General features: G+C 37.8%; 1 protein-coding gene and 1 long non-coding RNA gene across 12 annotated transcripts; one reads left to right on the forward strand and one right to left on the reverse strand.

Moving 5' to 3' along the window:
- Positions 1 to 44,536: 44,536 nt before the first annotated feature.
- On the reverse strand, positions 44,537 to 66,665 carry MBIP (MAP3K12 binding inhibitory protein 1). Of its 11 annotated transcripts, none has more exons than XM_053889357.1 (10): positions 66,484 to 66,665; positions 62,583 to 62,702; positions 60,539 to 60,763; positions 60,353 to 60,449; positions 57,518 to 57,583; positions 57,137 to 57,289; positions 53,435 to 53,532; positions 46,789 to 46,827; positions 46,614 to 46,697; positions 45,126 to 45,238 (listed from the first exon to the last, which is right to left on the reverse strand). In XM_053889357.1, the coding sequence occupies exons 1-9, from the start codon at positions 66,610 to 66,612 to the stop codon at positions 46,650 to 46,652; spliced, it is 975 nt and encodes a 324-aa protein (XP_053745332.1). In that variant the 5' UTR covers positions 66,613 to 66,665; the 3' UTR covers positions 45,126 to 45,238; positions 46,614 to 46,649. The 11 variants fall into 11 exon arrangements, 10 of the variants coding, with proteins under 10 accessions (XP_019281674.2, XP_019281673.2, XP_019281675.2 ...); XR_002074339.2 differs by lacking the exon at positions 46,614 to 46,697 and adding an exon at positions 49,729 to 49,873 and having other exon boundaries at positions 45,167 to 45,241; positions 66,484 to 66,664; XM_019426129.2 differs by lacking the exon at positions 46,614 to 46,697 and having other exon boundaries at positions 44,537 to 45,238; positions 66,484 to 66,664.
- A 146-nt stretch (positions 66,666 to 66,811) lies between these two features.
- LOC109253312 (uncharacterized) lies at positions 66,812 to 87,135 on the forward strand. Its single transcript, XR_002074338.2, has 3 exons — positions 66,812 to 66,931; positions 80,839 to 80,930; positions 85,186 to 87,135. It is a non-coding gene; the product is annotated as an uncharacterized LOC109253312 (long non-coding RNA).
- The last annotated feature ends 57,044 nt before the right edge of the window (positions 87,136 to 144,179 follow it).

Raw genomic sequence — 144,179 nt, forward strand, 5'->3', positions numbered from 1 at the left:
AAAAATGTTCATCACAATGTCATTTAGAAATAAACAGAAAAACTCTAAGTATCCAACAGTAGAGAAGTGGTGAAATGAATTATACAAATTTATAAAATTGAATTTTTATAATTATTAAACATTTATGTTTTTAAATCCATTAAGAAAATGAAGCCACAGCCCAGGAGAAAATATTCACAAAACGTACGTCAGGTGAAGGACTGGTAACAAGGATATACGATGAACTTCCAAACTCAACAATAAAAAGACAAACTACCCATTTAAAAATGGGAAGAAGATTTTAGAAGACACTTTAGAAAAAGAACAATATGAATAGCAAATAAGCACATGAAAAAAAACGCTTGTCATCATTAGCGATCAGAGCAATGCAAATTAAAATTAAAAGATAATAAAAATATCACTATATACTCACTAGTATGTCTATAATTAAAAAGACTACAACATTAAATGTTGACAAGGATGTAGACATTGCTATTGAAAATGTAAAATGTTATAACCAGTTTGGATAAAGTTTCACAGTTTCTTAAAAACTAAACATATACTCATCCTAGATCCAGAAATTCCACTCTTAAGTATCACTCATGTGAAAGAAAAACTTCACAAAATAACTTGTCTAAGAACGTTACAGCAGATTTATTCATAATGGTAAAAAACTGGGTTCAGCCCAAGTGTCTAATAGGAACATGGACAAATTGGTATATTCATACAATGAAATAGTAACTGTCAGTAAAAAGGAACAGTTTCTTATTTGTGTGTATAAACATAGCAAAATGGATAAATTTCAAAAAAAAGTTATACTGAAAGACATAAGCCTTATACAGAAGAGTACATAGTGTATGATCCCGACCATATGAATTTTAGTCTAGTCAATGATATGAAACTCAAGATTTGAAAAACTAGAGGTTGGCGGTGCAAGCAGGGATTAATTGAACATAAGGGAACTTTCTGGGGTAAGGATAATGTTCTATATGTTGATACAGGCTTGGATTACACAGGTATGCATTTATCAAAACTTAGTGAATATATACTTAAGATCTGTGTATTTTACTTTATGTAAATTTTGCATTGAAAGAAAAGCATTAATTTAGACTCTAGTTAAAAATATAAATGCTGAAGTGTTTAGAAGGAAGTGTAGTGATGTCTGCAATGTCTGAAATGCATCAAAAAGATAAGATGGGTTAATGAGGTGAATATGTGACTAAACGTGATAAAGCAAACAGAGTGAAGTGTTAATGGTAGAATCTCACTAGTGGGTATGTGGCCATTCACCACAAAATTCTTTCAACTTTTCTATAGGTTTGAAAATTTTTATAATAATACATTGGAAAAAATTATGTGTTCAGACAAATTCGAATACCTTACCAATTTTTTTTTAAAGTAGAGTGTTGCATATATAATATGATGTAGTTTAGACAGAGTGTGAAGAACAGCACTAAAATAAATAAAAGCAAAGTGGTTATCTTTGGATGTATCTTTGGATGTAATAATGGATCATTTTAATTTTTTTAATATTTTCTTTACATTTTCTGAACTTTCTACAGTAAGTGTGAATGACTATTATTATCAGAAAAAAATATTTTTTCACCTAACACTCTTAAAAACATTTTCAAAGAGGCAGATTTAATTTAGAGCCAAGAGGTACACTTTCAGACAGTCAGAACTGTATACAGATGGAATGGCCCTGGGAGATGGTAGGAAGGTTTCCCATTCCCCAAGGACTACTGTTCAAGCTGGCAGAGCACAAGTAGAAATATTTTAGAGAGGGTTTAGCAAGGTATGGGAGATTTTAAGGTAGCCTTAAATTCTGAGACCTATATGTGAAATAAAGTGCTAAAGAAATGAAAAGAACTTTTAAGCTTTCCTAATCTATTCCAAACTCAGTTTTACTTCATACAAATAAAAACACTAGTCCAAAACTTCCTGTAGCAGCATACCTCCAACCTTACTCAATATATATAACTAGAAAGTCATCCTAGGCACCAAATCAGAGTTATTTTAACCTCTTTGCTGTGTTGTAGGTATGGTTGAGTCGTAACAACGCCTCATATTGCAGAGCGGCCTAGAGTGAGCAGAGCACTTCAGTGTAACGTTCACCTAGCATCTCATCTAAGTCTGTGACAACTCTGAGACACGTTAGGGGGAAAATGTGATTTCTAATGCTGAAGGAAGCAAGGTCATTTGGGGACACCTGAGCGCTGACTCTGTTGCCTTCTCTCATGGAATGGTTCTTGTTGGTACTGCATTTGGCTCAGGAACTAAGAAAGCCTGGTATTTGTAAACATTTTCTTAAAGAGATGCACAAAGTTTGTTCAAGTATGCTTTTCTGGCTTAGTAGTAAAATACAAATTTGGTTTCGTCCTCAGCCCCTTTAGCACTCTGTCTGGAAGGAATGTCAGTGTTAGCCAAATGCCCCACAAGGAACCCAGGGGTAAAGGAAAAGCTGAGCAGAAGTGTACTGCCTTCACTCCTGCTTTTTGTGAGAGTCTCATGCAGGCGTGTGTTTTGGTGTGTAGGGGCTTTTTCTGTCGATTAGGGATTTATCTTCATTGATGCACATTGGTATTTCTCTCTCTCTCTCTTCTTCCTTCCTTCCTTCCTTCCTTCCTTCCTTCCTTCCTTCCTTCCTTCCTCTTTCTTCCTTCCTTCCTTCCTTCCTTCCTCCCTCCCTCCCTCCCTCCTCCCCTCCTCCCTCCCTCCCTCTTTCTTTCTTTCTTTCTTTCTTTCTTTCTTTCTTTCTTTCTTTTCTTTCTTCTATCTTCCTTCCTTCCTTCCTTCCTTCCTTCCTTCCTTCCTTCCTTCCTTCCTTCCTTCCTTCCTTCCTTCCTTCCTTCCAACAAGGAAACTGAAGTTCAGAGGGATGAGGTAGAAAGACCAGGACTAGAAGATATGACAGTGCTACTGGTGGAGCATAGATGAGAACAGATTTTTCCAAGCATTGCTCAAATGATTTCCCGGTCGAACCTATAAAATCCTTTAGGTTTGCCAGGAAACAAACCAAAAGAGTACTAATTCACACCTTGAATTAAAGTTTTTAGAATGTCTGAATGCTATAAATGCTGCCCTGAACATTCTAAAAGCTTTTTCCTATGAGGGCAAGATCACATGCATCCAAGATGATACATTAGGTGTTTGCTGTTTCCCAAACAACAGCAGAGGACTTGAAGAAAGAGCTTTGGCTTTTGTACTTTTGATTGATGCTCCATTTAAACTGCGACTTTTTTCTCAGAGACTTTCTGGCTGCCTGCCCTATTCATAAAGAGAGAGCAATTGCATCTAAGATAGGCCAAGGAAGAGAGTTTGGAGTGAGTGTGCAAATGCATTACCACAAATCAAATAACAATACAATAAATTGTATAACATTTTTAGAAAGCTTCTAATGAAAAACCAGAGTGGGATGGAGGCAACAACATATTTCAGAGTCCCAAACCTTTGCTTTGAAAAGAGATTCTACTCCAAAGCTTGGAGAACCTTCAACAAAATCTTTTAAAGCCAAGAACAGCGTAGATGACTTTTTCGAATTCATGCCTTCAAAGTTGCAAAAAAACACAATCCAGAACAGAGTACTTCTTTGTTTGCCTAAGTTCTGGTAAGTGGAGTAAATCCTCTTTACTGAGCCGAGGGTCCCTCATGTTGCCAAGGGCACTGCCTGTTCTTCAGTCAACAGCGCTGGTGTATTAGCTGCTTCTCCAACTTTCCAGGTTGCCTTAGCCTTATCTAAGTACTTTGAAGAAAAAACTCCAGAGGAGCAATGTCATCCCCATTTTTTCAAATACTGAAGCCCATCAGCTCACCCAAAAATCTACATTCCCATACACTCTCCAAAACTCTGCATACAATGCATGGCCGACTTTAGGTAAAGCCTAACTAACTGCTGAGGGCAGAGTTGACTTGGGAAGAAGAATTTCAGGACTCTAGCAAGACTGCCTGCCTCTTAGCATTCATTTCTCCAACTCCAGGGTTGCCTGAAATCTTTCAATCAGAGGTTTACTTTTTGAACTTGGCTTCTGTTAAAATACAATAATACCCCTAGAGGAGTTAACAGCAGCTTGCAACTCAGTGTGAAGATGTTTATCAGATTCCCTTAGGAAGAAAGTTGTGATGGAGCAAAACAATACTTGTGCCCCTCCAGGAAAGCAGGAAAGCAATAAGGAGGAGAAAAGTTTGCCAAAGGGGAAACTGGGAATATGGACACCTTTGGATTACACCATTTTCTCCAACTTTCCTTGGTCTGAAATGTTAAAATGCTCTCAGTCTCTATCATGAAATCTTACCTACTTATCTGATAGACTATTCCAATCAAAAACCACATTAAATTCATGTGTGCCCAATTTTTCTCTATCTTGACCAAATAAAGGAAATGAATCACTCTGCAAAAAGCACACGGACACCAGCCAAAGCAATCTGCAAATTGTGTAACTCTGCCCCAGCTCTTGGTTCTGTGTATTCAGCAAGGACTTTCAGAGAACCTCATTCTTGTTCTCCCTCTCAAAGGCACACACCCAGATTTTTTGGGTAGATTTGCAACCTCCAGTTTGGGGAATAAGGAGAAAATAGTGTTTTGTCCCCAGATTCAAATACATTGGAATAGACTTTTAACTAGGAAAATGTAGAGGCTAACTCCTTTCCTTGTACACACATGCACACACACAGTCTCAGAAAAGTCATGTGACAAAGAATTAGTGGCCCGTGTTGCTCTGTTTTTAGCATGGGATGAAAAAACCTGAAGAACAGAGAGAACTGATTTTCCTGAATCAGCCACGCTATTGGCAAAGCTTGGAACTCGGCTCTGGTTTCAGATATTCGGTTTTATTGTTATTTACTGAGTTGTACTAACTGTGGTGACTTACTATACTTTCTGTTTCTGAAGCTGTTTTAAAAGCAGCCAAAGTAAGCAGGTATATTATCTTTGCTAAGAGATGGGGTGATGTTCTCTCAAACTATACTTATCACTGAATTCAAGTACAGGATCTTTATAAAGTCTCTGTGCCATTATTAAACTTTTAACTTCAAAAGCATACGAGGTAGACATGATAGTAAACTGTAAATGGAATTTAAAGGCAAATTCAATTTTCTTCTTAGAGCTGTCATGAACTTCAATTCTGCTGGCCATATTTCATTTGTCACAGGATCTGAAATGAGTACATATTGTGTGCAATTGTGTAATGTAGTTGTCCTAAACTTTAATACATTTACTTTTGAGTACCGTTTACGGATTGTTTCTCTAACACGAACAACCCGAGTTATTAAAGTTTAAAAGTGCACAAGGCCCTTATGAAGACCCTGTTTATAGCTCAAGTACAGAGCACAGGAATTCTGGCTAAATTACCTCTTTTTGCTGTCAGCCCATTTTCCTTTAGGCTGTAATATCAAGAGAACTGTATGTTCCTTTTTCAATGAAAAGGAGAAATTCTTAAACTCTAGTAAATAACTGGTGCTAAAAGGCATGGCTTCATTTTTAAAGTGACCTCCTGCTTAGAATCCACACATAACATAAAGATCTAACATGGGGAGACTAGGTATTGGCAAAAGGCACTGAAGAAAAAGTAGGAGCAATAAATCAGATAATTAGAAGGCTGACTATTCTGTAGACGCATGCCATTCAACGGATACCATTTCTTCAAGGTCTGTGCATGTGCATATTGTGTTTCCTGAACACTCTTAGTTCACAAGGATACAATTCTTCTCTGAATTCCTGAAGCATTTTTAAAGTGATCCTGAACTCAGAGAGACCTCAGAGGTCATCTGGCCAATTCATGGAAGAGTTGGGCCTAGAACCCAAGACTGTTCTCTTTCTGACAGACCCTGTTTTAGTCGTGGGGTAAGGGTAGTCAAATTTGTAGCTTGGAGGGAAACCTGTGTCTTGAGAATGAAAAAGGAAGATTCAGAGATGTCAAAGGGCTTGGCCTGGTGGCTTAGAAAATATGGGAAGCTCATATTGAAGAAAAAGTAATGGGTTTCATCTTAAACATGTTGAGTTTGGAATGGTGGCAGAACATCAAATCTGTTTGGCCTGGTTGGATCAGGATTCTTGGAATAATAAAGGTTAGAAGCTTTGTGAAAAGGGCAGGAATCACTGTAGAATGATGGACCATGCAAGTTTTAATTGTAGTAATGAAGAGAGTTTTAAGCTTGAATCAGTGACCTAGGCAGTTGTGGAGTTTTGGATAACATGCCAAAGCCCAATTAGATTGGTGGGCGGGACACCTTCAATGACTGTTTCCTCAGTAGCAACTGTGGCCTTTTCCTTTGGAACAGGTCTTTCATGGGTCAGTCCCACTCTAGGTCAGGTTAAAGAGCTGCAAACTACGGCCTGTGACCAACTCTGGCCCACCCCCTATTTTTGTGTAGCCTGTTAGCTAAGAATGTTTCTTCCATTTGTAGATGGTTGAAAAACACCAAAAGAATGATAATGTTCCATGACACGTGAAAATTACTGAAATTCAAATTTCACTGACCATAAAGAGTCATTAGAACACAACCACATCCTTTCCTTTACATATTATCTATGGTTACTTTTATGCTACAATAGTGGAATTGAGTAGTTATAGCAAAGAATGGCCCATAGAACCTAAAATAAGTATTTTCTACATGACTCAAAAATTCTTCTCACCCCTGCCTTAAGTCTTTTGGAGTTAAGGCATCTGAATGTAGCTTCTGATCCTCAGCATTCCATCTGTCCATCCATCCATCCATCTTTTCATCCATCTATCCATCTATCCATCCATTCAGCCAGCCACCCAGCCAACTAATATTTATCAAGTATATAGTATATGAAGTTGTAATGAGCCCCAAGACCCAATTAATACCTGCCCTCAGTACCAGTATTATATAGTGGTACAACCTCCTCTTGAAAGAATTTGGCATTCAGTTGGAACATTAAAATACTTCGCAGGGTAGTTGAGGGTTGAATTTTCAGTATCCTTAGGTTCCTCCTCATTAGAATCCTCTCTCTCAGGGCCCAGCCCTCCCTGTGGCTGGAAGACAGATTGATCTTTGAAATAGGAAAAAGACAATGGCACCAGGCTGGCTCAGTCAGGAGAGCATGTAACTCTCAATCTCAGGGTTGTGAGTTTGAACCCCACATTGTTAGAGACTACTTAAAAATAAAGATCTTTTAAAAAATAGTTGAAGTAGGAATAGGACAGAAACTGTAGCTGTCAACTCAGGGACTCTGGTTAAATGGAAAAGAATTGCTGAGGCTGGGAACCAGGCTGCATCCTCGGGGCTGTAGCGTTTGCCTGGATGTCTAGGGCTTGTTTCTCCAGTTCTAGGGGCAGGGCCATGTTACGACTTATATGTCATGGGCCTTATATGCTTTCATCTTTGTGGGTGCTTTCCTCTATTAAAAAATAATAAAAATTTAAAATGTTATGACTGCATTAGTGTAAGTATGAATATAAATTAGTCTGGGTTCATTATTATTACTTTATTCACTTTGATTTAAAATAAATTAAAAAGTAACATTTTTGTGAATCCTTAAAAATATTGTGGGTCCAATACTGTGCCTACTGTGCTTACTGGATACATCAACCTTGGCTAGAAACTCTAAGCTTTTCAGGGCAGAGCTCAGAAGCATGGATGCAGTGCTTGGGGGCTCAGCCTAAACCCCTCCCATGAAATTCTCATTTATAAGGAGAATTACAAACTGTGCCTCTAAGGACTCCAACCATTGCTCCTCCAGTGGCCCCTGGCACCTGTGAACCAGACTAATGTCTCCCATGTTTAGGTATCATGTCTGGCTGGGTTCCTTAATAGACTGGACTTTTTTCTTTTCTTTTCTTTTCTTTTCTTTTCTTTTCTTTTCTTTTCTTTTCTTTTCTTTTCTTTTCTTTTCTTTCCTTCCCTTCCCTTCCCTTCCCTTCTCCTTTCCTTCTCCTTTCCTTTCCTTTCCTTTCCTTTCCTTTCATTCTTCTAATGTTTATTTATTTTTGAGAGAGAGAGACAGAGACAGAGCACAAGCAGGGGAGGGGCAGAGAGAGGGAGACACAGAATCCGACTAGGCTCTGAGCCGTCAGCACAGAGCCTGATGCAGGCTCGAACTCACAAACCTTGAGATCATGACCTGAGCCAAAGTAGGACGCTCAACTGACTGAGCCACCCAGGCACCCCCTCAATAGACTTTTTTAAATTAGAATTTTATAATTGTATGGGTTTTTAAAAAATATTTTTAATTGTGTGATAATAGAAATCATTGGTGGAGTTCATATTGGAATTTTTCATTGATAAAGATGATTCTAGGCATATAATGCATATTGCATGCTCATGTAATTTGGGATCTGTCACTACTAGAGTAGCACCATATTATACTTTTGATAGAGCCTGACATGGGGCTCAAACTCATGAGCCATGAAATCATGACCTAAGCCAAAGTTGGATGCTTAACCAACTGAGCCACCCAGGTGCCCCCATCTACGACTCTTTCTGTCAGCTTCACACATGAAAGACAATTTGTTTCTCATTAAATAAAATCAACTTGGATCAGGGGCGCCTAGGAAGCTCAGTCGGTTAAGCGTCTGACTTTGGCTCAGGTCGTGGTCTTCTGGTTTGTGGGTTTGAGCCCCATGTCAGTCTCTCTGCTGACAGCTGGGAGCCTGCTTTTGATTCTGTGTCTCCCCCTTTCTCTGCCCCTCCCCCACTCACACTCTGTCTCAAAAATAAATAAACATTTAAAAAAAATAAAAAATCGGGGCGCCTGGGTGGCTCAGTCGGTTAAGCGGCCGACTTCGGCTCAGGTCATGATCTCACGGTCTGTGAGTTCAAGCCCTGCGTCAGGCTCTGTGCTGACAGCTCAGAGCCTGGAGCCTGTTTCAGATTCTGTGTCTCCCTCTCTCTCTGCCCCTCCCCTGTTCACGCTCTGTCTCTCTCTGTCTCAAAAATAAATAAACGTTAAAAAAAAATAAAAATAAAAATAAAAAAAATAAAAATAAAAAATCTACTTGGGACCATAGCCTACTGTCCCTTCTCACTCTGTTTAATTTGGGTATTTACTCTGAAGTGTGGAAATCCTGAGGCCAGTCTTTTTTCTTGTCTGTAGAAAATGTTGTCTTTCTTTATTTAAAGGAGTGTGGGGAGGAGAGTGTTTTGGATATCATCCTTCATTCAAAGTAGTGGCCTTTTTTTTTGGCCATGATTCACGTAGATGGGATCTTCTACCACCCTGCAGCCCGATTTGCTGACAGTGCAAACTTGTGAAACCCACAGACATCTACCCTCTGCAGCAAGTTCTGTTACTCCCACTTACCCTGCTATTCTAACACTTGAATAGACTGTAATAACATTTATGTACCCATTATGTCTGGAGGTAGGCAATTTCAGGATTGGTCTGGCAGTTCAGCTGTTACCAACTTTCTGTTTTTCTGCTCTGTGATCCTTAGAGTGTTGGCTTTTTATCTACATGCATGTCCCCAAGTGGTCTTAAGATGGCCACTCTCTCACTTTCACATTCAACATACAAGGAAGGAGGAGGAGGCTGCATTGGCATGTCTGCAGAGCAAGTCTTTTGGGGTAAGGGAGAAGAGGCTTGGAAATAGCTGTTGCATAAGCCAGGCAGAAATGTTGGCCATAGGTGAAAAAGGGCTCTTCTCTTTGTTGAGACATATCATAGGCTGATTATTATTTATCTCATGATAGCTTTCTTAATCTTATACTTAGTAAAAAAAAAAAAATCCTCCAAGCTGCTGGCAGGGAGTTGTTAGGTTTTTTTTGTTGTTGTTGTTGTTCTTTCTTTGTCTTTAGGGGTCTTTAGAGTATGATATGCAGAAGACAAGTGAAAATGAGTTGAGTTTTCAAACATTCACAATCTTTATCTCATATAAGCATTGTGGTAAGTATGTATAGTTACTAAGTAAGTATTCCGCAAATTTTACATAATTTGACATTTACAAATTTGACATTGAGAGCTGGAGAAACTACATGATAAAGAAGACAAATGGTCATAAGTCAGGACATTTTTATAATGCTCAAGAATAATTAACTATGAGCTAGACACAGCACTGTAGGTCCTTAGTACTTGTTGCAGATCAGACACAATTGAGTTTTATTCCACTATATAGTCTATTGGTAAAAGAACATTTAAGAAATAAAAGACACACTGTCTAGAACACACTTTGGGGATCCAAGAATTTCTTTCATTTCACTGTGGACCTAACCACCTCGACCTCTACCTTTTTCTCTGGTGTAAATATTGCTTTGTGTTAAGCAGTTTTGCTCTATTCTCCTATCTGTAAAATGGGCAGTACTTTATATAGTACCTGCCTTGCTAATGCTATTTAAATTAATTTGTTGATATGCATAAAAGGCTTAAGATGAAAAGTTCTAGGCATTAATATTAGTTCTTCTAATGGTGTATTTAGTGCACAATAGCTACTCAAAAACAGAAACAAAAACAACCACACTAAAAACCCTGATAAAAGGTTGAAATTCTCTGTAATAGGTAGCTGATGATATTACTAGCTAAATGGTTATGAGTCATTTTAGTATTCTCCCAAGTGTAATGAATCCAGAAAATAAAAACTAAATGAGTTTCACTTAGAAACTGAATTTAGTGATAGAGTTTAACTGACCTGTAGGCTTTGAATATTCAAGCAGCAAGATTTTATGTCATAGCAGTATCACATTTGCTGTATTGTTCAATTCATTCTAGCTTAATATTCCTTCTTACTGTTTTCCCATCATTTCATACAGATAATCATTGTCGAATGAATGAGTTGTACTCCATCATATATATTACTTCGTTTCTCAACTAAAATGCTTCCTCAGCATTTATGAGCTGTCTCTCAACACAATATAAACTTTTATATCATGCCAATCTACATTAAAATTTTCTCCAGTGGTTTTGTATGTGTGTATGTTTCTTCCCCAACTACAAAAATAGAAGGTACCCCCTTTACTTTCTTTGGAAATACCAATGAAAATCTTAATATCACAAACATAATACAACCTTTATGTTTATATTTACATAATAGTACCATCTTCAAAGCATTTTTCGTATTGCTTAGTGTATTTGATCTTCATTTGTGTATTTTTCCTATAAAAAATTTCTGAATCATACATATTTTAGCATTTTTTCTTTCCAAATGAAAAAAATTCTACAATCAATTCATGATTTATAAAGTCTTTAGAAAAACGTAAAAATATTTTCATAACATTGTTTTGTGCTGAGAGGCAGGCACTAAAAAAAGCCTTTCTTTTTTGGGAGAGCCAAGCATAGAAACTGAGTGAAGTGCTGGTTTGCTAACATCAAGCTTAGCATGAGCAACTACATCCTGGGTCTAATATAATTACTTTAACATGACTTTTTGGCTGAACAAGTGACTCTAGAATAAAGTCTAATCTCCCAGCCTTCCATGTTGCTACGTATGTGACTAATTCTGGCAAATAAATAAATTCTGGACCCCTGATTAAAAGCCAAAGGTGTTGAATGCATTTAATTTAGAGAAGGCACCCATAAATTTTCAACCTCCAGTGAGAGAGGGTGGCCAAAAGGAAGAAGGAAAGAACTAGATGATTGTGATAGTTATAAAGGAAGGCATTGGAATCTGATCTGACAGTTCTTAAAATAAGGAGAACTGATATAAAATACAAAGATTAATTATGAAGATTTTATAAAACATTTTTATTGCTTCTTTTTTACATGTTCTTCTGAACAGTTTTATAGTTTTCACAAGCATACATAAATTCTGAATGCCTTCTCTGACTTTTTCTCTCCCTTGCTGGAAACTTTTCCTCATCCTCTAAGATTCCACTCCAGTGTCACTCTGCCATGAAGCTCCTGAACGCTCACTCTGCCCCTTTTCAGAGTGCAATTGACTAGAGGGAGTTTGAAATTTGTAGTCCTCATAGACACTTCTATTTGAGATATAAGCCAAAGCAAGGTGCCAGTAGACAGATGGGGTGTGAGCAATAGTCTTTTCTTTAGAGAAGTCACCTACTGACCTTGCCATCTGTAGTCAGGAGACACCAGTGTTGATTCTTTGACCTTTGTCCTTAAAAAGGTAAAGAAAACATCCAAACACAGTACTCAGAACAATAGGAAGAAGGAGGAAATTTGACCCTGCCCTTCACAGTTTTCCTTGAGAATTTTTAGTGGTTTTATTATGCTGCCTTAGTACGTTGGCTTTGGCCTCTTGTCTACTCCAAGGTCAGGTCAACTTTGCTCATAACTTATTGATTAAAGCGTTTAGACCATCCTGGAGCCTGAGCTTTCACTGGTCTTATGGATATACACCTACACCTGCATCTTTGTTTCTTTGCTTTGCAGGGGATGGGAGCTCCTTTTCAAACCTCAGTTTCAAAAGACAGTAGCTAGAATTTTTGCTGAAATGGAGTAACAGGCTTTGGAGTTGAGCAGTGTCCTAATACAGGTGAAAAGCATGTATTGATTACTTAAAGAAAGTTAAAATAAAAGCAATTTTTTTCCCCATTTTGGCACATTGCAGCTTTTGGCCTATCCACTCATAGCTAAAAAAGCATTCTTTCCTGATAATCAAGCTTCAGCTGTCTGAATTTCAGGCCGAGCCTCTCCTCCTGAGCTCTGCTGAAGAGCTGCTTTAATTAACCATTATACCACAGATGTTATTGATTTTTTTTTTTCAAATCTGGTTGAAACATCATTGTGCTGGATCATGGCCAAAACTAAGGCCTGAATTTGTGTGTGTGTGTGTGCTGCTTTTACTCCTTCTGCATACCTTATTAGTCTCCATGTCTGTTAAGTGCAATCCTTAGTATTAACTCAGAAAATACAGAATTGATTTTTAGCCTAGCAGCTGTGATCTAAGGGCTCCTAATTTGAAATCTGAAAACCTCAGTTGCTGAGGAAGTCTTTCTGCTGTTACTCTACACTTCCTTGAAGTAAGCTTTTTATTCTTTAATTTAAAAAAGAAATCTCCCTCTGTGTTTTACTTCTCTCTCTTTCTTTTACACACATTTGGAGGTTTCCCAGGAACAGGACCCATTCTCTTCATTTTGAACATGTTTGTCAGGAAAGGTCCCTGAACTTTATTCTTGTCTGTCAGAATGTGACCCGCAGTGTGGACCATATGAAATTTTGAAATTGAAGTGTCTCAACACTCTCCATACTTTGAAGAAAAATTGGAAGAGGTTGGGCAACATCCGCTTTGAGCAAATTGCAGGGTATCAGAAACAATGGGTCATCTGCATTCCTTTTACAATCCACCTCCCAGTGATGATAAACTCAAGGACCAATCACAGTAGGTTCCTCAATTCTGATAAGGTTTCTGTGAGTTTAGTGATACATTCTTTAAACATAATTTGAAGCTTTTAAAATACTGTAATGGCAGCTCTTGACCTTTAAAAAAAATCACATGGAGCAAGAGGTGGTGAAAAATGTTTATTTACTCTGCATTAGTGGCTAAACTCCCGTTCTTTCCTAGAACTGGTAGTTCTTTTATACTGGGGAACTCACGCATGTCACCCCTATTCTTCCAACACGAACCAGACAGGCCCACTTGAGCTTTAGAAACAATGGCCTGCAGTCGGTCCTATGCCTCAGTGAGAAACAACAATGCGGGCCTCTTGACGAATCCTGGCCTTGCGAGTGGAATCTTGCAGTTCAACATGTCTGCTGAACAGAAGTTGGAAAAAGAAAAGATCATCTTGTAAACAATTAATTAATGTTTGTCATGAATTATCATTTTTACTTCCTTCTCAAGAGGCTCAAAGGGAATAAAAAGGCATTTTTGCAGGTGGTGGCATTCAAAGTAAGGGCAATCAAAGGTTTGAGAGCTGAGGCACAGCACTCTGAGTCTCTAAGGGTGAATGGTGCCAGGATTAGAGCACAGCGGGGGGCTGAGGGCTTCAGGTGTGAAGCTTAATGTTTGTGATCAGCAAAAAAAGTCTTGAATTTATCTAAACTGCTCTTCTGCTAACAGTACTTCTAGCACATAAATGTTCTGAAACTGACAAGTGTTCTCATTGCTCTTCTAATGCAAACATGATCTGCATTTGAAAGATTCATCCCTTTTGCCTAATTTAGAATGTGCATCACAAAGAGCGTTAGATGATGACCCCACAAAGAGATAACACGCACGCGCGCGCGCGCACACACACGTACACTTCAGACGTGCATGCCTCATGCGTATACACACATGCAAACCGCTTCTTTCTTGCCTGGATCTTCTCTGAAGCTCCCAGCAAGGATCTTGCAGGATTTTCGGTAGATTCCCAAACCAGAGTTTGAAAACTAAGAGACTCAGTACCCACCTGACCAGTGAGTTTCTCTGAATACTCTACAGGAATAAGTTCTTTTCATTTGGTTTGGATAATTGCCTAGAATTTATCATGCTGTATTTTAATTTGCAGTCCTTCTCCTGCCTTCCTCCCCACTCTTTCTGTCAGTAGGAAGACATACAAAGGTATCCAGTATGTAAACATTTTAAACACACAAACCACAGTAATATAAAAATCTGCTAAAGAATTGTAAGTAATATTTGCAACCCCTAGAACCAGTAACCAAGGCAGGCATCCTTGATGGTTAGAAGGTTGCTAATGTCCATGCAAGTGCATCTGATTGCTTAAGGAATCCTCTCTGTAACTGCTGCTGAACTAATTAAATACCCATTTTCTCTCTATGTGTCATTGATAGATGCCACCTACTTGAAGAGCTCCAAAAAGAAATACTAAGTTGAAGGTTGATAAGACATGACTTAGTGAAAATCAGTCATAGGCAAAACTTGGAAGGACTAAGATGAATTTGAGATTCTTGAGTTAATTTTAGCCAACCTTTCAAACTTCACTATCCCATGTACCCACCCATTTTCTCTTCTGCATTTATACTTGGTGCTGCTTACCATCATCCAGTAAACACAGGCTCTTCAGTCATCAAGTCTCCTCTTTCTTCCTGGGGGAAGACTGAGGTGTCTAAGATAACAAAGGAAATGTGTGCACATTCTTGCTTTGGTTCCTCTGGAGCTAACGAAGCCTAGTGCCACTCTGAGCCATGTGGCCACCACCCTAGACTGTGTCATGGTGTTTTGTCTTGAATTCAAGCATTTGATACAAACCTGTGGGCTTAAATTTAGGAAAGGTCCCAAGAAACTGTAGTAGAGTTTGGGCAGAAAGGGTCAGTCTGGAATATCATCAGGGAAGGGACATGAAAGGAGTTTAAGAAGGTTTAGAAGAGAAAGAGACCTAGAAGAAAAGAAAACCAGAACAAGCTCTGAGACAGAATGAAAGTGAAGGAGCCCTTTTCCCGAAATTTCTGGGAATTTCTGCTTTAACTTTGAAGGGTGGATAAAATGACTTACCAGAAAAGGTAAATTAATTTATCGTAATTATCACAGTTCTTCAAACCTAGAAGTCTACCAAAGTATTTAGTTTGGTTCTACACTTTTTGTAAAGACATTAAAATATCATTAAAAGCCTAACACTAGGGGTGCCTGGGTGGCTCAGTTGGTTAAGCATCCAAGACTTTTGATTTTGGCTTGGGTCATGATCTCATGGTTTCATGAGTTCAAGACCTGCATCTGGCTCTGTGCTGACAGTGCTGAGCTTGCTTGGGATTCTCACTCACTATTCCTCCCCCACTAGCTTGCGCATTCATGCACACTCTTTCTCTCTCTCAAATAAATGAACTTAAAAAAAAAGCCTAATGCCAACTACTTTAGAATCACCTATAAAAATAGTGCAAATAGGAGTACCTGGCTGGTTCAGTCAGTGCAACTCTTGAGTTGTCATGTGACTCTTGATCTCAGGGTCGTGACATTGATCCCTACATTGGGTGTGGAGTTTACTTTCAAAAAAGTAGTGCAAATAAACTAGGAATGATTATGCTTAAACTGAAGGAAGAGAGTTCATGACACCCGGTACCCGGTATGGAAAGGAACACCTCAGACTGTCAGGTACATTGGGGTTGTTCCAAAGTCCCAGGATCCTGGACCTTCATCAGGGTTTGTGGCTCTGCCTAGTGGCTGCCTCATGCCCACATATTCTCTCTGAACCTATCTAATCTCCCCTAACTCCTTGCTGAACAATGCTCTACATGTGGCACTATCTCCAAGACAGACCATTTGTTTGAGGAGAGGAAGCCCACCTTTATTCCATGCCTGCCTCACGTGAGGCTCGATATCACATGCTACCATTATTTCTGACTATTTTGTATGGTTGAGGTGGCACTCACAAGGGCTTGGTTGGAGAGGGTGGTGCGGCTGAAAAGAGTGAAAAATTTAAAGTCTGTGTGGCTTTTCTTGGTTTTGGATCAAGTAGTCTAGATCTAACTGGAAACTGTTTTACTGCAGGATGTTTTCACAAAATTAAGAACATCCAGCTTTATAATAAATAGCATTGACTAATCCAGCCATTAAAAAAATGTGTAAAGAAGTATCAGTCTGAAGCCCTCTCCCTACCAGGAATGATACAGACTGAAAAATAGATAGCAGTGGTTTTTTTAATATTTTTTTTCTCCAAAGTAAACAAATAGGTTCCCCCAGATGTTTAGCTGCAAGTTGCATTAACCCAAAGCAACATAGTTTGAAGGAGTATTACTAGGAGTATATCTGCTTCCCTCTATAGCAGAAAAACAGGGTTTTTGAAATAAAGCCTTCCTTTAAATTGCTAATAAATGCCACCCCCAATCACCCAAGAATAGGTTGATGGTGAAAGAATTAAAAATTATCACTTGAACAGCTCTCCTGGTTGGATCTGTCCTTTTCAAAGGGATTGACCTTTCTAGGACTACTGCCTTCCTGAGAGGTCCCACCTACCCTGTTACTATTTTAAGGGGATCTGTGAAAGCCTCCTTCTTTTGCTTCCCTACCCCCACCCCCATTATGCCACCACTGTGTGCTAGTGCTTGAAATTAATCAAGGGCCCCTTCTGGGAAAGAGATTCCTCTTTGAGAGAAACAGAACTGGACACTTCTCTGCCTTCTCGCGTCCCCTCGCCTTGCCAGTTCCTGCTCCCCAAAGCTCCCCAGACAAAGCCCCAGAATTCTGGGGGAAGCTGCTAGAAGCACAGACCTGTCTTTGCCAGACAGCTGCTGTTTGAACCCAGCTCTGACCGTAAAATCAAAAGTGGGTCCGAGGGAAGCGGTAAACACTGTGCAATGAGCCTTTTGAAGGCAGCTGATGCCTCATTTGGGGTGACATGTTGTGGCTGATGAGTGTGGATGATGTGGGGTTTTCGATAAGTGCCTCATCAGTATCCTCATCATGCTCGTGTTGCTCCGCCGCGGCGTGTGCCCTGACTTGATTGTAATTGCCCGAATCTGCTCCCGCTGCTCAGGCGCGCACAGTAATATGCAATAAAACAGCAAGAAGTGAATGTTAACCATCTGAGTTCTGACACGGCGGCTCTGCAGTTCAAGATCTCCATTAAGGACCAAAAAAAAAAAAAAAAAAAAAGCCTGCAAGAAAAGATGGAATGGAGACATTCCCAGAGTCTGCTTCTGTGATCAAAGGGAAAGTACAGAAATTGAGGTGTTTAGCTTTCCTAGTCCTCACAGGTAGAGACTAACAAATAGCTTGCTGGTATTTATAATTTAATTATTTTTACATCCCAGCTGCCTCTGCTTTGGCACATTAGCTCTAAGAGCATTCAGTGCTGTTGCCTTTCCTGAGCATGGACATGGTCTACTTTCTTCAGGGCAGGGGAGCCCTAGTCTGTCAGTGCTTGGGTGTGCAGTGGGTTGTTTCAGCTGCTGAATTCCTAAGACCCAATTTTCACCCACTAGGAAAGACAGACACCTGAAACAGTGCTTAATCAAATCACCTGTGGCTGACCAGCTTGGTTGTCAACGTCACTGAGATGTAGACTCTGACCTGAGTTGTCCTTTCCATTCTTGCTAGCATCTCCATACACCAATGGAGGCCTCGTTCAGTATTTTGAAATTAAACCTTGATAGTGTCCCAGGCACTTGGAAAACCCAAGTCTTAGAGTTTTCGATGATCCCCAGGGCTGTGCATTTAGTCTCCACTTGTAAGAAAGCCTCTGTCTGGGAAAGGAGACATTGGTCAAGTGTGTGCAGAGGGAGAGCCTATCCTTTCTCCAGTGAAAGGGGTGGTGGTTGTATTTATTTTTAAAGAAAGAAGTAATTCTCATAGCTAAGAAAGGTTACACTTTGGCCAAACATACCATTTTCAGTCTGAATTTTAGCATAGGTCTAATGATATATATTCTCACTTGAAAATGTAATTGTCATAATTATAAACCTACTCTTCTTAGCCTTTTCTTCTACCCTGGAATGAACTACAATTGCTTATCATTTGGACAGAAAAGCTACTATCTACCCTCTTGCCTACTTAGGAGTATTTCTTAAAGCATCTCAAAGAAGATATCATATTCTTCTCAGTTTCCCCTTAATTGAGTCCTTTGGGAGCCAGTGGCAGTGGTAACTTCAGAATGAGATTTTAATTACATATGGAAACCTTTACCATTGTTTTTCATTTTAAACACAGTAGGGTTTTCTCGAAAGCATTTTTTTTCCTCCGCATTTCCAGCGGCAAGGTCTTTTCAGAACTTTACGAATATGTTTGTTCGAATTGTGGGTTTTCTCCTTGCTTAAAAAAAGAAAGAAAAAAACCCCCTCACATCTGAGATTAATGAATTCAGCCTGCACTCTCCCTTGCAAGCTCCTGTACAGATGGAGTTTCATTAACTGTTTGAATATCTGTATCAGTAATCGCTCAAGAGAAACAATTTCTGCCCACATGGATAATTAACAGAGCACTTCACAGAAAAAGACCATCCCTTACTGAAACTACCTGGCCCTTGCTTAGCAAACCTGTCAGCTTTCACTTCTTTCTGCCTATGCCAATCCTTCCTAAAAGCAGCCAGAAAGCTCCTCTTCATTTGGAGTGACTAACCGACTCCCTAGAACTGCTGCAGCCTGCCAGGTCTTGCCTCTGTTTCTGGTAGCTTCTGTATGGTCTGCACAGGGAGAACGCAATTACCTTTCAGCTGGTACCCTCAGTAATGCTGTAGGAGGCAGGCTTTTCTCCACCGGAAGAACATGCCTTGGTCTAGTGCTTGGCAGACCCTCTCTCTGATAAGGGCCTTATCCATCTTTTATTATAGGGCAAGATTTAATCCTGAGTTTTTGGTTCATATTCTCACGTAGGGTCATTGCATTCCAGCTTTAAACATCCCCTTTCCCCAATCCTGCCCTTCACATTCAGGTAGAGAATTTCCATTTATTTCCTGCTTTACCCAGGTATACAGTGTTAGCAGCGCTAAACTTCCTCACAGCTACTGCTCTTCATCCAAGGAGGGCTGAACTTCAGAGGTGGGTGATTCACAGATAGAGTTTGGCTTTTCTGACTAACTTGGCATTCTGTTGCAGTTTATAAAAGATACTCCCTTAACAGGTGACATACAAATATAGGAGCTTTAGGATTTTTAAACTATTAAAGACAGACACATTAAATGAATGCAGTTTTGGGGCGCCTGGGTGGCTCAGTCGGTTAAGCGTCCGACTTCAGCTCAGGTCACGATCTCGCAGTCCGTGAGTTCAAGCCCCGCGTTGGGCTCTGCACTGATGGCTCAGAGCCTGGAGCCTGCTTCCGATTCTGTGTCTCCTTCTCTCTCTGCCCCTCCCCCATTCATGCTGTGTCTCTCTCTGTCTCAAAAATAAATAAAGGTTAAAAAAAATTTTTAAAAAATGAATACAATTTTAAAACAAGGCTTTTAAAAGCTAAAAGGAAAAAGAAGCTAAAAGAATAATAATTGTATTAGAGAAGCAAGAATGGATAAATGGAGTAAATATATAATTTCCAGTGAGAGTAAGAGTACCCCTAAAGCAGGGTGCTACGGAGAGGAAAGAAGTTAAAGCAGGAAACGTTGTCAAATATTCAAGTATATCAGATGTTACTTGAACATTAGCAAATTTCCTTAAAGAAACTGATGTTTGTGTCATTTTTTTCAGAAACTGATAATAATTTGCAAATAAGCAATTTATTAAATATTTTGATGCAAAGGGGGGTTTAATAAGGTTCTGTCCTTAACCAATATCAATTGGTTAATATGATAGTGCAAAGAAATGGTAAATTGAAAAGAAACTACATGGAACTTTCTAGATATAGAATACATGTGACCTTTAAAGTGCTGATTCCTTCAAGTATTGCATGTATGTGTGCATGCATGCACGTGCACACAGACTACACACACACACACACACACACACACACACACACACATTTACTATGGGTGTGGTTCGCATAAATCTAAAGTAAGGCTGTGCAAGAGAGTTTGCTCCCAAGAGTAGTTTTCTACTATAACAATTAAGAAAAAATAGTGAAAGGAAGAAAATGAATTTTGAAATGCAAAAACGTTTTGTTAAATGGCAGGTTTAATCAGTAAGAATGCATAAGTCAGCTTTTAGATGGTGTGTCTTAGAGAACTTGATTGGATTCAGGCTAGTAAGTTCCGGCTGTGAATTCTGCATAAGTTGAAGGATGTGCAAAAACTGCAGCATCAACAGTTCATTTCAAAACTGTTCTAGGAAAAAAAAAAAACCTGCGGTAACATTTCAGCATTAATAGATGGGGTTGCCATGGGCACCAGAGAGAAGCTCAGGATCAGGACTGCTGCCTGAGGTTACTTGTGGGGGATGGGCATAAGCAGGAGACACAATATATGGGGTCTGGCATCATCAGCTGAGTGGTTTGTTCATTCCATGGGGCCTCAACAAATGCTGTGTACTGTTGGTCAGTGGGAGAGAATAGGTCTGTATACTTGTGATATGCTTGTAAAGTGAGAAATAACCTTGAATTTATAAGGAGATAAACTGAAGTTCCTTGCCCCAAGTAATATGAGAGTCAGTTGGTGACCTGATCCTGTTGTCCAGGCCTGAGTTCTTCTCCCAATTGCTATAGGTTAGGGAAGTGACTGGCCAGGTGTTCTTCCTGCTTGCAGGTCAACTCAGGTCAGAATTAACCCCAAACTGTAAATATGGGCAGAATTTAATAAGCTTATGTGGCCCTGGGCCAAAACCAGCAAAAGAGGGAAGCATTTAGATTCTTCCAGAGTCAAATCTGGAATTTGAGTTTATTCGAGAAGAGGCTCAAGGTAGCCTGAATAAATCACCCTTCCTGATGGTTGGGACTTCCCACAGCAGCCTTGACCGACCCCAAAAGGCCAGGCATGTAATGTATCCTCAGATTAGAACCACAACACTGGGGTTGAAAAGAGCAGTTCAACTTATTCTATTCTATCCCATGAATATACAGAAGGAGCTTTATTGATTAATGGTAAATTCGTAATATAGAGTCTGCTAGTATTAGCATGATAAGGAGAGTGTCTTAAAGATAATGAAAATGGTGACTGTTATGTGTACAGCAGAGAAAATGAGCAAATATTGAAATGTTGATGACTAAGGCATTCCCATCTTTGGGTCAAAAGAAACTAGGGAAGGATCTGATTTTTATTCCTTTCTTTTAGCCAGTAAGGAGAATTTTTAAAGAAAAAGAAATCCATGGAATAAACTAGAAATGTGCCTCTAGACAGACAAAGGGGATGCAAAATTAAATTCTTGATGTGAAAGGAAAGGCACAATGAAGCCTTCTAGATGAGATACCTTTGTAGGAAATTTCAATTTCACTGTTTCTTTTCTTGTTTGCTTGCTTGATTTTTTTCACAGATATGCTCTGTGGAACTCCTGAAAGCCTTTTTATTATTTCTTATTTTTTCTTTTACTGTGTGGTATACATTCATTTTTAAAATCTCCCTTCCAATGTTGAAGCAGTTCCCATTTTTCTAGTTTTGTTTCTGACACCTAGCTGTGACCAAGAATACCTCCCATTGAATCTTTCTTTCACCTGCTCAGTTTTTCTTATTTCTTTCATCTCTCCTTCCCCTTCACCTCCTCCTTACTTCTTATTAACCCTTGAAGTTCCAGGTATAGTGCAACTCTAGTAAAGATACACTCCTCTTTTTTTCCCAAGACCAACCTCTTTTTCTACATAAACTCAAGTTTCTATCCATGATTCTAATTAACTAGATTCATGGACTCAGTCTTACTAGGAAATGGAATTCTTATATTAATTTGTTATATATTATATACTTTTGTATTTGTTTTGAGGGTGTTTGTAAGATATTATTTTCCTTAGGAAAATAGAGCATATTGTAGTCTGGGCATAGAACAGCTTCACAAAATATTGTCTAACCTTGCTAAGCCACTGACTTCCAGTTATACTGACTTCTAATAACACTGGATTATGACATGATTTGAACATGACATGATGGCCTCTGTCATTTTTTCATGTGGTTTTTCTTATGGAAGGGTGATGAATATCTCATTGAGTGTCACTTATGTCAGGAAAACAGATCTTTAGGAAGCTAAACTTATAAGAGATGAACTGAAATTTTAAATTGCCAAATAATTTTAATATCTTAAGCTCTTCTTCCAGACACATACATGGCCATGACATATGTGTGCATGTATAATTTCTCATCTCTGAAATCCCAAATTTATGAAGGAGAGTTATTTGTGAATACTTGCTGTTTGTTGTATTCTTCCACAAGTTTATATTTTGATATTTATTTCTCTACACAAGACTCTGAAGTGTAAGGGAAAAAATAATGTTCTTAAAAGCCAGGGATTATGTTTGCTTGTGGGTATGGAAGATGTAAGTTTTTCTTTAAATAATATGATATAAAATAAAAAATATTAACATAAATAAAAATAAAAGTCAGAGAAGATATAAAATCCCAGTGTGATTATTTATCAGAAAAAAAGTTTTCCTTTAAATCTACCCCAAGAGGAATTTTTTTTTTAACTTACACTTTGAGTAAATATTCTGAGTTTGGATCACAGAAGAGTCTCCATAAGTTGAGGAACTTATTGTAGCATTGGTTAATGTGGCAATATATTTTGTATGAATCAACAATGAGGGGTGCCTGGGTGGCTCAGTCGGTTAAGCATTCGACTTTGGCTCAGGTCATGATCTCACGGTTTGTGAGTTTGAGCCCCACATCAGGCTCTGTGCTGACAGCTCAGAGTCTGGAGCCTGCTTCAGATTCTGTGTCTCCCTTTCTCTCTGCCCCTCCCCTGCTCATGTTCTCTCTCTCTCTCTCTCTCTCTCAAAAATAAATAAACATTAAACAAAAATTTTAAAAAAAACAATGAAATTTTTTATAAACTTAACTTGGAAATTTCTTTTTTGGTGGTCCTTTCCACTTGGAAATAAGGCTTAAGGAAAGCACTTTTATTTTTTTCTCTTCCAAGGCAAGATTTGCTTCTAATACAACATAGAAGTGAATCTTTATTTTTTAAAACACTTTGAGAATTAAAGCCTTCAGTGAATGGAGTCTTAGAAAAACTTGGGGAAAAACTCTTTGGATGGATCTCCGTGACAAAGGAATGTTATTTTTGTGGCAATACAATCATTAATTCCACCCAACTTATTTTAGGTCATTAAATACAGCAAATTTAACATAAATGAAATAATTCATCTTGAGGAAGACAGTATAATCAGAATTAAGTTGAAATGTGAAATATTTAGGAAATCCTAGAAACTATTTAATGTGATATTTTAAAAAACATTTTGAAAGCTATATTTATGAAATTCGGAAAATGCATTTGCTCTGCAGGCTCATGTACCCCAAAAACTCATGGAATACAGAACCGATCTTCAGCACACTATTACAAAGTACTCACAGAGCTGAAAATAGAGCCATCCCCCCAAACCATTTGTTTATGCACCTCATATGATTTTTTTGATACAAGTGTCGTATTTAGTGTCAAAATATGTATTTTTTAAAAACCTATTGGAAAGTTACAACAAATTATCCTTTTTTCCTAGGAACAGTTTCTTTTTTCATTTTCATTTCATTTTAGTATTCTCTTCCTGTATTTTCTTAGTTGTCCTTTACAGCATAAACTTTCATTTTCATCAATTGGACCTCAACAATAATGTTTTTATTTCCACCACGTTCTAGGAGGGATTTTTAGCATAAATGAATTGCAAGCCTGTGAGTTTGGGACATGGCTTTTCTTTTATTCATGCATTCGGAGGTATTGTTCCAATAAAATATGCTTTCAGGATTGCTGAGGATATCATATTCTCTTAATAGGCAGCAGTCATTTTCTCCATCTACATTATGTCTCTCTGTGTCAGTCTAATAATTATATGCTATCAGTTTTGTGTCATTTCCTCCGGGATTCCCTGTCTACTCTGTACCACTTTTGACTGTTTCACTTCATTCAGCACACTCTCTAACTCTCTAATTGCCATATCAAAGGTTTACTTGAACTCATTTTTAAGTATAATGCATCTGACCATAAAATCATGCGTTTGCAGTTGAGTATGCATTTATATCAAACTTATAGTTTAAATTTCACTTAGGAGAAAAGCCTCATATTTTAATGCAGGTTTTGAATGCAGATTTACTATAAAATAAGTGAATAATAATGCCAGGTTATTTTGGAAAGTGTTCTTTTATGCAATCACTGCATTTAATACAATCACAAAATGGCTGCCCAACAGGTGGTCTTTTCAGAATGTTAAGCCACAACAATCAGAACAAAAAGGACACCAGAATCTAATGTTCTTCAGAATTTAAAAAGCTGTTCACTTTCTTTTGTTAATTTTCAGATTTAGCCATGTTCATTATTGTTGAGCTCCAAATGCAGGACATTCTTTTTTGACATTTTGCCCTAAATAGACACTGACCGAGGCTGACTCTCCAACTAGCTGTTTTGTCACAAGCAAGCGGAAACTAGTTGTGAACAATGAGTGTGCATTCTTGGTACTTAAATGGCTAAGGAAAGGACCAGTTTTGACATGCTGCAAATCTGGCAAAGTCTGGGTTAACAAAAGTGTGTTTGACAAAAGATAAAGTTTCTTTTCCTATATTTTCCCCAGAAGTAAGTATTTAATTATGTCCTAACACATTTTCTTCTTCTTTGCCTGGAGGATTATATGCCCTAGTGACAAGCTCATTCACTCTCTGAGGTTACCGTGTGGCATTATGGACCATACCATTCAAAAACCTTCTTAGGAAGAAACTATTCTTTAACCAGTAATTATTCACTTAAGAGAAAAGGATTGCAAAAATATATGATTTCATTGTAGAGTTACCATTACATGGTGGTTTTAGCATTTTATAAGCTAAAGTTGTTGGAACTTTTCAGAAAATTGATAAATATTGAATTTATTTTTCTAAGTAAAAGATGAAGCTATATTAAATACAAGAAGAAGAACATTTCACAGGTTTTGAATTTGTAAATACTCAAGTGAATAAAAGAAAATAATCTTTATACTTCAATCCAAGACTTAAAGTACACCTTAGAGTAAGTTGTTGAACATCTTATCTTTCACTGTAAAATCTGTAGCCTTTTAAATTGAGGTTTTAAATATTAATATGTACAAAACATGGCATTGTGTATATTTCCATAAAGCTAAATAACCCTTCACTTAGAGAAAGAGGCTAGTGTCAGGTGTTTGTGAGAAGGATATAAATATAGATTTTATGATATGAATAAATTGAATTAATGTATGTTTAATAAATCCCCATTCATTTGCAATAAATACATAAGTTAAAATCACTGGAGTGTTTTTGTCTTGGTAGTGGCATGGAAAGAAAGAAGCATTAAAAAATCTTGCCTTTCAAGGTGTTGTTTAAAAATACAACCTAGAAAATATCATGGGCTTCTCCAGAGTCAGCCAAGTCACCCTTACCTTCTTAATCGATCATACTTTTCACAGAACACTGATGTTCAGAATGGTGAACAGCATTTAGAATTCTGACTTGTCTTCACAGTCATCAAAAAAAGATTTCATTACATCTGGTAGAGTTTTTAAAAACCTCTTTACATTATTGTATATTAATCCGTGACACTCAGTAATGCATTATAAGTAGAACTTTCAATTTTCAAGACATGCGGTCTTTAAAAAACAAGTTTATTGTGATGCTCGTAGCTTTTATTAGACTGGCCCAAATAACTTTAACTCTTGAAGGATTCCATAGCTTTCTGGGTTAGGGAAATTTTAGCCTAAAATTCTATCTGATTTTTAAAGTAGACCTAAGTTAGGGGAAGAAAACAAAACAAAACAGAAGAGGTTAGAGAGGGAGAGAGCCAAAGCATAAGAGACTCTCAAAAACTGAGAACAAACTGAGGGTTGATGGGGGGGTAGGAGGGAGAGGAGGGTGGGTAATGGGTATTGAGGAGGGCACCTTTTGGGATGAGCACTGGGTGTTGTATGGAAACCAATTTGACAATAAATTTCATATTAAAAAAATAATAAATAAATAAAAGAAAAAAATTGTAAAAATAAAATAAAATAAAGTAGACCTAAGTTTCCCCAGAGTAACTGACCTCAGAGACAATCTGGTAAGAGGGTTATGCCAGCACAGAAAATGACTCACATCACATCCATGGCTTATGTCACTTCTACCCACATTCCATTACCCAGAATTTATTTGCATGGTCCCTATCTAACTGCAAGGAATCTGAAAAGTGTAGTCTTCCCTTATGCCCAGAGAAATAAAATAGTATTGGTGAATCTCTAACAGATCTCAGACACAATGATCTTTACCAAAAGATAAGAGGTCATTTACTTTTTCTCCCAGTCTCTTAGCTTGGCCTTTTTATGCACACATCTTAAGTGTCTTGACATCTCTGGTCTCTTTCATAGACTGAGTTATTACCACTTGAGGTGAAAAATTAAAACACTCTTCCAGTTCTTCCAAAGCATTTTTTTTAATGTTTATTTACTTTTGAGACAGAGCAAGAGACAGAGTGCAAGAGGGGAGGGGCAGACAGAGGGAGACACAGAATCCAAAGCAGGCTCCAGGCTCTGAGCTGTCAGCACAGAGCCTGACGTGGGGCTCGAACCCACAAACCGTGAGATCATGACCTGAGTCAAAGTCAGACACTCAACTGACTGAGCCACACAGGCACCCCTTAAATTTGTTTAAATGTATCCAGATGTCATAGAAAAATATCTATATAAATTTATATAGTTTATTTCCAGAAAAAAAAAAAAACAACACAGTGAAAGGTTCTGAATAGACATTGTGGTATTTCAGTGGTACTAATTATAATGCAAAGCAGGACTATAAAGTTGCGAGGTTCAACATTACTAAAGTAAGGAAAAATCCATTCATTGAAAAAAATTGGAATCAGTACTATCTGTGAATTACTTAAGTAGACTATGGCTCTCTGGATTAACAAGCATGTATCTATTTACTTGTTTGTAACAGATGATTATAATTTTTTATCTTCTGGTTCGAAGGTGTGAGGAGAAATGTAAGTCTTCAGTGTGAAATTTAATATCATGTAGCATTGGTAATGACCTTTTATTATGCTCTTGGAAAGTTTGAAGTATATTATAGAACTAGAGAACTGTGCCACAATTAATTTGGGGAGCTAGTCCAGGAACACAGACGGAAGTAATTCACTTGCACTTATGAAACTGATTGGTAGAATCTATTTTACTGCTGAGACCAAATAGATTTTTCATGATATTGTTATGCTAAGTTGAACATCACACCTTTTATGTTCTCTCCATTTGGCCTTGAATAAACATCAGTACAAAATTAATCTAAATGGTTTGCAAGTGGTCATGAGCAGTTGCCCATCTGCTTTGGACAGAATTATACAAATCAATTACATGGACATAAAAGCCAAACAACTGTAGGTGAATCAACAACAAAAATAAAATGGATGAACTCTTAAGTTTTGTTCATCATATATGGCCCCTTTAGTAACCAAAGATGGGTAAATTACTCTCATTAACCTTGAAAAATTACGTGATTTGTACATAATAGATTTGAAACAATACCTTTCTATTCCCGGTTATGAGTATTTTGTCTGTGACACGGCATAGTTTAATAGGAGGTCTACAAAGGGGATTGTTCTGATATGGTTTGTTCCTTCCCAGAAAGGTTGTTCCATAAAATTAGCTTGTATTTGTTTTTCACTTTATAACTCAAACTAAAAATCCAGTTGCTTAGATGAAAGTGAACATTGGCTATCAAGAGTAAAGTATGTATTTCACTTAAAGAAGTCAGCACTGAACCTTTGGGCAGGGGCTTACCTTGAAAGAGGTCAAAGGAAACACCGTGTAACCTTTCTATTGGTTATTTGTCAAGAAAGTCTTAAATTATATATCGTTGCTATGAAAAACCCATCGATGAAGAACATTTGCATGTTGGGCTAAAGTTAGGCAAAATCTGAAACATTTAGCTTTCTTGAGGCGTTCTTCTCCCATAAAAGTAAAATTTACTGAGAGTACTTTTCTAGCCACGAGACTGTTCAGGAGATCATTACTAGGAAGCCCTGAGGGACAGATTTTGTGTCCTGGCTCTCTGTTTATGGAAAGATGAGACACTTCAATATCACTACATGTTGCTTGCCCCCTCCCCTGTCAGGGAAGCCTCCAGTTTACTGGATCTGGACTGAAAATTCCAGTGGCCATCCTTTCAGAATTCTTTTGGAGGAAGCTGTTGGCTACAAGTTCTCCAAACTGAGAAAAGCCTATACACGAAGAAGCAGGGCTGTATTACAGAAAGAGAAGATTACGTTGGCATGAAAATGATTTGATTGCTTGACTGATTAAACTGAAATTGGCGATGTAAGTTGATAGTTATACTGTGATGGTTAATTCTGTGTCAACTTGACTGGGCTAAGGTATGCCCAGATAACTGGTAAATCATTTCTTTTTTTCTTTTTTTTCTTTTTTTTTTTAATGTTTATTTTTATTTTTGACAGAGAGAGAGAGACAGAGCATGAGCGGGGGAGGGGCAGAGAGAGAGGGAGACACAGAATCAGAAGTAGGCTCCAGGCTCTGAGCTGTCAGCACAGAGCCCAACGCGGGGCTTGAACTCACAGACTGCGAGATCATGATCTGAGCCGGAAGTCGGACTGAGCCACCCAGGCACCCCAGTGGTAAATCATTTCTGGGTGTATCTGTGAGGGTGTTTCTCAAAGAGATTAGCATTTAAATTGGTAGACAGTAGAGATCATCTTTATCATTGCACGGTGGCCTCATCCTTTCTATTGAGTTAAATATAATAAAAGATAGAGGAAAGGCAAATTTATTTTTTTTTGGGCTGGGAAATCCATCTTCTGCCATTGGACTTCACAGCTCGTGAGTTTCAGTGTTTTAGGTTTGGAATGGAACTATACCACCGACTTTCCTAAGTTTCTAGCTTGCAGATGTCAGATCACTGGACTTCTGTCTCCATAATCATGTGAGCCAGTCCCTCATAATAAGTCCCTACCTGTCTGTCTATTTATCCTATTGGCTCTGTTTCTCTGGAGAACCCTGACTAATACACATGCCTAAGATACCTCATCAGATGTCACCGGCTTGGACAAAAAAAAAAAAAAAAAAAAAAAAAAAAAAAAAAAAAATGCCTTTTTGTGCTGCAAACCTACTTAAAATCACTACAGAAATATTATTCTCTTTCCATCCCTATCTTTGGTCACTATTTTTCATTTGTTTCATGGTAACTTGTTTTGAGTATTTACTCTATCTTAAAAGCTTTGCATCCTTCATATTTTTCATACCCTTCTCCCTTTCACACTTTCTTCTAAAGTGAGATGTGATATAATTCTAGCATATTCAAAGCCTTAAATTTTTAGTATGTTCTCACAATATGTCTGGCAATCTTTCTAATTTCCATTTGCCATCTTTCTGTATTCTTTTTTACCAGCATCTGCACACATCTTGATTTCCTAAGCACCCTGGGTTATTGCTTACCATTGTTATGTTTTCAAAACTCTTCATACATCAGGAATAATCCGGAGGGCTTAAACTTGGCACTGGGGGAGTTAAAACACTTGAGTAGTGTACGTTCTTAATTAATACAGAAAGAAGAATCACTTATAATTTATTAAAAAATATCCAATGCTGATCCAAATAATATTTTGGAGTAAATGGGTATGAAGTGAACAGTCTTCCATGGTTCCTCATTCACTGATTCTTCCTGCTGGTGTGAGGGCTGTTCAAAATAGCACTTCACTTTTTGGTTTATTTATTAAGATCCTGCACTCAACTGTAAGAAATTAGCCTCCTAGAGGTGAATCACTTCCTACACAGCAAAGAAGAAATCTGTTCCTATAGCAAAGAAGAAAATCCTGCATCTATTCCTAAGACAGACAATAAAGAAAAGATCAAATAGATTTATTGCATAGCCTATTCTAGGTGTGAAATAGGGCAGCCTAATGTTTAAGTAATGTGGACTATAGTATCTGAAAAGGGTGATCTCGTTACTACCCATTAGACAAGGGGTATGTCCGAGATGGGAACATGATGGGTTTTTTGGTGAACTTTTAAACTCGAAGCTCTTTAGTAATTGAAAAATGGAATAGCTCAAGGAAAAGTGTTTTCCCCACATATGATATTCTCAAAGCTAATAGCATAACTGCACTGGAAGAGACATTGAGAGAGCTCTAGTCAAGCCCTGTGTCAGGTATGTTAAAATCATCCTGCTGCGATTCAGTCTTTGCTTTAATTATCTGCAAAATACTCTGGCAGTGGGAATGTTTCTCTTCCCTCCTGTTCTTATTCAGGGTACTGGCTGTTGGTTTATTGAATCAGAATTTTCAAAGACTTTCCACTTCCATTTTCAGGTGACTAATGCCAGTTAGACTTCAAGTTTCTCAGGAAAAAAAAAGAATATATTCCTCAATAAAGTCCACCCCAGGGACAAAGGCCAGACAGGGGCTAAGAGAATTACTAAATTTCGTCTTGTCTTTCTCCCCCTCCTTCTTTTCCATCTTTTTTTCTTTGCTTCTTTGTTAGTAAGAAGTAGGAAGGCACAAACATATCTAGGAGTATTTAGAAGAGTATTAAAAAATTTCAAATGAGTAAAGTTGACGATCTAATTGGCTTTATTCAATGACTCATGAATTGGGCAGCATATCATCTGGCAAAGAGAAAGGAGCCTGAGGAACTGCACAAAATGGAAGCCTTTTATAGGCAGAAGTGGGGAAAGAGTGGCTTATTTCAGACAAGTTCATTCACTTTTAGGAGGTGAAAGGGGTCTATCAGACAAATTACCTTACTAGTGCTGACCAGGAAATCCAGTCTGACCAGTTAAGATTTCATTCCTGGGAAGGACTGATACTGCAATTAAGTTAGGTATTAAGTCTTGGTTTGCTGATGTGGAGCTTAGCACAATTCATTCCATTTTGGACCTGTTGTTTCTTTTTAACAAGAGAAAAGCTCACACATCGTTCACACCATGCCCCATGGAGAGGGTATACACACATAAATACATATACTATATGTATGTATGTATACATACATATGTATATGTAACTTTCACTGTACCATCACTTTATTCAACTAAGCAGTGTTCTGCCTGTTCAGATATAGGCAGTGGAAAACTTGTTAAATAGGTATTAGTGTGAGGGCTGACCCCTCATCCCTACTTCCCATAACACTGTAACAATTATTCAAGAACCAATGAATAGTGACTGTGGACACTGATGTGGGGAACAAAGGCAAATGGAAAAAAAAATTCCTTACAACTTACAGACTATTGACAAGTCCTTGAAATAGGCAGAGTGACCTTCCTCTGGGAGCTCAGCTGCCTCCATGTTGACACTTTGCCAAGGGCAAAAGGCAATTGTAGCTTAACATTATCCTGAACCCCCCAGGATCCTGTGAGTCTACTTTTAACATAGAAATTCCTTTGGAAACTTCCTTTATCTCTATCCTCCCAAGATATGTGTTAGCAATCATCCTCCAAGCTTATGGCCCACTGATATACATGTGAAGGGTCTCATGACTGTTTAAGCAGTCTGGAAACCTGTTTCTAAAATATCTTGGGTTGTGCTGTCCCCAACTCCCTTCCAACTTGAAAGTGTAGAATTAGTCACCTGTCAACCCCAGTATAGCTCTTTCTGCCCACGGATCCTGTCCCCCTGCTTTAATAAAACCACCCTTTGCACCAAAGACCTCTCAAGAATTCATTCTTGACCATTTTCTCTGAACCCCAATATTTTCACATCAGACATAACAACCCACTATATGTCAGATATACAGATCCTGTCCTCCTTACCTCAACAGATTCATCTGTTTCCTGGCTAGCTAGCCTTCTCTTTGAGATATATTACCTGGGCCAACATTCTCTCCTTGTATCCTGCCTGTCGAATTGTGCCAAATCTGTGTTCCACTCCCTGTAGTTTTTGGTAGGTGTTTGGCTGATTAATCCAATGACCATGCACATTAATCCGAGATCTCTACCGGTAGAGAGGCTAGTTTCAGAAAGGAGACATTGCTTGTGTCCCTCAAATCTCACTATGTGAGTGACCATTGACTGTCCAACTGGCCCTGGATAGCCCTGTGTCTTTGAAAAGGCATGAAGCGATGCTTCAGAGTGACTGGATCTCTCTCCAAAAACAGTTTGTATTCTAGAATTTTTGGCACAGACCTGGATGAAAGTTTCTTTTGGGGACAGGAGACCCCCTGTTCCCTTCAGCAAGGAACGTTACTCTGCCAGAGGACCAAATCTACTGAAAGTAGCTGGCTTTCATGGGTCTGCATGCTGATCAAGCCTGCTTGGCCAATGACAAATACCAGGCTCGATGAGAGTGGTTAAATTACATAAGTTAATAAGTGGATTTCTTTTCTATAGCATTTTATCTTTAATATTGGCACCTCAGCAAAAAGGCCATCTCTTGAATTTTGTAGTTCAGTAGAAAGTGTGTTTGTGGTTGTACTTGTGGTATTCCAAACTATGCAAAGTTGATAATCTTTATAGCTCTATATCTCTCCATTTGAGAAGCAAATTGCCTTTTTTGCTCTTACCAAAAAAGGGTAATTACTCATAATTTTATTTTTTCAGTTATTTTTTTGCCTTTGCTCTAGCTGACCATTTTCTGTCTTTATTCTATTTTTATTTAAGGTTGCCTCAGCCTTTCCCCTACCCATCTGCTGCCTAACTTAGCTGTACTGTAAATAAATTTGCACTCTTGTTAGGGGCAAGAATGTGGGCTTGAGAAAGCATGAGGGCAGGTTAACCAACCCTGCCTTTTACAGAGGGCAGGACTCACCTTTTTGAGTCTCAAATCCCTTATCTGCAAATAAGGATAATAACACAATAACCTCTCAGCATATTGTAAAGATTAAATGAAATAATGCACGAGAAGGCCTTCATCCTTTGTGTGTTTTGAGGAAGTACTCACAATTGTTAGTTCATACCAGCTCTTCCTTTTTCTCCATTCATTAGTAGAAATTCACAGAATTGAATGAAATTGCAGATGTTTGCTATACATATAGTAATTTTAAAAACTACATTTAAACAGAACATAATAAGATACTTAAAACAGATCTGTGGTTTCTTCAAAGGGGGCCCTTTTCTGAAATTTTTACTTTGAGGCCCAGAGGTTAAGGTTAAGACCCTGTTTATAATAATAAGTTCTTAATCAAGTGTAATGTACCTAAGCATAGTAATCTCTTCTCCACAGTGCAGCCAGAAGCTGGAATAATTTTTCTAATGTGCACGTCTGATGGGGCCATCCCCCTGATCCTCCCACTGGCTCTTTAAGCTGATTTACCAGGCCCTTTGGACTTGGGTGCTTCTTCCCTCTCAAGGATATCACTCCCACTCTCCCCCCGCCCCATGCCAGACACAGTGCTCTGCACAAGGTGGCTAAACAAGGACAGTGTGTTGAATGAATACATAAATGAATGGATCAACAAAGTGGTTACATATTCTATACCTTTTGTCGAACTATAGAATTCAACAGATGGTCTTCTGTTAAAGGTAATCCCCCCCCCAACATGGTAATTTTTTATTTTGTCTCGTGTTATGTATCTCGTGTATTTTTTGGAGGGCAAAGTTCTACAGTTGTAGCAAATGGTTAGTTTTAAATGGAAATCAGTTACATTAACATGTGCATATGTATTAGATATGTAAGAATAGTAAGAGTGGAGAGAGAGAAGTGCCTAGTTTCCCTGTTTTCATGAAAAACTTTCAACTCTTCAAAACAGTGGAAAAGAAATATGCTGAAAAATGAAATTCTTTAACCACAAGTTAAATTTTCCTTTTATCTTGGAATTTCTTACATGGAAAAGTTTTCCAGAGGAGGGATACAGACAGTAAATGTGCTATTTAACTAAATTATGTGCTTGGTTAGAGGAAACTGAGTGCTGTGAAGAAAGAAAAAAAAATAAAGCAGGTGAGATGGTATCTGAAGTCTGGGGGTAGAGGGAAGACATGATATATTTAGATCAGGGTAGAACCCATGGTAGGATTGCCAGTTTTAGAAAACAAAAACAAAAAACAGGATGTCCAATTAAATGCAAATTTGAGATAAACGATGAATAATTTTTAAAATATACATGTGTCCCATTCAGTATTTGGGACATACTTAAACTAAGATGCTATTCATTGCTTATCTGAAATTCAAATTTTACTTGTACCTTATAGTTTTTCTGGCACACATATCCCCTCCAGTCCTACCCCCACATTAAGAGTGAGATTTGAGCAAAGATCTGAAGGGGATGTGAGACAGCAGTCTAGGGGAAGAGTGTACCATGCCGAGAGGTGGGAGTATGGCAGGTGCATTCCCAGCAGCAAGAGGCTGAGGAGTAATGAGGAGATGAGAAAGAAGGGGCCAGGCAGAACATGGAGGGCTTGTAGGCCTTTGGACAGATTTTGTTACCTCTCTTGAGTGAACTATGTAAAGATCCACATCAGCAAAGAAGGGACATGAACTGACTTCTTATTTCTCTCTCTCTCTCTTCTCTCTCGTTTTTAGATGTTTATTTATTTTGAGAGACAGAGAGTGTGAGCGTGGGAGGGGTAGAGAGAGAATCCCAAGCAGGCTCTACACCATCAACTCAGAGCCCATGTGGGACTCAAACCCACGAACTGTGAGATCATGACATTAGCCAAAATCAAGAGTATGACGCTTAGCCAACTGAGCCCCCCAGGCACACTGACTTATGACTTATTATTTTAAAGGATTACTCTGGCTGCTGTGCTGAAAATAGAGAACAGAGGGACAAGGGCAGAAGCAGGGAGACCCCAGGAGGATTTTGCAGTAATCTAGGAGAATATTACAATGGTGGCTCAAACTGAGGTGATAGGAAGTAGTAAAGAGAAATCGTTGGATTTTGAATATATTTTGAAGAGACAACAGAATTTCCTAACAAACCGAATATTTGAAAGATAGGAGTTAAAGGATGAAAGGTAGTTTTCTTTTATTTAAATTTTTGGTAACATTTATTTATTTTTGAGAGACAGTGGTAGGGGAGGAGCAGAGAGGAGACACAATCCCAAGCAGGCTCCGGGCTCTGAGCTGTCAGCACAGGGCCAGATGCAGGGCTGGGACTCACCACCTGTGAGATCATGACCTGAGCCACCCAGGCACCCCGGAAAGGTAGGTTTCAGTCTGAGGGCCTGAAAAGAAGGGAGCTGCTATCCACTGAGATTGGAAAGATAGAAGTAGAGCAGGCCAGAGGACAGTATCAGGAGTCTACTTTAGGAAGTGGTAAGTTTGATAAAACTCAAGACATCTGAGCAGTGACTTCAAGTGGACCACTGGATATAGAAATTGTGGTCAGGAGAGGAGATAAATATTTTGTGCACTCCACAATCTCCATTTAGATCAACATTCCCAAAGAGAAATGGCTTGTCACAGTCCTTTTGGGGAAATTTTTGCTCCTTCTAGTTTTAGTGAGAAAATACCTTTCTTTAAGCCTGTTGCTTTGTTTGGTTCCCTATCACCTGCCACTTTTCAAAGATTGAGGTAAGAGTGACAGATTTAAAATATTTCTTCGTTTTTTAATTCTCCTGAAATTCAGGAAACTAAGAAGAATTATTTTTCCTACACAAGTTCCCTTTTAAGGTCCCTTCTAGTGAGATTTTTCTCAAGTTTGTCATTGAGGGTCTCATTCTGGGTAATCTTATTCTTTCTTTCTGTCTTTTTTTTTTTTTTTTTTTTCTCTTTGTAAACTCATTTGTTTTGAGTTTGACTTTGGCTCTTTCAGAATCAGGGTATAAATAGAATTTAAAGTCACACAAGTGTCCAGGCTTGTTGGATTTTCAGTTTATATGAAATATGTGGCAGTTTCTAATAGGAGAGGTGATAGGAACATTTGAAAAAAGGAACATACATCTAAGAGCCTTAGATTTCAGGGATCTAACAACTGGGTCTGGGTTGGAGAAGATAAGATCTAAAAGAAGATGTTATAATGTACTCACAAGAGAGATTCTAACTTTTTAAACAGTTTTTAAAATAGGTTTTTACAGCATCAAATAATTTTAAGTTACCTAAGAGTTTGTTAAATAGCTCCAAAAGCGTTGGATTAGGAATGAAGTAATTTGGTTTTAATCCTGATTATTTAACTACTTAGCTGTGAAGTCTTTGGGCAAATCTTTTAACTTTTGACATGTCCCAGTTCTCACATTTAAAAAATGAGGATTCAGTGCAGCTGTTTACCCCTTCCTAGAGTAAGAATGAGATATAATTCAGATTAACATATGAGAAAGCACTTTGAAAGCATAAAGTACTCTACAAATTCAAGGGATTATTTCCCTATTGTCACCAGTATTATTTAATCCAAGAAGAATTCCTCCTAATCATCAACACAAAACATTAAATTTGACTATTGGCAAAATATAAAACAGTCAGGGATGTACTTGTGTTTCTTGAAAGAAGATAGTGTTCTTTCAGTAATGGTATTTCATTGAGATGAGCACGAGTTTGAATATTGAGTGATGACTAATTTCTATTATATTTCCCATTTGAAATTTCAGATTGGTAGTTATTTTGCTGAGAGCCAGGAATCATCAGAAGACTTTTATTGGGGGAATAGGCACCTCCCAACATTGATTTTGTCTCCCAGTAGCAGATAGCTAGTGTAGTCAGATGGAAACATTAGAAACAAATTAATCGATCAATTTATTAACACAGAGATTTAAATTTCACATCTGTTTCACTGTCTGCATATTCCTGAGCTATGCACAATACTTGTCCTCTATTTGGTTTGTTTGTATTTGTTTTTTCAGTTAAAAGGAGAAAACATTTGGCATGTGGGTGCTCAATATTTTTAATTGAACTAAGGTAGTCTAAGCCAGGTATGGAAATGTAATTCCTCTTGCCAGTGATTGGTTTAGGAAGGCACATGTAATACAGTTCTGGCCAATGAGATGTAAGAGGATGTCTCATAAGAAAAGAGACACCTGGAAGAAATGCTGACATTGTCCCACATTGCTGCTTCTGCTGTCCTATAGCAGAAGATGTGACACTTGGAAGTGTGGCAGCCATCTTGCCATCATGAAAGCTTGGAGGTGATAACAGAAAGATGGGAAAAATCTGGGTCTTCAGTGACAGTTACTGAACTAGTGAATTAACCAGCCTTGGACTTTTTTTTTATGTGTGATAATAAACCCTCTTATTGTTCAAGCCAGTTAAGTAGAAGTTTTCTGTAATTTGTATACAAAAGTAGTATAGTGGATACACAAACTCTAATAGCTTGTTTATTAGCTTTTCTGGTTATTTTCATTCATACATTCTCTTGATTATGTTAGTTGTGCTTCTTGGGCATTTCCAGTTGTTCCTGGTTTTGTTGAAAAGGAGCGACTGGGGCTGTTGTCACTGCTGTGGGTAAGGGCATACACTGGTTAAGGCTTGAGGGCAGATTCCATCTGTTTTATGTATCAACATATACCCAGCCCCATTATAGTACTTGTTATTCAATAGATTTTAAATGAATAAATAAATTTTCCATAATTCTTTTTTTGTTGTGGTTTTTACCATGATGGTACATTGAACTGATAGTTTCAGGCAACAGACTAAGGTTAACAGAATGCCCTTTCAATTCCCTTTTTCTAACTTTACCTTATAAAGGCAAATAAAGGTCAGAGACCAGAACTTTTCAAGCATCAGTCATATTTTTTTCTCCAGATTTGTTAATTGGCATGAGAGTTCATCTATGCTTGTCTTTCTATTGAGATCAGAATTCCAAGAGCAAGGAAAAAAGAAAAAGGCAGTGAATAGCAGCTATTTAATAGGCTGCCACACGAAGGCTAAAGTTCTTTAGCAATAGTGAATTTCAAAGCATACTTCCCATGCTATTAAGCCCTAAATGTTTAAATCAGCTGAGATACAGGAAAGAAACAGAATTGTCACAGTTAAAAATGAACATACGTTTTATGCTTGGTTATACTTTTCCACCTACCACTAGGTATATATCTAGCTCTGTCAGTAAGATTTTTATTTATAAGTAATTTGCATCTTTTTTTTAAATTTTATTTTTTATTTTTTAAAAATTTACATCCAAATTAGTTAGCATATAGTGAAACAATGATTTCAGGAGTAGATTCCTTAATGCCCCTTACCCATTTAGCCTATCCCCCCCCCCCCCCAACATCCCTTTTTCAAAATAACATTCTAGTAAATCTCTGGGGTGGCTTGTTTTCCAAGGTTGGAAGCTATGTGCCTGGAAAACCTACCAATCCAGAGTCTGCCTCGCATAGTTCAGGGTACCATGCAAGAAATAAAAAGAGTAGAAACAATTTTAGGTGTCCCTCGTGAGGTCCCTCAAATGAAGGACATGATTTATTTATACATTTGAAATGTTAAATAGCAGTTAAAATAGATAAAGCATAGCTATAAAGATCAATGTGGTAAAACTCAAAAACAATGTTCAGTGAAAAGTAGCGAGTACCAAGCATGATACGATTAATGTTAATATATTAAAAAAATAGTAAAAAAATGCAAAGGAATGATTCATAGGAACTTTAGGATATAGGTTCCCTCTGAGGAGAGAGACAGAGAGGGGTGGGGAGGGAGGAGGAAAGGGAGGGAGGAGCAACTGGGTTTTGCTATATCTGTACTTGGTCTTTTCCTTTAAAAATAAAAACTTGAAATATATATGGCAAGTGTTAACATCTATTAACAGTTGTCTGATATATTATTGTCTGTACTCTTATATGTTTGAAATAGTTCATACTTTTATTTTTATTTATTTATTTTTAAAGAGAGCAAGCAGGAGAGGGGCAGAGAGAGAGAGATTGAGAATCTCAAGTGGGCTCCACACCCAGCGCAGAGCCTGACTCAGGGACCAATCCCACATCCGCCATGAAATCATGACCTGAGCTCAACCGATTGAGGCACCCAGGTGTCCTAATAGTTCATACTTTTAAGAAACTAATTTCACATGGCAAAATCTATTATTAACCCTGTTTGATAATCTAAAGTTATATCAGTATTCAAGCTTTTAATTTTGAGATAACTTGGAAAAAATTTGTATTCTATTTCATAGTAGTGTAGAAAAAGGTCATCCTAGAAAGGCCATTTAAAGACTATGAAAATAGTCTAAATGGGCTAAAGAAAATAGTAGTCATGGTAATAAATTCCTCAGACAGTTTTGTGCTTACCAAGAGCTACAAGTTATAAGAGGCAAGTAAGAACATTTGAAGCATTTTGTCCTATAAGGATGGTTTGTTTTTGAAACGATCCCAACTTTTTACACAGGGAAAGCAGTTTGCCAGCTACTTAAATTTTTACTTTCTTAAAAAGCAGAAGCATGTGAACATTTTGTAATCCAGGGATTTTTCTCACATTTTTATTCATTCCTTTTGACTAAAGTTTCCTAGAGGAAGTGTGTAGGGAGATGACCTCACATGTCTTTAAATTTCTTAGAACCATTTTTAAAAATTAAATATTTGAAACTAATTTTAGCTTGCTTATGTATATGATTTTTTTTTACTTTGGTATTGTTATAAAAAATTAATATTAGGCATATGTGAATTTTACAAAGATCTTCAGATTTTAAAACTGCATCTTAACTTTTAATATACCAGGAAAAATAGTCATTGCCATTTACCATCTGGGTCCAGTGAATCTTTAAAATAAAATAATTATAATATGTATTTAAGTCATTTTATTAATAATTTATGAAGTATAAAGGGGTAGTTCAATTAGAAACTTTAATAAGAATTTAAGCATGATAAACACAATTTTTATTCCATATATTTTGGCTTTGAAGATGTATACACACACACACACACACACACACACACACACACATATTTTAAAGGTAGATAGATATAGATCAGTTGAATGTGACCACCTGCTCATCACTTGCCAGGCACAAACCTGGAACATATCCATCTTGTAAATAGTAACTCTAGATTTCAAATACAGTTCTATTAGGTTCTAGTTTATCATTACTTATGGTTCTTTTGCACTTGCATTGTGAAAATACAAAACTTAAAAAAAAACTTTGATGATATGATTTTATTGAAGGATGGCAATTATTGGAAAACATTTAAAATTTTTTTAGATTTATAAGCATCAATTAGAATGAACAGTCCAGTAATTTTTTCATTTCCACATCGTTTATATCCTTTCAATTACCTTTGTATATACAAACATGCTGTCTTCAGCACTTTACAACTTAGGAAATTTTGTTTACTTTACAACAAGTAAATTTTGGTGAATAAACACCATAAAAAGTGAAAAAATACAACACCACCACCCATTTAGCAAAATTAGATGGTCCAGGTCCTTATAAAATTTGCATGATGACTATTGAATAAGTGGATGAAAATACTTGATATTCTAATTGTGCTTAGAAATATATGGTTCACTCATTCATTCTTGAGTTTGAGAAAACAGACCTTGAATACACAGTCTGAAGACTCATGATCTGAGATTTTGCTTATGTGGTCAATTTCATCAACATCATTAGGATCCAGAGCACTGCCCTCTGTCTCTTTGCATTTATCTTCTGATTACTTTAATAATTGTGGAAATTCTGTTAATTTCCTTCTACTTGCCATTATAGTAAAAACAAAGAAATCTAAACTATTAACTGTAATCATCATTGAAAGCCTTAAAAAAAAAAACTCTAAAGATGGTGTCTCTCTAGACCCTTATATCTTCTTAAAAGATAATGCAATACTTTGGGCAATGTTATGTGAAAACAGAAGGATCCTCACTTATTTTATTGTTACATATACTATTACATTCTTCTAGGTGTTTCCATCATCATTCCATTTCCTTACTATTTTAGTCTTTTAAAGCACAGTTGCAAATAGTTGATTAGTAATAATTAAATAGTTGCTGGGATGATGAAATAAAATATTTCAAAAGATGTAGGAAAAATTAAATCAGAGATCCCATAATGTATCTTAGAGTTATAGAAGGGTCCAGTGGACCTCTATGGGAATTGAAAAATATGAGTTTTATTCTATTTTGAAAAAGTAAATTTTCTTTTTATCCCTTGGAGAATATTAAGAGACTAAAAGTCATGAAATATCAATCTTTATAAAGTTAGCACTGCTCAAAAAGGAAACCCAAAGCTAAAATTTTGTTTAATGGACTCATGTGATATCTCTAGGGTTAAAAGATCATAAAACATTTTCAGATAAACTCATGGGGGAGAAAAGTATTTCTTAGAGAACTAAAAACTTTGTAAAGGCCAACTGTTCCATCAATCTAGATCACAGGGGCAGAGTTTTGGCCCATGCTTTCTTTGGTGGAAGTGCCACTTATTCCCCCAAAGGGCTAGGTCATGTGGCTTTTTTTGTTCTTGAATATCCTCTCAGGCCACAGATAATTGGTCCAGGGGTAGACAGTTTTGAATACAAATTATTCCTTTTTCATATTTTGAATTGTAATAAACACGGGACACTGGAGCCAGAGATAGGTGAGAGCTAGCAGCACACAGACCCCAAAGTCTTACACAAAACTAAATTGCAAAGAAGGAGAAAAGAAGACATTTTCAGAGAAGTCAAGCTATGAGCAGAATGAGGCGTATATTCAGAATCCAGATGACATGGCTCAGTGTGACAGAGTGACAAAACCTGGCTGAACTTCCTGCAATTTGAATTACATTATTTTTTTTAATGTTTATTTATTTTTGAGAGAGACAGAGACAGAATGCGAGTGGGTTAGGGGCAGAGAGAGAGGGAGACACAGAATCCAAAGCAGGCTCCAGGCCCTGAGCTGTCAGCACAGAGCCTGACGTGGGGCTCGAACTCATAAACTGTGAGATCATGACCTGAGCCCGAAGTCGGACGCTCAACCGACTGAGCCACCCAGGTGCCCTGAATTACATTCTTTTATTTTCTTTTTTGAAAATTTTATTTATTTGGGGGGGGGGGGTAGGGGGCAGAGAGAGAATCCCAGGAAGGCTCCATGTGGAGCCCTATAAAGGAGCTCAAACTCATGAACTATGAGATCATGACCTGAGCAGAAATCAAGAGTCAGGTGCTTAACCAACTGAGCCATCAGGCACCCCTGAATTATATTCTTTATAACAACCTTTATGTAAGTTAGAGTTGGGTTTCTGTTTCTTGAAAGCAACAAATCCCTAAAACAGAAATTAGTGCCAGCAATGGGTTGCAAGTCACAGACTCTGAGTGAAAATGAAGAACTAGCTGTGGAGTCAAGGCAGAGGGATAAAGGCAGGAGTGACAGAAAGGATTCCTTATTCCATGGAAAACTGGGTAGTATGGAGGTAAGAGTTGGCAAAATAGCTAAACAATTGTCTAAAATTTCTTGGGACCCAAACCACATGTCACTAAAGGACAAGCTTAGATTTAAAAGTTGTCACATGTCAAAATGTAGGATTAATTCCCTATGGACATGATTAAAATGCAGTGGCAAAAAGTTTTCTATACCCGGTTGGCTAAAAGCAGATAGGGAAAAGCAGAAATTACTTATCTGTTTCATAAAGGTAAGACTTTTCTAATGAGATTGTTGAAGATGAGGTCCAGATACCATTCATGAATTTGGAAAAGCTCAGGGCTCAGGAGCCTAGCAATTGAAAGGCTATCCAGTAGTAGCTGGAAACCCAGCCCTTTTCCTCAGGATAAACATATTGATTACTATCACCCCTGCTAGCTCCCAACCCTTAGTAAATCACTTCCTTAGACTGGAGGGGAGGGATTTTTAGGGGTAGACTGAGGTGGAAGTGCTTCCTGTTTTGCAAAACCTTTTCCACTTTTCCTCCTTTATTCTCTTGAGGACCGGGCCATTAAGAACAATGGGTCTAAGAGGAGCCAAACTAACAAAAGTCCTGAGGAAATGGTCATTAGGTAGCCTGGTAATTAAAGAAGCAAACTTACCCACACAGAAATTCCTAGCATTGACTTTCAGTCAAGGATGTACTCAAGAAAGACGGTGATTGAAAACTCTCTAAAATTCTGGGGTAGTTATCATCAGAACCTTAGTCTTGAATAAGCACCTATGCCAACTCAAATCAACATGGTGTTTAGTCCTGGTCTTTTTTGGAGGCTTGAACTCAAGTAGAAAGGATGCTGGCACCGGACAACACTTACTGAAGTGGAGAGAGGAGGCCTGAAGGGGACAATGGTAAAAGGAAATCCTTCTAGTGGACAGATCCTAGGACTGTTAGGCATGATTTGGGAACTTATTCTACTGTCAAGAGGGTCAAGAAACAGACTCAAGACATTTATTTCGGGGCAGACTAGTGACCAGTATGTGATCCTGTTTTCTAGGTTTCTTCTCTACCTCTAAGTTAACCTCATTTTTACTTTTATTGACTTTTTTCCTGTTGTTACTGGCATGATGGTAGTAAATGTGCCAGTAAACCCAGAGGAGGTCATTCTGGCAGGATGATTACAATGACCAGACTGTAATGGAGACTGAGCATTACATATACTGGATTACGCTGGGCAAGACGATCTTGAAGGATGAGTTGCTCCACAGAGAAGAAATATAGTGGTTAAAATGTTAGTAGAATCGACATAGTCCACAGCTACTTCTTGGGAATGATTTCAAAGCCCCTATTTTTTACCTGGTGCCCCCATTCTCAAAGCTTCCACAAATGGTTGTGCAAGGTTGTGTGCATACTGTGTATTTCTGTGAGGTCCTGCCCCATCATCCTGGCCACAACTGATAGAGACCCCTGATCACACTGAGTGAGATCTAAGAGGAGTTGTGAGGTTCTGCAGAGTTGGGTTCGAGTTTGCACCATGTCAACTCAAAGGCATGAATGCCAAGGCTATGGAGACAGGGCTAACATGTCACCCTGTATGGAGTAATGAAGTTACTATCAAGTAGTAATGAAGAGGCCTTCAGAGAAATCAGTTCACAGAGAATAAGGCAGTCACATAGATGATTAGGGGTAAGAGAAAAAGAACGAAGAAGAGAGACAGAGGGAAAGAGAGGAAGAGGGAGAGCAGAAAAGAAGGAAGGTAGGGCACAGAGAACTAGACATAGAAACAGTCAGAGGCAGCTAGAGACAGAGAGAGATGAACTGTTGGTGACCTCCTAGGTACCACAATGTCCAGCTATACTTCTTATAATTAAATTCCAGATTTTTTGATTCAACAAGTTCCTATTTACAAGCTATTTTAGGTAGATTTGATTCTTGCAACCAAAACAATTCTTGACCTAAACATCTGCTCCTTGACTGTAGCTGCATCTTTTCAATGATTAATTTGCAACTATAGAAATACATATGCTGCCTAACATAACTGGGACACTGTAAAAAAGTGAGGCTGTCAAGAGAGAGGGACTATTTGTAACGTCTAAACACTTTCAAAGACAGACTTGGTTTTATACTGGAATAATAGCTAACATTTACTGAGCACTGCCCTTGGGCCAGTTTCAAAAGCTGTATATGCATGATCTCACCTATTCATGACAACCGTAGGTTTTATTATTATCAATGCCATTTTACCGATAAAGAAATTAAGATACAAAGAGAGATTAATTTGCTAAAGGTCACACAGTAAGGGGATAAAGGTAGAGTCTACTGTTTATTTACATTAAAGTTGGCATTTGGAAAAAAAAGTATGCATTCATTTAAAATTCATTTCAGTTGGTAAATTCTTCTTGCCTATTACGTACAAAGTACTGATTTAAACAAAAAAACTGGTTGACACTGATGTTACAAATATAAAGTCCTTTTAAATATCACTATTCAAAATAAATCGTCCTTTCTGTGGCATGTACACACACACAAAAAGATGTGCTTTGAAATTAAGTTTTTCGGTTTCCAAAATACCTCCTTTAGAACAGAAGGGGACACTTTCCGACAATGCTGTTTTCCACACCTTATAACCATTTCAAACTTCACTGGAATATCTGCAGATGACCTGCTGCAGGCCAGACTCTCATGAAAAGAACCTTGATTTCAGAGAAGGTAAGTTACATTGATAAACACATATCCACTTAATTAACTGCACTGTAAGTATATAAAAAAAGTAAAATGACAAGAATGAGAGGAGTTTTTCATGGAAGGTGGTGGGTAGCCATGGAGTCTGCTTCTCTTGATTTTCTGAGCAGGGCTTGTCTGAGGGCACTAATTTTTTCATCAAGTTCAGCCAGTGAATAATTCTGCTGTAAACAAGAATAGAAATTGCTGAATAAGACTCTGAAGTATCTTAATGCAGATAAAGGGCTAAATGAACTAGAAATACTGACAATACAGTAAATGTCTTTTTTTTCCTTCATAAGAGTAATTTTTAAATGTTTTTATTATTATTATTATTTTGAGAGAGAGAGAATGAGAGCGTAGACACATGAGTGAGGGCAGAGACAGGAGGAGCAAGCTCTGTGCTATCAGAGCAAAGCCTGACAAGGGCCTCGAATTCTTGAACCATGAGATCATGACCTCACTCAAAACCAAGAGTCAGATGCTTAACCGACTGCACGACCCAGGTGCCCCCATAAGAATAATTCTTAAATTGAACTATTTATGTTGGCTATATCAGATAGGCAGAAAATAACAAGGCTTAAAATATTTCATACTTTTTTTCTCTTTCCTAATGAGGAAGCTCTCCTGGATACTTCGAAAGGATTGTAAAAACTTTTCTTTAACTGACTACTCTCACTTTGAAAGGATTGTAAAAACTTTTCTTTAACTGACTACTCTCACTTTGAAAGGATTGTAAAAACTTTTCCTTTAATTGACTATTCTCACAGTAAAAAAATTAAACTTTAGGATTAGCTTAACTGCTAGAAATTCTCTTTTGATGGATCAACTGCAAGCAACTACCTCTCCTGGAAAACACGGATGCTCTCAGAAATTTATTCAAAATTTTACAAAAAAAAAATAAGTAGAAAACTATTCTTCAAAAATAAACCAAAAACTTTTTTTTAAGTTTTCTCCAACTTTATTTTTTTTAATTTTTTTTTTTTAACGTTTATTTATTTTTGAGACAGAGAGAGACAGAGCATGAACGGGGGAGGGTCAGAGAGAGGGAGACACAGAATCGGAAGCAGGCTCCAGGCTCTGAGCCATCAGCCCAGAGCCCGATGCGGGGCTCAAACTCACGGTCCGCGAGATCGTGACCTGAGCTGAAGTCGGACGCTTCAACCAACTGAGCCACCCAGGCGCCCCAAGTTTTCTCCAACTTTAAATTTACATTACTACCATTAACAGCTATGAGAACCTCACTAATTAAGATTCAACTAATTAATATAGTAGGACTGTGGACAGTGGTAGGCTGAAGTCAACCTCTGCCAAACATCCTTTTTTGATTTAGATGCTGCTAATTAGTAGGGTCAGCAAAAGGGGGAGGGGCGGGTGGGGTGCCTGGCTGTCTCAGTCTGTAGAGCATAGGGCTCTTAATCTTGGGGTTCCTGAGATGGGGGGGATTTAAATTACCTAGCATTTATTATTTTTCTGCATTTGGTAATTGATACATTCTGCCACAATTAACAGCTAGATACTTTCACATTTATATGACTCATATGAATCATTCCTTACCCTTGAAATAAAATTATTTAATTCAAGTTCATTAATTTATGCTGCCCTTTTTTTTTTTTTCAATCTTGAATCCCAGGGTATGATCTAAAAACAACCAGTGTAGAAACTTTACTGATGAGAGGCATAAAATTTATCCAACTATTTCAGAAGCCACAATGAGAATTCAGTAACTTACTTGAGGTGGTTGTACTTTTCTTCTTTTTCCGGAAAAGCTCTAGATAAAAAGAAAGTAAGTAATCAATGCTTAGAAAATATAAACAATTTTCCTTTATAGAATACTGAACACAACACAGAGAACCCTGGCAGAAACAAAGCCCACAGAACTCATCAAGCACTATCTGCCACTGATATCTGTGTCCTTGTATCTTGGAAGATAGTCTCTAAAAGATGATCTTAAAAGTATATAGTAATAGGGTGCCTGGGTGGCTCAGTCGGTTAAGCATCTGACTCTTGATTTCTGCTCAGGTCATGATCTCAATGCTCAGGAGATCAAGCCCCGAGTTGGGCTCTGTGCTGACAGCAAGGAGCCTGCCTGGGATTCTCTCTCTCCCTCTCTCTTTCTGCTCCTCCTCTGCTAGCACTCTCTCTGTTCTCAAAATAAGTAAATAAACTTAAAAAAAAAAAAAGTATATAGTAGTGACATCAAAGCAACATGCTCCTCCCTGGCTACACACACATTCCCATTAATTCCCAGCTTCTAATGAGGGGGAATAATTATGGAAGGAGATGCTGTGGGGACTTTCTCTACTTAGTTTCCTTTCTTATAGCCTTTCAGGATACTGAACAAGTGAAGCAATAGAGGAAAACAGAATTTGGAGTACCAGGTGAAAACACACACATGTACACACATCCTTGGTTGACTCTGATGATCACTGTGGTTGTCTGTACAAGCAGCTACCCACTGCTCCTCTATAGGACTCAGGGGAATGCTGATCGTATCCCACTGGTCTTGTCAGCGACTAGAATGGACATGGGCCCAGTTCTGGCCAATGAGTAAGAAGAGGTTTGCTGGAGACTCGGGAGAGAGCTTCTGGAAAAAGCTTTCTCACTTCTAAGAGAAAGCCTTCAAAAGAGGCAGTTCCTCTGGACACTGCTGTGTCTGAATAGGACACCTGAAAGTAGCTGTCTTGCAATCTGCCACTGGGGGAAAAGCCAATACCAAGCAGAGCTGAGGGGGAAAGAGCCCAATTCTTTGACAACCATGATTTAGCCCAAGAACCAATTAACCCTGAAGAGTGTACTACCATTGAACTTCCTACTTTGTAAGATAATTTCCATGCTGTTCAAGCCAATTTAAGTTTAAATCTCTATTACTTAAGCTGACAACATTCTCACTGACATGCTGCTGAGCCTTTTAAACCTTGACCAAATGAATTTCTAGATTTTCTTAGTTTCACAGAACCATAAGCTTCTGAATGGCAAATTAGTATATCGGTATATTTGACAAAGAAATTGTCAATGTAGGTGGCAAAAATTTCTCATGAATATTTCTGACCACTAAGATTTAGAATAAAAGGTAAAAACTTTCATTTTCCTTTGTGTCAAAAGCTGTTTCAAAGAATACTGAGGTATGCTTCTTTATCAGTAGTTACAGTAAGTGGGAAATCATGAAGTGTTGTAATTGTTTTTTTTTTTAATGTTTATTTATTTTTTAGTGAGATACAGAGTATGAGCAGGAGAGGGGCATAGAGAGAAGGAGACACAGAATCTGAAGCTGTCAGCACAGAGCCAGACTTGGGGCTCAAACCCATGAACTGTGAGATCAAGACCTGAGCTAAAGTCGGACACTTAACCAACTAAGCTATCCAAGTGCCCCAAAGTACTATAATTATTAAATATGGGGGGAAAGGTGTTTATATAAACAGGTTCCTTCCTTTGCCAAACTAAGCTGGATACCTGTGATGGGCCCATAGGCAGGTAAGGGCTTAAGGTTTAATTTTGGTCAGATGACTCCTCAGTCTTCTACCTTCCCAAGGGGTGCCTTTTTACACACCTGATTAAAATATACTTCCCCTTGTTTTCCTAACAGTTTAGTCTATTAAAATATTGACAGTTTCCATGTCATTGAGCAATCAGATTATTATTATATCACAAAACCAAAGTGAGAAGTATCAGAATGAGGAGAATAAGGACATCAGATTCAGTAACTTAAAAACAGTAAAATGTGGTTTTGGGGGGCTTAGTTTAGGTGTAGGGTCTTAAGTATTTCTTCCATTGTGGTCCCATCCCACTACCGTGATTCAGATTTCTTCTTGGTGTGGACAATGATCTATTTCCTAAACTATCTTTCTGGACTCTAATCTCTAACTCAAACTTCATAATGCCACCAGACAGGAACAAGTTTCTCTTTCTCAAAAACTTAATTGTGCACCAGTGACACCAGAATTGCAAACTGGTTAGTGTGACCTTCAAGGCCCTCCAAAATGTGTTTGCAGTTTTATATTCTAGCCAGATCCAGTTACTACCTCACGCTTCAGGCCCATGACACACTTTCACACGTACATGGCCTGTGCACATGAAGTTGACTCCCTTCTTCCTATACTTACCTTCAGAACCAGGAGTTGCCATTACAGACATGGTTAAGGATCCACCTAGTCAGTGCTTTGGAACAAAGGTAACACACCTTCAAAAGTCCAGTAATGAACTAGCAGCCAAACCCTATCCATTCACACATTTATTCAATGCCTACTATGGTCTATGTGTTCAAAGATGAACAAGACACAGTTCCTGCCCTTCAGAGGTTCAAAATATAGTGTAAAAAACAGATGTGTAAACATGTAAGTGGTAAGTGCTATAAAATGAACAATGCTATAAAAATATATTTGTGAAGCATGTTATATTTACGGTTTCAAGGGTCAAAATTTAAAATCAGTAATAATTCTTTGGAAATACTAATAAGGATTTTATCTTTTAAATGTCTATTAAGGGACGCCCTTAAAAATTTTAAAACATTATCCCATTCAAATCTTATGTTGAATGTGAAGAATGAAGACCTTTAGAACTATTACTTTAAAAGGTACAACAAAACACTAATCTCTGTTGTAATTCCTGCTTTATATACATTGTTTTGGAGTTTTATGTGTTTCATAACTGAAAAGAACTTTACGTAACTTACTTTTGTTCCTGAATCAAATGCAATTTATATCTTTTTTCCGTTAGCTTTTCCCTTTTCATATGCTGTGCTTCAATGTTACCCATGATAACCAATCTCTGTTCAACTATGAGTCTTCCCTGTGTTTAGAATTCATCTACATGTAAGTCTGGAATAAACACAGATAAATATTCTCAGAGTTCAGAATTCAGTTTCTATAAAAATTCAATCCATAAGAAATATAATGGGCTCAATTTTCCCTTACTAAGTTTATTTTATGTTTATTTATTTTTGAGAGAGAATGCACATGAGCAGAAGAGGGGCAGAAAGAGACAGGGAGACATTCCAAAGCAGGCTCCTCGCTGTCAGTGCAGAGACCTACATGGGGCTCAGACTCACGAACTATGAGAACATGACCCAAGCAGAAGTCAGTCACTCAACTGACTAAGCCACAGGCACCCCTCCCTTACTAACTTTAGAAGCTAGAAGACTGTACAGTGTATGTACTCTTTTCTATACACTTTTGAAAGATATGTAGAAATACGTGATTTCCATACGTGTACTCCCAGCATGAGGATGGTGAGAGTGATGAGTATATGTCCTCTACAGGGTATGTGTTTTAACTCTGCCCATGTCCACAGATGTTCCTAGAGCCGGACCTACCTTAAGCGAAGAGTGTGGCTCCCAGAGATGGCACATTCATTCTGTTTAGGAGGGGTGAGTGCCTGTGCCATTGGGCCTGTGCCATGTTTATTTATAGGCCTTAAGGATAGAGTTAATCTGAATGTTTAAACCTTTTCAGTGTTTTGTCCTTCCTTGTAGCTCACTATTAATTTGGACTTGTCATTTGTAATACTAATCCAGAAGTGTTCCTTCTAATCAAATATATATTGTTTAACATATCTGGAAATATATTTTTAGAGTACTAGTTTTATCACAAGTATGGCAACCTAACACATACAGGCCAATCCTGTTTGCATCTATAATGCTTCCTGCTCCTAAAGTTGTCACCAAGTTTCAGACTTCAGGCCTCTGACAATCCCAGTGTTCTTTTCACCCATTCTGTGTTTTAATTATCACCTCTACAGACTTTCCCAATTATTTGAAGTATAAGTCCTACTCTTGAAAAGTTTACCTGATGTTTCTATCTGCATATCCTGATATGACTTTAAATTCACATTTCCTCCCAAAATAACTCCCCCTCCAGATTTTCTTATTTCTGTCAATGATAGTATAATTTTTCCAACCAGAAAATTGACTCACCCTTGCTCTATGCCTCTTGCATTAATCTTTTCTATTCTCACTCTCTTGTCCTTAGTTCAGAATCTCACTTCATATCTAAGCTAGTATAATAATGTCTCCTTATTCTTGGTCTCTCCCTTTTCATTTATCTCGCAGAGTATTAGATAAATCTTGTGAGTAACTTGCACAAGTCTCTTCCCTGCTCAAATGCTTTCAATAGCATTTAAACTTTAAATGCTTTAAACTTCTGGGTATGGTATTTAAGGTCTTCTACAATCTGACTAGTCTACCTCTTTAACCAAAATAGTCTAAACATTCTATCTTGTGTATAAGACATCCCCAAAACAAGATTATGATTTGAAGGGCTTGTTCTTTTGTTAATCAAGTTCAGTAACAGGTGGATGTTAAGCTTTATAAATCAAAAACAAAGAGAATAATGATGGAGCAAGGTCTCTCTGGAGGCATCCAATACTACGATATTCTCTGTTAAGATCAGTTCTGTTGTTAACAAGAGCTATATTAACAAAGTATGAAATTGAACTAGAAAAATAATCTGCCTAGGAATTACTTAATGAAGGCAACTTGAATGGAGAAAAAAAACTTATGGCAGACTGTTTTAGGAAAAAGCATAAAATCTTTATCAAGTTTTCTAGGAAGATACATTCAAAGAACAACCCTAAAAGTGGAAAAACCTTTGCAATTATGTAATATAACCAAGAAATTTTCTAAATTAGACAACTGAAGGCTAAAGGAATTATATGACTTATCCACATTTTACATATGACACAGTGTATTCATAGCTGGTTTCTGAAACTAAGTAAATGCAGAGTTACTGAGGTTTTTACTACGTGCTAGACAGTGTGCTAAGTGCTTGACTGGTATTACCTCATTTAATCCTTGCTTCAGCCTTTAGAACTTCAATAAACCTTATTTTACATTTGAAGGAAATAAATCACTAAAACTCTTTCTCTAAATTCTTGATCTTTAAGCTTCATTGCTCACTTTTGTTATATAAACCTGCCTTCTTCATCTGGAAATACTTCTTTACCTTACTCGAATACCTAATTCACCACTTTGGAAAAATTGCTGGTTTACCTAAAATAATTTTAAATATATTTTCACCAGTGACTTATAAATGATTCATGCTAATATGAGTTACTTTACATAGTTTTTCTGACCCAGGAGTTTTAGTAAAATTTTCACTAAAAATTTAGTAAATTAAAACATTTTGTTCACTTTTAGATGACATTTTGTTCACTTTTAGGTGAAAAGTTCTAATATGACACTGCTTTAAAAAAGAAAAAAAGAAAAAAAAAAAAACAAAATAAAACCTCAGAAAAGGCAGGTGTATGTATAATCACCCCAGAAGACTGAGTAAAATAACACAGTGAACGCAGGGTCACTTGTCTGAAACCTGCTGATGTGACAAAAAGAGACTTATTAGTACAACACCGTTTCTTAAAGTCCTTGGAAAAAAGGGTAAAAATGAATGAATGAATAAATAAGTGCCAGAGTTGAGGAATTAGACAAGCATTGACTAGTCTTTCAAACAGTTTGGTGGTTAAGCTAAAGAAAAAGGGTGGCAGATTGAGGTGTTTGTTTGTTTAGTATGGAGGAGAAATGTAAACATGTATGAGCTGAGGGAAGGAGTCTGGACAGTGAGGGATTAAACAGACAGAAAGGATAACTGACAGAGCAGGGTCCCAGAGGAAGCCTTTGTTCCATAAGATAGCATTTTTGTAAGTGACAGGATTGACAACTACCTAGGCTGATATACTATGCCATGAAAATGGCTGAAATTTGAGAATTTGGGTAATGTTTAATAAAACTACCCCTTTAAAAAAAATTATGAGTCTAAATACAAAATTCAGAATCATAATTTTTTAAAAAGTAGGTAATTCCCTACATATGACTATGTTTATCTTTGAATTATTATTATTTTTTTTACGTTTATTTATTTTTTGAGAGACATAGAGAGACAGAGCACAAGTTGGGGAGGGGCAGAGAGAGAAGGAGATACAGAATCCGAAGCAGGCTCCGGGCTCCGAGCTGTCAGCACAGAGCCCGATGTGGGGCTCAAAGTCACAAACTGTTGAGATCATGACCTGAGCCGAAGTTGGACACTTAACTGACTGAGACACCCAGGCACCTCTATCTTTGAATTACTAAAACAGTGTTTCACATGGGGCACCTGGGTGGCCCAGCTGGTTAAGTGTCAGACTTCGGCTCAGGTCATGATCACGGTTCATGAGTTCGAGCTCTGCGTCGGGCTCTGTGCTGACAATGTGGAGCCTGCTTTGGATTTGGTGTCACCCCTGCTCTCTGCCCCTCCCCTCTCACGCGCTCGCACGTGCTCTCTTTCTCAACATTAAAAAAAACAACAACCCACCAGTGTTTCACATATAGCAGATAAATGAGTGAATTGTTTGTTATATGATGAAGCATCATAAAATAAAATATTTATTTTTTTAAAGACACTTATACTTACTACAGAATGAAAATATTCAGGAGAGATGCCTTCCAATTCAAGGATTTTATCCTCAAGTTTTTTAATTCTCTGATAAATGTCTCTTGGCACTGGACCACCTAAATACATTTAAAAAAATTCTGAGATTCTATTGAATAATTCTTCTTACAATATTTATTCTTAAAATACTATGCAGAGAAACTTGTGCAGAGGAATGGGAAATATTTAAGCCTCAGAAGATAACGAACAAGAGTAAAATAAAATGAAATCCTTAGCTCATATTTTTGTGTTATACACTGTGGGATATATTATATTACACCTCTCCCCAAGCCCCATTTATGCTTCCTATATTTCTAGAAGATTTGTTATATGTTAAATTTATTACATGCTACTGAATAGTTCCTGTATCGGACAATTTGTACTTCTGATAGATTTTGATAGTTACTTGTGAGGAGAAAAATGCATGGGGACAACAGACCAATTTGGTGATTGCAATGTCTTTATCACTTTCAATTTATATTTCTCCCTACATGCCACATTTTCCCCTTTAACCTAAAAGAATGTTTAGGAGCTTCATCATAATTCCTAACAAACTTTCTGTGGAGGGGGAAGATAAGTTAAAGTTATTCAAATTTTAATGTTATGATTATATCCCAAATCCTTTTATTTCTCAGTACATCAATATGACCATTTTGTCTAGACCCCCACCATCTCTGTCTGGATTACCACAACCTCCAAACTGGACTTCTTGTTTCTGCCTTGCTCCCAGTCTGTTCTCATCACAGCAATGATCTTTTTAAAATGTAAGTCAGATAGTGTCATTTCTCTGCTCAAAACCTTCCAATACCTTTGCATCTCACTCAGACTAAAAACCAGAGCCTCTACAGTAGTATATAAGGTCCTAAACAATTTGGACATTCTCCCCACACCTTTATCATTCTAGCCATTTGGTTCCTTTTTTTCTGTTATTTGAGTAGGCCAAATACTCTCACAGCTTTAGCACCTGTGGTTCCCTACACAAAGCTTTCTTTCACCAACTTTAGGTCTGGGCTGAAAAGTTACCTTATCAGGAAGGACTTCTCTGACCACCCTTTAAAAAATACCAACGCTAAACCTCCCCACAGACACACTCCCTATTCTTTCCCTTATTTTATTCCAAACCATTACTACCACCTCCATATATTACTACTACAGTCCATATATTTTGTTTTATTGCCTGTTTCTCCACTTTTATGTGAGCTCCAGGAGGGCAAAATGTTGTTGTGTTTATTGGTGTGGCTGTGCAGCTTGTGCACTGCACAAACCTAGGAATCATCAGTTCACAAACAGGTGCTCAGTATTTACAGACTGAACGAATATATAATTAGATAATCATTATGCAATTAAAGCATACAGGCAAATTTTCTATCAAAGGTATCAACTTTTGTTGATGTTAAGTATGAAAACTCTAGAAATGGGTTTCTTTTTTCAGAATTTTTTTATCTTAGGATCTTGGTTGTTCTTGCTCTTGAGTACAGCAAAATGAGTAACTTATTCAACTTTGCTCTTGCTGCCCCCTTTACCTAGAATGTCCTCTGCCTCACCTCTGTATCTTTCAAGAGTCAGTTCAAACTTCACTGAATCAGTGAAGCACTGCCTGAATCTCTTCATATGGAGGCTCCTTGTGCCCCACCATGTCCTTCCTTCATAGCCCCCATAACATTCCACTTCAGCATTATTCTTTCTCCCAGACTGTGAAGTTCTTGAAGCTAAGGACCGTAGCTATATCATTTCAGTCCCCCTTGTGTCTAAAATAGTACTTGGCACATAGTAGACATTCAACAGATACTTTTCATAATTAACTACTGGATACTATTAGACTTAATAAGCCAATCAATCCTTTTATCTAGTTGTTTTTTTAAATGAATTTACTTCTGGGGGAGGGGTTAACATTTAATGCTAATCTCTTATTACCCTCAAAGATTTACTCCTTCTCATCTTCTATCTTCTACTTCTATCCGGCAAATACTCCAGCTAGACTGGACTCAGAAATTCCCTAACCATATTTTTGTGCCTCAGTACTTTTTGCACACGGTGTTCCCTCTTTTTGGAATAATTTGCTCCTGCCTGCTGACAAATTCCTACTAATCCTTCAAGGATGCAAATAACACTTCACCAGGGATACCATCTCTTGATTTCTCCTGAGAGTTCTGAACACTAACTTTGTGCCCACTGTACTTTGCATACATCTGAAAAGGGAAATGAGCAATCGTTCATTTAAAAACCTCTTGAATACCCGTTTTTTGCCAGACACTGCGCTAAGCACAAAGTAATGAACATGGCAGACAGTTTGCTCTCACAGACCTTACTATCTAGCAAGGGACATAGATATTAAACAAACACAACTGTGCTAACTGCTGTAAAGGAGGGCAGGGAGTACCACGTGCTACTGAGACTACACGAAAGGGCAATCCATAACAGTCTGGGATCAGGAGGGGAAAGCATGGGCATAAGAAAAAGCCTTGGTAAAGGCCCTAAGGACAGCAAAATGAGTAGGAGCTGGGAAGCCCAGAGGGGGCTGGAACTGTAGGAGTACATCGTGCTATTTAAAATTATAATCCCCTCCCATCCTAAGCTCCTTTCTCTTCTCTTGGTCAACCTGCTTTTCTCTGTAGCTCTTCTTGTGTAGCATATATTACTAGAATTTTTGTTTACATGTATTCTCAGTGCCTAGAACAGTACCTGGCTTACAGTAGGAACTTAATACCTATTTGTGGAATGAATATATAAGTACTAAGTTTGGTATGCATGTAAGGGCAACAGGAAACCATTAAAGAATTTTTAACTGGGGAGCAGCAAGATCAGATTTGAGCTTCAGAAAAAGCAGTTTGGCCATTGGTACAGATTTGGTCTTGAGGAAGAAGAGAAAGAAGACTAGTGGCAAAGCAACCAGCAAATATCCTTCCATCAGTCTGAGGCAGAGAACAGTGACTTCAACTAGAGAAGCAGCTGTGGAAGTAGACAGAAGTGGGTAGGTTTGAGAGATATTTAGAAGACAGAATCAACAGTTATCTGGTGACTAAATGAGAAGGGAGACCAGCTTTACAGCCAGTTGAGACTGAGGTTTGATTTCGAGTTGTCATTACTACCTTGGGCCTGTTGCTTGAGCTCTCTGAACTCAGTTTCTTCATCTGACAATAACAGCACCAACACCTCACAAAGGTACTGTTAAATATTAGATGACTTGACATGTATAATACTTTGAGTGACTGGCACTTAGTATTATTCAATAAATGTTAGTTCATTTCCCCTATGGTATTTACTTAGTTATATGCTTCTCCTCACTGAAAGATCTTTGGGGAATAGGATCACATTTATCAATACTTGGTACCTAGCACAGTGGGTGATAGTCATGGTTAAGTTATGACACTGGTGGCAGGAAAAAGACTACATTAATTTTCAGCCATGACTTTAATAAACTGAGAGTGTCAGGATCTATTTGGAATCTGTTCCCTTTCTACTAACAGTCTCAAATTGGTGAGAAGTGCAAGAGGAGGAAGAACCTGAACACATGAACTGTAGATTCCTTGAGAGTAGAGACTATGCTTTGTTCATTTTCATACCAACCAGAAGCATGTTTTGTACGTGGCAAGTGCTCAATGAAAATTCTGTGACTCAATAAATTGTGTAGTTTAACTACTTGCAAAGGTACCTTGTTAGGGCACTGCCCAGCACTCTGCTTACCCGTCTGCAATCGCAAGTGAGCCTCAATATTTTGTAGTCGTTCTTCTACAGCCTGATTACCACAATCTCGGAGCATGCTGTTAGGTTTATGACCTGACCCTTGAATTCCTTCAGGTCTAGTCTGTGGTCCATATGTATTCACAACTCTAGAAACTAAATTAAGAAACTTTGAAATGTAAATTTAATACGCTCCAAAGTCAGAAATTCTATCTCCCTAACAGTACTTTATAAAGACCATCTAACCAACCCAAGTATGAAGGCAAGACTTTTTTTGTGTTTTAAAATAAACAAAATTTAGATAGGAAGGTGATTTCTATTCCATTTTGTTTATAATTGAGAATAAACTTCTGTCAGTGATGAAGATATGTAGTGGATACTTACCTTTTACATGACTTTTAAATCCCGGGTAAGGAGTAAAAATGGCATCAGTTCTTGCACAACTGTTTTCTAAGGAGAATTTAGATGAGTATAAGTTTAAATATATTCCTTGCTAAGTGAAATAAGCCATACAGAGAAAGACAGATACCATATGTTTTCACCCTTATGTGGATCCTGAGAAACTTAACAGAAACCCATGGGGGAGGGGAAGGAAAAAAAAAAAAAAAAGAGGTTAGAGTGGGAGAGAGCCAAAGCATAACGGACTCTTAAAAACTGAGAACAAACTGAGGGTTGATGGGGGGTGGGAGGGAGGAGAGGGTGGGTGATGAGTATTGAGGAGGGCACCTTTTGGGATGAGCACTGGGTGTTGTATGGAAACCAAGTTGACAATAAATTTCATATATTGAAAAAAAAAAGTTTAAATATATTCTTAACTTCAACTATATGAGATTTTGAGAAACTTCCAATAATTCATATTAACATGCTACTAATAAAAGAATTATCATTTCAAATAACAGTAATTAAATTACCATCTTATTCAGGATAAAATTTAGTGACCTTTACCCTCTAAAATTTATAAGCTTTAATCGTACCTAATTTTTACATTCACAGAAAGAAAAGTCCTCAGCATTCAGTGGCATAATTTAATGTAATTTTTTAACAAATACCAATATCTACCCAAACCATCTGGACCTTTGGAGAAAATACTTTATATATTATAGAAAGCATTTTAATTTTAAGCCAAAGAGACTTTATTCCCTTTATTTCATCACAGAAATAAATAGAACTCATTATTTTTACCGAAATGCCTTTTAAAAAAATACAGCATTTTGATATTACTTATTGGTCAAATTAGCAATCATCTAATAAAAAGGATTAATTATACATTTAACACATTTTAATTTCAGAATCCCAAAAGCTATCTATCTCTTTCCAGACTGTTCCTGTCTAAAGGTACAATTTTAGGAAAAATAAATTGTAAAAATTTGTTCCAATTTTTTTCTAAGCTGAAAGGCATAGCTTTTTTTTTTTTCCTCAAATTAGGTATCAAAAAATTAATTACAAACCCAGGGGAAAACTGGAATAATGTTAACCTAACATGAATAAATTTGAAACATAAGTGTGTCAAATATTATGAAATTACACTTAAAATGACATTAAGCCATGCACTGCAGTAAATTTCCTGAAAATTTCCCCTTATTTTATAATAAAAAATAGATGGTAAAAGAGATACTGAGGGAAACTTCTTTTTTTCCCTATGGAAACTGATTTTCAAAAAAAATATGTTTTGTTTCAGTCAGATTGACAGGTATCAAAGGAATACACGAACACATTATAATACATTCATATTTTTTCAGAGTTTCCTTAACAGTTCCGCTGACAAATTAAATTATGTGAATATTCTAAATTTATCTTTTATATAGATAGTAAACAGAATCATTTTCTTTTTCTTTCGTTTTTTTTTTTTTTTTTTGAGATACCTCAATATACGTTCAAAGGGCCATCACTTCTCCATTCTTTTTCTAACATTACATGGGGCTAAGGGTTAAAAAAAGAAGCTATCATCCATTCCAGAGTTATATTCCATGTATATAGATTAACTGACCCATCAGTGAGAAATTCAGCATGGTGTGAAGATAGTGAATGTATGAGTGCTAGCCACTCTCCACAGCAATTCTTGCTAGCACTGTTTTGAGCCAGCAAGGGATTGAATGGGCCAAGGAATCCTGCTGAGCATTTCAATTCTTGTCAATTTCTATCCCCTGGTGGTTTATAATAATAGAGTTAGCAGGGAGAACAGAGGAATAACATTAGTGACACATGTGCTTGTTCCCTCAACAAACCCTTTCTCATGGGTTGCTTGCCGTTGGATGGATTGCAATACCTGAGATTTTGCCACTATTGCACCTGTTCTGAAAAGCTAACAGGAAAATTTACTAAGCCTAGAGATATGAATGTATAATGTTAATAGCAGAAAAGGCTGAATTCAGGACCCACTTGAGCCTGTATTATTTCATTATTAAGAGAATCAGTATACCAATGTAAGTGTCAATTCTAGGTTCATCTCACAATTCTGTATTCATAATAATTAGCTAAGAGATGGTAGAGGCAACAAGAAAAATGTTCATTCCAATTAGGAACTCTTCTCCATAATTTTTTCTAAGAACTACTTGTTCTGATTATTACTATGATGCCTGAGTAAGATCTATGCCAGTGCTTTGCAATATTTTGTATACTGCAGCATACCTGCAGATTTGTAAATATACTATAGCACCAAGTGGAAAGGAAAAGGAGAATCTGATAAAAAGAACAGCAAATGCATGCACTGTGAGAGAAAGGAAGAAAGCATAAGACACCACAGTCTTCATGACAATTTTTTTTATCGTGACAGAAAACATTTCAAACAGCTCATGAGTAGTGAGAAAACTGCTCCCTCTTGAGGAGTATTAACTTTACTAAGTTCACTTTATGTATTAACATCATAATTTCAAAAGTACATTTACAGGCTTGAAATTTATATAGCTTAGTTCCTTCTTGGGAGACTAAGCAACACTGCCACCCACACTTCATCTTCATTTCTAAAGGAAATTTAAAAGAATCTTCACCTGTGGTAGCCCTTGTGTGTAGCATTTGATCTTTGCATAACTAAAATGAAACCTGTTTTTGCAATGTAGTGTATTATTAAACAGAAAGAAATTCTGCTGCCTTAGCTTCTAAATAAACCTGTGAAATAAACTGGTTTAATGTTATTCATTTTTGAAAACAAATGAAAAATCAGAGCAACTGTAAAAACTGTGCTTAAAATCCTATGAAAATTAACTTCTTCGAGGTAGTTACCTTGATTACAATCAATAACATTGCAAAATTCCCTCACGTTGTTTTCATTGATTTCAGCTTGCTTTCTTTCAATAAATGCAGATATTCGTCTGTCAATCTACAAACAATAAGTACGCATGTTTTAACAATTCAAGCATAAGATTTTAAAAAATAATACCCCCCCCCAAAAAAAACAAAACTTCTTACTTCTGCTTTTCCAGCCTTTATTTGAACTACTTCTGGATCAACATGGATCTGTGTCTTTTTCACATCTCCTAAATCACAATCTTTGTGCTTTTCTTCCTCTTGTAGGTCACTAATGGGAAATTTGGCATTTACTTCATTCTTATTCCCCATTTCTGTTTTTTCTGTCCCTCCAACAACAGTTGTATTCTCCTCTTTAATCAGAGGCTGAAGTTTTGCTAAAAAAGGCTGAGAAAAACACAGTTCCATCTGCAGAGGTTCAAACTAATCAAAATTAATTACACATTTAATATATTTATATAAATTTCTGCTAAGTAAATGCAATATTTAATATCAAACAAAATATAAAAAGTTGGCATATCAGGATACATAGATCTGATCACATGTGTTTGCTGTTCTCTGCTATTGTGACCATTATCATTTGCTATAAATCTGTTTGAAAGAAAGAAAGAAAGAAAGAAAGAAAGAAAGAAAGAAAGAAAGAAAGAAAGAAAGAAAGAAAACCTGAGGAAATTTAAAATTTTCTTTGAGGGAATCATTCTGTCACTCATCTTTTATTTTGTGCCAAATCAAAGCCTCAGCCTCTGGCACCAATGCCACTTAATTAACATGTCATTCAAATGCCTCCTCAGAACACTAAGGCTTAGTATTTTTCCTCCTTAACATGAGAGCCAGTGCTCTCACTCAGCAAAGCCCTGCATTATCACTGTATCACTGGAGATTCTCCACTTGAAACTGCAGTTGGCCAAAGTGAATGAGACAGCATAGATATGAAATATATAGGTGTTATGCTGAGTGAACACTCAGGCTTTTCCTGACATGGCAAGATACCTTCTTGGGTCACGAAATTAAATTTTTAAAAAGAAAATAAAAACTCCCAAGTTCCATAGCTGAAAAGAGATATATCCCTATCATTCAGTATACTGGAGGGAATTAAAAAAAACAAAACAAAACAAAAAAACCCTATTGTATAATGTAAATTATACCACTAATTCCACCCTCCCCCCCCCCCCCCCACCCCAACAATCAGGCCTCAGTTGAGTTCTACAACTCATTATTTCTGTCCTTTAATCTTAGGGTTAACTATTTCAATATGAAACAGAGTTAAAATTTCCCATAAAGTCACTGAACAGAGGGTTGAAAATCAATGTTTACTCCATTAATCAAAACACACCAGTACTGGTCAATGTTCCAGTTATTTTTTCATAACTATAATTTTGCTTCTGTTGTTTACTATATACCAACTATTCTTCTGAAACCTTATAACATCCTAATAGCAATAAAATGACCAATCCAAACAGTTCTTCCACTTACCTTTTGACACTTCATATTATATACTTTGATTAGAGATAAACTGCAAACTTAACATCAGTTATAACTGCAGAGACGGAAACTAGCAAATAACTAGTTCAGTTATTAAACTGAAATATTATAAAATATAGCAATACTATTATAAATAATTCAATGTTGACTTCTAATATAAGGGATGAATTATTTCAAACTGTTAAGAAAAAGAAAAGATAAAATAGTGACTGGCTACTTACTAAGATGAGACATTAATGTCACAGAAATTACTTTCTTTTTAAAAAGTATGCTGAAACTGTTTAATTGCAATAGACACTCCAGGATGTGTCATGCTGGGATAATGCCACTTCTTGAACCACTGAAAGCACTCCATGAGCCTCCAAACTCACCCAAGGCATGGAATCATTATCATAGCATGACACACACCTGCCGTGTCTTATTGCTTAATTATAACCCACCATAGATGCTACTGTATTGAATTTTCGGCACAAGTCTAGAATTGAATAGAATTGCATTCATTCAGTCTTCATAGCCACATTGGCCTATTGGACTATATTCCTGAGACTGTCCAGATCACTATGGAAATGAACAGATTTAGATCTAATCTGGCTGAAGTAACCTTTTATTGATAACACTATTAATACAGTGTTAAGACGGACCTGACAAATACTCTAGTTTATAATTTAACTGCAATTAATTTCTATTCTCAATACTGAATTAACATTTTTAACAAGAAATTTACCTGTAAATATAAAACATGTTGTTCAAGTGCACTAAAGAGCAAAGTGGGCTGGAATGCCGAGAGGCTCTGGAGCTTGTTCCAATCGATTGTAATTTTCACCACATCATCTCTGAGGTTAAGCTTCAAAGGGGCAAACCAGCGACATCACAAAAATTACACGATTAAGCTGAATATATGGGATGTCACAAAAATAATATTTCTTTAGAGTAACATGCCTATTTAGCTCAAAGTTATCAGGTTTTTAATGATACATTAAAATGCTCTACCTAGTTACCATTTTAAAAGGCCAAGAAAGGTGCAATTTTTATAGAAAAAAATCACAATGACATCTCATTCTAATTTTATTCTTGGGTCTGTGTAATGGGACCATCTCACAGGTGAAACTGTCCAGGAAAGATGGAAAGATAAGGCTTTTTTTGATACTTCATTATCTAAAACCTTTGGATGAGAGGCAAGAAAGCCTTGCCCTTTTCAGTACTTCTAGCTCAGAGCATTAAACAGAAGGGGAAGGTACATTTATGCAAGTTCTGATATAAACATTTCTTTTTGTTAAATATGTACATAAAAACATAACTGACATACATCATTACTCTGATGTTTTCTGAATCACATTTTTATCATTTTCAACTTTAACCAATTTTTAAAATAATTTGGAACTCAAGATTATTCATACATATTATAAAATCTAGGGATAAACTGCAGCATGTTTATTTACTTCAAATAAAAAAACAATTACTTAGCTGTGGAATCTGAAGTGAAAAACAAAAACTTTTCCACAACACTGGCCAAATCTTTGGTTAAATAGTATTTTCTAGTATTGTGTGAGGGCTTATCATATAAAACTTCTTATAAGTTGGCTATGTGTGACCTGTTAGAATAAAATTATATACAGAAAACTACCAAGAACCCGAATATAAAATTAGTATCAAAATTAGTGAAAATTTTAGAAGGAAAGCTTCCATATTTAGGCTCTTAAGTAAATAAAAGTGAACCATAATAAACTTTTCTAGGGACATGTGTTTATAGCATACTATAAAGATATGCTGCATCATAGAATTATTTTTTCAGAAATCATTTATTAAAAGTTAGTCCTATTTTGTACAAAATAAAGGCAAGTGTTACATTAGTTCAAATACAGATGTTATGAGTTGTGATTATAATAAAACAAAAAGACGAATCACTGAATAAAGAACCAGAGACCCAAAGTTACCAAAAAGGCACTATACTCAATGAATACTATATGACAAAAATTTACCACCCCCACCCTTTGCATGAGACAAGAAACATTTAAGGTCCATATTAGATACGTATAAAGAAATAGAAGTTTTGTATAGACTGCACTGGCAAAGGTTAGTTTATGTTAACTAAGGTTTTACATTAAGATTACTGCATTAATCTTAGTTTATATTATTTAATGCCTGTAAAAATTTCATTAGACAACAACTTACGTATGGAAGTAAACTATTACTATACTTCTACAGTCCTGTAAGAGATCTATAGTTGATAATAAATTTATGTGTTATTCATAAGAGAGTTATCCCTAAACACTAGTCATAATAGAGTTTAGGGATAACACAGATAAATCCTCAACCAAAGCAAAACATCAAATTTTCTAGAGAAAATAACTTACAGAAAATAAATCTTAATGTTGGGATCATATTCTCCTTTCAATTCAGCATGATTATGTAAGCCTTCCAAGCACAATTAAAAATATTTGGTCTTTCAAGAAAACCACATGATACAAATTAACTTTAAAATTATCCCAATAAAAATAAATAAATAAATAAAATTATCCCAATATATCCAACTATTTACTCAACAATTTCCCTATTAGTAATATGAGTTCTATGCATTTTTATCCTACAGAACTTGTTATTGTAAACCATTCACTCAAAAATGTATTAGTTCGATATTAATATGGCCTATACAAATATGCATTTTCAGTAAAAACTTAAATTAATATGATACTCCAAGCTAACAATAAATAATGCTTCAGCTTGGTAAAATGGACCATGGAGAGGCAAGCAAGAAGGTTAAAATCAGTAAATCTGAAATCTGGGATAGAAAATACTTTTTAACATTCAATTTCGTTTCTTACTGAGGAGAGCCAACAATATAATGATACTATGCAGAATGAAATTAGGCATATTGACATTTTTTTTGAAACTTATAATTAAAAATACAGCCTGCAAACTTGTTGCAAAAGTAAATAGTGATTTCCTCCGGGAGCAATTTGATAAGTATTGTGGCTTTCATGCTTATCTTTAAAGAATACATCTCAAAATATAAAGAGTAATATCAAAATGGTTGGCATTGTAAAAAATGGTTAGCATTTAATTGATGAGACAAGGATTTAATTTTTGACACTTGTATAGATGGTCCCTTCACTGTGTCATGTAAACTCGCCAAATATTTACTCTTAACATTTTTGACAAGTGACATAAGTAAACTTTAATCACATCTCTATTTGTACCTTCAGAATATCTGAATGTTTAAAATTTTTAAATGAGTTGTAAAAATTCAGTATGCAAAACATTTCAAAAGAAATGTTTAAATTATTTCTTAATGTTACTTTAAAAAATATCTCATCACTAAAAAAAAACCTTATGTAAATTATAGATGAGCAAAAACTTTTTTCATCCTGACATTTAAATATAAATAAACCTTACAATTCCAATGTCATAAAACATTCTTAAAATGTTAAACCAGTACAGGTCTTCGGTGATAAGACTAAAATATTTATGTCCCCCAGTCTTTAAAATTTTTTTAGTAAGTCCGTGGCAAACAATTGAGTTCAAAAGTTATAACTTTTATCAGATTCTATTAATAACTTCCATTACACCAAACTAATGTTCAACTTGGAGTAGTACTTTTTGCAAGTCGCGACATATTAGAATTTCTTTTAAATACTGAAATAACTTAAAAAAATGTATTCTCTATCTACCCACGGCTTTTAAAAATAATGTTTTACCAATCAGACAAATGATCTATTTTTATAAAGGAAGATAACATTATCTTCGACACAAAAGTCTGCTACCCGCGCTAGTACCAACCCCATAACAAACATTTAGAACTAGAAAATATTCCATCTAAAATATGAGAGATTTCCTTTTTAAAAGCAAACAAACGTATTTTCAAGTTGTTTCTCATTTAAAATATGCTTTGCATTTTACTTCATGAAACGTTAATAGTCACTTAATTGTAATAGAGTGTAGGGAGTACTTTTATTTAAGCCCAATTTATTATGATATATCTGCAGAGGTTATTAGCCAGTTAAATTAGTTAATAATTAAATGACGATTAAACAACAGTTCCCGATGCAAACTGTTGTCAACCGTGGCTAACTCATCCAACTTTATGCAAGAAGTATTTAGATTAATTCCTTTTATTTTCCTCCTTGTATGAAAGGGTAAGAGATGCACACAACGACCAGAAGGAAAAAAAGAAAGAAAACCAAGTGACTCATTACAGCAAATCACTCAAAAAAGGCTGAGAGCTCTTTTCCAAAACTCTCAGGCCGCGCTAGCCTATCAATTTCTCTAATGAATGGACTGAAGGAAACAGAGTCCTACGCGCCAGGCGCCTTCCCAACCTACACAGCTTTGTACACATTCATTCTCTCCAAACATGTTCTCGGAGCCGGGTTTTCCACTTACACTCTCCTCTCTCACTCTTGGGGAGAAGAGCTGCAAGGAAATCTAGTCTGCAACCCATCCTGAACTAAGTCCGTACGGCCATCCTCGCTCCGACCGACGGCTGCTGGGCTCGGGCTCCTCCTCCGGCCTCAGTTACTCAGGCCGGATCCCGGCCGGCGTCCTCGGCCCCCCGCCTCCGCTAGAGGAAAAAAGGGGGGAGGGGCCGGATAGTTCCCATACCCCTACTCCCACAGACCACCACTCACTTGTCCCACCAGGCTATGCAGAGAGCGAAAGATTTCGCAGAGCACCTCTTGGGAGAGATTAGGGCTGCAGCTCCGTTCCAAATTCCTGTCACCACTGCTGGAGCGACTAAGCTCAGCGACAGCAGCCATGACACCTTCACAGGCTACCCCCGCCACCACCGAGTTGTGCTCACAAACCCACCCCCTCCCGCTTTCGTCTCTGGGAGATGACGTAAAAACACAGCGTCTCATTTAGACTCGGCTTTCGAGGACCCACTCTCTCGTTGTGACTGACAAGCCCGTGCACCAATCAGGTGCAGCTATAGCGTCACACAGAGGACTGGGAGCGGGGAATTGTAGACCTGAACGAGGTTGCAGAAGGTATTTGGGTTGGTGATTGGAACTGTGGTCCACTGAGTGTTAGCATCTGAAGACTGTCTTGGTTCTTAGATGTTGCTTATCAGTGATGGTAAGAGGAAACATAGTTAAATGTTAGAGTTTTAGAAGTTAAATTTTTAAATTAAAAGTTAAAATTTTAACATGGCGCTGTGAAATGGTCTGCAGAAAGGTCGGGGATACAGCAGTGCCCACACCTGCTTCTAAACATTGGAAAACTGTTTCACATAGAATTGTCATACTTAGAACATTACAACCTTGTAGAATCTACAGGGTTGTTTAAAACTTACACAAATTAGCGTCACTAATATTTCATGCGAGGGAGCGGAGGATAGAAAAGAACAGTAAGATGCTTTACTATGCCTCATTTACTATCAAGGGAATGACGTTAATTACTTTAAATCTGCAAAATAATTATGTCAAATTTTAAAACGCGCATCAGCTGCTATTCTCTGGGTGATACTGTAGAGACGCTCACCCTAAAACTTTCAAAGTGAGACACTGTCAATACAATTCTAACCCTTTAACCCAAGTAATTGCCTGCAACACAATCTTTGGAATTAGAAGGAAGGCACAAATCCGAATTGAAATTTGACAGAGTATTATTCATCAGATTTATTAAAACATATTTGAAGGACTTTCAATCTTATAGTCAGAGTCTAACATTAAAAAGTTTTGTTGTCCAGTTGAAGAACACAAATTTTAGAAGAATTTTTAATGTTAAGCTCTATTCAAAAACAAAACACATCAGTGTAGAGATAAGGGATAAGGGATTTAAAATTCTTAATTCTAATAGTCTAATGCATCTACAGTAGAGAAAGCAAAGGTGGAAACTTGCACAATATGTATTCTTCAGTTTTAGAGTAGGCTGAATGAAAAGAGCAGAATAGGCATCAAGAAAGTGGAATAGGGGCAGTAGGGATAAAAGAATGCCTTTGACCTGTCCCTTGGGAGCCTCTTAATTAGGCTTTCATTTCCAAAGATCAGGAGGCTTGACAGGATCTTGAGAAATCCTGTCTGTTTCCTTGTTCACAGCAAGATATACAATTTATAATCCAGCCTATGTCTAGAAACATCCAGAGAAAGATTTCACAATGTGTAATCCCAAATTGAGCAACCTTCCCATTCAAGGCACTCATCTCCATACCTAACCTAAATTCACGATTCTTTGCAATGCTAGCATTTTTTGCCTTTGGTCTCTTTTCAAGGAGAATATAAGAGCGTAACTAGAAATTTTTGTTTTGTAACAAATTAGCAACCAGTTTCAGATCATTTATTTTCATCTAGGTGTGAACATTTTGTTGTTGTTTTTTTTTTGTTTGTTTTTGTTTTTTCCCCAATATTCAGGACACTGGTAGGAAACACAGTTGGGACCACGCTTTGTATATTATAAGAATAGCATCTTTAATTAGGTACTGCTCATTCCTGTCCATGCCATCACTGATTTTGAAATTTCAAGTTTTACTTGTTCCCTTATTCCTCTATTATAGAATTTATAGCCATTTGATTTTTATGTAAGTTGTCTATTTAACTCTGTTTCAATATCCACACTTACACTTATATCTTAGTACTGCTTAATGAGATAATAGTTGGAATTTAACTCTTTTGTGCGTTATTCCTACTTTCCAGGGATCTTTCTTACTCCTTCCTGATGCTTATTACCTTCAGTTTGGAAATTTCTTATTTTCTTCTATTTATTTTAAATAGGCTGAAAAGATGTGGATTTCCTTGGGCTAACTTTAAATAGAAATATGTAGATAGTGATGTATAACAAAAAATATGATGAAAGCTATGACATTTAGAAAGGGAATAAAGAAAATAATTTTCTCATTATAGAAGGCTAATTATAGTTTATAAAGTGGGATGCTGCAAAATCTGCTGCCTGACAGAAATGATTCAAAGTGTTGGTCTTTGTGTTACCAACAGAATTAGAAATACTGTCCTGCAAGTTTATGCTGAGAATCAGTTGAGAGGATAGAAAGTATAAATGAAATCTGGACTATCCATCTTATCAACAAAAATATGCTTTATGAAGAGCCTTAAAGGCACAACTCCATTAAATAATCCAGTGCACAGCAAAATGCCTGTAGTATTATACATGCTCAACAGATGTTTGTTCAATGTACATAGTACAAATTTTAACTAATGCAGCAAAAGAAAAATAAACGTTATTTATCTTCTCTGCTTCCCCATCACCTGATGGATAAGTGCAAGTTCCTTAGAATGGCATCTTAGTCTCTTCTCATGATCTGGCCTTTGCCTAAATTCGCAGCCTCATTTTCTATCACAAACCATCTGGTGCTAATGCTCCTGAAACTGCTTTTAGTTCTTTAGAACTTTACTATTTTTGTCTCCATGTTTTTTATTTATGCCCCTGCCTCAGTTTATAAAACTCCTATTCCTCTTTCAAACTATGGCTCAGAAATCTCTGATAAGTCTTCCCTCAATTCTCATGAAGAGTTTATCTTTTCTGCTAAACTGCTCCTGCAACTTGTATATACTTTTGATTATGGTATTTATCATATTGATATTGAAATTTCCTTGACTATGAGCCTGTCTCCCCATTGAGCCATGACCATTTATCATGTTTGTGTATTTAAGGTTCAGTATAGTACCTGTATGTCAGGTACTATACTAATTAATCAGTATATGCTTGTTAAGCTGAATTTATTTGCCTATCTAGGGTGAACAGATATGTAAATGGGAAAAAAAACCCCACAAGCTTCTATACTTGAGGGGAAATTGTAACTCATAGTAAGAATGATATACAAATTCATTTCAAATAACAAAGCATGTCTGTTTATCCTCTTCTAGAATAATGCCAATTTCAAAGTGCTCAAATTTTTCTTAATGAATAAATATAGCTAGCCTCCATAAACATTCTCATGAATGTTAGCCATACCAATTAATTGTACATTCTATGTGCCAGACACTATGATCAGCATAGGCAATATAAAGATGAATCAGGCAAAGACTCTCAAAGAGCTCCAATTGTAGTGGGCTAGGTATATACGTAAGCAAACAACTATGGTATAGTGTGACAATGATCATTTTAGAAGTATGTATAAGATAATACAACCAGTTAATTCCTTTGAGGAAATGTTTGGGTTCAGTGTCAGGAGAAGCTCTAAACTGATATAGAACATGGATTGAGGCTCAAATGATGAGTATAAATTCTCAATTTAGATAAAGCATAAGCAGCAACTTGAACATGCTTGGTGTGTTTCAGGAGGATATACTGAATAGAGAAGGATGGCTAAGCCAGCATTTCCCAGAGTTTGTTCTGCTGAATACTAGTTCTGTAAGATGCTTCTTTCAACAGAAGTTTCCATGGCCAAACAAGTTGGAGTAATGTTGACTAATTGTGTTGCCATGTCATGAAATGGGTCACAGTATTCCACTTCCTATTAGCAAGGAGTTCACACTATGATCAAGTTGAGGCACAACTAAACAAATTCCAGAATCCTACCTTTGAGGATTTGTTTCCTGGGACTCTCCATAACAATTTCTGAATCAGTCAAGATTTAGTTAGAAAATAGAAACCATACCTGTTACGTGAACAGAGAAAATGTTAGTAAAAATGTTATTAGGGTACATTGTTAACTCAAAAGATACCAAGAAACAATAATATATCACAATTAGCAAATTCAGGAAGCAACTAACCCCTCTAGGGCTGGGGAAACAAAGTGAAGAGTTTGGAATTATTAAGATTTAGAGCTTAGGGGAGCATTCCTGTGGAGTTCCTCAGAGAAGGAGATGGTGCTCAGCTGGGACTGGTGTCTTAAGAGGCAGGGATGTGATTAGGCTGATTTGGCAAGTGTTTAAAACTGCAAACAGAGCATCAAAGAAAGCACTGTAGTACAGCATCTTGCAGTCTAATACACATGTAATTGGGATCCCTAAAGGAGAATAGAGAGAGATTGGGGCCGAAGAAACATTTCAAGAGATAATGACTGAGAAAGTTCCAAAAAATAATGAAAGCATCAAACGACAGATCCAAGAAACCAGGCAACTCCAGTATTGATTGTATACTGCTATATAACAAATTACCCCCAAATTTAGTGGCTTACAACAACAAAAAATTCTTGTCTCCTAGTTTCTTTGGGTCAGAAATTCAGGAGTGGCTTTGGTGGTTCTTTCACTCACTGGGGAGAAAGCAGAAGTCATAGTGCCTTTTAGGACCTAGTCTCTCAAGTCACACAGTGCCACTTCCATCTGATTCTATTTGTTATAGCAAGTTATGATGTTTGGCTCATACTCAAGAGGAGAGAAATTAGGTTCCACATCTCTATTTCAAATATGAAGGAGGGGCACCTGGGTGGTTCAGTCGGTTAAGCATCTGACTTTGACTCAGGTCATGATCTCTCTATCTGTGAGTTCGAGCCCCATGCTGGGCTCTGTGCCGACAGCTCAGAGTCTGGCTCCTGCTTCAGATTCTGTGTCTCCCTCTCTCTCTGCCCCTCCCCTGCTTGTGCTCCGTCTCTCTTTCTCTCAAAAATAAACACTAAAAAAAATATGAAGGGTAAATAAAGATTTTTTTTATGTAAACAAAATATAGTTCCTATAGTACAGCAGACCTACATTATAAGAAATGTTAAAAAACTCTTTAAGGCAAAAATACCACAATACCAGAAAGAAATTTGTGTCTACACAATGAAATGAAGACCTTAACCAATAGTTAAAATAAAGTAACATATAAAAGACATCTTTTCCTTATTTTTATTTGTTATAAAGATAACTATCCAAAACAAAAATAATGGCAAATTTATTGTGGATATAGCATATATAAAAGGAATGTATAACAAAAATTGGGAGGGAGCAATTGTAAGTGTACACTTGTAAGGTTTCTCCATTGTACATGGTGCAATATAATATTATATGAAAGTAGACTGTGATAAATTAAAGATGTAAATTTTAAGCCCTAAGGTAACCACTAAAATATTTTTAAAAGAAATATAATTAATAAGCTAATAATGGAAATATGAAAGAATTATAAAATAATTAATTTTAAAATGTCAGAAAAAAAGAAACAAAAAAAGATGGAGCAAATAGAAAATAACTAACACGGTAATAGTTTTTAATTCAACCATATTAATAGTTACATTAAATGTAAATGATATAAACTCAAATTTACAGGCTAATTAAAAATTAAGTTCTAATTATATTCTGACGGAAAGAAACTCACTTTAAATATAAGACAGAGATAGCTTAAAGGTTAAAAGATGAAAAAAATACCATGCAAGTATCCATAAAAATAAGTCTTGAAATATTAAAATGACTATTTTAATATCAGACAAGGTAGGTATCCTAAGAGCAATATGTAATGTTAGAGGGTCAATTTACCAAGAAGCTTTAACAATATTGTTTGTGCAGCAACAACAGTTCTTCAAAAGTGTTTCATATTATCAGAAAAAACTAATAGAACTGAAAGGAGAAAGATATAAATCCACAATTATATTTGGAGTCTTCAACACTCTTCTCTTAATAATTGGCAAAAAAAAATAAAATAAAAAACCAGTATGTGGGTTGGTACATTTGGTAGAGATATACTAAGTAAAAGAAAATGACTCATTCAAGAGAGGAAAGACACATTTTACATTTCTTCTTTTATTTTATTATAGTTATGAATCACCTTATTTTTTTATAAATACTTTACATTAAAAATATTTTTTTCTTTGAAAAAGTCCTATAAATCAAGCTTTACAAATTCAATCCCACTTTCTCCCCCTTTGACTTGTAATTTAATTTCAGAGGTAGTTAGTCTTCATTTCTAATTCATTTTTACAAGTCAGTAGTTCCAAATGTTTAAGATTTTTGTTTCTCAGTAAATGTACAAAATCTATATAAAGAAAATTGTAAAACACTTATGAGAAACACTGAATAGACTTGAACAAATTAAAAGACCTACATTCTTGGCTAAGTATTAAACATTATGAGCTTGACAGTTCTTTCCATATGAATGTATAAAGTTGATACAATCCCAATACAAATATCGAACAAAAATTTTTCTGGACCTGGAAGGTTCATTTTAAAGTCAATATGGGGGCACCGGGGTGGCTCAGTCACTTAAGCATCCAATTCTTGATCTTGGCTCAGGTCATGATCCTGCAGTTCATGAGTTTGAATGGCCCTCATGGAGCGCTTTTCTGGCAGTGCAGAGACTGCTTGGGATTCTCCTTCTCCCTCTCTCTCTCTGCCCCTCCCCTGCTTGCTAGCTCTCTCTCTCAAAATAAATAAACATAAAAAAAATCTTTAAAAAAGTAAAGTTAATGTGGAAAAATAAACAGACAAGAATAGTCAGGAAAATCTACACACACACAAAATTATTATTGAGCTTTCAGCTTTTAATATATTTGCTGGACAAAAAAATCTTGAGTATTTTTGTCTTTCAGTACTTTAAAGATGTGTCTCCATTATTTTTTGGCTTGCATGGTTTATTGAGAAGTTTGCTGTGTATATCTCTTTCTTCCTTTGGCTACTTTTAACATTTTTCTTTTTATAGCTGGTTTTCAGCAACTTTGTTTATACTGTGCCTTGTTTTTATTCTACTTGGAGTTCATTGAACTTCCTGGGTCTGTGGGTTTGTAGTTTTTCATCAATTGGGGAAATTTTAAATTTTATTTCTTCAAATATTTTTTTTTTCTATTACCTCTTCTCTCTATTTTCCTTTTGGGATTCTAGCTATATATCTGTTAGGCCACCTAGTATTATCTCAGAAGTCTATTCATTTCTTTTCCAGTCTTTTTCTCTTGGTGCTTCAGTTTGGATAATTGCTGTTGTTGTGTCTTCAAGTTCGCTGGCATTATCTCTGAAGTGTTTAATTTGTTCTAAATCCCATGCATTGTATTTTTCATTTCTTATATTGTACTTCTCTAGAAGTTCCATTTGAGTCACTGTTATATCCTCCATATCTCTCCTCATCATGTCATGTTTCCTCATATTTTCTTAAATATACAGAGTATATTAGCTATGTCACATATCATTGTTAGTTACATCATCTCTTAATTTTGTGTCTGTTTCCACTGATTTTCTTATGGTTATCAGTCACATTTTCCTGATTTTTTGGTTACCAGACATTTTACCTAAATATTACATAAATTTTACATTGTTGGTTTATGGAATTTGAAGCATTCACTTAAATAGTGTTTTATTTTGAAATGCAGTTAAATTACATGTAATAAGCTGCTTTTGAGGTTTGGTTTTAAGTTTTGTCTTGGCAAGTTTGGAATAGCCGTAGGTCAGGGCTAATTTAGCCCCACAACGAAGGTAGTACCTATTCTGAGTGTTCTAGTTAATGTTCCTTGCATTGCAAGAGCTTTTCACTCTTGTTGGTGAAAACAAACTATTCTTATCCCCAGCCCTCTAATGAGCACTGGGAATTGTTCTGCCTATTAGTTTCAAGTCTTGAGTACTTTCCTCTCACATGTACCTGGATCAATACTCAAAGATTCTAGGATACCCCTCTATAGATCTCCAGAACTCTCTCTGCAGAGCTCCCTTTTCTCTGATACTCTGTCCCACAGACTCTTAACTGCCTTGACTCTGCAAACTGATTGCTGTCTCTTCAACCCAGTGAGACCAAGACTTTACTTGCATTCCATCTCCCTGACCTGCAGACTGGAAACTGTCTATAGGCAGCAAACTTGTACAATTACTGGGCTCAACTTGTTTGTTTCCTTTCCCTCAGGGATGACAGTTCTATACTTTCTATTATCCAATATCCAAAAAACGGTTGCTTCTTTTTTGTGTTTTTGCTTCCCACCCCCCACCCCCAACCTAGTCATTTAAGTGGGAGGATAAATCTTGCCCCTTGGTCAGATGTAGCGGTCTGCCACTGCTATAATTAGGCCTTTTGATTCCCTTATAGTTCATGCAGTGGTTGTGACACTCGGCACAGGTAACATCCTCCAGAACTGGGAAAGCCAAATTTATGCTAAGCCATTAGTACTATCAGGGCTACATTTTCATAAGGGAGGGAGAAGGTGTTGGTCAAAGCACAGATAATTCCCAGATGTCCCTGACAATGACTCGACCTCTAATATTCTACTGTTCTTAGAAGTTCATTCTCTGACTCTGATTTAACACCACTTAAAAGAGTGGTTCTGCTACTAAGTTTGCTTCAAGAACTACAATTACAAGTCCACTTCTCCAAACATCTTAAAGCAAAGATCTGTGAGCGTTAAACTTTCTGTATGCCTGAAAAGTCTTTATTTTGTCATCATTCTTGAGTGATAGTTTGACTTGTCAAAGGTTTCTAGGTTCCAAGTTTTGTTTTCTTTTTCCTCAATACCTTGAAAGTATTTTTCTGGTCTTGTATTTGTTTGTTTTCCTAGTACCAGTGTTACTAATGAGCAATCTAATGACAGTATTTTCTCATTTTTTACAGTATTCTGTGTTTTCTCTGAGGAAGCTTGTCAATATCCTTTACTTGTCACAAGCTTCACCATGGGTTCAGATATGAGTTTTTTTTTAACTTAATTTTGATCAGCATTTGACAAAATTTTAAAATTCTGCCAAATTGCTACTCATTTTACTTTAACGTATTGCCCACCTACCATTCTATTTTTTCCTCCTGAAAATATGTAATATGAATGTCATTTTTTTATATTTTGTTTTTCTTTTTAAAATTTTTTTAATTAAAAAAATTTTTTAATGTTTATTTTTGAGAGAAAGAGACAGAGAGCAAGCAGGGGAGGGGCAGAGAGAGAGGGAGACACAGAATTTGAAGCAGGCTCCAGGCTCTGAGATGTCAGCACAGAGCCCGACACAGGGCTCAGACTCACGAACTGGGAGATCATGACCTGAGCTGAAGTCGGACACTTAACCGTCTGAACCACCCAGGCACCCCATCTTTTATATTTTTTCTTATATCTTGGTGATAGGGGCTTTCCTCAGTTCCATCTTCCTTCATTAATTTACTTTTCATTTATATTTGGTCTGCTATTTAGCCCATCTTCTGAGTTTTTTTAATATAAAATATAGTTTTTATTTCTAAAATGTCTGGTTATTTTTCTTAACTACTAAGTAATTGTGTGTTTTATCATCTGTTTTTATTTGTTTGTTGATCTCTTTTATCTCTTTGAACATATTAAATATATTCATTTAATATCTTATTGTACTAAGATAGCAACTAGCTGTTTTCTATCTTCACCAGAGAACGTAGTGAGATGAGAAAATGAAAACACATTTGAGGGCTTCTGTCTTTAACATTTAAGGGGGATGCAAGGAAAACTTTTTATAGATTTTTTTAGGATTGTAAAAATAGGATTGTTCTCAAAGGCAAGAACATTGACTACATAAAATCAAATCCCTTCTAATCCTGTGGCTGCTTCTAGTATTTGGTAAATGTAATCTTGCCATCTATTCTAAGAAATTATTCTAAAACACACAGAGTTTTGGGGTGCCTGAGTGTCTCCAACTCTTGGTTAAGCACTAACTCTTGGTTTTGTCTCAGGTGATAATCTTGCCACTTGTGAGTTCAAGCTCTGTGTCGGGCTCTATGCTAGCAATGCAGAGGCTGCTTGGGATTCTCTCTCTCCCCTCTCCCTGTCTCCCTCTCTCTGCCCCTCCCTTGCTTGTGCTCTCTCTCTCAAAATAAATAAATAAACTTAAAAAAAAATAAAAAAGTTTTGAGCATAAAGATACCCAAATACCCTTCTATTTATACATGTTTAAAAACTAGAAGTATCGGGGCGCCTGGGTGGCGCAGTCGGTTAAGCGTCCGACTTCAGCCAGGTCACGATCTCGCGGTCCGTGAGTTCGAGCCCCGCGTCAGGCTCTGGGCTGATGGCTCGGAGCCTGGAGCCTGTTTCCGATTCTGTGTCTCCCTCTCTCTCTGCCCCTCCCCCGTTCATGCTCTGTCTCTCTCTGTCCCAAAAATAAATAAAAAATGTAAAAAAAAAAAAAAAAGAAAAACTAGAAGTATCTTGTGCATTTAGTCAAATGATACTTAAAGACTCAAACAAAATGGGAACATGGTTGTTATAATGTCAAAAGAAAAAGATAGGATAATAAACTGTATAGATTGTTAACTCGAATATTGGAATAATGCATAGAAAAAAGACTGAAAGGAAATTCACCAAAATATTAACTGTGATTGGTTTAGAGTAGGTTTTTTTGGTATACTTTCCTGACAATTTTTCCTATAATTTTCTGTGATGACTGAATTGCTTGAAAAATCAAGGAAATAGGGGGGAAAAAATCAATGGTCTAGTATTCGCTGCATGACTTAACTTACAAGTTGTTCAAATCAATTGAGACAGAGTAAGTGAAAGCATGTTGTAAACTATAAAATGAAGTAGTAAGCTAAATTATTGTTATTAGCAATAACTGAAGGGTAATATAATTCATCTTTTGAACTCTTCCTATAGAGAGCTCTCTTTTCGGTCAATTTCATCTAATTTATTTTTGTCAATACAAATGGGGTAGCAGAACACTTCGAAAATCTCCCTGAGGATAATAAACTATATTACCTTTTTTGTTATTGCTTTGAACTCTTACCATGATGATAATAAACAAAGCCCCTTAAGCTGGTTTTACCTCCTGCTCTTGTACCCAGGCAACAGCAGTATCCCCTTCAAAAAAAAAAAAAAAAAAAGATAAAACTATTGAGATTTAAAATACAGTTTTACAACTTTCTCTAAAAGGTGAGTTAGTTAAATCACGGGGGAAGAAAATACCAAATTTACAGGAACAAACGTGTGTTTATTTTTTTTTAATGTTTTTATTTATTTCTGAGACAGAGAGAGACAGAGCATGAGCGGGGGAGGGGCAGAGAGAGAGAGGGAGACACAGAATCTGAAGCAGGCTCCAGGCTCTGAGCTGTCAGCACAGAGTCCGACTCGGGGCTCGAACTCACACACCGTGAGATCATGACCTGAGCTGAAATTGGTCGTTGAACCGACTGAGCCACCCAGGCACCCCACAAACGTGTGTTTATTAAGCAACACATTAACTGCAAGGGATTTCATATGTAGATTATCTATAATTTGAATGCAATTTTCTAAATTTTTTTTTATGTGAGTAGTTTCAAAGTCTTTTGGTATTTAATAACATGTGCTATTATTAACACAGTTGTTAAAGTGCAGATGTTTTCTTCAGTGCCTGACCCTTTCAAAATATTGCCCAGGAGAATGTTATTACTTACAATTGAACTACTTCTGGACCTCATGGCTTCCTTCCTCCTCAGTACCAATTATGTATCTGACGCTTTGGTAGGCAATGGAGATCCAGCTATGAACAGGAGATACAGATCCATCCTTGGGTGTTATGGACTCTAGTCACACAAGTATTTGAGTGTCTGGTGTGTACCTAGCTCTATCCTGAGAATTTCAGGGTTCCCAAAGGAAAAATACTCCATATACTGAAGAGCCTTTTAGTTCTTGAATGATGTTTTTCTGACCACTGCATAATAGCTTATTTGGACTACCTACCTGGCTTCTGAACGAGAGGAATTGAAAATAGCCAGAATCAGTCAGCTTCTGTCCATCTTAGACTAGGAACCCCTCTAAACTGAAGAAAATCCAGGTGTCAGAAAATTGATTTAAAATAAAAGATACTAATTCTGCCATAGAGTTTTAGAATTGTGATGTATTCAATCCTATCACTTTTTAATAAGCTAATGCAGTTTTGCCATATTTTCTTATGGTCATTTCAGATATGCAGACACATGGGATATATAAATTCTGACTAGACAATGAGCAGCATAAATGAATGTGCTAATAGCTAAACCAGTAGAGGCTGTTCTTTACTTTGTGTAGATTTAATGTCCTCTGGAAGGACCTCCAATTTATTTTTAAAAAATGATTTCTAAGGCTTATAGTATGGGATTGCCAAAATCTCACAATGGTAAAGTAAATGTTATTTATTTAATATTAATTTTATTACATCTTGCATTTAATACTTGTATATTTTTATGAAAGTTTAGTATAGAAGTTTATCATAAGAGGACACTTCTGTGGACATTCATATATAAATAAAACAATTCTAAGACTAGTTTACTAATCAGCTATTTCAGAAGTCATGTTAAAATGTGATTTTAGTTTACAATATAATTCTAATTCATTTTTTATGGGTTAAGAATATGAGAGAAATATCATGTAACACCATGTTATTTGGAGGAGACAGGGCTTGCTTATAGGGAAATGAGAAGCTGCATTTTGCATTTATTAAACCCCTATCTTTCTGCCATGCCCTCATCTTTAGTCACTACCCTACCCTACCCTATGTGTTTCCCTGATCCTTTTCCTGTCCAATAGAGAATTTTGTTCAAATAGTATTCTTGGAGAACGTCATAATACTATGTGTACCCCTGGCCCACTGCAAAATCAATCTAAACTACTCCAACTGGGTTCTCATTGCTGCTTAACAATCTTGATATTGATCTCCCATTTATTCCCCAGCACACTTCCCTTAGAAGGTGCTTCAGATCTTTCTGCTCACACATCTAATTCACTACTTACCTTTTCCATTCTCACCAGATAATATCCATCCAACTTTACTGAGAAATTTACAGGTAACTAGTGCTGTTTAATTTTTCCTTATCTCTACCTTCAAGCAGCAAACTTTTGTTATCAACCATGTGCCGGGCTCTATGCTTGTTCCTGGCACATAGTAGGTGCTCAATAACTGTTGAAATGAATCTATGTGTTGATGAAAAGATAGGTCTAGGGCCTGAGATACTTCACATAGAGGAGGGGTACAGAAAGGAAGGGCACAATAGATAATTTTGACCTTGGATGTTCTTAGTAAAGAAGGATGGTTTCCTATTGCAAAGAAAGAGGAGTTTTGTTTTGGTTTTGTTTTTTTATTTCCAGGGCTAAACTCTTCTTACCATTCCTTTCTTCTTCCTCTTTGAAAGTGATTCAGCTCTCTCAAAGAAGGACAACTTCATTATATCTAAACCCACCTCTCTGAAACCCATCACCATCATCAACAACTAAAATTCTGACCCTGCTGACTATAACCATCCCATTTTCATACTTACCTTTTGTATAAGTGCTCTGCAATTACTATGGTATACTTATTTCCTTGTCACCCATATTGTCCTCTTGGATTCATTTTGTCTGTTTTTTTTTTAATGTTTATTCATTTTTGAGAGACAGAGACAGAGTGTGAGCAGAGGAGGGACAGAGAGAGGGGGACACAAACAGAATCTGAAGCAGGCTCCAGGCTCTGAGTTGTCAGCACAGAGCCTGATGTGGGGCTCAAACCCACAAACCATGAGGTTATGACCTGAGCTGAAGTCGGATGCTTAACCGACGGAGCCACCCAGGCGCCCTGTATTTTGTCGTTTTATTATTCCCATTTATACCAACTAAAATCTCGCCTACTTTTTTTTTTAATCTCCCCTATTTTTTAAGACTCATCTCTCATACCAAACATTCTCTGGCCCCTGTAACTGGAAGCTCTCTTGAGAGAACCAGCATTGTCTGTGCTGCTCCTATGATACATATCTTAACCTGCCTTTTACTTCTGTGCAATGCCATGGGTTTCATTTCTATAACATAGGGTTCAATAAATATTGGTTGAATGAACATCGATAAATTGAATACCTTACATGGGGATGGCAAAAGAAAAAATAGTTAATCTTTTTACAAAATAAACTTTTTTCTTTAATCACTCTAATAAACAATTCATTTTAAATGCTATTTCTATCCATGTCTCGCCACTCCAGTGAATGAAGATGAAATTGTCAGCAATTTGGCCAGCTTCAGTTTTAAGCTAGCAGGATGTTATTAGAAATGGTGATAGTGGTATAGCCATAGTTCCCTGTGTTTATTGTTGGAGGAAACTAATGCTTTATATCAAATATGTTACTAAAGTCTAGATTTCTCCAATGAAACTTAAAGGGAATTGTGAGGCACCTGTGAATGACAGGTTTCTGAACCAGTTCCAGGGTGGATTCTGAAGACTACAAATGGGAATTTTTGGTTTGCTTTCAAATAGTTCTGATATTCTTCATTTTGTCATGTTTTTCAGCTGCTACTGGTTATCACTGCACTTTATCAAATAGCATCCCCATTTCAATTGAGAATGAAGAGGTTCTTGGATAAAGAACTTATAAAAATCAGGTACAATAATAAAGTCATGGATGATTCTTGGAATTTGCTAAAATGAAATGCTGCATCTAAGTGCAATATAAGTGCAACATCTTAGCTATATAAGATCATTATCATAAAGTAATCATCATGATTAAAAAAAAACCCTAATTGAATCATTATTCTTTCCAAAAGATCAGAATTCTGAGAATACTACTCAGAAGCTCTCAAACTGAATATGGAGCAGGAAATATTGCGATGAGTCCTCAAGAGTGAGAAATAAAAAACAGTTGTGCTGTTCTTTCATTGTGCTTTTTAAATTTCATTATTCCTAACTATATAGTACTTATGTATGGTGAAGAATGTAGTCAGAGGGGAATGCATCTGTCAGAATCTTAGTATATAAAAAAGAATAGAAGTAAAAACAAAATAAGCATACTCAGTAAGTTATCATATGTCATATTTGAAACTTGAGCTATATATTCTTTTTTGAAACAAGGATAATAAAACAATAAAAATTTTAAAGTGTGTACTTATGCTATAACTAAATAAAAGAAACTTGTAAGTAGATGAATAAAGCTAGATCTATGATTTCTTATTTTGACACCCTGGACAATACCAACAGCAAAATAATGCCCAAAATATGCGTATCATTTTGTAGCTGTATCTACAAGGATACAAATGATATTTTAATATTCAATGAGAAATATTACATATATAAAAGTTATGGAAATCTAACACTAAATTTTGTGGTGGTTAACATTTAGTAGAGTCTGTGGTCAGTATAAAATTTTAAAATAATGTATAGAGTTTGAAAGTATGATGGATACCAAAGACGAGAAAGAAAAGAAATTGTAGACAATTCAGTAAGAAGACGTTTGAAGGATCTATTTAGCTTGATTTTTTACCCAGCAGATTAAAAAGTGAAATGCCTAATTTTATATATTTATGGATTATATTTTAAGATGCTTTAATTTAGTCATTCTGTTTTTCAGTCTTCTCATATCTTGACATTGATTCCCATATTGACCTAAGTAAGCTACTACATCAGGCATAGTCTGATGTAGTAAACCTTAGTGCCTTAAAACATGACAAGTTTTTGTTTCTTGCTCCTGTTACATGTACATCATTAGTTGGCTGGGGACTCTCCTGTACATTATCCTCATTTAGAGACTCTGGCTGAAGAGGGGGTCTACCTACACTGTTTCACAATTACTGTGGAAAAGAAAAAGTAAAATGGAAAATAAGCACAAAATATTAAAGCTTCTCCCTAAAAGTGATGTTTTGTTACCTCTGATCACATTACTTGACTAATGCAAAGGATATGGCCATGCTAACTTCAAATGGGATCAAGAATGATAGTCCCCTCATGTGCTCAGAAGGAGAAAGGCCAGACTTACTTAGTATACTAATGAGTTCTATACTCATCTAGAAAGGACTGGAGATGGCAACTCTTTTAATTCATTCTCTGTTCAAGCCAGATTTGAGTGTTGCGTCCTTTTCTAGTTGTAGGACGAGAAGGATATTGATGGATGATAACTTTCTTCAAAGGAAGAAATGTAAGAGAATATTATATGGAGCATTAGGATAAACTTTTATTCTTCACTCATTTGTTTATGGACTTATTTCTTCTTTAGCCCCCAAGGAGGCTATAATTTGTCAGGAAACATAGGTCTGGGCTCCATGAAACAACTGGAGGATGAGGCAGACTATCATATCATTCCAGTGAATGGTTTATAGGCCACAAAATAAAATCAAAAAGGTAGGTGAAATTAAGGGAAAGATAAGTGTTAAGTGAGTTAAGAAAATTTCCTTGAAGAAGATATATCATTAGATGGACATGAAATATTAGGTTTAGTTTAATCGAAAGAAGGAAAGAAGTTATTTCTAATAAGAAACACAGCAAGTAAGAAGCCAGAAATGAGAATGAGCAAGGAAGAAGGAGAGATGAGATTTGCTCAACTGGAGTAAAGGGTGAGATTAAAAGTTGAAATAGTACGTTGGGATTAGTTTTCTGTGAACTTGAACATGAGGCTATAACCTTTATATTTGACCTAATGGAAAGTAGTAAGAAACTGTGGATTCAGCTAAAGCCAGAATAAAAGAGTGTTTTAAATTGTAGGAGTTTTAAGGATACACCTGAAGAAAAAATTCCGAGGAAGTTATATTTTGTTACAAAAATATTTTGAGAAAGCTGAAGACTGGGTCCCTGTTAGACTTTAAGTGTTTCAATCTGGTTGGTGAGATAGACCATGCCTTTGAGATAAAAGTAGTCTTTGGTTAAAATTTTCAAGTATAAATTTGGTCACTGATGGAAACTCTCTAGAAATAGTTAAGAAAAATTAATTCAGCTATCCAAAAAAGTTTTGGTTATTCCACCTGGAGATAAAAGGCTGATTTAACTTATGTTACAATTATTAAAAAGACCCATACATATATCATAAAATATAAATATGCTACCTAATACCCTGTACCCATGTGCTACCTCGTAAAAGAGCATACTGTGTTTTCAAGTCATGAAAAAATAAAAATTCATTGTGTCCTATTAATTAAAGCATGAACCATAGTTTCATAGGAAAAGCATGGTTTTTAGAAGGAGACATATCTGGGTTCACATCCAAGGTGAGCTTGACAGAGAAGTAGAGAAGGCTAAACTACTCTAGCTTCTAGAGCCTCCAATTCCTCACCTATAAAATGGCAATAATAGGGGTACCTAGCTGGCTCAGCTGCTAGAGCATATGACTCTTGATCTTGGGGTCGTGAGTTTGAGCCCCATGTGTGGTTTTTTTTAATAAAGGTTTTTTTTTAAATAAATAAGCAAATAAAATGTCAATAGTAATTGGATCTGCCTCAGAGTTGTCAATAAATGATGAAACATATATAAAGTAGCTAGATATAATAGGTATGGTAGCAGTAATGGCAATGATTATATAGAAGCAATTACTAAATATTATTGAGTTGGGTTGAATTTAATGAAAATTTCCCGTCTTTATATTTGTAAAGATTATAAAATTAGTAAATCCTAATTATTAATGATTTATTCACTAAAATTTATTTCATAATTTTACTTATATTCTAGAAATAAGTAAAAAGAAGAAGAAAATAAATGTTAAGTCAGAGAATTCAGTGTTCTATTTCTTAAGTGTTCATGATCCCTGATAGGTTTTATTCCACTTAACAGATGGCCACCCCAAAGGCAGAAACTTTCATCAGTGACTACTCCCTAAAACTGTTTGTGGTGAATAGTACAATCCTATTTTTCAGATGAGGAAGCTATACAAAATAAGTAGAACTCAAGAAGTTAGTTGAAAAAGCAGTACTTTAACTCATGGCATTTGATTTATATCACTGTGTTGACTTTGTTGTTCCTCAGTAGTTTTATAGTACCTTGCCTTTTAGAGGAAAAGTTATGGTTATGAGTGTCAGTCTTCAAACTGTACCCCAAGGACCACATTTAGCCAATCTAAGGTCCCTGAGGATTTGATCGCTTCCCAAAATTGTACTCCTGGTTCTTTCCCATATCTGCTGCATACTCTGAGTATAGAAGATCTGAGAGTATGGTGATAAGTAAAATGAAAACAAAGAAATAAAATAGAAATTCATATTTAATAGCCTTGAGGTAGTAATCATGAAATTTTGATTTGAAATGGTCTTAAATTAAAATTACTAAATTTTAATTTGAAAATATTATACACACACACACACACACACACACACGCATGCATATGCTAATGGGGCCTTTGGCTTAATTGAGTATTAAGGTCTGATACTTCCTCTAACTGGGTAGAGCAGTGCGGTATGGTACTAATGTCCTTAGTCTAAGCAGTTACAAAAAAATGAACAATGGTAATCGTTCTCAAGTATTTATTTTGGTGGTTCCTCAAGAGATAGTCCAGAGGTTCTGCCTTACTGGAGAATCATCTACCCCATTACCACTTTGACATCACTTAAAATGGAGTGTGTATGTATGTGTGTGTATAGAAAAAACTCACTTAAGGTGACAAAGTAAATTCAATTAGACCAGGTAAGTATTTTGGCCTGTATGTGAAGGGACTTTTGGACAAATGCATTTGACAAGCCACTGAGGAAAATAGACCTTTGTTATTAGACATGAGTGCTCTGTCTTACAAACAAACAAATCCATCCCTCCTAAAAATAAATAAATAGAAAAGGAAAGGGAAAAAACACCACAGCTTAAATGATAGGTTTTGTAAATGTTCTGCTATTTTACAGTTTTTCAATTGAAACCACAGTTTCCTTTTTCTTCTTTCTACTTTTATACACACAGCCTAGAAGATGGACGTTTGGCAAGCCATAATAGACTGCTCCTTTCCCAGGTATCTCCTGCTTGTTTCCTTTATCTGTGAATAGGAAATGGCTTAAAGGCACCTGTGTGATGAAGGTCCCAGGGGCAGCTGCCTGACTACTGAATGCCTGATTATGTGTTAACATGCTTTGTCAGATATTGGCAGAATCTGTTCTCTTCTTTTGCCTTTTCAGCAAGGGTACCATTGACAGGCTGGCTACCCATTTATAGAAATGTTGTCCATCAAACTGTGAGGAAGGACAATAGTGTTTTTCTGTGGCCAGTGACTGTGGGAAACTTTTCTTTGGCTATTCAGGCAATTTTTGTAGCTTGCTCTGAAGAGGAGAGACTGATGAGTGCAAAAAGTACAATTAAGCAAAGCCAGACTTCAATTGAAGGCTCTAGTGTAGTCTGCTGTTCTCCTTTTTTTTTTTTTTAATTTAGAAGGGGGGAAAAACCCTATGGGTTTTCATGTTGCTGTGTGGCATTCAGCAGGGGGCTATTACAATCCTAAATTTTTTTTCTAGACCACCTAATTCTAAGTTAAAATTAAATGTAATGAGAGCCACTTGGAGTTCTGAATATTTTAAAGCATAATTCCCACAGAAGGGATTCGACCTAAACTGCAGTGAGCATCAGTTGGCTAATTATAGCTGCATTTTATATTACAGCAGGTGTCAGATGCAGTCATCTCAATAAAGTCCACATAATACTCGGGAAATAACAAAGACTTTTCTTTGAATGTGGGTACTAATTTCTGCTAGGTGTCATATGAGCCTTGATACTTCTTATTGGCATTAACAAGAGCACTGCAGCACTCAGAAATGCTTTTTGCTTGGGATGAATTGATACTGTAAAGCACTTACCAGTCAGACTTGACAGATGTCAGTAGTTAATACTAATGTTGCAGAGGTCGGAATATAATGCAAAGAGTCTTATGTAAATACTCTTAGATGATGGGCTGGTTTTGAGAAGGCGCCTGAGCACTGCACCAACTCACTTAATGAAAGTTAAATAGATAGCAGTGGGGTATCTGCTTTTACTTTGGCTCCTGCTTTATTGCAAGTCCTCCAGAAGTGAAGGGCAGATGGTAAGGCAGTAAACTAGGTGAACAAATACACTGGACTTGGATAAGGACTTGTTATGTTCACAGCACTTTCCTTGAGCTTGTGTGGGTGATTCAAATTACTAAAGTTATAGGTCAAAAGCATGCCTGAAGATAAGAGTCCTGTGTATATCCCACAGATAAAAAATAAATTTAATTTAGAAAATATGTCTGCAACTGAAATACAATTAGACAATGGTGTAGGCAAGACAAATGTCTCTTTAAAATCATGACAATTGTTCCACACTGCTCCGTACTTTTAGGAGTTTTACGGTTTGTCTAACCTATTGTAATCACATTGGATCACAGCAAGTGAGATCAAAGCAGAAGACCTATTAAAATCTTATTACAAAATACCGATGAGATAAGACAAATGTGAACTTTTTACACACATGCCATTCTGGGATCAACACTATTTATTTTAAATCTAATTCAGAGGTAACAAAGCAAAGGGAATTGTCCCTAATTATATCTCCCAAAACAGCTTCGGGTTCTCATTTTGGCAGGTTACAGTTTATGTACATCTCATAGCAAATTCTGTAGGGTGCTGTCAGCAATTAGGCAGAAATTGCCTTCAGTAATTTAATATTCATTTAACATTGGTTCAATAAATGAATGAACACTGATAGGAGCAAAGCACTGTTACGCCCAGAAATAAAATCTAAGGTAAAAAAGAAGACACATTGTCCCTAGAGTGCTGACCATCAGTTCACAAAAACAATGCCCCTCATAGCTGTTTTGAAGATTTCTGTTAATTTTTGTTCAGATCATATATGTTCATGGATTTTGATAAGGTCCAGGACAAAATTGTGAAATAGTATGACAAGTTGCAGAGAAATCACTACAAAGGAGAACAAGTAATCTGCTAATGGCAATAGTTTCCTTATAATCCTCAATAATGTTCAAGTGTTTTTAATGCTTAAGCCTCAATTGTGAATAAAAATTTTATTTCTTATTTCTTCTTACATAAATGTAATGTTTATTACAGAAAGTTTAGAAAACAAATATAAGATACAGAAAAGAAAATAATCCATAATTCTATAGAGACTCATAACATTATTAATGTTTTGGTTTCTTTCATGTTTACTCTTTATTCTTCATTTATATACATATAAAATGTATATGTACCTTCTTTTAAGGTGATTTATATTTATTTTGAGAGAGAGAATGAGCACAAGTGGGGAAGGGGCAGATAGAGAGGGAGAGAAAAAGAATCCCAAACAGGCTATGCACTGTCAGCACAGAGCCTGATGAGGGGATCAGTCTCACTAACGGTGAGATCATGGCCTGAGTCGAAATCAAGAGTTGGACACTCAACCAACTGAGCCACCCAGGTGACCTATAACTATCTTTTGAAATAAACCTTATGATATACTAAGAATATCTTTTTATACTATTGTGTGTTCTTTCACAATGCAATTTTTATTGATTACATAATATTCTACATAATATTCTAGTGTATGGATATACTATACTTTCTGTTTAAATTTACTATTGCTGTACATTTAGATTATTTCCAATCTTTGTTTTAAACTCTATTTTGTCCAATATAGGTATCGTACCATGGCTTTCATTTCACATCCATTTGCATGAAAAATGCTTCTCCATCTGGTCACTTTCAATCTGCATGTGTCTTTAGGTCTGAAATGAATCTCTTGTAGGCAGCATATAGATAGGTCTTGTTTTTTTATCCATTCTATCAACCTTTGTGTTTTGATTGGAGCTTTTAGTGCATTGACATCCAAAGTAATTATTGATAGGCATGTATTTATTGCCATTTTGTTACTTGTTTAATGGTTGTTTTTGTAGTTTTTCTCCATTCCTTTCTTCTCTTGTTCTCTTCTCTCATGATTAGTTGGCCTTTTTAGTGATACACTTGAATTCCTTTCTCTTTATTTTTTGCATCTCTATTACTGGTTTTTGATTCGTGGTTACCATTAGGTTTGTACATAATATCTTCTGTATATAGCAGACTGTACTAAGTTGATGGTCACTTAAGTTTGAACCCATTCTTTACTCCTTTCCTCCCCATGTTTTAGGTATATGATATCATACTATACACCCTTTTATTTTTTGAGTCCCTTGAATTATTTTTACAGATACACTTATTTTTACTGCTTTTGTATTTCCTACTTTTCATATTCTTACTTATGGTCTTTCCTTTCCACTCAAATGTCCCTTTAACATTTCTTATAGGGCTGGTTTAGTGGTCATGAATTCCTTTAACTTTTGTTTGTCTGGGAAACTATCTCTACTTCTATTCTGAATGATAGCCTTGCTGGATATATACATCTATTTAGCGAATGTTATTATGCTTGATGGTGTTGCTGAGTTCCCTAAGTCTGTTCTCATTTTCCATAATTTTTTTCTCTTATCTCTCATCTGTGGCCTTGTGGTATTCAACTTCTCTGTACCTCAATTTCCATGTCTGAAGAGTAGGAAACCTTATTACTAGCTATCAATTATTATCACAATTTACAATCATTGATCTGCATTAGTTGAATTAATAATGCATAAGATGTTAAGAATATTATTTTAATAACTTTTTTTAGTGCCTACTATGTGCAGGATACTTGAAGGTGCTAAGAATTCAGCAGTGAACAAAAGAGATTTTTTAAAAAATCTCTGACCAAAAATGACAAAAAAAAAAAAACAAAACACAACACCCCAAAACAACACACACACAAAAGGGGGATAAGAAGGGATGGAGAATTCAATGTTAAATAGGATAGTGAAAGAAAGCCTTGCTAAAAAGAGAGGGAGTAAGCCTTGCAAATATCTGGAGAAAGGGAGTTCTAGGCAGAGAGAACAGACAATGCAAAGGTCTGGGAAAAGATGCAGTGATGGATAATGTAAAAGAACTCTGATATGTAGAAACTCTGAAATGTATATGGGCTGTGGGTCATGACTACACAAAAACAACACTGTTAAGTTAAAAATTCAGTTTAAAATGTTTAAAATGCTGTGAGATTAATTGCTTGCATGACAACATGAGGTGGTGTTCTTCTGACTTGCTCCCCAGTGAAACTGATCAAAACTGGTCAAAATTATTTTTAAAAACTGGTCAAAATTACAAACAACAAACAAAAACAGATTATTAAAACCTTTGGAAATGATCCTAATGCAAATAGCAAATGAAAAAACATCCACTCAGGAAAATCTAAGTTAAAAAAAAGAAAAATAACTAGGTAAGAAAGGCAAGTGTATGGTATTTGAATCAGACCACTCCCTCTTTCTCCCCTCCCAAATCAGGGAGGCAGAGATTCCCCCCCCCAACCCCCCACATACACTCCCCAGCTCCGAGCTGGAGGGCTTTCTTCCTGGGACTAGCAGGATCCTAGCATTTCTCACCCTGACCCCAACTGCCTGTTGCTCAGGCTAATTCCTGAATGAGTTCAGGAAGAGTAGGGATCCCTTCTTGTGTCCAATCCTGCTTGTAGTAGAGAGGCTCTACCTTGGGAGTAGCATCCTAGAAGGGTTGGGACCCTGATAACCCTTACCCAAGCTCCTGACATGGTAGCTCCCTACCAGAAGAAGCAAGTTAAGAGGACCTCATTGTCTCTCCTCTCAGCTCCTGGGCCCTTACTCAGAGAGTTTGTCTTAGGGGAGAGGCAGGCCATGAACCAAATACCTCCTAATTTTTTCTCAAAGTAACTGTCTTCATTTACAACAGAGACTGGAAAAATTTAAGCCTAAGGGTGTTCTCAGAAATAGTAGATATGTAGTGAAAGGCAGTTGATATAGCCAAGACTAAAGCTGGCTAGTTTGCAGGAGTGAAAGGAAAATAAGACAGCTAGGAGGATCCCTCCTGGGTTTAGAACAAATATCAAACAGTGACATCTAAAACTATTCCTTCAAAAGAGCCACAATTTGATTGGATCTGTTTGTACAAGAACTAATTCCTTAGGGCATTATTGAAAACAGTAGAGCAATCAGCCCTGCAATTAGTGGAGTTTAACAGCTTGGTGTGGTCTGAGATTGAGTGACTAGGAACATTCTCAAAACTGTGCCTCCTAGAGGAACAACATCAGCAATGTAACAATGTGGGAGAAAAATAGACTTCACTAAAATAATCCAACCTGTCAGTAAAAAAATAATGAAATAACAAGCTCACTATAGGGGACAAGGGGTAGCAGTACCCAGAATTGCTATAATATAGTATCCAAAATGTCCAGTTTCCAATGAAAATTTATGAGGCATACAGAAAAATAAGAAAATGTGATTCATACATCAGGAAAAAAGCAGCTCTATAAACTACCTTTGAGAGCAACCAGATGACAAATTAATTTAAAATAATATTTTAATAATATTTTAATAAATGTTAATAGAATATTTCAAAGTAGGTTTTATACACATATCTACAGAACTAAAGTAAAGAATGATTAAAGAAACAAAGGAAGGTATGATGACACTGTCACATCAAATAGGAAATGTCAACAAAGAGGAATTATAAAAATGAACTAAATGGAAATTCTGAAGTTGGAAAGTACAATAACTGGAATAAAATATTGACTAGAGAATCTCAACAGATTTGAATTAGCATAATAAAGAATTAGTGAACTTTAAGATAGACTGATAGAGATTTTACAAGCTAAAGAACAGGGAGAGAAAAGAGTAAAGAAAAATGAACAGAGCCTCAGAGATATGGGACACCATTAGATACACCAGCATACAAATAATGGGAGTATCAGAAGGGAAGGAGAATAAGCAAAAATATCAAAGAAATAATGGATGAAAACTTCTCAAATATATTGAAAAATAATAACCTCCATACTCAGGAAGCTCAACAAAATCCCAATAGGGTAAACTCAAAGAGAACTGCAGGCACAGCATAGTAAAAATGATGAAAGACAAGAAAATCTTGAAAGCAGCAAAATAAAAGAAATTAGTCAGTTATAAGGAACCTCAGTAAAATTATGAGCTGACTTTTCAGCAGAAACAATAGGGGCCAGAAGGCAGTGGGTTAAAATATTTAAAGTAGTCAAAGATAAAAAAAAAAAAAAAAGTTCAACCAAGAATTCTATATCCAGCAGTGCTTTCAACAATGAAGGCAAAAGAAAGACTCCCAAATAAACAAAACTGAGAGAATTTGTTGCCAGCAGACTCACAAGAAATACTAAAGGAAGTTCTTCAAGCTGAGAGCAAGTGACCCCAGACAGTAATGTGAATCTGCACACAGAACACTGGTAAAGGGTTTCTTGGAGTAATGCACTAGAGCAAGGAAAGTGCATGAGCCTGGATATCATATTGTGTCAGAGAGTAAGGAAGTACTCAAAGAATGATGGTGTCGTGTTAAAAGAACTCACAAGCAAACTTGGAACTTCTGCTGGTTAAATCTGGGATAATTTGAGCACCAAAATAACATTGAATTAAACAATAAACCACAAGACCATACTGACTAAATAACTAAAATTTTAAATTTAGTTATTAAATAACTAAATTGATAGATGAAGAAGGAGATAGTTACACAGTTTTAAAGCATCTTTCCACAGAACACTTAATAATTACATAAGGGAAAAGAGATGTTACTTAATTCAAATTGTCAATTTGAATATTAATAATAGGGCACACAAATTCTGAGACAGCAAGCAATATGAAGAGCTCAACATCTTTTTGTGATATTCTAGAAAAAGATCCTTTACCTAATCATAATGTAATCATAAGGAAATACCAAACAAATCCAAACTGAAGCACATTTTATAAAAACCCAAAGTGAGGAGTATTCTACAAAGTAATTTTCAAAAGTGTCAAGGTTACTGTTGTGGACAGAACCTAACGTGACCCCCCCCACACACACACACAAAGATACCTGTCCTTTGGTGTCCATGCCTTTGTGTAATGGCCTTCCCTTCAGTTTCAGCAAACTTGTGACTTGCTTTTAACCAATACAACATGGCAGAGGTGATGGGATGTCATTCCATAATTATCTATGATGTATATAAGACTCCATCTTGTTAGCAGAGGTGCCAGAAACTCCCCCTTACTGTCCTTAAGGTAAACTGCCATAAAATAAATGGTAATGTTGGAGAAGCTAACATGGAAGGGAACTGTGGATAGCCTCTAGGAGCTAAAAGTGGCTTCCAGCAAGAGACCTGAAGCAGCTAACAACCTGAGGGAACTTGGAAGCAGATATATACCCACTGTAGCCTCTGATGAGACCACAGCATTGGCTGACACATACAATTCAGCCTGGTAAAACCCTGAAGCATAGAATCTAGTTAAGCCAGGCCTGGACTCTTGATTAAATTTTAAATTATAAACGTATATTGTTTTAAACTACTAAGTTTGTAGCAATTGTTATACAGTGTAGAAAACTAATATAGTTATAAAAGTCCATTAAAGACTAAGAAACTTTCAGATTAAAGGATACTAATGTGTTAGACAAATGTTTGATTGTTTTTCGTTTTTATTTTTGTTTTTGGTTTTGTTTTTTTATATTTTATTTTTCTAAGTAATCTCTATACCCAACATAGGGCTCAAACTCACAAACCTGAGATCAAGAGTTGCATACTTCACTGACTGAACCAGCCAGGGGCCCCTGCATTGCATGATTCTGAATTGGATTTTTTAGACAATTCTTTGGAAAACTTTAATGGGGTCTGAGAATTAGTATGCAGTAGCAGTATGTCAATGTTCCTGATTTTGATGGTTATTTTGAAGTTAAGTAGGTGGAAATGTGGTAGGAAATAAACACTAAAAGTTCAAGGATGAAATAAAAATTAGTTAATAAGTGTTTTTTCCTCACTTCGCCTAGTAAGATTGACTATTTTTCTATTTAATTAAAGAAAAGAAGCATTGCTTCTGTCTGCCTTTCTCCTAACAGATAAGGAAGGGGATAAAATAGAGGGAATTAATATTTAGTGATCAATTACTCTGTGGCAAAACTATAATATCCAATTCACATGAATTACCTTAATTTAATCCTTATAACACATGCTAAAGTAAATATCATTATTCCTATTTTATAGGTCAGGTGGATTAGATTGTCATTCCCAATTCTGCTCTGCTTCCCTCTGCCATGTGACTTTTCAATACCTTCCTCAAGAATAGACAGAGTATATTTCCTCATCTTACTGATGTTGATGTTAGTCATGCCACTTACTTTGACCGAGCATATGTGGGCAGAAGGATGTGCATATGTAAACTGGTTTCTTTCATGTGCTTCTGCTGTTCACCACGAAAAGAACCTGCCTGCATAGCCCCTATTCTGAAGAGAATAAGGAGAAACATAAAGTAGACCTGAGCCTAATCTAAGCCCATCCTGGCTGAGCAGAATCACAATCTGCCCAAAGACTTGGTTATTATTATAAGCTACTGAAATTTGGGGTTATTTATTACATAACATTATTGCAGCAATAGCTGACTGATCCACTGGCTCAAATTCATACTCAAAACCACTTATTTAATTGGTTTGTCTGATTCTAAAACTTACACTCTTTATTTCTCATACTACTACAACTCGTCTATATTCACAAGGGGAAAAAACACTAGTGTTAACTGAAATCTTTTCAAAGTACCTTGATAAATTTATTTTTGCTTTCTACATTACAAATTTATATTATTAAACTATCATCTTTTAATAGTACCCTCAGGCATTTGTCATAAAATCTAATAAACTTGATATATCTAAACTGGTAACTTTGATTCTGAGCTTAATATAGGCTATGTTGGTCTCAGTTTTTAAGTGGGAAATTTTTAAAAGATTAGGATCTATATTTTTGGAGGTATATTATTATGATTAGTATATATGTTTTGACTATGTAGATTTGTCAGGATATGCCAAAGAGTTACGATCCAAAAAGTAATCCATAGGTCACTTGTGGAGATTTATTTATTTATTTAGTTAGTTATTTATTTAGTTATTTATTTAAAATATATGAAATTTATCGTCAAATTGGTTTCCATATAACACCCAGTGCTCATCCCAAAAGATGCCCTCTTCAATACCCATCACCCACCCTCCCCTCCCTCCCACCCCCCCATCAGCCCTCAGTTCTCATTTCTTAAGAGTCTCTTATGCTTTGGCCCTCTCCCACTCTAACCTCTTTTTTTTTCTTCCCCTCCCCCATGGGTTCCTGTTAAATTTCTCAGGATCCACTTGTGGAGATTTAAAAGTTCTTCAGGTGTGGGGCACCTGGCTGGTTCAGTTGATAGAGCATCAGATTCTTGATCTGAGGGTCATGAAGTTCAGGTGAAATTCAGTTGGTAGAAGAGAGGTCCGTGGTGCCCTGTATTGTATCGCCTCAGTGTACTTCTGATTACAACCACAGCTTTGGTGGACAATAGATGCAAGTTCAGACTCAGGCTCATATTGACTCACACTTCAAACATGCACTGTGTGGTTCATCTTTCTGCCTCAGTCTCTTCTCCAAAACTACAGAACTTGCTGGACCTACGTCAAAGGCAGTCCAGAAGTGAGAGAAGTTAATGCCTCCGGGACACTCCCAACCAGTTGGGGCTGTAGCTAAATGCTCCAGCCTTCTGTTTTGGAGTCAGGCAATTCTGGAGGGAAATTCTGTATATTTCTTAATGATCCAGGTTTAATGGAGCTACCTTTACCCAGTAACCATCTTGGTAATACACTTTTATTGTTATCTCCATCTTCCTTGTCCCTCTCTCACAGTTCATTTACTCATGCTTCCTAGAATCATCTCTAAGGTAAACCACTTTAACCCAAATTCTTGTCTTATTTGGGGGGAACCAAACTAAGACAGAGACATTTCCCAGAAACTGAAGAACAAATACTCCTCCCTAAGCCAATATGAGTTTGATTATGTCAGGGGTATTAAAAAGGCAAGCTCAATGGGTGTGACATCCCTATTTTGTTACTTGGGTCACATTGCCCAATGGCTAGTTGGCACTAAGAATACGCCAGTTTCACACACTGATCTTGAAAAACTCCTTGTCTGTATTTCCAGTTTTTTGGCACCTGCTTGTCTTTGTTTTTATTGTGAGAGTATACTGCTGTGACTCCTTGCAGCATGAAGGAGGAATGGCCTGTAGTACTCCAGTCCTCACTCTGTGACTCACTGGATAACTTTGTGCCTGCCACTAAGCATTGGTTTCCACATCTGAAATGAAAATCACGGACGTGAAAGTGCTTTTTATATCGTAAAGCACCTTAAAAACATTAGAGCTGGCATAGTATATTCATGAAGAGCATCAGTTAAGTCCAATTTATTAGTTGTGTAACTTTGGGCAAATTACTCTTTGTGCCTCAGTTTCTTCATCCCTTACAAGGGATAATAACAATACCTACTTCAGAGGGTTCTTGAGAAGATAGAATGAGATAATGCATGTAAAGAATTTAAACAGCACCTCAGGGAGCCAGGGTGGCTCAGTCAGTCAAGCGTCCATCTTCAGCTCAGGTCATGATCTCACGGTTTGTGAGTTCGAGCCCCACGTCAGGCTCTGTGCTGACAGCTCAGAGCCTGGAGCCTGCTTCAGATTCTGTCTCCCTCTCTCTTTGCCCCTCTCCCACTCATGCTCTGTCTCTGTCTCTGTCTCTCTCTCTCTCTCCGTCAAAAATAAACATTAAAAAATTTTTTAAAAAAGAATTTAAACAGCACCTAAAACATAGTAGCTAATAAATGTTAAATAATAATATTACTAAATGTTTGTATAATTAAACAAATTATTGAAGTACCTAAAATAAGCAAAGCTCTGCACAGGAAACAATATTGTATTATTCTATTACATTATAAGCAGCTAATTTTTTTTTTAAAGTTTTTATTTAAATTCTAGTTAGTTAACATACAGTGTAGTATTAGTTTCAGGTATACAATTTAGTGATTTCAACACTTACATAGAACACCTGGTGTTCATCACAAAAATTACACTCCTTAATCCCTACCACCTATTTTACCCATCCCCCTCACCCACCTCCCCTCTAGTAACCATCAGTTTGTTCTCTGTAGTTGAGAGTCTTGTTTCTTGGTTAGCCTCTCTCTCTTTTTTCCCCTATGCTCACTTGTTTCGTTTCTCAACTTCCACATATGAGTGAAATCGTATGTTATTTGTCTTTCTCTGACTTATTTCACTTAGCAGAGTACTCTCTAGCTCCATCCACATCACTGCAAATGGCATGATTTCATTCTTTTTAATGGCTGAATAATATTCCATTGTGTATGTGTGTATGTATGTATGTATGTATGTGTGTGTATATATATATATATATATATATATATATATATAATATATATATATAGTAATGTATATATATAGTAATGTATAGTAGTATATGGATATATATATATCCATAGTAATGGATAAAGAAGATGTGGTGTACATATATATATGTATATATATATACACCACATCTTCTTTATCCATTTATCAGTCAATGGACATTTCGGCTGTTTCCATAATAAGTATTGTAAATAATATTGTAAATTAACAGTAAGCAGTAATGTTACTTACCCTGGTGAATATAGCCATGTACCAAAATATGTGCAGTTCAAAGCTGTATGTACAAAATGTTGGGGGAGGGTTGGAGTTAAAGTAGGCAGGCATTGAAGGATGGTTTCTGTTTCTATTTTGATGTATGAAAATGAGTTAAGTGCTTTAGTCAGTGAGAGGTGCATAAGTGAAGGCACAGACATAGGAGTGTTGTGGGATTTAAGATGAGACAAGTGCACTGGGTCCAAGTTGTGAAGAGTCAAGAATGGTGGGGCATGGAGTCTGGATTCTTTCTGGACAGCAAGAGAGAGCCTCTGATGGACTTTTAAACAGTAATGTGAACAGAATACTATGTTAGGAAAATCAGTCTGACAGTGGTTTGTGTAAAAGCACAGAAGTGGGAAGGCGTAGGTACCAAGAGATCATTTGGAAGAAATGATACAGTACTCTAGTAGTGAAGGAATAAGGGCTTGAATCAAGGAAGGGCAGCAGGACCAGAAAAGTCAAGACAGGGGCACCTGGGTGGCTCAGTCGGTGAAGCGTCCTACTTCAGCTCAGGTCATGATCCCATGGTTGATGAGCTCGAGCCCTGCTTCAGTCTCTGCACTGTCAGTGTGTGGGATTCTCTCTCTCTCTCCCCTTCTCTCTGCTCCTCACTCACTTGTGCCCTCTCTCTCACAATAAACAAACAAACATTTAAAAAAAAAGTCAGGACAGATGTGAGTCGTTTTGTTGAACAAATTAAGAGGGTGATATTTCCTTTACCCTTTACTCATAGAAGAGAGTTTACCTGACTGGTTCACCTCAACATAGCCAAAATACAAATAGCCAGCAATTTGTATACAGCTACACAGTGCACTCATCCCTATGGTACACTTTTATGGGGTTTGCTAGAGGTAACCTGTCCGCTGTAAGGCTTATGCTTTATCACTCTGAAATGTTTTGAAAGGTTACCCTGGAGATAGAAGCAATGAGTTAATAACAGGCAGTGGGAAGTATGTACATTCTTTGAGAAGTGACTATTGCTTCTGAACTGTCCATGAAGTTGGGTTGACCCTGAAATCATTATTGCAGAGTAACCATGAGAACTATTATTATGCCTGTTTTAAAGATGAGAACATTAAGGTACAAAAAAAGAATTATAAAAGCTCTCTTTACAAATTTTCCCCATCCTTCTAGTCTTAGCTCAAATGTCTTTTCCCTGAGGACTATTCAGAACCTAGAAGAAATCTGAACTCCTTGAACACTTTTTTATGGTCTTTCGTGATGTTTAGAGTTTATATTAGAGTTATTTGTGTACATTAGTTGATCATAAATTTCTTTAAGATAGAGACTATTGTATTCATCTTTGTATTACCCATAGACTATAGTCCTAGTGCCTGACACACAGTAGGGGCTCAATAAATGTTTGTCGAATTGATTGAAGCATGAACACTAATAAGCCCCAGTCTGCTATGGGTATGTTTATTTGAATGTGCAATTGGCGGTTTCCCCATGGATCCCTTGAAGAGTATGTTGATACCATAGCAGCTCTTTGAAGTTTGATGTGTTGAATTAATTGTACAATCTTTTCAGAATTCTTGTATCAAGAAGATAGATTGAATATTATAATATATTCATTGTTCATTCAAAAAAAGACCTTTCTTTAAAAAAATCTATTTCAGTATACAGGTAACAAAGACAACAAAGAAGAGAAATAACTATGTTAAAAATATTAACCAATTCCATTCTCCTTAAAAGTAAATATTTTAAGATCTCTGTTCTAGTTCATATTCCTTTTTCCCTGCTTTTGGTCAGAAAGGATCCCTTCCTAGATAATTCCACATGGATAATTCCACATTTTTCTTGTGTTTTTACTTCATGTGAACATTTTAAAAAGAATGCTGGAGTCTGGTTCTCCGAACTGTGGTTTATAAGAGTTTTAAGCCAAGGACAGTTTGCTTCCATGGGATGGAGCCAGGAAGGTGACTGTTCTTGCAAGCACATATACTTGTGCTTGCTACAAGCACTGCTGCAGCCTCATAGAGTAATGCTGCTGTGGGGGCTCTAGGCTTCCAGCCATCTTTAAGGCTGGATATTCCGTACCTTCCATCACACAGCCTTTCAGCTTCCAGCATTTCCTAGTTTTGGGATATAGTAAACCTGGTTTCCTCTTTTTTCATGGTACTGAATCGCTGTACCATGAAATCATGTACCATGAATCGCTTGTTTCTCAAACAAGGCTGATCATAAAACTAACTTAGAGCATTTATTAAAAAATTTATACTCAGGCTCCATCCTAGAATCTACTTCCTGAAAGCTTCAGGGGAGGGGCTAGAATGTCTGTTCTTATACCAAGCACCTCAGATTAAATGTCATGATCTGGTGAACTGGGACACTTCCACATAGTGGCTTAAAATAACTGGCTCTAGTACCTTTCACTTACTGGCTACGTGAATCTTTAGTTTCCGCAAATGTAAAATGAGAATAATTATAGTATACAACTATTATTAGAATTTTAGAGAGGATTAAAGTAAATGATAATGCATGTTAAATGCTTAGTATATAACCTCTGGGACATAGCACTTAATAAATGTCGGCTATATAGGGAACTCTTCTCTGCTTTTATTTATATCAGCAGTCTTGCCTTGTAGAAGATATTGTACATTCCTAGGTCACTTTTTCCAGGAAATATTTCCTGTATAATTAGAAGAGATTCTCTGAAGTCCTGTCCTTACTAAACCTTCAGTCTGTTCTAGGAGATCATAGTATTTTACACTTAGAAAGGACTTAGGAATGTATAGTCCAATATCCTAATGTCATTTTCTTATTTTTTGGTCTATTTCTTATTCATTTTCACTTAACTCCCTATTCATGTATGGTTGCAGATTACCCTTCTAGAACCACCTCCCTCCTGCTTTCTTTTTAGACTGGGAAACCTGGATGACTTCCCAGGTGGTTCCAGGATCCCTCTCAAATCCAGAAAATGTCCTGGTGTGCTTGTACCCTTGATGGTTATAAGATTTGCCCTTTCACCAAACATCTTTTCATGGCAGCTCTGCCTCTGCTGCCCAAAGAGAAACTCTTCTATGAATGCTTGCCTTGAATTTTAAAAACCAACATGTTTTCCTTACCACTAGCAATCTAAGAGTCAATCTTATTAAATTTTCATTGTATGTTTTTCTAGTTTTTTCTCTACTTACCTAAATCGGTATTGTCTCTGTTAGACTGTATATTCCTGAAAATCAGGGGTTTTCATTTTTTCCCACTGTCTTGTGGAAAAATTCTGCACAACTACATAATAAATGCCAAAAGAATATGATGTTGACATTGGTAGTAAATACAATGGAGTTGACTTGCACTATTACATTATCCTTGTTCCTGTAAAATTCTTTTGGTCCTAAGGTATATTTTCCTGATTTCTTTTCACTTTAAAAACAATTTAATGCACTATCTATCTTTGTCTCTGCATTTCTCCAATTTTAAGAGCCACTTCTTTGTGCTAATTTGTCAAGCAAAACTTTACCAACTCCTAGAAATTTAGAATACAGAATTTTGAAGCATTCATTTGCTTTTCTTGGCATTTACTTCCTTAGAGAAGTCAAAAAATTATCGAAGCATGACTTTTTCATTCCAGAGACTGCATTGGCTATCTTTAATCAAGCTGTGCTTTTCTCAGTGTTCCCCATTTAATCTCCTAAAATACTTCCTAAGACTTTGCCCCCCACAATGGAATCAAAACTAAATGGTCTGTAATTTCCTCAAGTGTTCCCAGATCCTGTTGTAAATAATGACATTGTGCTGGCCACTTTCCAGTCTGAATGAAGTGACCTTGTAAAAATGTCTGCTCACTCTTCTATAATGTCTTTTTCTACTTTCTGTAGGGCTCTTGGATACAGCTTGGCAAACAATACCTATTCCAAGAAACACCATTCTTCACCTCAGTGTGTTATTTCCTTCATATAGACAGTGCTGTAGCCAGAGCTAAAAGACTTATGTTTACAAGTTAATTAATATTTTAAAATAAGGAATTATAGGTGCACTGTGACAGAAGGCCAGACTGGATGACCTATGAATATCTGAATCGACAGACAGAAAATCTATTGTGGTTTTGCAGACTCTAAGAAAATGTTGAATTTCCATTTAGTCATTAGATAGCTTTTATTGTAATCATGTTCAATACCTTTTTTTTTTTTTTTTTTAGAAAATAAACCATTCCTACTTTATAATACAAAAACATTTAAAATCAGTTATTCCAGTCTGGCAGTTAGAAAGGAAAAATTTCACATTATTGGTAAAGAGAGATGTTCTTTCTGAGCAATTATGTTGCATTCAAATGAGAAATATGTGATGTTTTGGTTGTCCCACTGCTCGTCTTCCCCTCCCCCCATCAAAAAAAAAAAAAAAAAAAAAAGAATCAGGACATCTGGCAAGGCCTATAGGGAAAAAGCAGCTAAACTCACTGAAGGGACAGGGTACTTCTCACATGAAGACAGACTAAAAATACAAAAACCTATTAGTGTGAAATAACAAAGGCTGAAAGGAGAGGAGTAACTGGGACTTCTCAATCCCCAGCTTCGTGGGACCACCAGCTAGACAAGCTAATTAAAATTAGCAACTCATTTTTGTTTACGGCCTACAGGTTTTATAAATAAGATACAAGTACTGCAACTAAGAGTAAAGAGAGGGAGACATCGGTAGTTTTCAACATATGGCAGTGATCTTATTACTTTCTTTAAGAAAATCCAAAGGATAAATAAACTTGTGAGAGCATTTTGAACTTCAGAAATCAAATCAAGATTTAAAGACATCTTTGGAAGTTGTAAAACTAGGAAATAAGATGGCAAAGTTTTTCCTCATGAAATAGGAAGGAGCAAAATAATATTTAAAATTTGGTTGTTTGGTTTTGATTATGAGTAAAGCAAATGCATTTGCCCATGCTTTCATAATTATAAACATCACATGCATTAGTGGGGTCAGTGTGTATTCATTTACCTTCCCTTGGCATTGTTCAGCTCTATCAAACACCTGTAACACAGTATGCTCCATTGTACGAGACTGGCAGCAAGGTTCTATTTAATTAACTAATTAGATGACTCATCCTACACCTAAATTAGCATTATTAGGTCTTTTATAATGATTGTTGAAGCACTGTAAATGAATTTTCTTACTGGCTATGACCATCATTTGCCGCTATCACAGTATTAAGAGATAATGCCATGCACAGTAGGAAATCTCTATCGGCAGAAAATGAACATGGTCATCCTTGGATCACCAATTAGAAAACATATTGTGTAACAAAAACATCATTTCTATGCTGTAATATGATCAAGTAACCATTAATTACCTTCACTAGTGAGAATTACCTTCTTTGTTGGAGGAGTATTGCATTCCATATTATAGTTCAAAAATGTCAGAAGAAACCAGCAACAAAAACATCAATTTCTAAAAATGATACATGTAATCCAAATCATATTAACCTAACATACTTACTATATGTCAGGTTAAATTAGCATAAGCTTTGTTACTGAGTCTGAATAACATAGCTTACCTCTTAGCCTTTAGATGTATTGATTAAATAGGTCATCCTCACCTGCCTATAAATATAAATATAATCAAACTGCACTGTTCTCCAGGGAACTGAATGGCAAAAAAACCTTGGTAAGCATCCAATCCAGATTGATGATAATTAAGAGCCTGTTTCCTTGCTTAATGCAGAGATGACAGAATGAAGATAAGCAAGTCCCTGGAGGCTGCTGTTACAGCTGGTGTGTGGTTGTGTGTGTGTACGTGTGCATGCCCAAATGCACATGTATTTGTGTCTATCTGTGCATGCTTCCTATGACCAGGGTCATGGAACTTTCTTTTATGAGATTATCATAAAAGAAAACTGTGACACCCACTTTCTCTCCAAAGTGCACCACCTTAGAAAGCTCATGTGGCAGCAGCCAATGTGGAACAGACCGCTCATGTGTGGTTGTCATGTATGTTCAGCCATGAATGAACAGGAATGCCAACACGAGGTCTCTGTCTTGTTCAGCATGGCCATTACAGACTCACTGGGCAGGGATATGGTGTGATGGTCAGGAGACGGAACCCTGGATTAAGTTGCCAGGATTTGGTTCCAACTCCTTCCATTTAGAAACTATATCCCCTTAGGCAAGGTACCCTGACTTCTCTGTGGCCCTGTTTTGCTCATCTTAAAACATTAGTCACCTCAAAAATTTGTTGTGACTCTATTCTCAGGGAGTTAATGGTGATCTAAATAACAGAACCACAAAATGAAATTCTAGTAAGTTTGACTACACAAAAATTAAAGTCACTGCAGGACTATAATTATCATAGATTAAAAAAATAATGTAAAATGATATATTTTATTTTAATATAACCCAGCAGGGCAGAGGAAGAGAGGTAATACAGGGAGGCTTGGTAATAAATTAATTAGGTTTGTCTGTGTGTTGATAATGCTGGGTATTTAGTCCATACAAATTTGTTAATCTATTCTATTTTTATATATGTTTGAAAATTTCTGAAAAATTTTTTTAATGTTTATTTATTTTTGAGAGACAGAGAGAGGCAGAGCATGAGCAGGGGAGGGGCAAAGAGAGGGAGACACAGAAGAAGAAGCAGGCTCCAGGCTCCGAGCTGTCAGCATAGAGCCCAACTGCGGCGCTCGAACTCACTGACCGTGAGATCATGACCTGAGCCGAAGCCGGACGCTCAACCGACTGAGCCACCCAGGTGCCCCTAAAACAATTTTTAAAAATAAAAACCACAGGTGCCTGGGTGGCTCAGTCAGTTGAGTGTCTGACTTTGTCTTAGGTCATGATCTCACGGGTTTGTGAGTTCGAGTCCTGCATTGGGCTCACTGCTGTCAGCGCGGAGCATGTTTTGGATCCTCTACCTCCTTTTCCCTCTGCACCTCCCCCACTTGTGCTTTCTCTCTCTCAAAAATGAATAAATATTAATAAAATAAAATAATAAAATAAAATAAAAAGCAAAAGGGACACCTGGGGTGGCTGTCAGTTGAGTGTCTGACTCTTGATTTTGGCTCAGATCATGATCTAATGGTTCATGGTTTCAAACCCTGCCTCGAGCTCTGCCCTGACAGTGAGGAGGCTGCTTGGGATTCTCTCTCCCTCTCTCTCTGCCCCTCTTCCACTCACGCAGGCTCCCTCTCTCAAAATAAATAAGTAAACTTAAAAAAAAATTACCATGGACAATATCAGAAGAATTATCACAGGGATACCTGGGTGGCTTAGTCAGTTTAGCATATGCCTTGATTTTGGCTCAGATCATGATTTCACAGTTTATGGGTTCAAGTCCCATATCAGGCTCCACGCTGACAGTGCACAACCTGCTTGGGATTCTCTCCCCCTCTCTCTGCCCCTCTCCCAGTCTCTCTCTCTCTCAAACAAATAAACTTAAAAAAAAAAGAATAATTACAAATTAAGGGGAAAATATTTGTAAGACATATAATACTAAGGGACTAATTTCCCCTAATATATAAAGAGGCCATACAAATCAATAAAAAAGAACAACAGTGCAACATTTCAAAAATAGAAGGTGAACACAATTAGAGAAAAAAGGAAAACTATATCAAGTAATGCTTATTTTTATAAAATGTTATATATTTTTTTATTTTAATGTTTATTTACTTTTGAAAGAGAGAGAGAGACAGAGTGTGAGTTGGGGAGGGACAGAGAGAGAGGGAGACCCAGAATCCAAAGCAGGCTCCAGGCTCCGAGCTGTCAGCACAGAGCCTGATGCAGGGCTCAAACTCACTATTAAATAATATTTAAACATCAAATTACATTTTAATTAATCTAAATAAATATCATAAATTCTTATTTACATTTTTATGAAATAAATTTCATTATATTTAAAATATATAGAGTAATGCTCATTTATTCATATTAGGAGAAAATACAAATTAGAAGCAATAGTGAAAATCTATTTTTGACCTATCAAATTGGCAAAGATTAAAAAGTTTGATAATACATGTGGGTAAGAGTGTAAAGTAGTATAAGTTCTTCGGAGAGCAATTTTATAATATCTGTGAAAAGTTAAAATGAACATTCCTTTTAACCCATCAATGCCACTTCTAGGAATTTGCCTACAAATATATTTACATGTGAATTCAAAAGGTAAAACACAGAAGGATATTCAATGTAGGTGACTGTAATAGCAAAAATTTGCAATACCCTAAATGTCTATTAGGAAGGAACTGGTTACATAGATTATTTCACATCCATATAATTGATACTAAGAGGCAGTTAAAAAGAATGAGACAGCTCCATAATATGAGTTGATCTCTAATGCACTGAATGTGAAAAAACAAGAAGTAGAACAGTATATTAGTACGTAACTATGTAAAAAAATATGCATATGCTTCCATATGCATAGAGTAGGAATCTATACAAGGATATGCAAAAAACTGTCAGCAGTGGTTGTCTCAGGAGAGGGGAATTGAGGTAAAGGAAGAAACAGGCGTAGGAGGGAGTCTTACTCTTCACTGTACCTTCTTTTTCTCTTAACTTTTATTTTTTACCATGGGCATGTATTAGCTACTCATAAATGTATTTTTTACATTGAAATGCTTAGAACTGTGTGGGCATGTATTAAAGCTCAGTGTTATCTGCTCTTACTATTTACTTTACTGTTACTCCAGCCTCCATTTCAGTTATCTTCCACACGCTAGTGCATATACCTTTTTTACAATCCAAAGTGGATAATAACCAGTCCCCAAATATGCTCTATGTTGAACTATTTCCATACTTATATTCATGTGCTTACCTCTTCTTAGAAGGTTCCTTTTCCATCTTTACCTGTTGAAATTTTACCTACCTTTCAAGGCCCAGTTCAATTCAAATGCCCCCTCTTTCTGTTTTATATACTTGCTGTGTAATCTTGAGAAATTTCTGTAACTGCTTCAGCCTTGGTTTTCACATCTGTTAAGTGGGTGGTAATAATAGAAGTTGTAAGGATTGAATGTGATAAGGCAAGTAAATCTACTCGTGCATTTATCTGACATGTAGTTGTTGGCTATCTATTTTGTATAGGCACTACGATATTCACGAGGGCTGGAACCATGAAAAAAACCTACAGTATCTCTGCCCTCATGAAGCTCACAGTCTAGAAAGGAAATTTCCAAACTGTTCATAAATGGCAAGTGTGAGTTCAGGGAATGGAAGTACAGAGAAGGGGCACCTACCCAAATAAGGCAAACCCTCAGGAGAGAAATGGTTGAGTTGGAAGGAAAGAAACAAAATATGATTTAAACTTTGAGTGATCCCCAATGAGTTTTAAGCAGGGAGCAACAGAGAATTTAGAAAGATTAGTCTTGTACCTCTTATGCTTGTGACCATCTTGAGTCATTGGTCTCTGTGCCTGTGAAAATCAAAGGCAATCCACAGAAAAGAGACAGTGCTCCTCCTATCTTTAGCCCTGGAAGCTCTCAAGGGTGTAGTGTTTCTGCTGCACCAAGCCTGTCAGCCTTCATGAAGCTAAGCTTTTCTGACTATAATACAGAAAAACAAAGCTCTTTACTGAAGAGTCAGGCAGTTCTCTCAATGGTGTTACAGGGAGAAATAACAAAGGGCCTGTGCCTTCCAGAATTAGGAGTATCAAAGGATAGTGTCTCCCCAGCCCTCTCACCTGCTCAGTTCTGCCGGAGGTGTCCCTCCAATCTGAGTTCCCTCTCCTCCCTCTGGTCTCCATACCCTAGCCCGCATTTCAAAACTTTCTTCAAGACTCCCAGTTAGGTGATCCCTACTGCTCTCTCTGGGGGCAACTCTCCTTCACCCCTCAAGAGGAAGCTTCTTCTTCTGGCTCCTTCTAGCACTTGCAGACTCAAGCAAGGCCTCAGGTTTGACCTAGGTATGAGCTGAAGTTCTCAACTTAGTCCATAGCATCCAGAAGAATATTTTCATTCCCTGAAGAGGGTGTAATGAGAGTATAGTGTTGCCTCCTCGTGAGAGCTGTGTCATTAGTAAAATAAATGCAAAGTGTAGCAATAATCATTCACTTTATCAGATTAATTCTCCAAATAGGAAAGAATATATCTCCTATTAGCCTGGTTTGGCCTTGACCTTTAGGGACACCACTACCATCAAACCCTGCTATCATTATGCCGAGAAACATTTTCCTCTTAAAACTGAGTGAGACTTGGGGCGCCTGGGTGGCTCAGTCAGTTAAGCCGCCGACTTCGGCTCAGGTCATGATCTCACGGTCCGTGGGTTTGAGCCCCGCGTCAGGCTCTCTGCTGACAGCTCAGAGCCTGGAGCCTGTTTCGGATTCTGTGTCTCCCTCTCTCTGACCCTCCCCCGTTCATGCTCTGTCTCTCTCTGTCTCAAAAATAAATAAACGTTAAAAAAAAAAAATTAAAAAAAAAAAAACAACTGAGTGAGACCTGACAGCTTTACGAAAGCAACTACTTGAGCTAGTTGGAAGAATAAATTACAGTAATATCTAATAAGATCCTTTGACTCTATATATCCTTCTAATGGAAGTAAGGAAAAAGTTTTGCCAGTTTACATAGCCACTTGTTAAATTTCTCTTTCAAAGATTTGTTTGGTTTGCCTTTTTCAGGAGGAAGCTCCCTTTGCCCACACACACCAGAAACAAAAACAAAGAGCAAACAAAAAGCTCTTGAGTCAAAAATTAAATTCTGTGATTCTTCAAAGAATTGGAGAGTAAGCCCAGGTATCTCCCCATAGCGACTGTAACCATGCCCAACTGAAATAGTAGGCAAAAAAAAAAAAAGGCTTTCACTTGTTTTGATCAAGTAGCCATGAACTGGAGATATGATTGGGTTCAACAGCACAAAGAATCACATGCTGACACAGTGGCACCTACCAGACACACCCCCGGCCCCAGTTTACCTCAAGAGGAGGGGAAGGCCAAAGCCTCTCTGAGCATGTGCATGGCAAAAGATTTATGCTGCCCTCTGCTGGTGAGTAGCTCTACTGCAAATTTTTTACAAGGGGCAGGGGGCCTGAGTAGGTTGACTACTACTCGACTCCCAGCCCCATTTCCTAGCAGCCTCAATGAAAAATCATCCACTAAGGATTTGAGAGGAATGGGGTGAAGTGAGAGTAGAATAGGGGGAGGATATAGGACAGGAGAAGCAGAAAGACCACAAACTACTGATATGTCACTACTAGAATCTAATATAGCCCACAGGGTTCAACTGTGTATTTGCTTTGTGGAAGGAAATTTTCATTCAGACTCTCATGTGACATTTGAGTTACTTAGTACTGGCTGCATTCAGAAAATGCATTTCACTAATGCTTTCCTAATTCATAGGGGCTGCTGTTTTACCAGTCACCATGATCCTTAATCAGTGAAGTTGTATAGCATGTAGATAGTCTGTAAAAGTGCTTAATAAAAATCATTTAATTCTAAATTACATGAGTGCACTTAACCCTAAAGATATTAAAACTGATTGTTTGATGTATTGCCATGAGTAGGTAGAAATTCAAAAATAAAAGCTTCCTGCACCTAAATCAAAGAGCACCAAGCTCATAGCCACTCGGCACAAGCACATGCATCAGTGTCATGAAGCTGGGCTATGATAAACTAACCCATTTTAGGCTTTTAAACTGTAAATATGAAGTACTTGAATTTGATCTGTGATGAGATATATAAGTGAGTTTTTCCGAGCAAAGTACTGTGTGTGACCTGATAGCCTGTTAGAAGCCTGTGGAGATCACCTGTCGCTTATTTGCAGACTTGGTGAGGGCAGCAGTGGAGCCAGCTGATGGCGTTTGGCAGGGCTGATACGCAGTGCCAATCTAGACTCTAGACTAGAGACAGGTCTGGTGTGAGCAAATAGGAAAGAGCAATTTTCAAGGACTACATTTTCACCCTTGGATTTTCCTTGTAACTACATGCAGACTTGCTTAACTCACATAGTACAGCCCTCGGCACAATGCCATGTCTGTGAGGAAACTTAAATCAGTTTTGATTATGGATTAAAATAAATTTTGGAGGGATATGTCTGTCAAATTTGAGGTATCTCAATAATTTCCATGGTTTAATGAGTGTGGTAAGAAAGATTATAAAAATACCCACTCTCTCTTTCTCTCTCTCTTTCTCTGTTCCAGATAACAAATATGCTTACTTTTTCATTTAAGATTGTTTTCTCAGTTACGAGATTGACTCTCTGCTTTTTTTTAAAGCCTTCTTCTAAGTGGTTAAAGTGGCAGAAGAGAAAAAAGAAATATCCTCTTCTCTTTCCTTCCTTCCATGTTAACAGTGCTCTATGTTTGACTTTTATAAAGCTGAAACTTTGAGAGTCACTTGAAGGAAAATGGAGATTTCCAGAAATATTCAGGAGAATGCATAGATTCCATACATCCCATTGAGAACTAAGCACAGAATTGACTAATAAGGTATATAGCTCATTGTGAATCATCTATGCAGTACTTGTTGAGTGTAGTATAATATGGTATGTGATTGAAAGTTTAAATAAATTAATAGAAAATGAAATACTGTGTTTTGGGAGCATACAGTCTAGCAGATCTAAGTCTGGAAGAAAACACCCACCCTGTTACCATGTAAGTGTATTAGATGCTGGCTAAAGTCAGTTTCTCTGGAAACAGACTCTGAATTAGAGATTGTATGCAAGAGGTTTTTGGGGGAGTTTGGGGAAGTGAGAGAAGCAAGACTTGGCAGAGAAAGAAGTCTGATGTAATTATAATAGAGGTCTCAGCTAATCCTCTGAGGTGCTCTGGGATGAGGATAGTCTTTAAGAGTTGCCCTAAAAATGGGGTGCCTGAATGGCTCAGTCAGTTGAGCGTCTGACTTTGGCTCAGGTCATGATCTCGTGTTTCATGGGTTCGAGCCCCATGTCGGCCCCATTCTGTGCTGACAGCTCAGAGCCTGGAGCCTGCCTCAAATTCTGTGTCTCTGTCTCTCTGCCCCTCCCCCGCTTGTGCTCTGTCTCCCTCTCAAAAATAAATAAACATTAAAAAAAAAAAAGTCCCAAATTGAGGCAAGGGAGTCTGGCTTTTATGTCCCTGCGTTGGCATTGGATGCAGGCTGCTGCCATGGAGGGAGCATAGCCTTGAGTGAGGCAGCTCTCTTTGGCCCAGGGAAACATCTGGAAAGGGGCTGAAGCGTAAGCCTTCAGCAGGCAACTCCCCTAGCAGCTGGGGTATGGGGGATGAGTATCTTGATCCTGAAGGGAGGCTTCTGCGTAGTATACTATAGCATCCACAATCCCGACTGTGTGTTTTTTGGAGCCATTTTTTATGATAACTTCACTCCATCTGGAAACAGCTTCTCTAGGATTCTGGTTGGTATTTCTTCTTGGGTATAATTCCAAGGGGAATATTTATAGGAAAAATGACAGCCCCTGCTGCTGTAGCTGGTCTCAAGGACCACATCTGATACTCTTTGTCTTCCTCCTTTATTACCCATTCTAGATTTTCTTCACCCTTGGCTATCACCTCTGCTGGTCTAGATTACTTAACTGGAAGGGTAATTTAGACCCTTACCCCAGAGGGGTATGAGCTCCTGGTCACCATACACTTTTTAGACCATGGATATTGCAAATGTCTTCTTACCATCAAAATTGGGCAGAAGAGCACAAAAACAAACGTTGGTGGATCATCTGAGTAACAAACCTCTAGTCCCATTGTATAATAGCAGTTCTATTTTCTATAAGAAAATTTCTATTTCTATTTCTGCAAGAAAATTCTTATCTCTATAAGGATAGCATCTTGTGGAGGGTGTAGTATTTTCCTACTGATATCCCTCTTTTACTATAAAGAAAGGCTCTTGGTCCAAGGCCATGTTAGGTGAGATCCTGTGTTGGTAGATCACTCTCAGCCCTCAGATAGAAGTATTGCCCAAGGCCTCAAAGGCAGGAAAGGCAAATCTGTGCCTGGATTATGTATAATTTCCAGTCAAGATGAATTACTGCCCTTTCTAGGGTAGAAAAGGCCCAATATAATCAAGTTACCACACTGTAGTCTCCTCAAGTGATATGCTCTGTTGGAGGCTCAGCTCTGGTCTCTGTTATTGGCAGATTGGACATTCAGCAACAAAAGTAACTGGCCTGAATCAGTGAGGAGGAGGCCATGCTGTTAGATTGATAAAGTCACCAGTTGTACCACCAAAGCTACACTACTCATGAGCCATTATACTAGCATCAGGATAAAAGAGATTAATTGATTTCATTGTTGAGTCGTTCTCTCTGATTGTTTAGTGCCCTCCATTATTGATGCTTTCTGGTGGGTGTTAATATAAGATACAAACATCTTCACACTCATGCTGCTATGGACTAAATGTTTGTGCCTTCTTGTTGAAGCCCTAATTCCCAGTGTGATGGTATTTGGAGATAGGACGTTTGAGAGGTGATTCGGATTAGATGAGGTCATGAGGACAGGGCCCTTCCTGGCCTGATAGGAATAGTTCCCTTAAAGAAGAGAAACCACAGAGCTTGCTCTTACTCTCTTTACACATACAAAGAAGATGTCATGTGAGCACACAGCAAGAAAGTGGCTATCTGCAAGCCAAAAAGAAAGTTCTCACCAGAACACACTCTGAATCAATGCTGATACCCTGAACTCAGTCTTCTAGCCTCTAGAACTGTGAGAATGTAAGTTTCTATTGTTTAAGCCACCTACTCTATGGTATTTTGTCATGGCAGCCCAAGCTAAAACACATGCCCTCCCTTAGTTCATCCAAATGTTTTTTCCCCAGATCTCCTTATCCCAGATCTTAAAAATCTTTCTTTCTAGGCTCCTGACCTACCAGGCAGGCCATTTGCCACTTCCCATGAGTCTATTAATATTCTTATATTAGGCCACTTCTCTTTCCACACATAGTAGAGGCCCAAAGTTCTGTACATTGGGAGGATTTCCCCTGAACACTCTCTTTTAGAACCATTTGTGAGTGGGACTCGATAGAAGCCATCATTTTTTTGGCTTGTACCATATATTAGGAGATAATCCATGAATGAAGCTTGTCCTTTTTTTCTCTTCAGTGACCTGGTCATAAGGGACCCCCTCCATGTTGCCATAGGTATAAGCTGAGGAAAAACTTCTTGTGCAACAGTGGTGAACGCCCTGGGTTCTGGGTTAGTTGCTCTCACAAACTTGCCTATGCACTCTGGCCCTGCTCATACCCAATCTCAGATATACCACTTCCATTTTATGATAGAGTTCTTCTGGGTCCTGGTTCTGATAGGATCCAGTTTAACTCTTGCCATATGGTCAATTTATGCCCTACGGTTTTCATCTCTCCCAGGACCTAGTAGCATGCCAGGAGCTAGTTTTAAATGGCATAGAGTTCTATGCTGTAGATGGCATGTCCTTGCTCTATAATCCTAGAGATCTACGTTATAAATCTTCTATTGGCGGTTGCCATAAACTCCACATGGTGTCTTTTCCAACTATAAATACCATAGGGTTTGCCATGTTGCTTGGCCCAGATGGCAGAGTTGCTTATATCTCAACCCAGACCTGCTTCAGAGCCTCTACTGCTCTGGGCCTCGCTCAAAACCAGCAGCCTTCTGTGTCATCCAGAACATGATTGTTGCGGTATTCCCATGTGTGCAATATCCTGCCTCCAGAACCCAAAGAAGCCTATCAAATGTTTTGCTTCCTTTTCAGTGGTGGAAGGTGCAAGATGCTATGATTTGTCCTTTATTTTGTAAGGTATATACTGACATGCACCAGACCACTGGACCCCTAAAAACATCACTAATTTGCTGGGCCCCTGAATTTTCATAGGGTTTATTTCTCACCTTCTGGGTTGCATTTGTTTTAACTAATTGTATAACAATTTGCCACTTTTTACTCACATGGTCCTGTTAATATGATGCCATTAATGTAGTGAATCATTACGAGCTAGGTACTTGCAGATTATCAGAGAGGTGGGAAAGTTAACATAACTCTGGGCCAAGAATGTAAACATACACCATTATTTGTCCCACATGAATGATACTACTTTGATCCTGCTAGCCAGATCGCTGGCTTCATACCATGTGCCCAAGGCTTTGTTAGTCTCTCAGGTATCATATCTGACATAGTAGCTGTAGTTGAGACTATTGGCTGTGTTTGCCATAGTCCACTGTCATCTTCTATAATTCACCTACTTTTTTGTACTGAGCCAAACTTGTGGATATGATGGAGATCACTGCCCCTGCATCCTTTATGTCTTTAATGGTGACACTAAGCTCTGTCATTCCTCCAAGGGTGTGATAATGCTGTTGATTGATAGCTTAGTAGGTGGGGATACAGGTTCAGAGGCTTCCATTTGGCCTTTCCACCTATGACGGATCTTATTCCACAAAAGAATGACCCAAAGTGTAGTTTCTTCCGAATAGCCATTCGAATAAAATCTGTTCATTACAAATAAGCATTCAGTGACTAGCAAAATGACCACTGGCTACATCTCAGTTCCAGTGATCCTCGGGTAAATTGGCCAGGATTCTATTCTTTGCCTGGGCTTAATACATTCCCATTAATAAGAGGGTTATTCAAACACTTCAGGTTTCCAGGTATCAGTGTCAACTCAAATCCTGTGTCCAACTGTCAAGGAATATCTGTGTATTCCTTATCATCCACTCTACAGTTACCTTAGTAAATGGCCATAGATCTCACTGCAGAAGGACTAGGGAAATCATTTCTACATATGCTAGCCATGATGCTGCAGGGTCATAGTCTGTCATTCAGTAGATAGCTTTAAGGTCTGGGAACTGGCTCAGGTCCAGAAACCAGGCAGAGGATCATGGGTTTCTTTGTTTGCTTATTGGGATGACTGCTCTCATTCATCCTTGATTTCTTTTGAGTGTATAAATTAAGCAATACCCTTGTCTGCTGACATCTATCCTGCTCCTGGAAACACTGTGTTCTATTAACCATCCCCCTATTTTTCTGAATGTTACACTATGCTGGCTACTACTCCAACATGACTGCTCATTACTTTTGTGTTCACCTTACTTTTGACAGTTAAGTGCCATCATGTAGCCTCTGTATTTTCAGGATATTATTTGCCCCATTCTACTATTACCAGTGTTGTAATAAATTTCTTACCATGAGCTATAGCTTACAGAGGACAGCCATCACTGGGCCTCTATATGGTGGCCTCCTCACTAGCATTCCTTATCACTTTGGTAAACACAGTGCCCTCCAGGCCCTATCTATCGGTGCTGATTTCCAGTCTTATGTAGTATATCTGTTCTGACATGCCTATTTTGCTGTGCCTTTTGATTCCATCTGTGATGGACTTCTCATCTAATATGGGATATTGCTTTTTCCAAACTTCCTATAGCACATTAGCACAGGAATTAAAATCCTATGTCCCAAGCAAGGATAGATAAACTCTCCTTTATCTAACTTTACATTTTACCTCCTTTTATCCAGAATCTTTAGAATCCAAATCTCATAGCACTGTCCTGGCTTCCACCAATACATTGTGGGTAGGTCCCCAAATTCCAGTAGCATATAATCCCTTTCCTCCCTCCCAGCACTTCCCTAGCTGGGTTATGTTGTAACTTGATTCTAGCTGTTGGTCTGGTAGCCAGGAGGGAGATGGGCATAGATCCCAAGGAGGACTTACATGATTTAGCAAGCAGAGGCCTCTGCATCCTTTTCAGGTGAGGCGCAAGGGGCATTAGCCGTTAGCATGGGGGAGTGATTCCCTTCTGCAGATCTAGAGGATTCAGACTCATCTGTGTTTTTAAAGTTCTTGAGTGCATTGACACAGGTAAACTCCCAGGATACCACTCCTCAGACTCCCAGGATGCCACTCCTCAGTCATGGCCATGATCTTGGTGTAGGAGACTTGCTAGGGTTAAGAAATCAACCCTCTGCTCTCTGTGAATCTTCTACTCTTAAAATTAAGTCCTGGTTCTGACCCCCAGCATTTTCTGTACCCTCATTGTAGGAAATGAGAAACTATATACAGCTATGGAGGCCCTCCGACTTTCACACTTTGCCTTAAGTTGGTGGTTAATTATTGCTTTGCCTTTCATTGTCTATGTCAAATATGTATTGATAATACCAGCAACAGTCGATCAATTCCATAGTCCTTATGAGTACTTTTCTTGTTCCTCTCAACCACCTGAGGTATTGTACCAGTCAGTAAATCCCCTTCTACTGGCATCTCATTCAGTTCACTACCTGTTAAGAGTTCTAATAATTGCATTGCTATAGCATGCCGGGCCTATCAGTACTCCATTTACCACCTGTTATGGTGTCCTGATTACCAGTTGGACAGTGCATAAGCCAGCCTCACAATCCTGTTTTACAATAAGTTTCTAGGATTATTCCTGTGCCAACTGTCTTAGGTCAGGTTCCTGAGAACCAAACTGAGACACAGATTTGCTTGCAAGATGTTTTCTTTTTTTAATTTTTTTAAACATTTATTTATTTTTGAGAGACAGAGCACCAGTGGGGGAGGGGCAGTGAGAGAGAGGGAGACACAAAGTCTGAAGCAGGCTCCAGGCTCCGAGCTGTCAGCACAGAGCCCAACACAGGGCCTGAAACCACGAACTGTGAGATCAAGACCTGAGCCTAAGTCAGACGCTTAACTGACTGAGCCACCCAGGTGCCCCACAAGATGTTTATTGGGGAGATTTATTGAAATAACACCTGTAGGAAATGAGGGAAGCAGAAATAGGCAGAAGGACACATTGAACTGCAATGAATGTAGTTGCAACAGAGACCTCAGCCGATCCCATAAAAAGCACTGTTGCTGGGATGGCCCCTCTGAGTTATCCCAAACGGAGGCAAAGGGGCCAGGTTTTTGAACCACTGCACTAGTTGTAGACTGGCCCTTGGGAGGGGGTGTAATATTGGGCAAGACAGCTTCCTCCAGCTGAGTCAGGAGTTCTCCACGGTGGTACTGTTGAGATTTTGGACTGGATGATCCTTGCTGGGGGAGAGAGGCTGTCCTGCATCTTAGGATGTTTAGCAGCATCCCTGGCCTCTGCCTACTAAATTTCAGTAGCACTCTCCTCCCCACCCTACCCCCCCCCCCAGTCAAAATGCCTCCCAGTATTGCCAAATATCTCCTGGGGACATAATTGTCTCCAGTTGAGAGCCACTAAGCTGAAGGCATTTCACCCAAGAATGTAGCTGTGAGCCATTAAGCAGCCAACACCCCTAAAAGCTGAGGGAACAGTGCCTGGGCCCTGAGGAGGAATCCAGGCAGTACACTGCAGCATGTAGCATATGTTGCATGTGATGTCAATGAACACCTGTAGGAGGAAAAGATATGTATTTCAAATAATGCAAGTTTTCAGTACTTTTATACCGGAATCTTTCATCCATTTGGCATTTATTTTGGGTATGATATGAAGTAGGACTCTACATTTTTTTTCAAAGTTATCATTAAATTGTCTGATATTTTTGAATTGGCCATCATTTCCTTGCTAAATTGAATTGTCTCTCATTATACTGAAATTTCCAGTATACACATGGGTCTATCTTTGGACTTCCTATTAAATTCTGAAGATCTACATGTCTATTTTGGTATCAATACCTTGCTATTTTGATATTACGAAGTTATTTTTCTTTTTCACTGTAGGTGTTATTCTTCCTCAGAACTGCTTGATGATTATCATCCATTTATTCTTCCAGATAAAACTTAAAGTGAAGTTATAAATCCCCTAATCTCCAAAAATGATGATTTGAATGTGTATTAAAATTGCATTAAATCTATAGGGTAATTCAGAAAGTGCTGATATCTTTACAACATGAAGTTTTCCATTCCTGAAACCTGGTATTTCTCTCCAATTATCCAGTTTTCATTTTGTGTACTTCAGTAATGTTTTATAGCTTTCTTTGATATAGATTGTGATATACATTTACACACGTAGGAGGAATGCTATTGTGAATGAGTTTTTTTCTATTATATTTTTGACATTTTACCAGAAAATAATTTTTGTTTTTATTTTTTATCTGTTAGTTTCACTCAATTTTACTAGTCTAATTGCTTTTAGATGATTCTTTTAGAGTAAATAAACACAACATTGTCTTTCCCTTTACAAAATTTATACATCTTTTTTTTTCTTGTGCATTTTCTAGACCCTCCAGGAGAATGTCTTTTAAAAAGAAGGCCTCCAATGTTTTTTACCATTAAATTTGATATTTGTGGTTCTTTTCAGATAAGTGCTTCATTATTTTATAAACATTTTCTCCTCCTGGTGCTGGTGCTTCTCCTTCTCCTTCTCCTTCTCCTTCTCCTTCTCCTTCTCCTTCTCCTTCGCCCTCTGTGAGCTCTACACCCAATGTAGGTCTCAAATTTACAACCCTGAGGTCAAGAGTTAAATGCTCTACCAACTGAGCCAACCAGGCATCCCATCTTCTATTTCTGGTTCATTTGTTTATTTGGGGTTTTAATAAGAATGAATATGGAATTTTATCAATTGTCACTGAGATATTAATGAATACTTTGGGAAATTAATTGCCTTTCTGTCTTTCTCAAATGCCTACTTGGTATAAACGCCCCAATATGAAAGGATATGTGCTCCAGCCTGAATGCTAGCAGGAACACACACTTGGGAGGGATGAAGAAGATCCACTCTGCAACTCTGTTCCTGTTTGAGGGCAAAGGAACTCCGAGAGATACAGACAGGAATGGCAGCAGCCAGAGATAAAGAAAAAAAGCCAAGTTGCAAGAATGTTCTTTATGAGTACACTGGATCCCTGGGCCAGAAAAGGGGCACCAGGACTAGTGGGCCTGTGAGTTCATCATGGCTTAGATGAGGCATGACTTATGGCAGATACATGTAGTTTAACTCCCCAAATAGCTAAGCTTCAACACTCCAAGTCCCCTCCTTATTCTTAGAGCCCATTGCTGGGAGAAAATGAACCTTCTGAGAAATTGAGGTTAAAGACAGCCCTCTCAAGGAAATAGCAAATAAAAAGTGAACTTTCAAGTAAGCAAAGTAGATAAAATCTATGTGGACATTGCTAACCCATCTTTGGTTGAAGCGCATTTGGAACTCAGGTCTTTATTATCCTGCTAACATTCCACTTGCTGTTTATGTTGTATGCCAATACGTAATAAGCTTGTCTCTTTCTATGCCTAGGTTATGTAGTCCAAGTTTCCAAAACAAACAGAAATTAAAAGCTGTTATGTTTAGGGGCGCCTGGCTGGCTCAGTCGGTTAAGTGGCCAACTTCGGCTCAGGTCATGATCTCGCGGTCCGTGAGTTCGAGCCCCGCGTCGGGCTCTGTGCTGACAGCTCAGAGCCTGGAGCCTGTTTCGGATTCTGTGTCTCCCTTTCTCTGACCCTCCCCCGTTCATGCTCTGTCTCTCTCTGTCTCAAAAATAAATAAACGTTACAAAAAAAAATTTTTTTTTAAAAGCTGTTATGTTTACAGGGTGAGCAAGTATGTTTATTCCCTCTTCTATTACAAATGTAGGCCAGCCAGGTCTTTTTTTCACTTGGTAAAGAATCAAGGCCACCAAGAAGCTCTGGGAAGAGCTCCACTCTGGTTCTATCCATTTTATGCAGTTGTGATCAGAAATTCCAGGGGGAACCTAGAAAAGGTGTCAGAGGAAGGTTTACTTGAGATCCCCTAAAAATGCCTTTGTAATAGGAAGGCCTCTCTCAGAAACTGAGCCCTGGATCAACTTTGCTTTGGAAGATTTTTGTTCTAAAGTGCTTGAGGAAAGTAAACAAACAAACAAGAATAACAGTGCTCCAGTGTGGCATAGGGGCTAGAAACAAGAGTATAAGCAAGGACCAGGTTAGTAAGACCTGACAGTTTGACTATTTAAATGTCTCTGGCAGTCATCTCCCATTCCCAGTTAAATTTACATCACCCTACTTCAGATATTCATCACTTTTCACCCAGATAACAGAAACAGCCAACACTCTATAGCCCCAGGAGAACTTTCCCCACCCACCTGCCTTCTGTTCTCAGAGTATCTTCCTTCAGTGCAATCATGATCACCTTACTCATCAAGATCAAAAAGCTCTCCAAGTGATTCTTTGGCACATTGCAGTTAGGAAACCCCTGATCAACAGTGTAAGTGCAATCCTCCTAGAGATCCTTCAGAACCTGGAACCTTGGCCTGTTTTCTCAGTCTCATTTCCACCAGTCACTCTTCGTTTATACTAAAAGCTGCGTCCAAATGAACGACTTGTGTTTTGTTGAAACATGCCAGGAATGTCCCATACTTTGTCTCTTGATACGTCATTGCTCTCTTTTCTTTTGTCTGCTAACCCCCTCTATATCCTAAAACTCATCTCCTCCTTGAAGCCTTCCCTGATGATGCTCTCCATGAGAGTGTCTTTCTTTTCTTGGACTCCCACAGTACTATGCATATTATTCTGCTCCAGCAGTACCCCAGGTTATTGCTCTGTAAACACGTGTCCTTCTCCTGTATGGGAGCTGCTAAGATCAGAGCCTGGGTCTTATCTACTTCAGCATGTTAGGGTGTTCAATAAGCACGAGGGAATGAATGAGTGTTATGGTACTCACTGTAGACCAGCACTGTCCAATAGAAATATAATGTGAACATAATTTAATTTTTTCTAGTAGCCATAGTAAAAAGAGTAACAAGAAGCAAGTGTAATTAATTCTTATGATATATTTTTATTTAACCCAGTCTTATCCAAAATATTGTCATGTCAACATATAATCCATATCAAAAACTATTGAGATGGTTTACATTCTTTTCTCATACTAAGTCTTCAAAATTCCAAAGTGTATTTTATGGTTAACACATTTCAAAGCAGACAAGCTTAATAGGCACACGTGTCTAGTGGTTCTTGTATCAGAAAGGTTGCTATCAATGTGTATGTGAGAACCTGTGCCGGTGAAGAAAGATGCAGTCTAGTCCATGGTTCATCGTTGCTGGTTGCATGGCACTGGCATGGTTTTTACCAAGGCTGTTAACCTTGGTCTCATTCACTGTACAGAGCTGTGAGTTCGGGTCTAACTGCAAAGATCTTGCGTACCAGCTCTACGTGGCCAGCAGCAAAGAAGCGTCAGGACTATCAGCAGCTAACAGACCTCTCTACCAGGCATTTGGAGCCAGATACACTACCCCTCTAGGGAGCATTACAGACATTAAGTCAGAGTGCTGCATTCTTTGGTGTGCAAAGCCACACCCTCTAATGCCATCGTTACAGAGGCTCTAGTCACCAAAAGAAAAAGCCACAGAAATGTAAATACAGTTCATTTGTAGATGCCTTGGTAGAGGTAAGCTCCAGGTATCCACGCCCTCTAGGGACATCATTCCATCTGAGGGAGGAGATTAAAAATATGTCTTAAGCAGGAAACTTAGAACACTTCCAAGACATGAGTTGTTTGTCTTGCTCAGGCCTGTCTGGGACTCCCTCTAACTCAGCCACAGTGAGTGCTGGGCTCAACCTCTACTCAACCTCTCAGGGTCAGAACTAAGAAAAGAAACTGAATCCCAGCTCCTTGCCCCATACTCTGGTGACCGCAGTTAAGAAGCCTGGTGCCAACTGGCACCAAGTGTAGGGTGAAACCAGCAGTCGACTTGGCACTCCCAGCCTGGCACTGTCTTGCTGGGCAGTAACCCAAAGAAGTCTTTCCCTCTGTTCCCTCCTTCCCCCCCCCCCCCCCACCTCATTTTCAATTAAAACAGTCAGGTACACAAATTAGCATCAGAACCAAAATGGTTTCCTGGGAAACTAATGATAAAAAATCCCAGTTTTAAAACATTTTCTTTGCAATCTAGAGAGCAAAGCTGTGCCTTTCACAAGGACAAAAGCCCTGAGCCAAAGAATTCCATCTCATGGAAAAAAGTGTCATTGACCAAAGATTCTGGAATAGATGAAAAGTGCTATTTGAGGCTTTCAGAACATGCTTTATGTATTTTCCTATACCGTGCTCCCATATAATCCTTGCTGTCCATTCACCCTTGCCTGTTTTTACAGAAGTGAAACATTTCCTTGTTAATTTCTTCTTGCCACGGTCCTTCTTCCTATAAGAAGTTGGACTCTTTGGAATGCAAGCAACTGGAAGACGGGTCAGGAATTTTTGCTATTGTCAGGGGGAGAAGACAGTGTACCTCCATCCATGAAAGTATACCCTTTGGAAATTATCTGAGAAAAAAAATTATATTCCAACAGTAATAGTAATAATGTGCATTTTGCAGTGGTTCATGGTTTACAAAATGCCTTCACATATATTTCCTCAGTTTAACTTCACAATACTTGGAGTAGAAACAACAGGTTCAGTATTCATATGATTTTCCTAGTATTCAGTATTCGTGTGAATATATCTAGAAGCATTCATTAAATTGGTGAATGTACTGAGACTCTTCTGCGTGTCTGGCCTTGTGGAATGCACTGGGGAACAGAGCTGTCAAGACAGTTCTTTCTGGGAGTAGCTGAGTCTTGGAATAGAAAACAGACAGTTAAAATCTATGTAAACTTTCTGGCGGAGGCATACAGCATGCTGTAGGAACACATAAGAGGTACTCTGAGTGCAGAATTTTAATATCAGATAATTCCTCAATCTGAAGAAATTAAACTCCTTAATAATGGAATTTCTGGTATCCTAATAAGCTAGTAAGGGAGCTGTTGCAGGGAGGCCTTCCCAAGGACCCCTAAATCACATAGCACTGGCTGTGGTTTACCTGAAAGTTATAACTATAGTATGTATATAATATGTGTGTATAGTATGTATATAATATGTGTATAATATGTATGTGTGCATATGTAATTACAGTATGGAATTAGAGTATGTGTAGTAGTCATAACATTAGGTATGGCTCTAAATTGACAGACCTGATTCTTTCACAATGTACAGGATCCATATGCTCTCCAAATGAGCATTAGACTCCCAATGTAGAGTAACTACATCTGAATGTAGCCCCTGCTTAAAACATTTTAAATCCCTTTTATTGGCATTTTCCTCAGAATATGGAGGTAATATTTCCCCCCTTTCTTTTTCTTTTGTATTCTAATTACAAAAGGAATATATGTATATACCCATGCTAAACAATTCAATATTACACAAGTATACAATTTGAAAAATGTGTCATCTTCCTCCCCCCACCAAATACTGTTAATAGTTTGGGGCATACCTTTCCAGGGTTTTAAAAATGTATGCATTTACACATTTTAAAAAACAGGAATGGGACATACTATACATAGTATTCCATAACATGTTTCAGGAATAGCTCTCTTAAATATCTTCCTGTGTAGGTACAGAGTTAGCCTTCATTTAAGTGACTGCATAGCCATTCATTATGCAGATGCACCAGAAGTAATTGAAGCAATCTTCTGATGAACACTGGGCTATTTTTATGGTTTTTCAGATTTATACACAGTGTTGTAATTAACAACCTTATACACACTTATTTGCACATTGGTTCGAATATTTCTTTAAAATAAATTCCTAGAAGTTGAATTGAGAGCACATTCCTTAGAGATCTTCAATGAGGGCAAAGCTTTAACACTTAAGAATAACAGATCATCTAAAAACATATTTGTCAAAATAAAACTTGACATTAAGTGGGGAGGAGAAGGAAGATTTATTGAGTAGCTACTATGAGCTAGTCACAGGGTTAGAAACTTGCGTCATCTCATTACTCTTAGAAATTCTGAATATTTTGACATTATTATTCCCATTTTAGAGATGAGGAAATTGTGACACAGTTGTGTCCTTCTCCAAAATTATACAGTTAGCAAATGACAGAGCCGGGACTGAAGCTTAGGTCTTTCTGATTCTCTCTACCATACCACCTGCCTCTAAGTAGTGTAAAATCACATTACTGGTTTCTGGTTTAAACTCCAACTGACTCTAAAGAAAATCTTAAAAACATTTTGATCAGTTTCAGAAATGCTGAAGTAAATACATATCAAAGGCGCTACTTCTCTGAAACATATAAATTCTGCTATGTTAATTATAAAATGTCCCATTAATTTAGCCACCTCTTCTCCCTGTTCTTACTGAATAACAGCACTGTTTATAAGAATATTGCATCCTTGTATAAGAAATGTATAAGAAATACATCCATGTATAAGAAATACATGCATTTCTTTGTTCTGAAATCCTTCTGCTCTGGGTTTACTCAAATTCTGTTATTTAAAACAATAGTAAGGAAGCAAACTCATTGCAAAGTCAGTTTGGCTACACACTCCATTATACTTAATGGAACTAACCTGTCATCTAAAGAGTCTATTCTTTGCTTATTAATTAACCACCTCTCTCTTTTCAATCTGCTTTTGAAAATCCAGTTCTATAGTATTCTTCAGGGTTTCTTTCTGGGGCAGTTTCTTCAGGAAACAAAATACAGAAACCATTGGATGAAATGGTTAACAACAAAGGGAAAGCTGGGGAACAAGGAGGCCAAAAGAATAGTATCCAGATACTTTTACCTCTTCTCTGAATAGTTCTATCTCAGTTGTTTCAATTTAGATCATCAACTCACAAGGCAATACTAATTTTTTCCAACGTAATGTTTTACTCATATGTGATTTGCTCATCAGCACTGGGTTTTTCTTTTGTTCTCGGGTCTTTCCTGGCACCTCTCTTATGTGTTTCCATAGCCGCTGTGTACCCCTACCACATCCCTTGTCACACTGTTTCTCATCTTTCCTCATTAGATTGAGGGTTTCTTGATAACAACTTTTGTTCTGTTATCACTGTGCCCTGGGTTTGTAGCACAACACATGGCACATGATTAGTTTTCAAAAAATATTTGTTGCCTGAATGAATATTTTCAGGAGCATTACTTCCCCTAAACTTTCAAAGAAGAAACTCCTGAGGTGGCCTGATTTAAGTGATTGATGTGTGGTAGCAACATAAAGTCAGGAAATTTTATGGCAGCTTTCCCCAAGTGGTCTCTGTTTGTATCCTTCACTAATATGAACACAGAGCTCAACACTCCAGAAAGGATCCATTCATATCATAAGCATCAGTGAACAATGTTGATTTCACTGAAGGTTTTGTAGGGATATTAGGGAAGGGTTAACTCCTTAAAAGTCTTGATCAGGCTCATTTGTTCCCTGAGGTCAGTTCTTCCCCATTGTGCCTCAACCTCACAAGCTTCCTGCCTCTATTATGCAGAACAGTTCAATCTTCCCCCAGCTTCTTTCTCCAAACTTCCTTGCCCATACCTATTAAGGCCCGTAGTCGACACCTGCCTTTCAGAGGTGGTGGAGTGTGTATATTAAAAATAACATTTTTTCCTTATGTCAGCATTTGCAGTTATTAGTACTTAAATTAGATTTTCTTCTTTTTAAAGTTTATTTATTTTGAGAGAGAGACAGCATGCATGCACACGTACAAGTGGAGGAGAGACAGAGAGAAGGGGAGAAAGAAAATCCCAAGCAAGCTTCATGCTCAGTGCAGAGCCCGACTTGGGCTTAAACCCACTAACCGTGAGATCACAGCCTAAGGCCAAATCAAATGTCAGACACTTAAGGGGCACCTGGGTGGCTTAGTTAGTTAATAGTCCAACTCTTGATTTCGCCTCAGGTCATGATCTCCCGGGGTTGGTAATTTTGAGCCCCACATGGGGCTGTGTGCTGACAGTGCAGAGCCTGCTTAGCATTCTCTCTCCCTCTCTTTCTGCCCTTCTTGCACCCTCTCTCCCTCGAAATAAATAAATAAAAACTTTTTAAAAAATTAGATTTTCAGGGGTGCCTGGGTGGCTCAGTCGGTTAAGTGGCCGACTTCGGCTCAGGTCATGATCTCGCGGTCCGTGAGTTCGAGCCCCGCGTCAGGCTCTGTGCTGATAGCTCAGAGCCTGGAGCCTGTTTCAGATTCTGTGTCTCCCTCTCTCTGACCCTCCCCCATTCATGCTCTGTCTCTCTCTGTCTCAAAAATAAATACACATTAAAAAAATTTAAAAAAAATTAGATTTTCAAACAGCTGTAAGCAATGTCATGCAAGCAAAAAATCTTGCTTCTTCCAGGCATACTATTTTTAAAATTATCCTCCAGTCCAAGGAAGAACTGGTTGTTTCTTTCCTTTTCTTTTCTTTTTCTTTCTTTTTTTTTTTTTTTTTTTTTTTTTTTTTTGGAGAAAGAGAGAGGAGAAATCACGCAGGAGAAAGAGAAAGAATCTTAAGCAGGTTTTACAGTCAGTGCAGAGCCTGACACAGGGCTCAATCCCACCACCCTGGGATCATGACCTGAGCTGAAATCAAGATTCAGTCACTCAACCAAGTGAGCCACCCAGGCACCCCAAGAACTGGTTGTTTCTTGTTGATGATCTCCACCTTGGGTCAAGTAAAATTCTTCGTACCTGGCCCTCAGGCCGTGCTTACTCTATCACCTCTTGGTGCCTGATGGTTTTTAGCCCTTGAAGAAGGGGCCTCCTCACCCAAGGCCCTGAGGTTACCACGCCAGCTGAGGCAGAAACTTTTCACCTGATGGGCTGGTATCTCCTCTCTGGCCTCTAGGAAATATTCTTCTCCCTTATTAACAATTAAAATACAAGTGCAAATTTATTGAGCCACTACTGAGCCAGGAACTGTGCTAAGCACTTTTTACACATTACCTTATTTATTTTATTTTTTAAAGGTATTCATCTGTAAATTATTTTTATTTCTCATTAAATGAGCACAGAGTCATTAGCATATTAATAACGGATACGTTTATTATTACATACACATCAGTGGGGCTTTCAATGCCACTTGAAGCATGCATATTATCCTAGAGACAAATCAGTTTTCCAGTGTTTCTTATTTGATATACATCACTGCAAAGCCATTATAAATTACTGAGTAGGTATTTGGTTAAAAAAATAAACAATAAATCATACAGCCCATATGAATCAAATCTTGTTATTGGACAAGAGTTCAACAGTATTTATCTCGTGATTCCTATGTTAACTGGAAAACATCTCAGATGTATTGCCATAATTTTCTTTTATGTTGATGTAACCTACCTGTTTTGTAAAATTATATGAAGTCATTAATTATTATAGCAGGTAGTTTAAATTAAAAGATTGCACTCAATTTATGAGAGTCCAACAAACCTCTGAATATTTTAAATTAAGCCAATTATCAATGAAAAACCCACCGACACATAATTTTTTGAAAATACCTTCTTTTCAAACTTCTATATTTAGTCATGGCAGTAAAATAATTCTTTCAAATTAAGGCACTAAAAAGGGCAAAGCAACTCCTACTGAAAGTGTTCTAAGGATAATTTACATATCAAACTGTGCATATATTACCCTGTTTAATCTCTAGGACAGCCCTGTAAATGGTTATTATTCTTATTCTTATTCTCGTTTCACAGATAAGAAAATTTAGGTTAAGGGAAATTAAGTAATTTGCTTAAAGGTGCTTAAGTCACTTGGGGTTTAAATACAACTCTGATTTCCAAGCCTGTATGTGTGCTTTGATCCCACTCTCTGAATATAGATCCAGCATTGCAACTAGGGCAATCTGAACATTCCCTTCTTCCTTTCTATCTTGTGTTGATCTAGAGCTACTCAGAGACCATAACCTTATCTTTGCCCTACAGGCCAGCTATGCCCTCATCTCAGTGATTGCTCTTAACTCAATCTGTGGCTTCTGTCCTAGCCATTGACACAGTTGGCTCTGGATCCCTCTTTTCCTTTTTTAATTTTTTTTCCATGCTATGGCTTTGGCTGATTTGCTTTTATCTTTTTTCTTCCTCTTGAGTAGTCGTACCAGTTACTAAATCTCTACTGAGAAAAATAAGATGCCAAACTCCATCTTCATCTGACTGAACCCCAACAAACTTCCCAAGTTTTCCTTATTATACTATCTTTGAAAGTTCCCAGTAATTCCTAAATGTCCCCCAGTACATATTCTTACTCCTAAAGAGAATAATTTTTATTGAGTGTTAAGTAACTCAGAAAAAATCTCTGTTGTATAATGATACAACGTGAAAAAGGCAAAGTGCAGAGAAGTAGATATGTTACCCTGTATAAAGGATAGAAGAACTACCTGGTTTGGGTAGTTTTGAGGTGAAATGAAGACTTTTGACTGGGCAGATGAGGAATAGGGGCAAGGAGAAGATTTCACTATATATATTTTGTAATTTTTTTAAAACATTTTTTAACGTGTTTTCATTTTGGGGGAGACCGAGAGAGACAGAGCACAAGCGGGGGAGGGGCAGAGAGAGAGGGAGATACAAGAATCCGAAGCAGGCTCCAGGCTCTGAGCCATCAGCAGAGAGCCTGACACAGGACTCAAACTCATGAACTGTAAGATCATGACCTGGGCCAAAGTCAGCGCTTAACCAGTTGAGCCACCCAGGTGCCCCAATTTTTTGTAATTTTTGATGTTTTGACCATATTACTACATTACCAATTTTAAAAATAGCTGAGTGATTTTTTTAAAAAAGAAATACAAGTAACTTTCCTGATGGGCAGGAGAGGGTGTTTTGCGACAATACTTGGTAAACAATAATAAAAAATAGTAAATGGGTGGCTCAGTCGGTTAAGCATCCAATTTCAGCTCAGGTCATGATCTCATGGCTCATGGATTCGAGCCCCGCATCAGGCTCCATGCTGACAGCTCAGAGCCTGGAGCCTGCTTCAGATTCTGTGTCTCCGTTTCTCTCTGTCCCTCCCCCACTCATATTCTGTCTCTTTCTGTCTCTCTCAAAAATAAATAAGCATTAAAAAATTTTTAATAATAAAAAAATAATAGATTAATAAAATAGTTTTGAGAAAGAATAGAAAGACAATGAACCTCTTCCAGAGGAATGTTCAGGTCAATGAGTATTTCACATAAATCTAGTAATCCAAAACACCCAATGTTACGGGAAATTTGGGCAATGGCCTAAAAGCAATCAGTTGATAGTGGAAAGTACTGATACAGCTATACGTGTCCTGTTTCTTGCACTACACATGCTTAGGGGTCAGGAGCTTTCTCTCTGACGTAACTAGAACTCAATAAATGTTTAGTAGTAATAGGAAAAGATTGCCCACAGAATCCCTTTAACTCTAAGAGGAGCAAGAAGCCATTTTAGTGTGATTTGCTGAGTTCTAAAAAGACAACAGAACCTTTTGGGGCACAGTTTAGTTGACATCAACTCAATCTCTACTTAATAGCATAAAATGGAGGGTAGTCAAGTAAGCAACTGTGCCCTCATTCACATTCCTAACCCAAGTCTTGGAGAATGGGTAACCTGCCCTAGCCTACTCCCACAGAGTTCCTAATACAGGTGAGTCTCAGGGAATCTGAGAAATTTGCTAGCCTTAATTTGTTACCTTCCAAATACTCTTTTTTTTTCTTTTTAAATTTTTATTTAAATTCTAGTTAGTTAACATGCAATGCAATATTGGTTTCAGGAGTAGAATTCAGTGATTCATCACTTACATACAATACCTAGTGCTCATCATAATAAGTGCCCTTTTTAATATTCATCACCCATCTAGCCCATCCCCCACCCACCTTCCAAATATTCTTGAGCACATCCTAAAGTAGAATAAATCCCCAAAGCCATCCCTAGAAGTGACTGGTTTTCTCAGTTTTCTTTGGCTTGGAGATGACCAAGGAGTTGACACCCCCAACTCCCCAGCCCAAGATCAGAATGGATTGGATATGACTTCAAGCCTTCTCTATGTTCAGATCCATCTCCCTAGCATCCTGAGAACAGGATAAATGATAGCTTGCTTTCTGTCATATTACTCTTGTAGCAGATGTGGTTTCATCCAGATCGTATTTTAAGACTTAAGGGAATGAAGGACGCAGAAATAGGCAAAAAGAGAAGTTGAATTTAATTCAGTCATAATAGAGACTTCAGTTGATTCCCTGGGGAGCCCTGAACCTGGGGTGGCTCTTCAGAGCTTTCCAGAATTGAGATAAATGAGGGGGCCTTCTGTTCCTGCATAGACCTATCTTTGGATATGGGCTACTACAGGAAGGGGGTGTAGCCTGTGTGAGACAGCTCCCATAGGCTGAAGGCAATTCTTGGGGAGGGACTCTGTTACAGATCTTCAACAGAAAACACTCCTGGGAGCTGAGAGAATAACTACTTTGGTTTACAAAGGAGATCTGGGCAGCACACAGTAGTGTCCACTACATAATCAGTCACCAAAATGAATACCAACAAATGCATCATAGCTCTGAAGGTAGCATGCATTTAGCCCAGAGAATGTGGTAGTATGAAACTTGATGGAGTTGCGCTCTGGCTGAATATGTTAGGAAAGTTCTTGAAGCCATAATTGCCTGTGTATGATTACCTTCTGACTCTGAAATTGCCTGTTCAGTAAGCAAAAGGAAGCTGATTAAAAGCCATATCTATTCTAAAACTCTCAGAGGCATGGCCTCTCAGGGCTAATTCAAAAAGAGAATTCTTTCTAGAGATTCGTCCACATTTTTTCCATTTCTGTATATTCCATGAGCAGATGGTCACTACCTGCAGCTGATAATTGTAGGCTTTATGCATACCATACTATGAAAGGAACTTGTCTGATGTGCCAGGGCTGATAGGGAAGTATGCAGCATACGTTTGACCCTGTAAAAGGGGGAAATGTCCTTTTGTTATAGGCCATAGGGTTTTCAAGGCTACTATCCATGGCAAATGTTCACTGTGCTCAAAGGCTAAGGGACAAGCATACAACCTTTTAAGTGCTTGTCAGCACAATGTCCATTCACTGAAAGCCTTGGCTCTCCCATGCAGTAGCCAGGTAATCAGAGCCATATTGTGTTCCCCTCTTTTAAAAAGGTGAAAGTTCTATAGCTTATACCAGTGAAAATATTGAATATTGAACATTTAATTTTCAATAGTGATGATGATGATGATTATGATGATGATAGAGAAAATGCTGCCATAGACTTTGTAGATAAAAATAGATGTTTTGAACATTGGAAAAACATTTTTTTTCTTCTGGGTGGGAGCAAGACAGCCATTTTGACAATACCTAAGAAAATGACATAGCAGTTCAGGGCAAGAATATTGCAAAAGCTCTGTTGAAATTACAAGAACAATTGAAACAAAGAATTGGCCCAAACCTGGGTAACTATGCTCCCCCTTCTCATTCTGCTCCCAATTTACATCACTGATAGCTGCCAAACAGATGTTTATTTGATTATTATGGATATTTAAAGATATTATATCATTGTATTACTATTATTAGAATTTTTATTCAATATTAATAGTCTCTTAGATAATTTATAATAAGATGTTCATAATCTAAATCAAGTCACAAAGTGATAATAGGAAAAAGCAGAGTGTTTGCCATTGTGACAGCAATGTTTATTTATTTTTGAGAGAGAGAGACTAGGGAAGGGGCAGAGAGAGAGAGGGACAGAGAATCTGAAGTAGGCTCTGTGCTGTCAGCATAAAGCCCAACATGGGACTTGAACCCACGACCCATAAGATCCTGACTTGAACTGAAGTCACTCAACCAACTGGGCTGCCCAGGTGCCCCCAAACTATGAAATTTTAGAATTAGAGGTTACTTTTGAGGTTACTGGGGCAAGTCCAACTTTTACAAATGAAGAAAGAGTCCCAGTGAAGTGGAATTACCCTCAGTCTTACATTCAGGACAAGGATCCAGGCCTCCTGATTTTCTGGCTGTCTTCTTTCCACCAGGAGAAACATATGCTCTGATTATTAATATTATACATAAACATTAGTGGTGCATTCTTATTGACTCCAAGAAAAGGAAAGTCTAGATGCTTTTGACTAGACCATATTTCTAGACTATTTCTTATGTCCCAGAGAAAACTAAATTTGAAACTGTGAACTCCAACTTAATTCGAGTCTCAGGCACAGCTGATTACTTAACCTGGACTCTGATGAAGCTTATCAATATGTGACTGCACAGGTTAGGTGTTTCAGCATCTCTGGCTTTCACATAGTTGTGCCCAGAATCCTCACAGACCTTAGAGAGTGGTTATGATAGCAGCACCTAGTGAAACATGTAAAACTCTTAAAAGGTACCAAGATGCTTGTAGATCCCAGTGTCTTCCCCGCCCCCCCCCCATTCCCTCATAATGGCACACACTCACAAAATGATGGCATGGATTTTTCTACTAAGAGTTGAATTGTGTTCTGCTAAGGCTAACCCTGCATATTTGGCTCTGCCTACTCCAGTGTCCTAGAAGAGCTGGGGAGAAAAACCTAGAGAAGTCAAAGTGAAAGTCACTTGTCAAAAATATCTTCTATCTTTACAAGTATAGCCATGCAAGTGGCATAGGGATTTTCAAAATAAAGCTTTGCTTTTATTTGACAGGTTTTTTCCATGGCTGCTAATTCCTGGAGATGTAAACATATTTTCAAGTTCTCTATATGTCATGGAAAGTCCAGTTTGGGAGGTGGAGGTGTACATGAAGATCAGGCACCTTTTCTAGAATGACACACAGCCCTCCTAACTAGTCCACCTGCTCCACAATGTGGGCAATGTGTTTATTTCTTCAAATGACGGTCATAAAGATTTGTGTTGCTGGGGACAGATGGATCTACCAGCTGATGGCTGGCACTGGACCAGTTGAGTTCGTGTTAGGGCTAAAAATACTGCCTTAATGTGCATTTGTCTTCCAGAAGGCTGCAGTTCCTTACAAATATCCTGCCTTTTCCCTTCCCTTCTTAACTTATTCCAGGGTTTCCATCATGGGAAAGAGGGGTCCCTGAGAGAGCCTTATGACTTATAAGTGTGAACCACAGCCCAGACCTCTCATGAAAAGTTCCATGGAATTGAGATCTTGGCATTAGTTAACTAAGGCTATCATAATAAAGTATCACATTCTGGGGGTGCTCAAATAACATAAATTTATTATCTCACAGTTCTTGAGGCTAGAAGTCCAATATTAAGGTGTCAGCAAGATTCGTTCCTTCCGAGGGCTATGAAGGAGAAACGGTTCCATGCCTCTCTTAGCTTCCACTGGGTTACTAGCCATCTTTGTTTTTCCTTGGCTTGTAGATGCATCACCCCAATCTCCCCCTTCGTCTTCACATGGAGTTCTCCCTGTTTGTCTGTCTGATATGCAAGGACCCTATTTCCAAATAAGATCACACTCACAGGAATTGGGGGCTAGGACTTTAACATCATTTGGAAAGGACACTATTCAACCCATAACCAAGCTTCTAATGCAGATCCAAGAAAGACAATGGAAGCTACTGGATTGGGCAGATACAACCCTAATCAACCCATTTTCCTGCCCCATGAGATGTTGCCTCATTCTCCATTCCTGCCCAGCCATCCCCAGGAAGGGCTTTCCTGAAAGAAGGCCTCTATTGGCCTAGGATGGCATAGAGCTCCTTTCTGTCTACTGAGGCTTTGGACCTGTAATCCAGATTCTAGCCTGGATTTCTATGCTTCTGATACCCAGCAGCTGCCTTGGCTTCTGATCCCTACTCGTATAGACAAATTATCTGTGTTTCTGGTCCTTTTCATTAAACTTATGGATGTGGCAATATAATATAAGGGTTAAGAACATGGGCTTTGAAGGGGCACCTGGGTGGCTCAGTCGGTTAAGCATCTGACTTTGGCTGACTTTTCATGGGTCCATGCCCCATGTCAGGCTCTGTGCTGATAGTCCAGAGGCTGGAGCCTGCTTCAGATTCTGTGTCTCCCTCTCTCTCTCTCTGCCCCTTCCCTGCTCATGCTCTGTCTCTCTCTGCCTCTCAAAAATGAATAAATGTTTTTAAGAAATTAAAAAAAAAAGAAAGGAACATGGGCTTTGAAGCCAGATTCTCAACTCTGAAACTTCCTAGATATAAGACCTGGATAAGTTGCTTGAACTTACTGTTCCTGTTTCCTCATCTATAAACCCATCACCTCAAAGAGTTGTTAAAATTATAAAATGAAATAACTCATATAAAGCAGTTAGGACAATGCCTGGCACATAGTAAACACTAGTTAGCTGACATTATTATTAGCTTATTGCTGGCCCAATGAGCTAGCACTGGTTCTTGGAGAGGCAAGCAGGACAAGGGTGATGGGTGAAAGTGGCAGGGTAAGGAGAGGGCCCCAAGGATGAGCAATGGGGGACACAAACCCCTGCAGGGCAAGCATCAACAGTGGGGAATGAGAGGAAGCCAGGACTCAGAAATGAAGGAGTAAATGAGAAGGCAGCAAAGGTTCAGGAACCATCTGGGCAGCAGATCCTTCGAGTGAGACAAAGAATCTGGGGAAACAGTTCAGGGGCTTTCTGCCTGAAAGAAGAGTGATCAGAGTGTGGGCAAGCTTCAGCCTCAGCAGGTGCACATGGAGGTAGACCAGTAGTACAGATGTGTGTGTGTGTGTATGTGTGTGTGTGTGTGTGTATGTGTGTGTGTGTGTGTGTGTCAGTCACAGGGTGTTTTTTGCTCCATTACTCTTTTACCTCAAGTACTGTTCTGTTATATACTTAGTCTAAGAAGACTTGGGGGACCATTCTCATCCTCACCCTTCAAGCCTTCCCTTTGTTCTCTCAATCTCAAAGCCATGTCTTTCATCCAGAACAGCTGCCACCCTGGGCTGCTGCTGCCAGCAGAAGTGCTCTGCTTGCAAAATTCTCTGTTTAGTTGTCACTGTTTGGCTATTACCCCATTGCAAAAGAACAACTCAACAAATGAGTTTAAACTATTCACTTTTCAAATATTAGGTTAAGGCTATCTGACGTTTGATCAAGATATGGTGGATAAGAAATCACTGCCCCTCCTAAAAATTTAGGTTATGATTCAAGTGCTCTTTTAAGAAGCATTTCAGAATGTTGACTGTATGCATTATCCCAGTGCCCAGCAACCGTGGCATAGCTACATTCGTCGATCTTTTGTGATGAGAGATGTGTATAAGTGAAGCATTTGGTCATTCAAGAAAGCATCAACCTTCTCCTGACCCTGCTATTCCCTTAAGGTACCACCCTATCTCTAGCTTTCCCTCTGCTCCTCAAATTATCAAGAAGCAAGTCCGTACTTGTCTTCATTGCCTCACCACTCAAAATCACATTGGGTTATATAATCCTTATTCTTTGCATCTTTACCATGTAGCTAAAATTGTTCTTTGGAGGTTGTCATTACCTGTTGCATCACCAAATCCAAGGCTGCTCTGTAGCATTGAAAACATTTAAAATATCCTCTCCTCCCAAGGCCTCCATGACCCCCAAACCCTCTAGGCTTCCTATCTGACAGCAACTCCTCTTGATTCTTCTTTACCTATTCTTCCTTCTTCCCCCTAAATTCAGGTATGCCCAAAGTGTGTGTCCTCTTGCTCTTCTCTCTCCTCTTTATACTCTCTCCCTGGCTATGTGTAGTTGCTTGGATAAGACAAGGGGTTGTGGGAAATACAGAATGTTCAAGGCTAGGTATGTTGAGCCATGGGTTTTTGCAGAATCTCCTACCAGAAAATGAGAGCAGGCATTAGCCCAAGCACCCAAGCAGAAGGAACCAATGTAGCAATGCCATGCTTGGCCGCAGCATAGGATATGAGATGGGCACCAAGATGCTTGACCAAAAGATAAAGGAAGGGTTCAAAGCAGTCTGTAGGCCAACATGCTTGAAGAAGCTTATTTCTGATGGCTCCATATAACAACTTTAACAGTGTTCCTGTTTTCTCCATAGGGTTTTTCACCTTGGATACGGTGTGTTGTATATTTACCAGTCTATATTTGACTCTAAACTGTAAGCTCTGGAGAGTAAAAACCATCTATATATTTTTTACCATCTTATTTCTAACACCAAGACCAGGGCTTGTCCCATAGAAGAAGCTAAATAAATATTAGCTAAAAGAGTGAATAAACCAGGTGTTTAAATTTGGAAATCAAGTAAGTGGAAAGTATGAGAAAGGAATCATATGTAAAGCCAGATACAATTTGTACTAAGTGCACACCATATAGTCATGTAGCATTGTTATAGGTAGGCTGCGGATTTCATCATGAACTTCCTAGCAGTCAAAACAAAGAAAAAAAATGGTTACAAAATTTATGTTGCCTATTGAATTTAAAAAGAAAAAATACTCAGGTAAAACACAGCTATCCCTGTGATGACTTAGAGAAATGTCTCCATGTATTCTCACAAAGAATTACTGTCTGGGTTATAGACAATGTGTTCCAAGGTATCTCTATATTAGATATAATAGTGAGTGCTGTGGGGCTATTTTTACAATGTCCTTCGATATAGGTTAACCACATAACCTTAAATTTAAAGTAATTCTATGACAGGGAGACCAGGGTAAAATAACAAAGTGCCCAGAATTCTGATGACCTGACTTGATCCAAGGATAAATTTAGAATATCTAAAACAAGATGTGTTCTGAGGAACATGACTATTCCATGTGACATGATCCAAAACAAAGATTTCTGTGATCAAGTGTATTTGGGAACTATTGCATACTCAGATTTATCTTTTAGGATATTTACATGTACATTAACATACATTAAATGTTTTCAGAAGTCCTTCAGTAAAGAAACGTTGTCTAGCTTTTTCACAGCTGGTGTCAGGAATTTCTCCTCGTTTTTATTCTGAGAGGTCTCTGAGGTTTCTTCTTGTCTTTGGGGAGCCCCTGGGTTAGATCTTTCTCCAGACTCCGGCCTACCTCTCCCCAGCAGCTCTGCTTGCTCCTGATTTACAGTCTACCAGGTTTTAGGCTCCTGAGAGAATAAAGTTTGAGACCTACCATGACATGTCAGCTAATCAGACCTCTCCCAAGAAATTCCTGATCCTGGTTCCAGAGGAACATGACATTTCATATGAGGGATTGGTGTCCTTCAGGGATGTGGCTATAATTTTAGCAGAGAGGAGTGGCAGCATCTAGACCTTGTCCAGAGAAGCCTATACTGGGATGTGATGCTGGAGACCTACAGTCACCTGCTCTTAGTAGGATTCTTTATCCCCTTGGGCATTCTGAAAATTACTCTGTTACCAGAAATACATGATTACATTCTTGAAGAATAAAACTTTGCAGGTGCCTGGGTGGCTCAGTTCGTTGAGCGTCTCACTGCAGCTTAGGTCATGATCTCACATTTCATGAGTTCAAGCCCCACTTTGGGCTCTGGGCTGATAGCCTGGAGCCTGCTTTGGATTCTGTGTCTCCCCCTCTTTCTGCTCCTCCCCCATTCTCTCTCTCTCTCTTTGAAAAATAAATTTTTTTTTTAAAAAAGAAACTAACCTAAAACTTTCTCTTTGCCAAAACAATTAGATCCTCTTATAATATAATATCTGTTTACATTTCAGGGAAATTTAAAAATAACACTTTAGGAAATAGTCACCTAGAAAAATTATGGAGTGCATATCTTCAGGTGACCCTATGTGAATATTGTTTCTAAGAACTAAGTTCTTGATAAGAATCTGTCCACAGAATGTTCCATCATTCCCTCTGGCAGGAACTTGGAGTGCAGATATTCTGCGCTATCAATTAAAAATGGACTTTTTGTGACAACTGGCTGGCTCAGTCGGTAGAGCTTATGACTCTTATCTTGGGGTAGTGAGTTCGAGCCTCACGTTGGGTGTAGAGTTTACTTAAAAATAAAATAAATTTAATTTTAAAAAGTTTTAATGGACTTTTTGCTGTGACAGTCAATTGAATAATAGGTCATCTAAGGGAAGTAAAATTCCTGATCAGTCTTTGTGCCTACACCTTCCCCAAGGAGGACCCAAAGACAGACCAAATATTGTCTTAGGAAACAGTCATAACTCTAGTTTATTAAAACCCAGTGGTATCTGAATCATTTCAGTGGCAATCAATCTAAAAATCTAAATTAGTCTGAACTACAGTAATGGATTTCCTCCCAAGAACTTCTAAGTGCTTCTAGAAGTGGTGAGAAACACACTGCGATTGTTATTGAAAATAATACCTATCAATGATCTTAACCAATGACTCTATTCTTTATAGGTTAATGTGCCAGTAATTCAGGCTGCTTGGTTTTCTCCACAGAATCTTAAGATTTAAATCACTAGATCATAAAAAAAAATAATCCAATGCAGCCCCTTCTGTCTAGGCAGACATGCTTCAGTCTAATAATAGTGGGTAAATATAATCTCCATGGCAAGAGGAAGGAGAAATGAAGTTTGTGTCCCGATATATTCCCTACTTCTAAACCACATGAAGACTTCCTGTATAGTATGTCAGAAAATCATCAGCTAAATGAGGGACTAGAGACACTCACAATGCAAATCACCCAGGCAAAATGGAAAAGAGCCCTAAGAAGGAAGAGGAACACCTAACTTCTGTTTTGTTTTGATTCTTTCTGTTACTAATCTCCTTGAAATTTCTAAAGTATTTCCTGCCCTAACTTACTAGATTTTGTAGAATCAAGAAAGATAAAGCATCATTTAAACATATCAGATAAGTGAGCTAAAATCAATTTTACATTTCATTCTGGAGTTCATTATACTTTTGGCAGCAAATTTATCTCCCTAATTATGTTTTACTTAGGTTGAAATTAATTTTAATTGGTACTTCCTGTTAACACACTGAATAAGAAGCAGAAAAATCTGCCTGAAATTTAAAATTGACCTTGAACAATCCAAAATTCACATTTAGACTCTGGATGACCTCATGTGTGCCCATGATTTCCACTATCCCTGATGCTCTGAGGACTTTCAGATCAACATTTCTCCTCCAGCCCCTCTCCTGAGCTATACAGTGCATCTCAGCAGACTCTTGGGCAATTTCATCTATATGTGCAGTGTGAGATCTCATCTTTTTTACCATGTTTAATGTCTGTGCCCCTCTCCCCATAATCCCAACATCAGTCATTGGAACCACCTCCCACCCAACTCAACCTCAAATCTGGGAGCCACTCCAGACTTCTTATCCTCACCACCAACTTTCTTGAGACTAAAATCTAAATTCTTTGGCATGACTTTGAAGGGCCTTTACAAGTCTAGCCTAGTGTTTCCCAGTGAAGGCCCTACTGCCAATTGGGACACAACAGTTTTCTCCTCTGTGCAGAGTTGCCCTTCTTATTCCTAGTCCCACCCACTAAAAGCCAGTAACAATCCCTAGGCACCATGACAACCAAAACCAAAACAACAACAACAACAACAACAAGATCCTTCCTAATGCTTCTCATGGAGTAATACTGCCTTTAGCTGAGAATCACAAGTCCAGCCTTGCCCACCTTTCCAACCCCATCTCCCACTATGCTCCTCCGCAGACTTGGCATTCCAGCCATACAGAATGATTTGCTCTCCCCGCACACTGTGCTCTCTCAAGCCACAAACCTCTGCCTTTGCACATGCTATTTCCCCTTCTCTAACACCCTCCTTTCAGGCCTCTCCTTACTAGGCCAGTGAAAAGTCTATACTTCAAGATCCAACTCAAACTCCTTTGTCCCTGTGACGTTTCATAGCTTGCCCCCAACCACAGTGACCCTTCATCCCTATAAATTTAGGTGGTACTTTCTGTAAGTTTATCTCCTTTGGACAGTTCTAGACTGACCAAGCCTTAAAATACCTGCCATGCACACATCCCACTCTGAGGAAAACTGCTCTCCCCATAGCTCTGCCATTCATAGGTCTTACGATCACCTCATGACTGACGGACTAGGAGCAGCCCCTGGTCCAAGGGCAGCCCACCCATATACTAGTAATCCATATGTACCCTGGTTTAAAAAGATGAACCAGGGGCGCCTGGGTGGCGCAGTCGGTTAAGCGTCCGACTTCAGCCAGGTCACGATCTCGCGGTCCGTGAGTTCGAGCCCCGCATCAGGCTCTGGGCTGATGGCTCGGAGCCTGGAGCCTGTTTCCGATTCTGTGTCTCCCTCTCTCTCTGCCCCTCCCCCGTTCATGCTCTGTCTCTCTCTGTCCCAAAAATAAATAAAAAACGTTGAAAAAAAAATTAAAAAAAAAAAAAAAAAAAAAAGATGAACCAGGCTCATTAGAGTCTAGATTTTCTGTCTCTCTGTCTCTGTCTCTCTCTGTCTCGATCTTTCTCGCTCTCTCTTTTATAGTGATAAATACAAATAGAATGAGCTATTTGGCAGGAGCTGCTATTGCTAAAAGGTCATACAGTAGAAATTCCACAAGGAAAAGGTAGTGACTCAAAGTCTGTGTGTACATGAGAGAGATGGAGAGACCAGAAGAGTCACCCAGGAAGCACATGACCTGGACTTCTCTCCATCATTGTCCCCCCAGTCCCTGGCAGCACTGGTAATAGTACTGGGGACCTCTGAGAAGAAGAACAGAGAGAAATCAGGGTGCTAGGATTATTAAGCAACAGAGAGTGACGTCCGTGGGCAGAGGTGATGCTTGGCTCTGGTCTGCCTCCAGAGAGCCTCCCAAACCCCAGTGTGACAGGTATTTCTTTTTTGCACCCACAGAGGAAGGAGCAGGCTGAAGGGAAAAGCTGTTTCCTAGCTCTGCTTCCACTGATCACAATCCCTGTCGCCTCGGGCAAGTGTTTCTGGAGCATGTTTTCTCATCTGTAAGGTGAATATTTTAGCACCTGCCCTGCCTGTGGTCCTACTGAATGCTTTCTTAACTGTAGGACATTAGGTAAGTCATTTGATCTCTATGAACCCAGTTCGCCACTGTTAAAATAGGGCCAGTAAAACCCATTTCACAAGTTACTATGAAGAGGATTCAATAATCAAAATAGATAGTATATATAGTAAGTGGTTTGTGAACTGATTATTGCCACATATATCTATAAAGTTATAAGTATTATTTCCTTTTCCAAGACTTAAAAGTATCACAGAAGACATTTTTATTGGTATTTATAGTCACATATGGTTGCATCATATTCATTAGTACTCTTCTAAAACTTTACTCAATTCTACTGATATGGTGTTAGTTAAATCTTTTTTTTTTAAGTTTTTTGGTGTTTATTTATCTTTCAGAGAGTGCGAGGGGGGAAGGGGCAGAGAGAGAGGGAGACACAGAATCCGAAGCAGGCTCCAGGCTCTGAGCTGTCAGCACAGAGCCTGACGCAGGCCTCAAACCCTTGAACCGCGAGATCATGACCTAAGCCGAAGTCAGATGCTTAACCGACTGAGCCACCCAGGTGCCCTGAATGTATTAGTTAAATCTTAAAACTACTTTTACACTATTTTGTAACTGAAGATTATCATTTAAATTCAGCAGTCTTAGTCACTAAGGGATTGCTATACTTCTAAAAACCATTTACCACTTAACTTTTTATCATGACACTTTGAAATCCTCCTGCAGTCTACAAAATAATGCTTTTTTCCTGCACACTACCCACTGTTTTAGTTTAACTATAAATAATAGCTTTAAAACCCTTATATAGCTGTGGAACATTTTTTCTGAGATTGTTTATTATATGATTCCATTAGTAACCATTGATTTTTTTTAATCCTTTTGGGCACCTAGAACTCTTGCAAGAGGCCCTGAAACCTGGCATCACTCTTGATCTCTTTCTTTCAAACTATCCAATTAGTTGTTGACTTGTTTTGTCTATTTCATAAATATTCCTAGAATCAGTCCAGTGCTGTTATCTGAGGCCAGACCACCCATGTCTCTCACCTGAATGCCTGCAGTGGCTCCCTGACTAGTGTCCCTGCACTTAGTCTCCCATGCAGGTGCTGTGGACACATCAGTGAGTAGTAACACGGGCAAGGTATATTCCAGTGTCGTGGAGTTTTTAATTAGTAGGATAAAGGCAAAAAAAATGTTCTCAAGATAGCCCCAATTTGTGAATTGTGATGACTGCTATATAGAGAAGTAAGAAAAAGCTAAAATAGAGAATAGAGAGGGAGGAACATTATAATTATAAGAGGTTGTCAGGGAAGACATCTCTGAGGAGGTGACTGTCAAGCTAAGACTGCAAGGATGTGAATAAGCCAACCAAGAGAGGAGAAAGTATGCTGGGCAGATTCAGAGGACCTAGGAGGAAATCTAGAATGCCAGTGTAGCTGAGTCATTCCCCATAACCACAGGCAGAGTCAGTGTCCCTCTACCCTCAAGGACATACAGGAAATGCGTGGAGATAACAATAAGGCACCCTATCCAGATGGATGAATGCCCTTTCTACAATATAATATGATTAAGTCACTTAAAGATCTTCATGATTTCCTATTATCCTTAAATGTTCAAACATCTTAATCTGTACACGATTCACAAGAACCTTCACACTCAGGCCTCTACCTACTTCCTCTGTTCCCTCTCTCCTCACTTTGCACTGACCTTCTTGTGGTTCCTCGAATACACCATGTCCAAGACTTCCCTGTCTGTCCTGCTAGCTGGAACATCCTTCCCCTCCCCTTTACTTGACCAGTCCTTCCTCACCTTTGAAGCCTCAGCCTTAACATCACTTCCTCTGACAAAGCCTCTCGAAGCATATATCTGAGAACTTCTGTATCATTCGCACTGCCCCTTAGCTACTGTATGCCTAATTCCATTCATTGTTCTCACTTCACACCTTTCGGAAGGCAGTTCAGGAAGGCAGTTCAGTTCAGACCTTTGGAAGGCAGTTGAGGAAGGCAGACCACACTAGACTACTGCTGGTGTGGTCAGCATTATATTCATCAACTGCCTTTTGGCTGAGGGTATCAAACTGTCCTACAATAGATTCATTATCTTTTAAAACTCTGCATGCTTGGATGGAGTACTCTGTACCTTGCCATTACAATTTTCAGACTCTGTGTAGGCTCTTATTCAAAGTGGTTACAGATGTATCATAAGACCACTTTCCTTAAGTAAACTCCAAGACAGAATAATAGTATGGTTAGACTGTCTTAACATTAGCAAAGTCTATTTGGAGTTTGCAAGCAGTGCAAGGAAGAGAAGGGAATCCAGTTTCCTAAGATCACATTCCCAAGCTAAGCACACACACACACACACACACACACACACACAAAATTATGACATTCACCTTTGATAGCAGCTTTCTACAGACAGAATCCAAAGTCAGGAACATGGATTTAAGATGCTTAAAATCCTGCTACAGTGAACTAATGCTTTCTTTCAACTTCATACCACTAAAATTTGTATGGAACCAGGCCCCTCCTAAAGCAGCTGGTTTGCAGGAACACAACATAGTTGTATACCCACACCTGTTTTTCTTAACTCCTACACCTGTAGATTTCTTGAGACTAAACCTTAAAATAATAATAAATGTTTACGGTTCTGAGCAAAAATGCCATGAAGTAATCAAATGCAAATTAGTGATTTATTTGTCCACAAGTACCTTATGCCTAACACTTCGCTATTTAGCATATGCAGAAAAGACCAAAGAAGAGTATAATATAATAGCTGCCTTAGGTTAGTCACTTGATCTGAGAAGCCTGCTTACCCTCATTCAGGTAGGAAATTCCAGAGGGGCTTGTCAGAGATGTTCCTACTGAAATATACTTAAAGCTTCTTATATTAGTCCTGAAGTCATTGACAGTATGAGGCCTGTTTATATAATGTATACCTTACTTGCTACAAGAAAGAATTTGAGATGATATATGTATATATCAAATGCAGTCAGATCAAAAGTAAAATAAATAAGGAAGTAGAGGGGAAGGGATAACAAAAGGTAGAAAAGTAAGATGTGTTGGGAGTGAGCAATTACATTGTGTCCACAGTCTTCAGTTTTAATGCCATTTGCCAGAACACAATTTTTGTGTGTTAGGGAGAGTGTTATTATTTCCACATTGTGCACACCCTCATTTCAAAACAAAACAAAACAAAACTTTTTTCTAGAACTTATCCAGGTTATTCCCTACTTCGTTTACAAGCTCCTAAAAGTACACCTTACCTGATTCTATTCACATTTGGTCCACTAGGAGTAAATATTCTTTTAAATTTTCCTATATTTAATAAGTATAATCAATTAATTTAACATTAATAATGTTGTCAATTACTTGAATAACCGTCCCCGCTAAGGGTAAAAGTAACGTGACACTGCCAGTCAAACCCTACAAAACCCTACAGCTCACAGTTCCTGAAAAGTAGGCATTGAGAATCCCAAACAGGCTCGAACTCATGAAATACGAGATCTTGACCTGAACTGAAGTCAGATGTTTAACAGAGCCACCCAGCTGCACCCCTCTCCCCCCGCCCCAACTGAGAAGGTTTTTGGTTAGGGTTTATCAAGAAGTCTGATACTGTAAAAAGCTGCTGCAAAACCCTTGCTGAATGAGAGAAGCCCGAATCCTGTCAAATTCAGGGGTGGGACAAGTTGAAGGAGTTTAGACCCAAAGTCTAATGAAACTTATTTTGTATGTATGCCCCTGTGGTAAACAAAAACCAGTCTCCCTTATTTCTCCCTCCAAATATGGGAGGTAGATTTGATTAAGTAACAGAAGAGGCTGCAAGGAAGTCAGGGGAAAAGAGGATGGGAGCCTCCCTGAAGTGAGGCCCAGTAGGGGACCAGCTAGAACCATGCTGCTGGAGGCTTTCCCACTACTACCTGCATCTGGCTGCTGTGCCTTCTCTTTCTGTGCTTCATCTCAGAAGGGTACAGAGCTACATTTTTACAGCTCCCAGGAGGATCCGGAAACTGATGAAAAGCATCCAGGAGCTCATCCTAGTCAGGCTTGTGGGCCACGTCCCTCACGAGAGCATTAGCTGTTCTGGCTTATTTTCATCAAACTTTAGAGGGACTTAGAGGGATATAGAAGTAGCACAAAACACAATGCTTACTCCATAGGAGTTGCAATCCACCTAGTGATGTGGAATATGGGACAGACCACCAGCTAGGGCCACGTAAAGTTCATGCACACAGTGCAGGCAGCCTAATCCATACAGGCAAATGTGAAATGAAGTTAATCATAGGGAGGTTTCCTCAGAGGTACGAGTTTGAGCCATGCTTTAGAGGAGGGATCAGAGGGGGGCAGAGAACTTCTTGGGACCAAAATGGACATTGCCAAGGTCAAACTGGAACAAGGTGGGGGACGGAGGTTCATCCTGCCATGGCACAGAGCAGCTGTTTTGGGGGTGGAGTCAAGATGGACTCTGGAAATACATTGCTGGCCATAGCCACCCAATTTCTTTTTTTTTTTTTTCTTTTTTTTTTTTTTAATATATGAAATTTACTGTCAAATTGGTTTCCATACAACACCCAGTGCTCATCCCAAAAGGTTCCCTCCTCAATACCCATCACCCACCCTGCCCTCCCTCCCACCCCCCATCAACCCTCAGTTTGTTCTCAGTTTTTAACAGTCTCTTATGCTTTGGCTCTCTCCCACTCTAACCTCTTTTTTTTTTTTTTTTTTTTCCCTTCCCCTCCCCCATGGGTTTCTGTTATGTTTCTCAGGATCCACATAAGAGTGAAACCATATGGTATCTGTCTTTCTCTGTATGGCTTATTTCACTTAGCATCACACTCTCCAGTTCCATCCATGTTGCTACAAAAGGCCATATTTCATTTTTTCTCATTGCCACGTAGTATTCCATTGTGTATATAAACCACAATTTCTTTATCCATTCATCAGTTGATGGACATTTAGGCTCTTTCCATAATTTGGCTATTGTTGAGAGTGCCGCTATAAACATTGGGGTACAGGTGCCCCTATGCATCAGTACTCCTGTATCCCTTGGATAAATTCCTAGCAGTGCTATTGCTGGGTCATAGGGTAGGTCTATTTTTAATTTTCTGAGGAACCTCCACACTGCTTTCCAGAGCGTCTGCACCAATTTGCATTCCCACCAACAGTGCAAGAGGGTTCCTGTTTCTCCACATCCTCTCCAGCATCTATAGTCTCCTGATTTCTTCATTTTGGCCACTCTGACT

The sequence above is a fragment of the Panthera pardus genome, unplaced genomic scaffold (assembly GCF_024362965.1).
Source record: "Panthera pardus isolate Hobbes unplaced genomic scaffold, ASM2436296v1 HiC_scaffold_24, whole genome shotgun sequence".
NCBI classification, from domain to species: Eukaryota; Metazoa; Chordata; class Mammalia; order Carnivora; family Felidae; genus Panthera; species Panthera pardus.

Coding starts and splice junctions, on each gene's coding strand:
- MBIP (XM_019426128.2), bottom strand. CDS start 66,612: ATGGCTGCTGTCGCTGAGCTTAGTCGCTCCAGCAGTGGTGACAGGAAT. Junction 57,584..60,352: donor TGTTATTGATTGTAATCAAG/GTAACTACCTCG, acceptor AATTCTCCTTAG/AAAACAGTTGTGCAAGAACT. Junction 53,533..57,136: donor TCACTTGCGATTGCAGACGG/GTAAGCAGAGTG, acceptor AAATGTATTTAG/GTGGTCCAGTGCCAAGAGAC.